At 50.1% G+C, this 120411-nt stretch overlaps 2 protein-coding genes across 2 annotated transcripts in view; one reads left to right on the forward strand and one right to left on the reverse strand.

Annotated features, from left to right (window-relative positions):
* The first annotated feature begins 42935 nt into the window (after positions 1 to 42935).
* LOC118018157 (hexokinase-1) lies at positions 42936 to 107096 on the forward strand. Its single transcript, XM_035016616.1, has 18 exons — positions 42936 to 43110; positions 62192 to 62354; positions 73446 to 73594; positions 78213 to 78332; positions 81651 to 81746; positions 82347 to 82446; positions 82562 to 82745; positions 88556 to 88711; positions 91095 to 91328; positions 93443 to 93747; positions 95055 to 95203; positions 95508 to 95627; positions 96983 to 97078; positions 98413 to 98512; positions 101290 to 101473; positions 103266 to 103421; positions 104450 to 104683; positions 106201 to 107096. Exons 1-18 carry the CDS (start codon positions 43048 to 43050, stop codon positions 106343 to 106345), a joined length of 2754 nt encoding a protein of 917 aa, XP_034872507.1. The 5' UTR covers positions 42936 to 43047; the 3' UTR covers positions 106346 to 107096.
* A 1356-nt stretch (positions 107097 to 108452) lies between these two features.
* The window catches only part of LOC118018168 (substance-K receptor), a 14561-nt gene continuing 2602 nt past the window's right edge, over positions 108453 to 120411 (reverse strand). Inside the window, exons 2-5 of the mRNA XM_035016622.1 lie at positions 117777 to 117971; positions 113791 to 113944; positions 112308 to 112504; positions 108453 to 109450 (exon numbers count right to left, since the gene is read on the reverse strand). Of these exons, the coding sequence (XP_034872513.1) occupies positions 109234 to 109450; positions 112308 to 112504; positions 113791 to 113944; positions 117777 to 117971 (763 nt within the window). The 3' untranslated portion in view covers positions 108453 to 109233. The remainder of the gene's footprint in view (positions 109451 to 112307; positions 112505 to 113790; positions 113945 to 117776; positions 117972 to 120411) is intronic.

A 120411-nucleotide genomic window follows, 5' to 3' on the forward strand; every position in this document is an offset into this window, starting at 1 on the left:
CAGATTCTTTTCTTCCAATATTTTAAGGATGTTATTTCATATTTTTTTGGCTTCCATAGATTTTTTTGTGTGTGTGAAAACACACACACACGCGCACACACACGAGGGGGGAGGGGCAGAGGGAGAGGGAGAGAGAGAGAATCTTAAGCAGACTCCCCACTCAGTGCAGAGCCCTACATGGGGTTCCACCCAATGACCCTGAGATCATGACCTGAGCTGAAATCAAGAGTTGGACGCTTAACCGACTGAGCCACCCAGGTGCCTCTGGTTTCCATAGTTTTTGTTGAGAAGTCAATCATCATTCTTAGTGTTGTTCTCTTGCAAGTAATGTGTCTTTTTATTGTGGCTGTTTTTAAGGGTTTCCTTTTAACCTTAGTTTTTAGCAGTTTAACTATAATGTGTGTGGGTGTGGCTTTCTTTTTATTTGTTCTGCTTGAGATTCGCTGAGAGCTTCTTTAATCTGCAGGTTGCTGTCTTTGTTGGATTTTGAAAATTCTTGGCTTGTGACCCAGTATTTCTCCTCTCTCCTCCCAGGACTCTAATATACCTATGTTAGATTATTTTATCATGTCTCACACATCTTTCATGTTCTGTTTTGTTTTTATTAATTTTTTTTCCCTCTGTGCTTCAGTTTGCATAATTTCCACTAACCAATCTTTTAAGTTCACTGATTCTTTTTTCTGTTGTATGCAATTTGCCATTAAGCCTAGCCAATGAATTCTCTCTCTCTTTTAACAAAAATACTGCATGAGAAATACTTAGCAGAGGACATGACTAGGGAGTGCACACAATAAATGATTATCAACAGCATTGGATTAATAAAAAAATGTTTTTTGCTGTATTTTATATTGATATCCAGTTTTATTGGGTAATGATAAGAAAATGTCTTATAGAGTAGGACAAAATAAAACAAAGTAGTATTTAAATTTTTTATTGAGATATAATTGACATATAAAATTATATTAGTTTTAGGTATAAAATACAATGATCTGATTGGGGCCCCTGGGTGGCTCAATTGGTTAAGCATCTGACTCTTGATTTCAGCTCAGGTCATGATCTCAGGGTTGTGAGATCAAGCCCCACATCAGGCTCCACGCTCAGCAGGGAGTCTGCTTGAGATTGTCTCCCTCCTTCTCCCTCTGCCCTTCCTCACCCCACACTCTCTCTCCTTTTCTCTCTCTCTAAAAATAAATAAATAAATCTTTAAAAAGTATATAATGATCTGATATATGTATATATTACAAACTGATTGGCACTATAAGTTTAGTTAAAAATCCATCACCACACATAGTTAACAATTTTTTTCTTATGATGAAAACTTTTAAAGTGTACTCTCTTTAGCACCTTTCAAATATACAATATAGTAATTGTTAACTATAGTCACCATGTTGTACATTACAGCCCCAGCACTTATTTATCTTATGACTGGAAGTTTGTACCTTTTGATCGCCTTCACCCATTTTGCCCACCCTCCTTCACCCTCTACCTTTAGTAACACTTATCTGTTCTCTGTATCTATGAGTTCAGGGTTTTTTTTTAGATTCCGCATATAATTGAGATCATATAGCATTTGTCTTTCTCTGTCTGATTTACTTAGCTTAACATAATACCTTCACTCTCCATCCATGTTGTTGCAAATGGCAGGATTTCCTTTTTTATGGCTGAATAATATTCCATTGTATATAGAAACCAAATTTACTTTATCCACTCATTCACTGATAGTCACAGGTTGTTTTTATATCTTGGCTATTATAAATAATGCTGCAATGGACATGGAGGTACAGAAATCTCTTTGAGATAGTAATTCCATTTCCTTTGGACTAATACCCAGAAGTAGAATTGCTGGGTCATATGGTAGTTTTAGTTTTAGTTTTTTGTGGAAACTCCATATTTATTCCACAGTAGCTAAACCAATTTATAGTCCCACCAACAGTGTACAAGTTTCCCTTTTCTCCATATCCTCTCCAACACTTGTTATTTCTTGTCTTTTTGATAACAACAGTCTAACAGGTATGACATGATATCTCACTGTGGTTTTGATTTGCATTTCCCTGATGATTAGTGATGTTGAGCACCTTTTCATGTACCTGTTGACCATTTGTATGTCTTCGCTGGAAAAATGTCTATTCAAATACTCGCCCATTTTTTAATTAGATTCTTTTTTTCTGTTGAGTTATATGTGTTTTTATTTATTTATTTATTTATTTTTAAAGATTTTATTTATTTATTTGACAGAGAGAGACACAGCAAGAGAGGGAACACAAGCAGGGGGAGTGGGAGAGGGAGAAGCAGGCTTCCGGTGGAGCAGGGACCTGATGCGGGGCTTGATCCCAGGACCCTGGGATCATGACCTGAGCTGAAGGCAGCTGCTTAATGACTGAGCCACCCAGGTGCCCCGAGTAACATGTGTTTTTAAAATATTTGGATGTTAAGGGGGTTCAGTTGGTTGGGCATCCGACTCTTGGTTTCAGCTCAGGTCATGATCTCAGGGTCATGGGATTGAGCCCCACAATGAGCCCTGCGTCAGGCTCCACACTCAGTGGTCTGCTTCTCTCCCTCTCCCTCTGCTCCTCCCCCCAGTCATGTGTACTCTCCTTCTCTCTCTCTTTAAAAAAATATTTTGGATGTTAAGCCCCTATCAGATATATGATTTAAAAATATATTCTTTCATTCTTTACGTTGCCTTTTCATTTTGTTGATGGTTCCCTTCACTCTACAGAAGCATTTTAGTTTGATATAGTCACACTTGTTTATTTTTGCTTTTGTTGCCTTTGCTTTTAGTCTAAAAAAAAATAATTGCCAAGACTGATAATGTAAAAGAGCTTACCCTTTGTTTTCTTCTAAGACTTTTATGGTTTCAGGCCTTATATTCAAGTCTTTAATCCATTTGGGTTCATTTCTGTGTATGGTCTAAGATAGTGGTCCAGTTTCATTTTTTTGCACATGGCTGTCCAGTTTTCCCAACACCATTTATTAAAGATAACTATCCTTTTTCCATTGTATAGTGTTGGTTTCTTTGTTGAAAATTAATTGACCATAAATATGTTCCACTGCCCTGTCTTTCAGTTTGCTGATCCTTGACTCTCTAAGTTGGTTTCTATGCACACATAAAACTTATTAGTGTGTTCAGATTTTGTAGTTTTTCATGGTTTAGTCTTAATAGTTTTATTTTCTAGGAATTTATGTCTTCTAAGTTTTCCAATTTGTTGGCATATAATTGTTCATAGCAGAATCTTATCAACTTTTGTATTTCTGTAGTATCAGTTGTAACATCTCCTCTTTCATTTATGATTTTATTTGAGTCCTCTACTTTTTTCTTGGGAGAATCTAGCTGAAGGTTTGTTTAGTTTATCTTTTAAGCCATTACCATGCTGTCTTGGTGATCACTGCTTTGTAATATAGCTTGAAATTGGGCAACGTGATGCCCCCAGTTTTGTTTTTCTTTTTCAACATTTCCTTGGCGATTTGGGGTCTTTTCTGATTTCATACAAATTTTAGGATTGTTTGTTCCAACACTTTGAAAAATGTCATTGGAATTTTGATTGGGATGGCATTGAAGGTATAGATCGCTCTGGGTAGCATAGACATTTTAACAATGTTTATTCTTCAATCCATGAGCATGGAATGTTTTTCCATCTTTTTGTGTCTTCTTCAATTTCCTTCATGAGTGTTCTGTAGTTCCTAGAGTATAGATCCTTTACCTCTTTGGTTAGGTTTATTCTGAGGTATCTTAGGTTTTTGGTGCTATTGTAAATGGAATCGTTTCTCTAATTTCTCTTTCTACAGTTGCATTGTTAGTGTATAAGAAAGCAACTGATTTCAAGACACAGATGTAGTGAAAAGAAGGGCCATATGCACCCCAATGTTCATAGCAGCAATGTCTGCAATAGCCAAACTGTGGAAAGAGCCGAGATGCCCTTCAACAGATGAATGGATAAAGAAGATGTGGTCCATATATACAATGGAATATTACTCAGCCGTCAGAAAGGATGAATACCCAACTTTTACATCAACATGGATGGGACTGGAGGAGATTATGCTAAGTGAAATAAGCAGAGAAAGTCAATTATCATATGATTTCACTTATTTGTGGAACATAAGAAATAGCATGGAGGACATTAGGAGAAGGAAGGGAAAAATGAAGGGGAGGGGGAAACGGAGGGAAAGATGAACCATGAGAGACTATGGACTCTGAGAAACAATCTGAGGGTTTTAGAGGGGAGGGGGGTGGGAGGATGGGTTAGCCCGGTGATGGGTATTTGTATGGGAGGGCACATACTTCATGGAGCACTGGGTGTTATATGAAAACAATGAATCATGGATCATTACATCAAAAACTAATGAGGTATTGTATAGTGACTAACATAACATAATAAAATTAAAAAAAAAAGAAAAATAAAAAACCCCCAGCTTTTAGTTTCATTGATCTTTTCTATTGTCTTTTAAAGTCTTTATTTCATTTATCTCCACTCTGATCTTTGTTATTTCCTTCTTTCTATTAACTTTGGGCCCTTTTTCTACTTCCTTTAGGTGTAAAGTTAGGTTGTTTATGTGAGATCTTTCTTGTTTCTTAATGTAGGTGTTTATCACTATAAACTTTCCTCTTAGAACTGCTTTTGCTGCATCCCATTAGTTTTGATATATTGTATTTCCATTTTATTTTGTCTCAAGATATTTTTTTGACTTCTCTTTTGGTTTCTTCTTTGACATATCATTCAGTAGCATGTTGTTTATTCTCCATGTATTTGTGAATTTTCTAGTTTTCTTCTTGTAATTGATTTCTAGTTTTATACTATTGTGGTCAGAAAAGATGCTTGATATGATTTCGGGTCTTCTATATTTATTAAGACTTGTTTTGTGGCCTAACATATGATCTATCCGGGAAGATGTTCCATGTGCACTAGAAAAGAATATGTATTCTGTTGCTTTTGGATGGAGTGTTCTCTATATGACTGTTATGTCATTCTTTTTCATTCTTTTTTCTTTTTTGCTCCTCTGATTGGATGCATTCCACTGCCCTGTCTTTCAGTTTATTGATCCTTTCTTCTCTTTCATCTAGTCTGATGTTGAGCCCTTTTATTGAATTTTTCAGTTTAGTTGTATTCTTCAGCTGTATGATTTCTGTTTGGTATTTTCTTATATTTTAAATCTCCTAGTTGAAATTCTCATTTTGGGGCGCCTGGGTGGCTCAGTTGGTTAAGCGACTGCCTTCGGCTCAGGTCATGATCCTGGAGTCCCTGGATCGAGTCCCGCATCGGGCTCCCTGCTTGGCAGGGAGCCTGCTTCTGCCTCTGACCCTCCCCCCTCTCATGTGCTCTCTCTCTCTCATTCTCTCTGTCTCAAATAAATAAATAAAAATCTTAAAAAAAAAAAAAAAGAAATTCTCATTTTGTTTCTGCATTGTTCTCCTGACCTTGGTGAGCATCTTTTTGACCATTATTTTGAACTCTTTATCCGGTAAATCCCTTATCTCTGTTTCATTAAGGTCTTTTTCTGGGGTTTTATCTTGTTATTTCATTTGGAATATATTCTTCTGTTTCTTCATTTTTCTTGACTCTCTAAGTTGGTTTCTATGCATTAGATAATACAGCCACCTCTCCCAGTCTTGAAAGAGTGGCCTCATGTAGGAGATGAAATTTATCATTCAATCCTACCCTAGCTTTTGGTTTTGTTGTCTCTCAAGTCTTTGTAATTGTTCAAGCAGGCTTCTTTGTTCTTAGTGGCTCCCAGTAGTTGAGGGTGTGCTAAGGTGTGTCAGTGTCCCAGGAGAAAGAATCTCATTCAGCACCTAGATGTAGGCTGATTGGAAGCTCTAGTCTCAGGCAGCAGCTTTTAAGGTTTGCAACTACACCTCGTTCAGGGGAATTCTGGGAGATGGGCATTTCTTTTTGTTTCCTCTGCACTGATCCTTGGAAAGATAGCCAGTTCTTAACTAGACTTGCTAGAGTCCTTTTGAGCCCATGAACACAAGCCATACTGGCCACCAGAGCCAGGCTATCAAGAGTTGTATCTTCTGGGCCACAGCTACAAAAGCCAGGGTGCCAGACTCACTCACAAGCTCCTTTTATGGAGACACAAGAAACCTGGGGCAGGGTAAAGGGAGAGTGTTAATATGGCACCTGCCAGCCTCTCTTTCTCTGAAGGGGATTGCAGTTGGTCCCTAGATATGTGTTAAATTAGTGACCCTCAGGCTGCAGTTTTAAGATCTTTAAATAGGCCTTATGTGGAAAAACTGGATATTTCAGTCTACTGCCTCTGTGCTGTGCCCTGAGGGGATAGGCAGTTAAAAACTGTTGTTGTTGTTTGTTTGTTACAGTTCTGTGAGACTCTGGAATGTAAGGCCCACTGACCACCAGAGCCACATAATCAAGGGGTATCCTCTGGGTGGCAGTTGCAAAACCTGGGGCACAAGATATGTGCACAAGCTTCTTTCTGGGAGACACTGGCAAGCTGGAGTGAGGCATAGGGAAAGTGTAAAGATGGATTAATTAATTCTTTTTTTTTTTTTAAGATTTATTTATTTGACAGAAAGAGACACAGCGAGAGAGGGAACACAAGCAGGGGGAGTGGGAGAGGGAGAAGCAGGCTTCCCATGGAGCAGGGAGCCCGATGCGGGGCTCGATCCCAGGACCCTGGGATCATGACCTGAGCCGAAGGCAGACGCGTAACAACTGAGCCACCCAGGCGCCCCGGATTAATTAATTCTTAATTTAAAATATTGTGTTTTATAAATTATAGAATATCCATGAGGTTTTTTTTTAAGCAATTCAATTCCTTTGTTGGCATTCTTTATCTCTTCATCCATTTTGCCCATCTTCTCTTTTATTTTCTTTAACATATTTATAATAGTTATTTTAAAGTCCTTGTTTGCTAATTCTAACTCTAATTCCAATTCTGGGTGACCTGTAAGACTGTTTTTATTGTCTATTTTTTCTCTTGCTTATAGGTCACATTTTCCTACTTTGCATTATTTCTCTCTCAATCTCTGTCTTGTATAATAATAGCCATAGAATCTGAAGTAGATGTTACTTTTTTCCCAGAGAGAGAACAGCCCTTTCTTCTCTGAGACAGCTGAAATGATGGACTCATTACTTCAATCCAGTTTGATATCCAGTTGGATCAGTCTACTTTATCTTCTAATATCTTAAGATTGATGCTTAACTTGTGTTTATTGCAGGCCTGCTTTTCAAGCAGACTTCTCTTTCTCAAACATAATATTTCAGGAAATCTTTCCCTGAATTTCCATTCTAACCCCTAGACTCCTCTATTGCCCTGAACATGTAAAAATCCTGTGGGGGAGCACTGGTAGGTGGGGAAACCATCTGTGCACTTGAGGCTTCTTGAGATTCTACTTTGTCAAGCCAACCTACATGGCCATTAAAAGCTGGCTTTTTCTCTCATTCTCTCTCAGCAGGTTTGCCTTTGCTCTGACAAGTCCAGTTTCTGTCAGTTCATGTCCAGACTCAGCAAATGCCCTCAGAGAGGAAAGCAGTAGCTAATCTCCATTCACCTTAGAAGAGTTCTTTCTGCCTTGGAATTTAGTTCCATTAGACTTCTTTGTATCTATAGCTTTCCAGTGTCTCTAAAAATAAATATGATTTTTTTCAGCTGCCCATTTTTTCCCAGTTGTTAAGTGAATACAGTGATCTGCTGCTACCTTCTCTGTCCTAACCACCGGTTTCAAATATTTTGAATTCTCATTCTGATTTCTTATTTTACTCATTGTTTAAAAGAGCTTCTAAGTTTTTACTTTCGTAATTTCCAAAAAAATGAAGTTTTAAAATTTATCATTTTGTTGTTAACTTTGACTTAATTTTGTGTTGATCATAGAATATGGGGTTGGCAAACTTATTCTGTAAAAGGCCAGATAATAAATATTTTAGGATTTGTGAACCATATGGTCTGTACCATTTTGGCACAAAAGTCACTATAGACACTATATAAATGAATGGGTATGGCTGTATTCAAATAAAACTTTACTTATAAAACCAAGTGGCAGACTGGATTTGGCCTGCAGGCCATAGTTTGCTAACCCCTGCTCTATATTATATTTATTATTTAGAAATCTATTGAGGCTTGCTTTGCAAATATTTTATGTGTGCTTGAAAACAATATATATTCTCTGTTAAATAAAGAATTCTATATATGTCTATTAGATTAAACTTGTAATTTTGTTGTTCAGCTCTTCTATGTCTTTGTTGACTTGGCTTGTTTGCTTGACCTAAAAACAGAGAGAAATATATTTAAGTCTCTCTCTTTTTTTTTTAAAGATTTTATTTATTTATTTGTCAGAGAGAGAGAATGCACAAGCAGGGGAAGTGGCAGGCAGAGGGAGAAGCAGACTCCCCACTGACCTGGGAGCCCGGCAACGTGGGGTTCCATCCCAGGACCCTGGGATCATGAACTGCACCGAAGGCGGACGCTTAACCCACTGAGCCACCCAGATGCCCCTAGAGGCCAATTTATTAAAATTTTAGTATCTTCTTCATAAGTTAAAAATTTAACATTCTTGTAGTGACCTTCTTTGTCTAATGATGCCTTTCATTTTATAGTCTATATTGTCTGATATTAACTCACCAGCTTTCTTTTGGTAAGTAAGTCACCTCATATATCTTTTTTCATTCTTTTGCCATCAATTCTTCTGTCACACTTCAGACATACTTCTTCAAAATAGCATTTGGCAGTATTTTTGTAGTTTAGTACATTAACATTTCTATAATTATTAATATATTTGAATTTTTTTCTACTATCTTTGTTTTTATGTCGATTTTAATCTATTTTTATCTATGTTTCCTTTTACATATATTTCATTTTTCTCTTTTTGTCTCTTTTTTGTGGATGTAGAATTGAGAGATTGATAGATAAATCTTTTTCCAAAGAAGACAGGTATTTTAGCATGCTTTCATGTGGTTTGGTCTCCCCTACTCCTGTAGAAAAGAGTCTAGAATCTTAGTTCTGTGTTGTTATTGATAAACTTCCACTTATTTGACTACTTTCTTCAAAAGTATTTTCAAGGAGAGACTTTATGTGGCAAGTAGAAGATTTATATACCTAAAAATATTTTTATATTTTTATTATGCCCTCATATTTAAGTGATAATTTGGATGTAAAATTCTAGATTCAAGAATCCTTTCCTTAAATTCATGAAATTCGTTTTTTTCTTATTTCATTGTTGCTGTTGAGAAGCCTAATGTCAATCTAGTTTTTGTTCCCTTTTGGGTGTTTTGGTGTCTCTCTAGAAGCTTTTAGAATTTGCTCTTTGGTTTGTCTATGATATTCTGTAATATGGGGTGGATTTTCCCTTCTATCTTTTGTTTAGCACTCTATGGCCTTTTCTTTTTTCTTTTTTCTTTTTTTTTAAGATTTATTTATTATTTATTTGAGAGAGAGAGAGAGAACAAGCGAGAGGGGCAGAGGGAGAGGAAAAGAGAATCTCAAGCAGACTCCAAGCTGAGCATGGAGCCTGAGGCAGGGCTTGATCTCACGTCCCTGAGATCATAACCTGAGCTGAAACCAAGAGTCAGATGCTTAACCGACTGCACCGCCCAGGCACCACTTTATGGCCTTTTCATTCTGAGGTCCTTCATTTTTTTTCCTTAATTGTAGGAAATGTATCTGTTTTTTCTTCAAATATTTCTATTTTTATTTTTCTCTTTTTCTGGAACTCTTATTATCCAAATGTTGACACTTCTACTTCTATCCTTCATATTGTTTAACTTTTCTATTTCTTTTTCTTTCCCTATTACTTACTAGGAGAGTTCCTCAATCTAATCTTCCAACTCAGCAATTCATTCTTCATCTGTATCCATTCTAATAGATGTATCCATTTATTATGTTTTGCCTTTTCTTTTCTTTTTTTTTGCATTTTTTATTTTATTATGTTATGTTAATCACCATACATTACATCATTAGTTTTTGATGTAGTTTCATGATTCATTGTTTGCGTATAGCACCCAGTGCTCCATTCAATACGTGCCCTCTTTAATACCCATCACCAGGCTAACCCATCCCCCACCCTCCTCCCCTCTAGAACCCTCAGTTTGTTTCTCAGAGTCCATAGTCTCTCATGGTTCGAGCCAAGATGTCCATTGACAGATGAATGGATAAAGAAGATGTGGTATATATATATACAATGGAATATTATGTAGCCATCAAAAGGAATGAAATCTTGCCATTGCCTTTTATTTTCTTAACAGGGTCTCCCAAAGAGCAAAAGTTTCTACTTTTAATGAAGTTTAGTTAATTCATGGCTTATGCTTTTGGTGCCACACACACACACACATAGACACACATGCACACGTATGTATGTATATATGCCTAATTTTCTATTATGTTGTTTTTCAACTCTATGTTTTTCATGTCTTATTTCATGCTCTTCTTCTTTATCTCATTAAGTATATCTATTCTTTAAAAGATTTTTTATTTAAATAATTCAGTATATCTATCATCTTTATTTTACATTCTTGGTCTGCCTATTCTAATATTCTGCTTCAAATGGTTTATATTGCCTGGTTTGTTGATGCTCTTCTCAGGTAGTTTTGTTCCTCAGATATCTCATTAGTTGCCTGGTGAGCTTCTTCACTAAGGGTTATCCACTATTCTGTCTTGGAATATGTACTGGGTTAGAGCCTAAGGCTAGAGTCTAGTCTGAGTCAGTCCCAGTGAATTCATGGAGATGGGAGAGGCAGAGCTCTAGGATGTAGATTCCTGGGCCCCCAAACCCCATTAAACATTCCTGTTAGCCCCAAGTATTTCCCTTGGTCAGGGCTTTAGGGATTGACCTTTATTTTCAAAAATTTTTTATAAAGATTTTATTTATTTTTTTGACACGGAGAGAGAGAGAGAGAGAGAGAGAGAGCACAAGCAGGAAGAATGGCAGGCAGAGGGAGAGGGAGAAGAAGGCTCCCTGCTGAGCAAGGAGCCCGATGCTGGGTTGGATCCCAAGACCCTGGGATCATGACCTGAGCCAAAGGCCAAGCTCAACTGACTGAGCCACCCACGTGCCCTGGGATTAACCTTTAGTCTCTTAGGGAGAAGCATTACTGGGAGGGCGTATCTCACTGGATTATTATCTCCCAGCCCTTGGAGATAGGTGAGTAATACCTGAGGCTATTCAAGCCTCACATGCCTTTCTGGCTCTGCTCAAGCAAGCTTTCTGCCCTGACCTTACTCCATGGGCCCCCGTCCTGGGGTCTGAGATATTCCTGCCCCTCTTGAAGGAGCAGGAAGGGACTATCTCAGTTTATATGCAGGGAGAGGCAGGAGCAGATTTTACATCACTTTTCTCTAACCTTCACCATCTTTCATCTACACAATCAGACATTTCCTATGGTGCAGTTGATATATACGTGGATATGATTGGTTTTGTTTGTGGCAGTGGTAATAAAAATGGGATTTTACTCTACACATTACTCTGTATCTAACTTTTTTGGCTTAACAATATATCATGGATAACCATTATGATTTATGTCATCTTTTTCCTTTTTTTTTTTTTTAAGATTTTATTTATTTATTAGAGAGAGAGACAGAGAGAGCACAAGCAGGGGAGAGGGAGAAGCAGACTCCCTGCCGAGCAGAGAGATTGATGTGGGACCCAGGGCAAAGGCAGATGACCAACCGACTGAGCCACCCAGGTGTCCCATCTTTTTCCTTTTTTAATAACTTCTTATAGGCCTAAATGAAATACTATTTACCAGGCACCCTGGTGCTGATAAAAACACTGTATGTTTTGAGGCTCCTGGGTGGCTCAGTCAGTTGAGCATCAGCCTTCGGCTCAGGTCCTGATCCTGGGGTCCTGGAATCAAGCCCTGCACTGAGCTCCCTGCTCATCAGGGAGCCTGCTTCTCCCTCTGCCTGCCGCTCCCCCTGCTTGTGCTCTCTCTCTCTCTTGCTCTCTCTGTCAAATAAATAAAATCTTTAAACAAATGAACAAAAAACAGTATGTTTTGCAGTCAACTGTGGAGGGACAGGGGGAGGGCTGGGTGCAAAAGTAAATCTGATGGTGGGACTAGGCCTGAGGGGCCAGAGGAAAGGAGACTGTCATTTCCTAGGGGAATGGACAGGTTAGCCAATGTCCCAGGTCAAATCCATCTTCTTGGAACCACCTGGCGTTTCCTCTGATAAGTAAAGCACTTACTATAAAGGACTTACTGCTGACATGATGGCTGCCTGGCTCATTTTTCTTGGGTGTATGTGGGCTGCATCTGTGTTTTGTCTATTAGCTATTTGAGGACTTCATAGTTCGATCCTGCTCCTAGGCCCTACCACTCACCGATATCCTTTTCCTCCTGTGCCTGGTACACAGAAGGCAGTACATACTGGGTCAAACTGGGAATTCATCCCTCCCCTGAGAGAGTTAGAGCTGTGTATGTGGCCAGTTCCTGGGCCCAAGTTCCTAGTCTGTCTAGATTTCTGAGTCTGCTTGTGAGGTCAAGAGATGCTTCTGGCAGGGAGGACAGGGTGGACTGTGCTGGGTTTGAAGCTTGGGATCTGCACTGTGGGACAGTGTCTGGAGTTTTATACAACAGAGAATTGAATTGTAGATCAGCTGGGAGGTTATTGTGATAGCCCCGGGGCCCTGTGCCTCCCGGGCTCTGGAACCCTGTGGGAGCACATAGCTGGCATTTTTTGCTCAAGATAGGAAGTCTTTGGCTTCCTCTGCGAAGAGGCTTGAATGCAAAGGACTGTTGTGGTAGGATGGAGTCGTTTTTGTGGTAAAAATGAAACAGAGATTTGGCTCCGGTTGTTTCGACGTGGTGGGCAAATGAGCTCTCCCTCCAGCATTTGGTGGAAAGCCAGTTTAAGAGCTTGTGGTCACATTGTTGTCCGACATCTAGACAGCATAGAGAAGCTGTGATTCCAGCCCCAGAGGAGTCAGCTTTTATCTCGAGGTGACTCTCCAAAGACCATCTTTATGCACAAGAAGTGTCAGAGACCCATTTCATAGTAAGTTTCTTTCAAGGTTTTGTTTTGGTGGATGGTAAGTTCCCTATCATCACTCAAGGGCTGATGTGATCTCCAGATAGTGGTGTCCCTGAGAGCCTTCCCAGGCCTGGGAGGTACTGACTGGTGGTGGGATGACCAGGCTGAGAGGCAGGGCCCTGTGATGTAGTTCTTCCTGGGCCTCAGTCTGGCTCTCTCTGAAATGTGCTAATCATATCCCTGCCCTCTTCCCAGGCTGTGGGGAGAGAAGTTTGAAAGAGAATTTAAGTTGCTTTTTTATACTCTGCCAAATTTTGTTTTCTTGAAGTTGAGTCTTTTGTTAGCATATTCTTTAGAGCAGAACTTGTCTAAGCTTGGATTTCTCAATTTGGAGAAGAAATTGGGTAGTGCCCACCCCCAGGGGGACTGGGACTGGATGTGCAGAATGGTTAAATGAATGTGTGAATGACCATGCAATTGGTTGGCTGAGATGAGGGACCTCAGAGTGACAGAAGAAACATGTTCTGGGGACTGTTTACTCCAGAAACTATAAGTAGATCCTGGCTGTGAAGTAGTTAATACACATAAGCATTGGCGGTTTAAATATAAAGTCCAAGTCATGAATGCAGGACTTAAAAGAAAGCAAATGGGAGGGGCTCAGTGAGTTGGGGAGCGTCCAAGGCTCGGGCCAGAGTTAGGAATCAGCTCCTTGTGACCTTTATTTAACATTCTTCAGAATGTGGGCCAGTCTGCACAGCCACCCTTGAGTCGGCCTGCCCAGCTGAAGGGCACGTGTACTTGAAGTTGCTATCATGTTCACTCTTGCTTTAATAAAAGCATTTGTAAGTCCGGGGTCTTCGTTCATATTTGGTTGGTCAGTGATTGTGTCTTTGCTAAGAATCACAGATAAGCATGATTGTCATCCTTGGGAGGTTGTGGGGAAGGGGGAAAGGGTTTTCTGCAAGAGTCCAGAGAACTAAGGCCAATGGAAGGAAGTCAGAGGGAGGCATGTTTCATCTCAGACACAACTGGCCAACAGTAGAAAAAGCTGCTTTTAAGGGTGAGATACTGCCTACGGGGTCTTGTCTTGGATCGGGGTGGGAGTGGCACATGATGTGCTAGGTTCTTTCCAGCTCTCAAAGAATACGTTTTCACCTCCCGGAGTCTCATCTCCTGGGAAATTAACCTCTGAATTGCTAAAATCCTTGTATTTTATCCCCACGTCCAATCCCATCAAACAACTGGTCCCATTTCTCTCTATGGCTACGATTCCTTATTGGGTATTCTCTCAAAATATCATCTGTGAATTCATCTTTCATGTGGAGAACATGAGAGAGGGGGAGAGGACCAGATCTATTATACTTTTGATGAGTAATGCATTTGACTGTAGACATAGAGAACGTGGCTCTGAACTTAAGCCGGTGGCAGAATGGCCAAGAGGGCTTCTTAAACACAGATTGTTGGGGCGCCTGGGTGGCTCAGTTGGTTAAGCAACTGCCTTCGGCTCAGGTCATGATCCCGGAGTCCTGGGATCGAGTCCCACATCGGGCTCCCGGCTCAGCGGGGGGCCTGCTTCTCCCTCTGACCCTCTCCCCTCTCATGCTGTTTCTCTGTCTCTCTCTCTTTCTCTCAAATAAATAAATAAATAAATAAAATCTTAAAAAAAAAACCCCCACAGATCGTTGGCTTCTTCCCCAAAGTTTTCAATTGGATAGGTGTGTGGCAGGGCCTGAGAATGTGAATTTTTAACAAGTTCCCAGGTAATGTTGCTGCCCCTGGTCCAGGGACCACACTTGAAGAACCACTGCCTAGAGGGCAGGGACCCAGGCCAGACTACTCTCAGCAAGCCCCAAACGTGCAGGGGGTGAATTAATAAATTTTAGGGCACATTGTCCTCCTCTACCACTTTCTCCTCCTCTTTTATTTTTTAAAAAGATTTTATTTATTTATTTGACAGAGAGAGGCACAGCGAGAGAGGGAACACAAGCAGGGGGAGTGAGAGAGGGAGAAGCAGGCTTTCCGCCGAGCAGGGAGCCCGATGTGGGGCTCGATCCCAGGACCCCGGGATCATGACCTGAGCAGAAGGCAGACGCTTAAAGACTGAGCCACCCAGGCGCCCCTCTCTCCTCCTCTTTTATTAAGGCTCACTTGTCCCTGCCTCAGGGGCTTCAAAGAAAACTCTGACCCAGACCAATGTGTCCCAGATCCAAAGTCACTTCCTCTGGGAAGCCTCCCATGAATCCCCAGGATTCGATGCTGTGGCTTCCTATACTTCCTCATGACAGTTACCAGACACAAGTCACAATTTGTAATGGTAATTCATGTGATTTCTTAATTAACATCTCTCTCCCCAAGACACTATGAGGAAAGCTCTCTGAAGGTAGGAAAACACAGTAGGAAAAAGGGAAGGTGGCGGGGTGGGGGAACAGTGGTGGGTCATGCCCAGGCTTATGGAAGAGAGTGGAAGAAGAGGGGCTTTTGTCCCCCAAAGAAGTGCCTCATGACGGGAAGAGGAAGGAAGGAGGTGGCATTCTCTAGGATTTTTGGCTGAGGTCCACCCCAGCTCTGGCTGGCACCAATCAGACATTTGTCTTCTCTACTTTTCCCATTGGCCAGAGTATTTCCTCTCTCTCCTGATTGTAAAACCTCAGTTGGTTTTGCTTGCTCTAAGCCTCAGCTACTGCACCTATAAAATAAAGAGTTAAGCCCCAGGGTGGGAGAGGTCTAAGTCCAAACCCTGGTCCGGCTACATTTCATGTACATTACTGCTGCATTTCCATGAGTACCTGACTTCCTTTCTGTAAGCTTCGGCTTCCCTGGGCACGAGGAAGTGGTTTCTGCTTCCTGGCATTTGGGGGGAGCTTCCAGAGTCAATGCACAGTGTCTGGTATCACAAGGGCTCAGTGCACGTGGGCCACCGTTCATCATCGTCCCCACTGTCCTCTTCACCATCGCCATGATTCCTGCCCCTCACCCAAGGTTTTCATGAGGTTTCTATGAGTAGGATAAAGAACTTCATAACCATAAAGCACCTTCTGAATGTCTAGGACACCCAGTGCCCCAGCCCCTGCCCACGAGGCCGCCGTACCATTCTCTTCACTGGAAACAGGGCCTGTGCTCTTCTTTCCACAGGACACTGGTGCGTGCTCTCCCCCTGCCAGTCCTTTGGTGACTCTTGATATTATGACAAATGCATCTTTTGTCTCTTTCTGTTCTCAGGACTCTCAACTAACCAACTAAAGAACTGTTACCCAGAGCATTGTTCCCGAGGAAGAAAAGAGCTAAACACCCACCCACAACCGCTTTGTGCCAAGAATCTACAGTTGGGTTGCAAGGCGGCGTATGTTGTCCTTTTGGAAAAATGAGAGTGAGACCAAGTGAAGAGGCAGCAGAGGTGTCTCAAGCCATCCCAAGGCAAGTGGCCAAACCGTGAGGGTCTCCCTCCTCCTTGGGCTAGACCCCGCCCTGGCCTTTTGCAGTTCGTAGCTTCCTGTCCTCTGTAAATAAATGCTCAAGTCTCAGGATCTCAAAGGCTAGCTGCTGGGGTTTAAACCCACTTATGTTACTGATGAGGCCTGGAGAGGGACAAACACTTTCCCAAGGTTACACAGTGATTTGTAACTGGACCAGAACTTACTATAGCTAGGTCTTTTTGTTTGAAGTACTGGGGCTAATGCCATCTAGAGTGTGATTTTTTTTTAAAGGCAAAAGCTGTGTTCATCATAGCTTGATAAACGGTAAAGGGCCTCTCTCTCCTGAGTACTCACTTGCTCTTCTCTACTAACCTCTGTGTCTGAACTGATGCTATAGGCATAGTGGAGGGAGGGTGTAGCAGAATGACAGAGTGCCCAGGACCTGGGGCCAGCCTGACTTCAAAGCTTGGCTCTGTTCCTCACCCGCTGTCCGAGGTCGGGAAGTTCCTTCATCTTGTTGAGCCTCAGTTTCTTCGTCTATAAAATAGGATAATGTCACTTATGAGGGCTTCTTGCGATTTAATGCCCGAGTCATTTGTAGCAGCGCCTGACGGATAATGAACACTCAAAAGTGCTAGTTATGATTACCTCCAAGTGAGCTGCTTAAGGGAAAGATGGGAAGTCAATTGATGAGCGGGTTCGTGGTGTCTGAAAACAAAGCTCAAAGGATAAAAAGAAAGTATAGCTGGAAACGAGCAAGGAATCCAGCCTTTAGGAGACACAAATGAGTTATGTAAATGATTTTTCTGTTATTAAAATGCTGGGATATCCAGATCCCTAAATTCAGGTAAATGATTCAAGAAATGAAGCATCTACTTTGAAAGTATGTTATGATGGTGCCTGTGCTGGCTGTTTTGGGGAAGGCAACACTTGGTTTATACAGATGCTTTAGAATCTGAGGAGGGAGTTCTAGAGAGATCTGTGCAAGTCCCAGGGAGAAGAGTGATGGGCTCCAGGGGGAATGGAGTGATAGGGGAATGCCAACTCCCAGCCGGGAGTAGGCTGCGTATGCAGAGTGGAACCATGGTGGGCCCGTGGAAATGCCATGAATTTCTATGTGAACTCTAGACCAAGCAGTCTCTTGACAAAAAGCGATGCTGCTTTGGATGACCTTCAAACCGAGTGCCCTGGGCCAGTCACCAGGGCTCCTTTTTCTCCTTCCACTCCCGTCTCCTGGGTAACAGCAGATAGGAAGCCATGGAAGAAGGGGATGGTAGCATAATCTCCTCTGTCTTTCGACAGACCCATGGGAACTTAAGATATTAATGCCGATAGGGAAGATGTAACGTTTATTCTTGGTAAGGTTGCTTTGGTGATCCAGAGCAATGTGTGAACTAGATTTGGGAAGTTACCCGGGTATCAGAGTGAAAGGCAAGAGTGCATGTGGAATCTGTTGACGAACTGCTTTGAATGCTGGTGGGCAGCTCGGCTCCTGCAGGCTCTCCTTACAGAGGGCCTGGGGCTGGGAAGCGTACAATTCCCCCCACCCCAGCATTCAGGAAGCTGAGGTGTGAGCAGGGGCGGATGACGTGACACAGACTCTGGAGGAGAGGCAGTGTATGGGGTGGGAAGAAAGAGGGCTCTGGAGTCTGTAAGATCTGCACCCTGCTCGTCTCCCCAGGTCCTGCTGTGTGATTTTGAGAAATTACGGCACCCCTCTAAATGTCAGCATCCTCATCCCTAATTTAGGATCTTATTATCCCCTTGTAATGGTGTGACAGGATCACATGAGAAGATGTGTAAGAAGTGTGATGCAGTTAGTGCTCTGTGAATGCAACTCTTTCTTCTTGTGGCATTATTAACGGTTATTGGGCAACAAGGTTTCTTCCAGCTTCCATTCAGGCCATACTAATGGCTCCCTTGGGAGATCCAGGTAGCTGTATGTGATCCTCACCACAACCCAGTGAGGTAGACAGGAGAGCGTCTGTAATCAGGTGACACACTGAGGCTTGGAAAGGTTAATCACCTTCCCGGAGACCATTTGGGGAGCAGGTCATGGACCGCAGACCAGAGATGGTTCCCTGTCTCCTGGTTCAGGGCTCCTCCACTAGAGCCTGCTCCTGAAGGGCAGGGACCAGCTTCTTGGGGCTCAGTTATCTGCTACTACATAAAAAACCACCCCCAAACTTAGTGACTTCAAAGAATAAGCCCATGGTTCTATGTGTCAGCAATTTGGGTTGAGCTCAGCTGGGTGGTTGTAAAGGAAGAAACACTCCACTTGTGTGTCTCCTTCTCACTCCCCACACTGAACCATTCTGGTTACCAACATGTGGGGTTTCTTCCCACACCAAACAATCTGTATCACCGGAATTACAGAATGTCTTAGATTTAACTCAATTCGACTTGGAGATGAAAGAGGACTCCAGCGATCTCCATTTTGACCTCAGTCTGTACTTGCTAATTGATTAAGTTCTTCCTAGCTTATCTCTTAACTCATACAAAAGACTCAGTGGGCAAAGCATCCCGTGATGGGAACCAACACTATCCCTTCAAGCAGTAGGGACTGCCCTGAGCCAGCAAGACCCCATGGGATTGACCCCAAGACGATGATTGACCTGACCTTCACTGCCCACCTGCATGTACCCACCAACTTTTGTCCCACGTTTTCTTTATATAAACCTACAAGTATTCAGCCTTTGGGACATTAGTCCGTTGTCTTCTGGGTGATGGCCTCGCTGAAATAAATTCCTTTCTTGTTTCACCACCACCCGGTCTCTGCCTTTGGATTTTGTCAGTGGCGAGTGGCCAAACCTGATCTATTTGGGACCCTGGAGCGGGTCCTCTTACACCCCTGCACCTGGTTACAGAGATGGTGTCAGACCCCACAGGTTAAGGGCTCAGTCCCACAGGCCTTCCCCCTACCCCAATGCCAATCACAAGGCCAGGTTGTCACCTGGGCTTCTGACCAATCAATCGGCTGTAGAGTCTCAGTGCCCCCTCCTCAGGTTCGCTTAATTTGCTAGAGCAGCTCAGAGTTCAGGGGAGCAGTTTAGTGGCTAGATTACTCGTTTATCATAAAAGGATGTAACTCAAGAACAGCCAGATGGAAAAGATGCATACCGCAAGGTATATGGGAAAGGGTGTATAGCTGCCATGCCCTCACTGGGGGGTCGCCCTTCCCCACCTCCACGTGTTCCCCAACCTGGAAGCTCTCTGAACTTTGTTCTTTTACGTTTTTATGGAGGGAGGCTCCAATACATAGGCACAAGTGATTGAATCACTGCCCATTGGTGACTGATGTCTCCTCCAGCCCCTACCCCTACCTTGGAGGGGGGCAGGCTGAAAGTTCCCACCTTTAAATTACGAGGTTGGTTCCCCAGGCAACCAGCCCCATCCTCCTTAACATAAACTCAGGGTCATTGAAAGGGGCTTGTTATGAGTAACAAGACATGCCTACCACCTTTATCACCAGAGCTATTTCAGGAACTGGAGCTACTTGAAGACAAAAGACCAACTATTGTAATACAAGATTGTCCCATTGCTCTTAAAACTTAGGAAATTACAAGGATTTTAGGAGCTATGTGCCAGGAATGGGGACAAAGACCAAAAAATATTTCTTACAATAAATCACAATATCACAGTGGTTCTGCAGAGCTGAGCCAGGCGTGGCTGGTTTGGGTTGGGCTTGCTCCTGCATCTTAGTCCCCTGGTTGGCTGGGGGCTGGCTGGCCTAAGACACTCAGCTGGGACGGCTGTTTCTCCCTCATGTGGCCACTCGTCATCCAGTAGGCTGGCTGGGGCTTATTCCCACGGCAGCAGTGGCAGTGTTCCCAAGAGCAACAAGAGAGAGTAAGCCCCTCATGTATAAGCATTTTTCAGATCTTTTCTTGTGACGCATTGTCCAGTGGCCAAAGCAAGTCATGGCCAAGGTCAGGCTTTGTGGATGAGAACTACCCAGGGGCACGGATGGAGAGAGGCGTTCCCATGGTTGCAACAAGCTACCTCATGTACAGTGGGCAGGGGAAGAAGGTGAGCGTCAGGACTCCAGTCTTCATCCAGCCTAGGATTCTGTGCCATGGCCAAAGGCTGGCGCTCTGAAATGCCTTCTTGGATTCCCAAATCTATGTAATTCCAAATAAACTACCCCACTCTCCCTCCCCCCATCACATGCACTGTAATTGCTCTTTGTTACAAGCTCTGCCAAGCCAGGACCGTGTCCATCTCTTCCATCTTCTCATCTAGCACTGAGACTGGCTTGCAGTTGGTGCTCAATAAATACTTGTGTGGAAGGGACATTTGTATATTTCCTCCTTTCGGAATTACAGAATGGTGTTTTCTCCTGTTTCATAATGGGGCTCTATCTGGCAGTCTGATACCCCACCTGCGCTTCTCAGGGTTAGAATAATCTCTTGCCCACTATGAGTTGGTGAATGTAGATAAAACAAAATACCAAAAACAATAATAATAGCCATTTATTTAGTACTCACAGTTACCGATTAAGTACTTACTGTATGCCAGGCTCTCTGCACAACTCAATCCGTAACCCCCATCAGGAGGGTTCTAGACTCTACTAAACCTTCAGATTCAAAGACTGCTGCCAGCCACACTTGGCCCCATTCTGCCTGCAGGGCTATAAGACAGCGACCACAGCTTGCTGGCAGGACAAGGCCAACTGTTTCTTTTCTGAGCAAATCTGTGTAGCAGTCCACAGGGGGAGAAGCTCTCGCTGGGTGGGTGCAGGATTCCTCCCGGCTTGAAAAGCCTCCTGCACAGCAGGAGCCAAATTCTCCTGTAACAACTCCATAGGGACATTTCCCAGGGTCTCTGTAGGGGACAAAACAAGACTCATCTCAGTTAAGGAAACCTAGAGCTATGGTATCCTACCTAGTATTTATAATGTTTCCAACCCAGGAGCAATCTACCAACAAGGGGTCAGCTTTATCATAAGAAATGTTACTCAGTAACAGGGGCGCCTGGGTGGCTCAGTCGGTTGAGCGTCTGACTCTTGATTTCAACTCAGGTCATGATCTCAGGGTCATGGGATTGAGCCCCGCATCCGGCTCCAGGCTCGGTGCAGTCTGCCTGAGGATTCTCTCTTCCTCTCCTTCTGCCACCAGCCCCCCTCAACTAAATAAATAAATCATAAAAAAAAAAAAAAGGAAATGTTACTCCTAACATAGTTGATATTCCACCCTTACTGGAAGGGAGCTAAATGAGTTCCCTCCTTGGTGAGTCAGACAGGAGCTACACCAGATGTTGTCACACAAAAGAAACTTTATTTGTGGCAAAGAAGGAAACCACAGGGAACAACGTCCAAAGCTGTGACCCTCTGAGCAAGGATGAATGGGTTTGTTTTTTTTTTTTTTTAATTTACTGTTGGGATAAATATTTAGAAAGGGAGCCTTGTCATCTATGTAGGGGCAGGCATAAGGCCACACATGTGCCTTAAGGAAACATGCCTATACATACATGATAAGTTATGTAAATAAGGCTTGTGCCCCTCTATGGGCAGGGATTTTAGCATTTCAATGAGGTAGAGTTGACTGTTGGTCACCATATGCGTTGCCCCATGGCCCACCTGTGTAGGCATGAGTCCACACTGGCTGAGTTCTCTGTCAGGGTGTTCACTATTGTTTGAAGGGTAGTTTCAGTTTCCAGTGGGGATGCTATGCCTGGGGGGGTCTTTTGTCTGAGTTAAAAGATAAGCTGGAAAGAAGAGCTTTAAGGAAAAATGTGGGACAAGTTTGGTGAGTACAAGCAGGTGAGCAGTAAAGGTCAGACCTTGGGGTCTAGCTGGTGACATTACCAAGTAACGGGGGGAATGGAACCAGAGCGTTAACCTAAGGCCCAGTTCTAATGCAAAAGGCAAAAAGGTTATTAATTCTCACCTCTTACCTCCCTCATTTTGCAACAAGGAAACTTAGGCTCAGAGAAGTTCAGTAAGTGGCAGAACAGGATTAGAACCCTGGTCCCAGGCTCCACTGCTGTTTTACTTTTTATTTATTTTTAAAGATTTTATTTATTTATTTGTCAGAGAGAGAGAGCACAAGCAGGGAGAGAGGCAGAGGGAGAAGGAGAAGCAGGCTCCCCACTGAACAAGGAGCCCGACGCGGGGCTCAATCCTAGGACCCTGGGATCATGACCTGAGCCGAAGGCAGACGCTTAACCGACTGAGCCACCCAGGCACCCTGCATTGCTGTTTTAACTGTTAGCCTATCATAAGCATAATTAGGGGAACATCTTTTTATAAAAACAAAGTTAAATCATAAATTGCAAAGCAAAATGCATATTATCTTTAGATCACATTCTGCTTTGGCCTGTGTTAGCTATTGGGTTTTAATTAGCACAGATCAATGGAGCCTGTGACCTCCTGTCACTATCTGTATGGGAAACTCAGAGGAGCTGGGGACAAAACCCAGAAGGTTCCACACTCTCAGCCAGGGCTCTCCAAACCTTTTTGGTCATGTACTCTATCAGTAAAATATTTCTGCAGACACATTCCCCAATACATGTATCTTAATTTTTTTTGGATTTATACATTTATGATCTCACATAGTGAAATGTCCAGAATAGGCAAATCCATAGAGAAAGAAAGTAGATTAGCTATTCCTGGGGGGAGGAGAGAGTGGGAAGTGACTGCTGATGGGGACAGGGTTTCTTTTTGGGGTGATGGAAATATTCTGGAATTAGATAGTGGTGATGATTGCACAACCTTATGAATATACTAAAAACCATTGAAATATATATATATGTGTATATATGCACATATATAGATGTATATATATATATACATATACATATATATATCCTAAAAGGTGACTATTTTGGTATACGAATTATATCTCAATTTTTAAAAAATTGTATACATTTAATAATGTACTAAAATAATGTGTATGTTATAAAGAATAGCCTAAAAAAGTTACAGGGTGAAATTTAAGAAGTCATAAATAAAAGTTCTGATACCATCTTCTGTCACTCCAACAAATTGTCTTTTGCTCTCCCTATGGACTCACTGCTTTAAACTAACCCCCTGAATAGTCTATGTCTAAATTATAAGCCATTTATGGCCCCTTTTTGCTTTCACAACTGTTGTGAATTTCAGTAACATTGTTAATCATTCAGCAACAATAATAGTTAATACATATACATCGAGTATTTGCTAGAGGCAAAGCAGGATTCTAAGTGCTCTATTTACATACACAGACCTGATGTTCCCATGTGGCTCTATTACTACTGTTAATGTCCCCATTTCACAGTTGAGCAAACTGAGGTTCAGGTAGATTAAGTAACTTTTCCAGAGTCAAAGCTATTACATGGCTGTGTAGGGCTCTAAACCAAGCAGCCTGACCTCAACACTGTGTTCCACACTTACTATGTGTCAAGCACTGGGGGATGCAAAAAATCCCTGCACCCTGGGAGTTTATCCTTTAATGGGAGAGGGGGCAAATATCAAGTAAATATAAGACAAGTACTGATATTTCCAAGTTCTCTGAAGAACATACCACAGCCAAGTTGTGTGTGTCTTCTCTCTCGGAAATGCTCAGGATGAAGGAATGCAGTATGAGCTTTAAATCAAATTGTGTTTATGTAAATAAATAACAAAGAAACCCCACAAATTTTGTTCATGCCTCTGAACTGGGCCAGGGAGGGTTTGGGATGTCAGGGGTACCGGGTATCCTAGCAAGACCAGCTCTGGCAGAATTCACCAACCCTGAGCCATTGGGGTTTGATGGCCGGAGGCCCGGTGTTACATCACTAGTTAGAAGCCTGGACTCTTGGCTTACTCTCTTCGAACTGAAAAGGCCTTAAATAGTAGGAAGTTTTTGGATTTGCTGCTTCACACTAATTAGCAGGCAAATCACATAATATTTCTAAGCTGCTCAGGATATGGTCGAGACTTAATAAAATTGCTATGAATTTTGACTTAGGATATCTGACACTTATTGAATTATTATTATGTCCTTCTTGAGTCAGCCTTTCTGAATATGAACTATAAGATCTCTACCCAGTGTAACCAATAAAAAAAATGATGAGATCTTTATTAATTGACATGAAAAGATTTTCATAATTTATTATTCCATGGAAAAAAATAGATTTAAAAAGAGTATAAGAGCATGGTTCCATTTTTGTGTTGTTACTGGTGTGTAGTGATCTGGAGAAAAATATGAGGGAGGATATAGACCAAAATGTTAAAAGAACTTATTTCTATAAGGAGTAAAGGTGATGTTAATTTTTAAACTACTTGCCTGTGTGTTCTGACTTTTTTGTGTGTGTGTGATGATTGTGCATTGCTTTTATGATTAGAGAAGTGATTTTTACCCCAAGTTACACCCTGTCCTGTTTAAATTAGGGGAAAAGAATGACAGTGTGGTGAAGATCACACTGCTGAAATTGGGGCTTTTTGAAGTCGCCTTGGCTAATTTCCACTGGATTTCTTCCCTAAAGCAAGACCCTCTTTTCGGACCTTTTTGTAAGCAGAGGAGGCTGTAGTTGGTGATGAGGCACCACTTGAGGACCAGCTGCCAGGGAATTTCTTCTAGAATAATAACCTGCTAGAAACCTTATGACATTTTACTTGGGATTATGGATCCTTCTGGACACAGGGGCCAGCTCTCTGCCCCTGGTCCTCAGTATTGGGGTGTTTAGCTTCCCAACTGGTGAGGAGAGGAATGAAGTTGATGAGCCCCTCACTCTTCCTCCTTTGGGCTTTGCTTTTCTCCAGGCCTCCCAACCCTGACTGCTGAGAGCAGAAGAGAAGAGAGAACCAGAAGAGGAGAAAGAAGCCGGGCACAGCAGTTGTCCTCCCCACCATGGGGCAGACCTGCCAGCGAGGATGGGTGAGTTCTCCCCTTGCTTTCCTCTAACTTCATGGGGTCACATACACCACTGCCTGCCCAGCGCACTCTCCCACGGGGTGTTACGTGCAGTCCATTTTCTAGGAGGTAAACCCAGACTTGGCAGAGAAGTGTTACGGGGTGAGGCAGGAGGCCTTCACATCCGGCCTCTAGCTCTCTCTGTGCAGTTTAATTTTTACCGGGTCAGATAGGTCCTGAGCAGGGGGTGCCCAGGGGGTCATTCACGTCACCCCTTGGTTAATCACTTCTTAGGCCATTATACTGCAAAGTCAGGAATGGGTGTTGAAAACAGGAGTGTGGCCTTTTCTAAGAGAAGCCTTCCTTGGCCAGACTGTATATGGCCGTGTAAGAGCAGAAACCCATTCTTGCCTCCTGCAGAGAGCTTTACTTCTCCCCTGGTTGTGGATATAACCCTGGGAAAGTGTTTATGGGACAAATGATGTTCTTCTGAGTAGCTGGTTCATTTTCAGTCAGCCTATGCTGCAGATGGTCCCACTGGGGCAAGGACTACGGAGGCCCCCTTTTACAGTTTGGGAAATGGAGGCACAATGGGGGTGTCAGCCCAGTAACACACATGGGGCTGGGACTTCAGTAGTGCCCTGGGGACAGGATTCTCTCAGAGCAAGCCTGTCGTCGGTCCCTGCTCTGGCCTAGCCTGCCTGCTTTGTGAAGACTTCCCTGGTCATCTGTGGGTGAAAAATAGTTCCCAATCGCATGTGCGAGAGGGGAGGAGAGAACGCAAGCTTCAGGAGCTGCTTTGGCCTCCATGTGAGGGGGGCGGGCAACTTTCCCCAGTCCTGTTACAGGCCTGGCTTGAAAATACCCCCTTCATCATCTCTGAGGAGATGTATTGTCCAGCCCACATATGTCCTTTGAGAGATCTGAATTCGACCCCGCTTCTGACACCCACGTGGAGGCTCAGGCTCTCTGTCTCAGTCTCATCTCTGCACCCCGAGGCACCTGTCTGGGTTACAGTGAGCAGGAGGCCACTGAACACATAAACCTGCAAACTCCTTGGGACCCGCAACGCCTCTTCCTTCTCCTTTACGCCACGCTCGGGGTGAAAAAAGTTTTGCCTGCTCTGGAAAAGGAGGAGCACCTCCAAACCAGGAGGTCTGTTTGGAATGTCTTTGCCACCTCTCACGGTCCCCACCGTACCCTTCCGTGCCCCTACCCAGCCTTGCAAGCCTCAGGCAGAATGCTGAGAGCTTCCAGCGGGCCAGGCCAGCTTTGGAGAGGTGACACAAAGCGGCCCGTGTCCCAGGCGCCACGTGGCCATCAGCAGGCTCGGGCGCTGGTACTGGGAGTTCAGCGTCAGCCTGTGCATCTCGGGCTGGTCCTCTGTGGTCCTGGGGGCTCCGGAGAGAGGAAGCCAGGCTCCGGGATCTCAGACGCAAGCAGGAAACCCAGGAGTTGGAAATGAGTTTCATTCTCTCACGGGGCCCCGGGTGGGTTCTGATTATTGCCCTGGGTCTCCACGAGCCTGTGATCTTTACTGTATCTGCTGTCGTTCAACCAGCAACTACTCTGTGCCTGCCACTTCACACGGTCTCCTTACATTTTCACAAAGTCCCAACAACGTAGGTATCGTTCTCATCTTACAGATGGGAAAACTGAGGCGTAGGGAAGTTAAGGTACTTGCCTAATTTTACATAGTTCATCAGTGACAAATCTAGGACATAAACTCAGGTCCCTGTGACTCCGAGCCTTCGTGCTCTTTCCACCTCCAGGACAAACTCAGGGCTGGGGGTGAGGCATGGGACTCCACCCGTAACTGCCTAGGGACATTCATATTTTGAGTTGTTCCAAGCTTAGAAATGTTGTGCTCTGGATATTGAATTCCCGCTGTTAATCTAAGGAATGGCCCTAAATTATATGGTCTGTTCCATTTCTTTCTCCTTGGCTCCTTGGCAGTTCCAAGGCCCAGATAGTATTTTTCATTGTTTCCTTACTCTTAATTCTCCTGAAGGCTGATAAGCATCTGTAAGGCTTCATGAGAGTGACTTCCAGTAGCAAGTTTGCTCTCATGGGGTATCGGCGTAAAGCCTAGACTGTTTGGTTTTTGGCCATGTGAAAAACTTGCCGAGATGGCCCTGGTCACTTGGGTTGTCTATGGAAAATGCCTTTTCTTGCTTCCGTAGGACCATGATTTTCTGTAGAGCTTCTTTGAATAGCAGCCTATGCAGAAGAGGGTGTGGTTTCTCTGTTCACGAACAGCAAACATTTACTGAGCACCTACCCTATGTGAGGCAGGGCAAGAAGGACTGAAAAGATGGTCTCTGCCCTTCAGGGAGGATGCATGGGTTACCCCTGATTCTTATATGGACTGGCTACACGTCTGTGGGCTGCTATGCAGCCCTTCTAGGAAGTGGGATTGCTTCTGGTGCTCTCTCACTCTGGGCTTCCTCCCTCCTCACCCGCCAAGAGTGGTGGTTGTAAGCGTCCCAAGAGCAGCAAGAGAGGGCGGGCCCCAGCACAGGAGTTTTTGAAGGGGTTACTGTCCTACTGGCTAAAGCCCAGTCACACAGCCAAACCCAGAGTCACTGTGGGAGGAGACAACAGAGAGTATGGGTACAAGGAGGAGAACCATTATGGCTGTTTTCCGCAAACAATGTACTACATCCTCCTTATCCCTTCAGCTGCCATCATGGAGAGGTCTCCATGGGCCCCTCTCTTGACTGGCAGCATCTTCCAAAATCTGTGAGGCATGGCAAGTCCTAAGAGGGTTACGGAAGGACAGGATGCTAATTCGTCAAGGATACTAACTCATCCAGCAGGTTGCTGCTTGATGGCTGTGTTCCGTCCATGTTCCTCTGGGGAGTATTGCATCCTGCAATCTTGGGGACACACTGTGGCCAGTGGCTCAGCTGGGACAGACCCCTGTGTTCCCCTAGTCCCCCTGCACGCCTCTCCAGCGGCTCAGCCAGCGCCATGCTTTCATTATCGGTGGGCACATCTGTCTGCTCTAGTGGATTATGGGCTCCCTGCAGGCAGAGCCACTGTTGTCTGTCATCTTTGAACCCCCACTTCCCAGCACAGTCCCTGTAGGTTTGGAAGCACCTAATCAATGTTGATGGGAGTACATTCACGAACGGGACATTTCTGAGCTCTGCTGTACTTCATCCAGAGAATTGTTCATCATGTCAGTATGTCATCAGTGATTTCGGGGTTACGGTTGCTTTCTGAACGTGATTGATTAGTTATGAGCATCAATATGTTGTGAATACCAGTTGCTAAGATGCCTTTGTCACACCTTATTTTGTCCTGTCTTTCTTTAAGAGTGAAGCATCTGAAAAACCCATCAAGCCCCCGCTTACTGAAGCTAAGGTAAGAACCCTAAATACTCTCTCTTTCCGTATCCTTCTGTAACATTTTCTATACAGGAGTGATAGTGTGTGGCAATTCCCTTTGGGAATTCTGATTCTGGTTTCAGTAAGCCATGCAGCCCTACTGTGGATTCCCAGGGGAGGAAGAACATTTACTTCTAACCTGTTCCTACCTGGGCCCAGCCCACCCCACAGGGCAGGAGCTTTATGAGGGGGCCTTTGTACTAGGGTCCTCTCTTAGCCCTTTCTTGGGAGCAAAATGCTAAGTGTCTGAGCTAAACACAGGACCTTCCTACCTTGGAGCTGTATGGCTTCCTGACTGGGAGAGGCTCTGGGAGAGGGAATGGAAGGGTCTCTCCCCTCTTGTCTTTTCCACTGTGCGGAATCCGGCATGCCAGGAACTTGGTACCCATCCCCTCTGCACTGGAACATGGGCCAAAAAAAGTTTTAGATCTTTCCTATTGACATATCCCATATGGTTCCAAATCAGAGAATTTTCTGTGCTGCCTGTGATGGCCCCTCACCTTCCCTCTCATTTCCCAAGCGGGCACTTTACTGTGCCTATCAAATTGCAGTAGAGTGAATCTGAGGTGGATTGCTTCATGGGAAGGTGGTGAGGTGGAGGCTTTGGAGGGCCAGCTTGCTGGGAGAAAAGTACAGCAACTCGTGATTTCTCCCATATCTGGCTCCCTTATCTAGTCCCAGGTGAGGTCCAAGGCTGGGTCCAGATTCATAGCCACCTCTGCCCTGCTGCTTATTCTACTGATGGAACAGCCGTATTCTTGTTCTTTCAAAAATGAATCAGAGACTCCAGCATTTGAGGATTTATGGCTGAGAAGTGAAACTCAACATGCAAAAAAGGAAAAAGTTACAACAGAGGGTGACATGTACCTTAAGAGCCAGACGAGGGAGGGATCCACCCTGTCTTGGGGAGAGAAGGAAGATTGGACAGTGGACGTGAGATTAGCAGAAGGTCTTGAAGCAGAAGAAGGAATCTGCCGGCCAGGAAGGACATTCCAGGCAGAGCCAGCAGCTAGGGCAAACACGGAGCCTGTGAAGGGCGGAAAGAGCCTGGGAGGCTGTCTGGTGTGGTGCTGGTGGGGAAGGCGGGAAGGGAGGCTGATGAAGTTGGATTGGGCTGGCCCTGGATGTCCAGTTAAGGAACTCCATGGAGGGGGCCCAAAAGAGCTTTAGGCCGAAGAGTCATGTGATTAAATTGTGTTCTGTCTGACAGCAGCAAGGAGCATGAGCCTTGAGCCTCCAGGGAACCAGCCAGGAGGTAGTGGGGATGAGTGGAGAGAGCTCTCCAGAGGCAGCATGTGTGCAAGATGATCCACCTTGGAATGGGAAGAAAGTTTTACAAGTTCCATTGCTAACAATTTTTTAAAGCTCAATTGGCACTGGTAGCCTTGCTTGGTGAGCCTTCCAGATGGCTACTTGTATAATTTTGTACTCAGGGTCTCTCTCAATAAGAAGGGACAGATCGTGGTCCCTTCCTTCGTTTCCAGGGCCATTTTTAGCATGTTATGAGGCATTACCGTCTTCTGACTGCCTGGTTGAAGTAGTTTTATACATCATATTATCTGGCTTTAACTAGGCTGACCCTCACAAAATAAGCAAGTGGCTTAGAAAGATGTCTGCAGGGGTGCCTGGGTGGCTCAGTCGTTAAGCATCTGCCTTCGGCTCAGGTCATGATCCCAGGGTCCTGGGATCGAGCCCTGCATTGGGCTCCCTGCTCTGCAGGAAGCCTGCTTCTCCCTCTCCCACTCTCCCTGCTTGTGTTCCCTCTCTGGCTGTGTCTCTCTCTGTCAAATACATAAATAAAATCTTAAAAAAAATAAAAAAGAAAGATTTCTTCATAGAAACTATGGATTACAGCTAATGAATAATGGGGCACCTGGTCGGTTGAGTCGGAAGAGAGAGTGAGTCTTGATCTCGGGGTCTTGGGTTTGAGTCCTATGTTGGGTGTAGAGATTACTAAAAAAAATAAACTTAAAAAAACCTAATGAACACTGAGAAAATAAGAGCAACTGACTTGTTTCTTATCCCTGGTACCAGCTACTCATTAGCCACATCTTGGGGTTAAAAGAAATAAAAGATCTGATCAGATATAATAAGTAATCAGAGAAAAAAAACAGACAAGGCTCTTTGAATTCTGGCTTTATGCTGTACATCACTAATGATAAGCTAATCCTTATGTTTACAGAGGGCCTTGAGATAATTAGCTAATGATACTGTTAGGCCACCACATTTAAAATTAGTTTATCTCATTTTTATGCCTTTTTTTATTGAAGTATAATTTATTAGCTGTCAAACGCATACATTCTAAGTGTCAGGTCAAGAAATTTGAACACATGTCTATACCTATGGAACCCCGTTCAAGATATAGAATATTTCCATCACCTCCCAAAATCTCATGTCCCTATCCAGTCAATACTTCCCCATCCCCTGTCCTGAGGGTATCATTGTTCTGACTTCTATCACCATAGGTTAGTTTTCCTGTTCTTGAACCTCGTGTAAATGGAATCATACATGTGTACTCTTTTGTACCTGGCTTTAATATTTTCATATTGCTGCATGTACTGAGTTCATTCCTATGTGATCTTTTACATAGACAATCCTAAAATACACACACACACACACACACACACGCCCACACACTGTTAGAATAAACACATTCAGCAAGGTTGCAGGATATAAAAGTGATATGTGAAAATCAATTGTACTTCTGTACATTTGCAATGAACAATCCAATAAGAAATTAAGAAAACAGTTTCATTTATAATAGCACCAGAAAGAACAAAACACTTAGGAATAAACTTAAAAGAAGTCCAAGTCCAAGCCTTATACTCTGAAAAGTATAAAACATTGTTGAAAGAAATTGGAGAAGATCTAAAAAAAAATGGAAAGACATTCCATGTTCATGGATTGGAAAACTTAATATTAAGATGGCAATACTCCCCAAATTGACCTACAGATTCAACACAATCTCTATCAAAATTCCAGCTGGCTTCTTGGCAGAAATGGACAAGTTAATTCTAAAATTCATTTGGAGATGGAAGGTACTCAGATTAGCCAAAACATCTTGAATAATAAGAAGAAAGTCAAGGAACTTGCATTTCCTGTTTTTACAACTTATAAAGCTACAGTAATCAAGACAGCATGGTACTGGCGTAAGGATAGACCTATAGATCAATGGAATAGAATTGAGAGGTAAATGTAAACTCTTACATTTACAGTTATTTGGTTTTCACAGGGATATGAAAACAATTCAGTGGGATAAGAATAATCTCTTCAACAAACGATGCTTGTGACAATTGGATATCCACATGCAAAAGAATGAAACTGAATCCCTGCCTCATACCATATACAAAAATTAATTCAAAATATGCAGTAGCTGGGCGCCTGGGTGGCTCAGATGGTTAAGCGTCTGCCTTCGGCTCAGGTCAGGATCCCAGGGTCCTGGGATCGAGTCCCGCATCGGGCTCTCTGCTCCTTGGGAGCCTGCTTCTCCCTCTGCCTCTCTCTCTCTCTCTGTCTCTCATGAATAAATAAATAAAATCTTTAAAAAAAAATATGCAGTAGCTAAAATTGTAAAACTCTTAGAAGAAAACACAGATATGAATCTTTGTGACCTTGGATTTGGCAGTGGTTTCTTACTGTGATACCTGTTACGGGCTGAATTGTGTCCCTCTACTACCAAATTCATATGTTGAAGTTTTAACCCCCAACACCTCAGAATATAATCACATTTGGAGATGGGGGTCTTTAAAGAGTTAATTAATTTAAAATGAGGTCTTTAGAGTGCACCCTATTCCAATCTGACTGACGTCTTTTCAAGAAGAGGAACTTTGGACTCACAAAAAGACATCAGGGATGTGTGCACACAGGGAGAAGACCATGTGAGGAAGGCGGCTATCTGCGAGCTAAGGAGAGTCCTTAGAAGAAGCTCAACCTGCCAACACCTTGATCTTGGACTTCTAGTCTCCAGAATTGTGAGAAAATACATTTCTGTTTTTTAAGGCACGTAGTCTGTAATATTTTATCTATCAACTGATGAATGGATAAAGTGTGGTATATCCACACAATGGGATCTTATTCAGAAATAAAAAAGGACTGCCGTTCAGATATGTACTACAACGTGAATGAACATAAATGAAGTACATTTACATGCTTAATGAAAGAAGTCATTCACCAAAGATCACATATTGTATGATTCCATTTACATGGAATGTCCAGAACAGGCCCATCTGTAGAGACAGAAAGTAGATTAGTGGTTGCCTATAGCCATAGGGGAGCATGGGAGTTTGGGAGGTGACAGCTAATGGGTGTGATGTTTCTTTTTGGGATAATGAAAATGCTCTGAAAATGATTGTGGTGATGATGTCACAACTCTGCAATTTATTAAAAATCATGAAACTGTACACTTTAAATAGGTGAATTATATGGTATGTGGATTATATCTCAGTAAAATTGTTACCAAAGGGGAAAAAAAGAATTCCATTTTTATAGCTGAGAAGTATGAAGTATGTATAGATATAGTACAATTTTTTAATCCGCTTGTCTGCTCATGGATATTTGGGTTGTTTCTAGTTTTGGCTATTACTAATAAAGGGCTGTCTGCATTTGTGTACAAATCCTTGTATGAACATGTGCTTTAATTTCTCTTGGGTAAATACCCAGGAATGGAATCGCTGGGTCATGGGGTAGGTATATATTAATTTTTTTTTAAAGATTTTATTTATTTATTTGAGAGAGAGAGAATGAGAGAGAGCGAGCACATGAGAGGGGGGAGGGTCAGAGGGAGAAGCAGACTCCCCGCTGAGCAGGGAGCCTGATGCGGGACTCCATCCAGGGACTCCAGGATCATGACCTGAGCCGAAGGCAGTCGCTTAACCAACTGAGCCACCCAGGTGCCCTATATTAATTTTTTTAAAGATGTATTTATTTATTTTAGAGAGAGAGAGAGAGAAAGAGAGAGAGGGAGGGAGCGTGCGAGAAGGGGGAGGGGCAGAGGGAGAGGGAGAGAGAGAATCCCAAGCAGACTCCATGCTGAGTGTGGAGCCCTAAGTGGGGCTCATGACTTGAGTCGAAACCAAGAGTTGGATGCCCAAACCACTGAGCCACCCAGGCACCCCTATATTAAACTTTATTAGGAATAGTCAAAAACAGTTCCAAAGTAATGTTATTTTATACTCCCATCTGTCTCATCTGTTTTCATGTCTATGTTTTAGGTAGTGCAGTAGTATGCATTTATAGTTATAAGTAAATATATAGATTGTTGAGATACATGGTCAGAACATTTTTGCTACAGGGGATTCTGAACAGATCAGTTCCGTAGCCTGGGACTAGGAGAGAGTTGATATTGTTAAGGGCTTTGTATCAGTTTCGTAGGACTGCAAGAGCAAATTGGCACAAAATTGGTGGTTTAAAATAACAGAAATTTTTTATCTCACAGTTATGTAGGCCAGAAGTCCGAAATCAAGGTGTCAGCAGGGCGGGGCTCCCTCCTCAGGCTCTAGGGGAGGATCCTTCCTGGCCTCTTTCACTTTCAGTGGCTCCAGGCACTGCCTGGTTTGTGGCTGCAGAACCCCCTCTCATCTCTGCCTCCACCTTCATGGGCCGTTCTTCTTTTTCGCCTACTGTCTTCTCTTCTGCCTCCTATCAGGAAGGTCACTGGATTTAGGGCCCACCAGGGAGAGCCCATCTCGGAAGATCTTATCTCGGAAGATCTTATCTCGAGATCCCTAACTTAGTTACATACACAAAGACCCTTTTTCCCCCAATAAGGTCACAGCACAGGTTGTGGGGATTAAGGCATATCTTTTAGGGGGCACCACGCAACCCACTACAGCCTGTTCTAGCAGAAGGAATGGGGAGGAGAGGATGGAGTCAAGAGAGTTCTAGGTGGGATGTGTTTTGTTTTGTTCTTGAGGTACATATATAGGTTGACTCCATAGGGTCTGGTGACAGATTAGATGCAGGACATTTGGGAGGAGAAAATCTCAAGGATAATGCTCAGGTTTCCAGCTTGCCTGATGGGAAGATGGTTCTACCTGGGACACTTTTCCCCAAGGGGCAGAGGAAGCACAGGTGTGGTGTACTCCATTTTATGCTGGTTTCTGCTCAAATGTCATATCCTCAGAGAGGCCTCCCCTATTCATGCTATCTGAAATGATACTCTTATTCTCTATTATTTATTTATTTATTTATTTATTTATTTTTTAAAAGATTTTTATTTATTTATTTGACAGAGAGATAGCAAGAACAGGAACACAAGCAACAGGAGTGGGAGAGGGAGAGCAGGCTTCCCGCCGAGCAGGGAGCCTGATGTGGGACTTGATCCCAGGACCCTGGGATCATGACCTGAGCCGAAGGCAGACGCTTAACGGCTGAGCCACCCAGGCACCCTTATTTATTTATTTTTTTAAAGATTTTATGTATTTGACAGAGAGAGCGCGAGAGAGGAAACACAATCAGGGGGAGTGGGAGAGGGAGAAGCAGGCCTCCCGCTGAGCAGAGAGCCCAATGTGGGGCTCGATCCCAGGACCCTGGGATCATGACCTGAGCTGAAGGCAGACGCTTAACGACTGAGCCACCCAGGCGCCCTGATACTCTTATTCTCTGCTGTTCAACCTAGGTATCAGTTAGGATTAGATTTGTCTGATAGTAACAGAAAATTCCAAAATAGCAGTTGGATTAACACATTGAAAATTTATTTTCCTCTGAAGTTCTAGAAACCTAGAGGCAGTGGGGGGCTGATATGGGACACCTTGGTGACGGGGACACAAGCTCCTTCTATATTATTTTGTTGCTTTGTTTTGTGTGGCTGCCATTCCCAAGTTTATCTCAATATCCAAGACATTCCTAGTTCTCTAGCCAGTCTGTATTTCAGCCAGCAGGAAGGAAGAATGGCAAAGAAGAAGAGCTGCATAATCGCAGTGTCTTTTTTTTTAAGATTTTATTTATTTGACAGAGCACAAGCAGGGGAGAGAGAGGGAGAAGCAGGCTTCCCGCGGAGCAGGGACCCCGATGCGGGGCTCGATCCCAGGACCCTGGGATCATGACCTGAGCCGAAGGCAGACACCTAACAACTGAGCCACCCAAGCGTCTTAAGGAAGGCTTCTGGAAACTAGTATGAGATGCTCTCACTTTAATCTCGTTGGCCAGAGCTTGCTCCCATGGCCACATCTAGCTGCAGGGAAGGCTAGAAATATAGTCTTTAATGGGGGGGGGGGGTTTGGATTCAGTTAAAAATTGGAGCCATAGAACAAAGAACAAAATTGTAGCATGTAGCTGTGTTGCCTATATTTTGCTTCATTTTTCCTCCTAGCACCTAACCTGATGAGTATTTAATTTTTGACTTGTTTACTGCCTGTGTCTCCCCACCAGAATGTGGGCAGGGACTCCGTCCTGTTCACCAGCCCATTTCTAGTGACCAGGAAGTAGAAGCAGACCAGGTGCTTCACAAATATCTGTTGAGTGAATAAATGACAAGGTGGGGAATCGAGAAGAGAGAGTGAGTTTAAGAAGAAGAAATGACTGTGATGGGAGACCTACCGAGTTTCAGGTGCCTCTGGGGTCTAGGAGTTGATGTTCACAGGCAGTTGGAATATGGGTCTAGAGCTCAGGAGAGAAGGGTGGCTGGAGCTCTTGACAAGAGTGATTCTTTGGGTAGGGCACATTGGGATGGACCTCCAGAAGACAGCCAGAGAGGAGGGCACACTCAGCCAGCTCAGCTGAATCTACCAAGCCCGATGTCCCCCACCCCCACCCCACTGGGAGGGACAACTGCTTCCATATCTCCCTTATAAACCCCCTGTGGGTCATGCAAATCTGCCTCACCATGTGGTTTGAGAATGCCCTTTATAACAGGATCCATGTGCCACGCTTTACAAATCTAACCAAGCGTGACTCGGTACCCTAGGGAAGAAGCTCCCCAACATGGGTTTTTGAACCCATCTGCGACTGAGGCGTTGCTGGGCCTGCATAGAATAAGAGAAATAAGGACAGTATGGTAAAATGAATATTTCACCTTGTTAGAACAGCAGGGTGGTCTTGAACCAGACTCTCGGGGCTCATATTCCAGCTCTTTGCAGTAGCTGTATGACCTTGGAGAAGTCACCTAACCTCCCTGTGACTCAATATTCTCATCTATAAAATGAGGCTATGACTAGTATTGACCTCGTTAGGTTGTTCTGAGGGTCAAGCAAGTTAATATAAGAATTTAGACTGATACCCGGTCCACAGCGAGTTCTACCTGAGAACGAGCTATTATAAAGCCAGAGGTAGTTAGTTTAAAAAGCAGCCCTTGTTTTTCTTTGGCTTAAGACATCTTTTTTCTTTAGAAAATAATGGTGATAGGAGATGGAAATTGTGACTAAAAATTACTTTTTCTTAGCAAAATGAAAAGTCAGTATCTAGTTTTTATGTGTATGCATGTTTAACTTGCTGGCCTATGAGACTCCACAGCCTAGGAACCCTGCCTGGGTGTTGACATGGACTCTCCTGCATGAACATTTCCTTCTATATTTTGGAGCTAATTCTAAAGGGACAGGATTGAAGAGCTTCCATTGGCCCCGGGGAGGTGGTTGTATGTGGGCGTTGGAGAGAACTATCCCAGGAAACTCAGAGGAATCAGCAGGGTGATTTTTTAGATTGCTCTGTTCCAACAAGATAGGGGCTTCCTTTGGGAAAGGAGCAGGCTTGAGATAAGGAGCAGGGCTGAAGCCAGGCAGGCCTCAGCCATCTGGTTAACCCTGCCTCCAGGCCATCATTCTTTATGCATAGGAGGCTTATCAGGTTCAGAGGCAATGGAATAGAGGATGGGATGTCCAAGAAGCCACAGGGCCAGACAGGGCTTTCTGCACTCCTGTGATGGACAATCATCCCCAGAGGGAAGTGGAAACCTTGGGACAGAAGCTGAGAGAGGTGTCTCTGGGCATCAGGGTTTTTCTGAGCCGGGGAAACAGGTCAGGGTTGAGCAAGGGGCAGCCTGGCAGAGAGCTTTAGGATACCTAAAAGGTGTGGGACTTGAGTGAAGCAAGAGAGGTGCCTACAGTGCAAGATTTGAATGTTAAGATTTAAATCTTGCACACCTAGGCACCTCTCTTGCCTCATCCTAATCCCGGCCCTAACACCTGAGGCCTTCTGCCCGTAAATTCCAACTATTGGGAGCTTTAAGGCCTACAGGGGTCAGACAGGCGTGTGCATCAGTGCGGGCGGCGCTTGGGGGGGGGGCCTGGGGCAAGCTGCAGCACCCCTGCACTGTCTGGAGGGGGCAGTGGCTACTCAGTTCTAGCTGAGCATTGCCCCGGGATAACAGGGGCCCAGCGTGGCTAGACCTGAGATGCTGGGAACCTGGATTTTCAAGTGAAATCTCCTAATTTTTCAGTGTTTTCATCATACTTGTAACATGTTAGGTGGGCTAAATAAGATATGTGCTAGGCCGTGTGGTAGCCTGTTGCCAATTTGTAACCTCTGTGATGATGTTGTCAGTGGGTAGAACTTTGGGCAAATAAAAGAGGAAGGGAGACAGGCCGAGAATGTGATTTTTTAAAAATTTAAATTCAATTAATTGACATATAGTGTATTATTGGTTTCAGAGGTACAGGTCAGTGAGTCATCAGTCTTATGTAATACCCAGTGCTCATGACATCACAGACCCTCCTTAATGTCCATCCCCCAGTTCCCCATCCCCCTACCCCCTCCCCAAGAATGTGATTTTACAGCCCCAGCCCCTCCAGGGAGCAAAACCAGCTGCCTTCAGTGTTGTCCAAGAGGGGCCGCAGAAAACAGCGCTGGTGGATTCATTTCAGAAATTTCCTCCACCCGTTCCCGTGGAGAGTTAGCATCTAAATCAGCGATTCATGATCCTAGCAGCACCTGAGATGGACCTGGGGAACCTTTGTAAAGTGCTGTTTGGCCTGCGCTCCAGGTCAGTTCCGCCGCCCTCTGGGGCCGAGGCCCGGGCATCAGCATTTGTAAAAGCAGCCAGGTTGAAATCCACAGATCTAATAGAAATGTGGGTTTCAGGACCCCTTCCAGGTGCTTCCTCTCAGACCATGCTTTGCCTGCCAGCAACCCCATCTGCTCAGGATTCCAACACATGGCAGTGGCTCGCACGCTAGCCTTCCTTTTTCTTTCTTCCCTGCCTCTGCCTCGGAGACCTTAAACACGCTCTCATTGACTGATTAAGTGGGGATAATGATATTTGCCCTGGTAACCTCACCAGCCTGTTATCAGGAGAAATGAGGCATTATTCGAGAAAATAAATGCTCTGTAAACTGTCCGTATGATGCAAACATTGCCGGTAGAAGTGTGCGCCCAGGTGCTGGGGTACAGTTCTGATCCGCTGGAGAGAATTTCTGGAGTGCCATTTCCAGCGCCCGGGGTCAGATGGGAGTTGTCACATTCTGACATGGCCGTGGCCTGCCTTCTCTTACTGGCAGCTGTGTTTTGTGGGTGGCAGCCTGGCATGGCCTGACCTCCCCCCCCAGCCCCCATCCCAACTCTGGTACAAGAGGGAGCACAATGAACAGGGAAATCCAGGGGATTTTGGTGAGAGGGGAGGGCCATCTGGAGGGTGAGGGGAGACCTCTGGAACTAGATTTCCAATGGTCAAGGTCTTTGCTGTTCTTCCTTGGGGTCCAGAGAATAATCAGCAAGGGGCTTGATGTAGTTTTGGAACGTTGGTGAGGTCCGGAGCCGATGGCCAAGAAAGAATTCTTGAGATGTCTTTGGTGCAAAAAGGTGATTTTATTAAAGCACGGGGACAGGACCAGTGGGTAGAAAGAGCTGCTGCCCTGGGGTTGTGAGGAATGGCTGATTATACACTATGGAGTTAGGGGAGGTAAGGAAAAAGGGAGGTGTCCAAAAGGGCTCTCATATGCTAAAGAGGACTCTCAGGATACCGGAGGCCTGGCTATTATCAAGTGAAGGTTGTTTTTCCCTGTTAGCAAAGCATCAATGTTAAGACAGTTGGAAGTTTCCTAAAGGAATGTCACATATATCCCACTCCGGAGTGTGTGTGGAGGGGAGGTTGCGGTGCGTCAGCTTGTGCTTTGTCCTCAGCTAGCCTCCTGCTCCCTCATCAGGCTCAGCTGGGGTCTAAGAGCTATCTGACAGCAAAAAGAGGTGGGATAATAAAGAAGTGCTTGAGGTGATCACTGGCATGATAAGGCGGGGGACAGAGGCCCAGCTCTGAGCCCAGGAGCGGATGCAGCAGTGCAGCCTGGGCTCTGGTCTCAGGAAGCTGTGTGACTGGGGCAGAGAAGGCCAGCCCCCCAGAAGACAGTCACCAATATCAGGCAGACTGTTAGGACTCAGCCTCACTTATCTGAGGCCCAGGCTGCAGTGTGGTGGGGGTTGGGGAGAATGGGCAGAGCACTGGCTGGGCATCAGAACTGGGTTTGAGTCCCAGCTCCAACCTCCACCACAGCCTGACACTGGACAAAGATGGCCCACTTGCTGCATCACAGGTTCCTCGTCTGTAAAGAAGAGTCTTGGTCTAGATCTAGATGGACTGTGAGCACAGTCCGAGTTGGCCTTGTGGAAGTGCTAAGGTCTGGGAGACTGGGGTGAGTAGCATGCTCAGGAAAGGCTTTCTGTGGAGGGTGGGAGAGCTGGGCCTCAGTGAGAGGGTGACCGGGACACTTGGTCAGGGGGTGGTGAGTGGAGAAGATGGGGCAAGCAGGGATATACGAGCAGGAGCTCAAAGGGACCTGGCGGGCCGGGGACAGCGGGAAGTGGCCTTACTGTGGCTCCGGGGGGAGGAAGAGATAAGTGGGGAAGAGTTGAGTCAGATCACAGAAGGCCTCAGACATCAGGCAGAAGTGTTTCAATTGGCTCCGCCAGGAAGGAGGAGGTCATCAAGGGATTTGGGGCAGAGCTATGATGGGATTAGGCTGCTTTTTTAGCAGGAATAATGTGGCCTGGACTTCAGAATGACTTGGATGGTAGAAAGCCAGGAAACAGGGAGGGCAGCTAGAAGACTTTTGTAATATTTCTGGCATGGGACAATGAGGCCTAGGGGTTGAAGGAAGCAGTGGCGCAGGCCTAGAGGTATTTCTCAGGAAATACTGATGGACCTTGGGGCCCGCGTGCATTCAAGGGGTGGAGAGGAAGGAGTCATCTTGAGAAGCAGTTTTCTCTCTCAACTGCCAGGGAACAGAAAGCATTGGCAGCTGCCCTGCTTGCAAACATAGTATCTCGGGGTAGCCTGGAAAACTGGGAAAGCTGCTCCCTGGCTCCAGCTCATGATGATCCCAGAGAACATGGATGTAATGGGGGCACAGTGATGGCGGCGGGGGGGGGGTGCGGGTTGAGGGTTATGTATACTCTGAATGCTTCTGATCACTGCACTGGGCTCATGCCACCTTGGAGGGTTAGGTGTGGAAGCCAGAGCAATTTGCTAAACACAGTTCTTGATCCTCAAGGAACTTCCAGCCTCACAATTGCAGGCCTCAGATGGCAGTGGAGAACAACCAAATCGTTCTCTTTCTCCCAGTTTTGCTTTATGGCCATGTAGACAGTGTAAGCGTTGGATGGATGCCAGAGAACTTCTGTTCCTAGTTTATAACGGTACTATCCTGAGGGCAGACCCAGGCTTTGTGGGGTTTGAAGCTTAAATAACTTTAGGGAGCCTCTTTAGAAAATAATCCAAATTACAAATATAAAATTACTACGCCCTCTCAGGGCCTAGAACGGGGAAGAATGCAAGTGAGAAGCCCTCATCAGCTTCCCAATCTTATAATCCCACCATTTATGGTGTCTAATAAGCAGGTGTTTTAATGTAGTGGGTGGGTGGGCTTTAGGATCTCCATGTTATGGACGAGGAAGCAAGCTCAGGAAGGTGACTCAGAATGTCACAGCCAGAAAGCCAGCCATGAGTGCTGAGCTCCTGACTGAAGGCTCTGGCCTCAAGGGCCACATCTGAGGTCCTCTTCAGTTGGTGACTGCAGCGGTCAGACCCCTGATGTTCCTGAGGAGGAATGTCCTGGACCTAAGCCCTCTCCCCCGAGACCACTGTACCTTTATGTAGGCTGGTCAGGGCTCCCCCGGATCCAGGTCTGGGGTAGAGGTTGGGGGGTTGGACTGTGGCCATCTCTCAGGGCACCACGTGGTGCAGCCTTGGTCCCAAGAGCACGGCCCATTTCCGCAGAGAGGAAGGACCGCAAACTGCAAGGGTGAGCATTGACTTTGAAAACACACAGACCGAATCCTGGGATCTACAACTTCCTGGTTGTATAAAGTTCGGCAAGAAACGCCGCCTCCGTGAGCCTCAACTTGATTACCTGTTGAATCAGGATAGTAACCACTTCATCGTATTTTGAGCTCATTACATGTCTCCTCGTGAGGCAGTAAAACTCCCGCACCCAGACGCGACGGATCTAAGAACACCCCGATAGCGATCGGTCCAAGCCGCAGCCTAACCGCCTGATTCCGCACCTCCCCTCCCCCTCGTTAAGGCTGAACGTGTTTCTCAGGATTCCTCCCAGTCCGGCTCACTTCCGTTGAGGAAGCGAAAAAGGTGGCACCTCGGAGGGGCGCCTGAAGGATCCCCCGGACGCCCGCGGGCCTGGGTGCCAGAGAGGAAGAGGAAGCCCGGGGTGGGGGGTGAGGGGCGCGGACAGGCCGGGGCGTGAGCCCTCGGAAGAGCGGCAGGAACCAGTGACTCCGGGGCCTGCGCTGTGGGGCGTCGCTCTCGATTTAGCAACACAAATCCGCCTGCCGGAGATTAGGCCGGGCGAGCCGGGTTAGGGGTGATGCACTGCCCGGAGGACGCAGCCGGGGCTCGGCGCTCTGCCCGGCGGACCCGCAGCAGCCGGCCGGAGCGACGATCGGGTGCGAGGACCGCGCAGCCTGCCGGCTCTCGCCTCCTCCGGCCCAGGCCCAGCTCGCTCTGCACGCCCACTTCTGCACCCGCCTCCGGCGTCTCCCCTTCCGCGGAACTCCCGGGGGCGAGCTTCATTTTCCCGCGAAGGGGGCCGCCCCCGCACAGGCCGCTCCGGCCGGCAGCCGGCCCTCCTCGGGGGCTGCTCGTCCCGCCCGAGCCGGGCGGCACCTCCTCCCGCGCTCCGCGCGCGTCCGCCCGGCCGGGCGCCGCCACGCGCGACCCTGCGCGCCCGAGCGAGCCTCCCGCCCTCGCGCCGGCTCCCTACGTGGGGGACGTGCCGGGAGATGCCGGCCCGTGGGGGATTTCGCAGCGCCGCCGCCCCCTTTCCGGCGCGGGAGGGAGCGGCCGCCGCGCCCCCCCGCCCGGGCCCGGACGCCGCCGCCTGGCGCTGCAGAGGCGGGCGGCAGCCAATGGGCGCCGAGGAGGTGGGCCGGCTGGCGGCTGTCACCCTGCCGGGGACGGGAGCGCGGAGCCGGGGAGCGCGCGAGCCACCGCCTCCCGGGCCTTGGGGGTGGAGCCGCGGCTGGAGGAGGAGGAGGAGCCGCCGAGCAGCCGCCCGAGGACCACTGCTCGCCCGGGCTGCGGAGCACCGACGCCGGCCCCACGCCCGCCGCCCCGCGTCCGCCGCCGTCAGCATGATCGCCGCGCAGCTCCTGGCCTATTACTTCACCGAGCTGAAGGATGACCAAGTCAAAAAGGTGAGCCCCCGCGCGCGCCGCCGCCCGGCGCTCTGCCCGCAGCGTCGCATTCCGGCATCCGCTCGCCGCCGCCGCCTCCATCCTCCCGCGCCCAGCCTTCCCCAGGCCGGCACTGCTTGGACTGCAGGGCGGGAGAAGCCTTCGCCCTGCGATTCTGCCCGGGATTGTGTGTGTGGTGGGGGGAAGACCCCCGAGACCGGGCTGCGTGCTACAGTGTCCTTGAGCCGGGCTGTGGATGTCAGACGGGCCCCCGGGCCACGCGGGGTGGCGCCTGAGCCCGGGGACCGGTGGGTCGGTCCGCAGGGCCTGTTCCGAAGGTTCTGAGCGCCGTGGGCGGAGGAGTGATTACAGAGATGTTGGGGAGCTGAGTGCGCAGCAGGCGGGGGTGCCGGCTGGAGGCCGGGCATCCCATATTTGGGGTTCCCCGCGGAGGGCGCCGGGTGTCCCGGAGAAGCTCTCACCCCGGCTCTACCCGCTGTTGCGGCTGCCCCCTTAATCTGGGGACAGGGTGACCCGCCCGGCTTCCCGGAACGGGGAGGGGTGCGGAGGCCACCGGAAACTTTGCTCATAGGCCTCAGGTCTGGAGCGGCATGTCTGAATGGAATTTTTTATTCCTCTACGTGACTGCTCTCTTAAACTGTAATTTCCAGCCAGCGCAGGGAGCTTAAATAAGAGACTGGTCTTTTGAGTCGGATGGAGGCCTTCACATGTATGCCTGTGACATGTGTGTACTCGCACAGGGATGCATCTCCCTACCCTAAGGGGTTGCTGCCTTGGACATCTGTCTAGCAGAAAATACTGTCCACTGGCAGGTCTTAAAGGTGTATCTCTCCCTTATGCCAGCCCTGCCACCATGTTTTTAAGGAACAGCCTAGGTGGTGAGGAAGAGCGCCCATTTTACCAGTCCGAGGCCTGGCACGGGCCCCTGACCCACCCACACCCACCATGGGTGACGGGAGGACTGCTGGAGTAAGCTGGGATGGACAGTGAACCTGACTGTGGAGTTCAGACGAGGGAAGTACCCACAGGTGAGAGGCGGGAGCGTAAAGCCACAGGATGTTCACTCAGTTCTCTTCCTACCTACCTAGGACAACCCCCTCTGGCACACTAGGAAGTAGGCCTGCTGCGGGCAGTGACCTCATCAAGGTCACCCCGTGAGTTAGAGGCAGAGCTAGGGCGGGTCTCTCCCTCCCTCCCCTGGGAACCCGGGCTCCTACTGGAAGTCAGCTGAGGGGGAGGTGCTGAGACAAAGGCCCTGGGGATGCTGCTTGGATCCTGGGTCCTGTGCTGAGTGGGGACCTGAGTAGGGCAATTAGGAGACAGGCCTGGAAATCTGCCACCGCCCCTCATAGCTAGGAGCAACAGTGACTTTAGAGTTGTCCCACTGTGGGACTCCTGCTCATTGCCAGCAGCACGTGGAGCTTCCTTTGGCCACTGAGCTCAGGAGCTGTGCCTGCCTGCAGGTACATTTCACGTTCTCCTCAGTGGTTGGGTGTGCCGTTGATGTTCTTCCCGTTTCCAGTGGGGAATTTAAGCTACAGATGAGTTCACTGTCCTTCCCCTGCATGTGGCACACACTGTAGCTCAAGACAGCAGATCCCTGAGATGGGGGACCCAGATGACCCTTCTAAGCTTCCACCGGCCATACCCGCCATCACCTGTGTGGTCTCCAGGGCCTATGTTGGGTTGAGGTTTGGACTGTACTCAGTAAGAATTGTTTTATCAGGCACTCAGTGTTGACTGTGGCCTCCCTCGAATTCTATCCACCAGGCTCCCTGAGGCATCTGGGTGTGTGACTTCTGATTCACTTGGTGGTCGTCCTCAAATCCCTTCTGCTCTGAGATTGGGATCCTGGCATTCCCTCCCCACCCTCTGCTGGCCTCAGAACATTGCTGGAGGAGGGTCTTGAGGCCAAAACTTCCACCACATATTATTATTGGCCACGGAGAGTTTTAAGAACGAGATGGCTTTCTTGCACACCACTGGGGACCATCTTAAACTGCTTTCTGTGGGGGGGGATGTGTGTGTGTATTCCCGCCAGAGGATCACCTTGGTCTGCATTATGGGCTACGTGGCATTGCTATCCATGGGTGTGGTCACCAGGAAGCTTCCTGGGCCTCCTGAGAGCCTAGTGGACACGCGTTCCAGTGGCCTAGTCAGCTTTCCCCACCCCCACCTTGCAGAAGCTGGGGGACTGCATCTTCTCTCTTGGAACTCAAGACTTGGTAGAGAGCGGCCCTTTCTACCCACTGCTTGCTGTGAAAAGCCTGGGTGGGGCTGCAGGGCTGCAAGGCCTGTTCTTCTTGCCGAAATTGGGCCCTCCCTGCGACCCAGTGGGGACCCAGTGAGGCTAGCCCCCCGCCTGCCTACCCAGCCAGCGTGGGTAGCCATGATGAGTCAGCCCTTCAGCCCTAGGCAGGCTCTGGGGCTCTGGAGACAGCCCTGGCACCCCCCACTAACCTTCATTCATTTTCTTGCCTTCTGGCCTGGGGATAGGAGGAAGGAAGATGGGATGGTGCCAGGGAAGGTTTCTTCGGGATTGCTCAGGATACAGAAGCGATCATGAAACGGGTTATCATTTCTCTCTCCATTGCCTATAAGACATGTCACTAATTCAATTTCATAAAGATATCCGGGGTTGAAACAGGCCAAGTGCCTGGCTACCTGGTGTGGAGCCCCATTTACCAGACTGTCCCTTCATGATATTGGTTAATGGGGTGCTGGGAAAAGCGTGTCCTGGCATTAGACTGAAATAAGTACAAGACATATTTTCCTTTTACTCTCCTAGTGCTTTCAGCAGGAAAGGGAAGGCATGTGTGTGTTTGTGAAAGATCCCATTCATCAGAATCCCAGACATCTACTAGTTCTGCAGCTAGAGACTGGGTCCTTTGACCTCCAAGTAACTTTTAACAGGCCTGTCACCTTGCCTGCTTCTTCCGCTTGGCTTCGCTGTTAGGAGCCTGGAGGAGGGTGACTGTGTGCATAGTGCTTTGTTTGGGAGAGAAAGAGGAGTCCAGCAAGGTGAGAACTTGGCCTCTTAAGGACTAGCTTCCCGGGGTGCCTGGCTGGCTTAGTCGGTAGAGCATGCGACTCTCCATCTCAGGGTTGTGAGTTTGAGACCCACATTGTGTTTGGAGATTACTTAAAAATAAAATCTTAAAAAAAAAAAAAAAAAAAAAGAACTAGCTTCCTTTCCTCTAAGTTTGTCAGAATGGTGACGAGTGGGTTATCTCTGAGTGGGATCCCCGTGACTCTAAGTAATCCCCATTAGCAGGTGAACAAACAGGTGCGATTTGTCCGACAGCTGAACTCAGGAGTACTGGGCCCAGAAAGGTGGGGGAGAGTATGCTTAGCAGTTAAAGGGCTATCCACGGTTTATTTTCTCAGAGCTCATGTGTCCCAGCTGCAAAAGCAAGCATAAAAAATTGCCCTTGCCTTATTGATCAGGGGTGAGGGAGAGGAAGGTTAGAAAATTATGAAAAATACCTCAGATACCTTTAGATCTGGTGTTACACAAATGTCCAGGAAGAGCCTCACTTCTTGGTGAATCTTCATCTCATAATCCTTGTCCCTGCTACTTCAGATGTCTTCGGAGTTCTCCCCCCCCAAGAGAAGCCCCAGCGCTTCATTTGGTTTGATAATTTGGGACCTTCGTGAGGGAATAAACTGGGAAACCGGGTGGGTATGAGGGACTTTCACATCTGGCCATGCTCTGCCATCCTCCCACGCTCCTGCTGTTTTCTGGAGATGGCATGGGCAGCCTTCTCCAAAAGAGACTGATTTGGTACTGTCTCCGCATGTGTCTGCAGTCAGGGATTCCTGCTGGGTAGAATTAGCCCCTGGAGTCCGCTGTGAGCATGCCTGGGGACGCCCCTGCAGACAGCGGGGCAGCCATACCCCTCCGAGGCTGGAAGCGGTCATGGCCAGACTGCTGGCACCTGCTTATTGCTTTGAGGACCTTTAGAATCCAGTCCGGTCATGGGAACTCAGTAGTGTCTTTGGAAGACGTTTGAGTCCTTTATCATGTGCACAGGGCTGTGCGAGGCTGGGGTGACGACTACAGACTTGGTAGACATGATCCCTGTTCCCCTGGAGCATAAGTTATGATTTGCTGTCTTACGATAAGTGCAAAGCACAGAATGCTCTCGCAGTTGGGGGCCAGGGGTCAGGTCATGGGTGGGAAATCACTCGCTCAGGAGTGGCTTAAAGCCGGGCTCTAGGTGGACAAATGGGAATATTATACTTAGAAACTTTGTGAGGGAGAGTCAGATGGATAGTTCTCAAAATGTAGTTTGCTCTCTCTTTAATGGCTTGTTATCTCTGAGCATCCCAGTACCGATTCTGGCTGTCTTATCAGATATCAAGTGTGTGTGTGTGCGCGTGCGCATGTGCCTGTCTAACAGTACGCACAAATGTACAACATGCTTGTGTGTGTGTATGCTTTCAAAAACCTCCTGAGACGTTGTGAGGACAGGAAGTAGTGTTATTCGCGAGTGTCCCAGAGCAGCGCCTCCCCTGGGCATCCCGCCGCCTGCCCTTTGTGCGGCAGACCCAAGGCACGGATTTTATTCCTCATTTAGAAACAGGGACTGGAGGTCCCATGGAGAGAGACATGGTTTTCTCAAGGTCTTAAGATAATCTGGAATGGGGTCCAATGGGCTCTTCTTACTCCTTCTGCTTCTTTCCTCTAGAAGAAAAATCCATCTTTGTTGATTTTAATGATTTAACTTGGAATCTATATTTTAATTCTCTCCCCCGCAAGTCAATATGTAGGAGTCAAATTTTATTTATTTATTTATTTATTTATTTATTTATTTATTTATTTATTTATTTTAAACACTTTTTTTTTAAAGATTTTATTTATTTATTCACGAGAGACAGAGAGAGAGAGAGAGAGAGAGAGAAGCAGAGGGAGAAACAGGCTCCCAAGGAGCAGGGAGCCCGATGCGGGACTCGATCCCAGGACCCTGGGATCATGACCTGAGCCGAAGGCAGACGCTTATTAACATCTGAGCCACCCAGGCGCCCTGTAGGAGTCAAATTTTATTACGAAATATCTGAGATGCATAAAAATGAGATTTGAGATTAACATTAACAAACACCTGTGTACCCACCACTCAGCCTGAGAAGTTACAGACAGTTACAATTACAATAGAGAAGACTGGAAGCCCTGCATTCCCATCTTCTGTCCCATTCTGTTTCTCCTTCCAGAGAGCGCCTCTGTCTTGTTTTAGATGTTTCTTATTTCCATGCATGTTTTTATGCCTTTATTACATAGCATGTATCTATAAACAGTGTATAGTGTTACTTTATGTGGTTGTAAGCTTTTGTAAATGATGCTATACTCTATGTATCCTTCTGCAATTCGCCTTTTCCACCTCAGCGATCTATCTACCTTCGGGGTTTTTCCATGTTGATCCATACACCTGTGTTTCATCAATTTAAACTGCTGCATGCTCTTACATTGTGTGAATATACCACAATGTATAATTTATCTATTGTTTTGATGGGGATTTGGGTTTCTGATGTTTCACATTACAAACAGTGCCACTGTGATTCTTCTCATGCACGGCTCCAGTAGGCATGCGCGTGGCTCTGGGCTCTGGGCTGTCCATCTGGGATGGAACTGCTGGGCGGAGGAGTATGTGCATCTTCCCATTTTCCAGATTTTGTCAAATTGCCATCCCCCCGGGGGTCCTGCCACTTCATACTTCCATCAGAAGTTTGTACAGGTTCCTCTTGTCCCACACTAACCCTCGGGACGGTCAAACCTGTAACATGTTTTAGTAGATAATTTTTATATGAAGATTTTATTTATTTATTTGTCAGGGAGAGAGATTGAGAGAGCGAGCGCACGCACACAAGCAGGGGCAGCAGGCAGAGGGAGAGGGAGAAGCAGGCTTCCCGCTGAGCAAGGAGCCCGATGCGGGACTCGATCCCAGGACCCTGGGATCATGACCTGAGCCAAAGGCAGACGCTTCACCGAATGAGCCACCCAGGCATCCCAAGTAGATAATTTTTTAAAGAGTCTCTTTCTTCCCAGTCATTTCCATTCACATTACAGCACTCAGCTTAGTTTAAAATTAGCCATTTCCTCATTTACCATATCAAGCAGAGCCCTTGTGAGGTTGACAGCTCTCGTTGAGAGCCGTGCCAGCCCCATTGACTGCTGCTGGGACGCGAGCACGCTCCCGAGGAGGGGGAGTAGGCGCAGGGAAAGGCGGGGAGGGCTCTCTGTGGCCCCCCGTGCTCCAGTGTGGGAATCCGTTGCACTTTTCCGGGAATTAAAACATGCACGTGGGCTTCTGCCCGCACAGCCTTTCCCTTCCTGGGTGGAGCCAGGCGCGGCTGGCTTATCAGTCCCCTAAATGTGCCCGCCTCTGTTAGAGGACGCTCAGGCCCGCGGCCTCCCTGACTATCTTCCGTAAAAGGAGAGGGTGACCGTGCCCCACTGCAGGACAACTGAAATGCGAAGTGTGCAGCCCAGCCGTTTGCAAACCGAGGTCCCTGCTCCGGGGCGGAAAATGTCGGATCTTGTGTTCATCTGATTCCAGGCTTGGTTACAGGCCACAGGCGCTGACACCTGAAGGGGACCTCGGAGGGACATTGAATGCCGACTAGGGGCCTTTCTTTCCTAACACAGGTCTTATTTCATCATCAGTATTTCTTCATGGAATGCCTGTCACGATTCACCGCTGGGTACTGTGCTGAAGGCGATACATCCCCACAACGCCCCTGTGCGGGGGGTACTGTTATGATCTCCACTTTTGGAGAAAGACCCCGAGGCTCAGATAGGAAACGGAAGAGCCCCGTTATTTTTTTAGTGGAGGTATAATACTCACAGTGTAAAACTCACCATTTTAAAGTGTACAGAATGGCTTCAAGTACATTCACAAGGTTGTGCAACCATTACCACCATCTAATTCCAGAACATTTTCATCAGCCCCAAAAGAAACCCCGTACCCATTAAGCAGATAGTCCCCAGCCCCTGGCATCTACTCATCTACTTTCTTTTTTAAAAATGGATTTACCTCTGGGGCGCCTGGGTGGCTCAGTTGTTAAGCGTCTGCCTTCAGCTCAGGTCATGATCCCAGGGTCCTGGGATCGAGCCCCGCATTGGGCTCCCTGCTTGGCGGGCAGCCTGCTTCTCTCTCTCCCTCTGCCTGTCTCTCTGCCTACTTGCTCTCTCTCTCTCTCTCTCTGTCAGATAAATAAAATCTTTAAAAAAAAAAAAACACATAAAAATGGATTTACCTCTTCTGGACATTTCATATAATTGGAATCATGCAGTATGTGTCCTTTGTGTCTGGTCTTTCACTGAGCACCATGTTTTCAAGGTTCGTCCATGCTGTAGCATGGATCAGTCTGTCGTTGCTGAATAATATTTAGTTGTATCTGGATACCGTGGTATGTTTATGCATATGTCAGTTGATGGACATGGGGTTATTTCCACTTTGGAATAATGTTGCTGAGAACATTTGTGTGCATGTTTTTCCTGTGTGGACATATGCTTTCATTCCTCTTGGGCATATGCATAGGAGTGGCATTGCTGGGGGAGCCCCTGTCTTTATCCACCTGGAGAAAGGCACCGTCTCCATTTAGAAGCGAGGAAACAGAGACCCCCCCTCCCCCCCAGCAAGGGGTGAAGTGACTTGTTGAAGACCACACAGTTCATTAGTAATAGGGACAACACTACCTGGTCCGCTGACTCAGAAACCCACGTTCTGGGCGCCTGGGTGGCTCAGTCGTTAAGCGTCTGCCTTCGGCTCAGGTCATGATCCCAGGGTCCTGGGATCGAGTCCCACATCAGGCTCCCTGCTCGGCAGGAAGCCTGCTTCTCCCTCTCCCACTCCCCCTGCTTGTGTTCCTGCTCTCACTCTCTGTCTCTCTGTCAAATAAATAAATAAATAAATCTATAAAAAAAAAAAAAGAAACCCACGTTCTTCCCACCATACCACACCCAACCCCTCCCATTTTGTTGTTTAGGGAAACAGAGCCAAGGAGGTTGAGAGATGAGGCAGAGAGATGAGGACCTCCCCCCGCCCCCAGGTTCCCCAGACCTCTTTCTCTCCTTCCCCTTCCTCCCCATCCTCCCCATCCTCCCCAACACCAGCGCTTTGCTTGCCCCCCTCCCCCCATGTCCCTCCACCTTTGCTCAGTGTTGATGAACTCCCTCCACTTGGGAAGGAAATTGGCCCAATAAAGTCATTTACAGTGAAATGTTAGGGATTTCCCATTTTTCAAATTTCTCCCTGTACTCTTTCTATTTGTCTTCCCCCCCAACCTTGTTTGCATTTAAAAGAGGACCCCCACCGAGGGCAATGCCTAACCTGCAAGAAGAACCCCTAATGCTCTTGTAATGCCTAGTCCTGAAGATTATTCTCTCCCGCAGCCTCTGCCTGGCTGCACTTGTAAGCGGCTAGTTTCCTTGATTGGGGTTTGCCTTCAGCCCTGTTACTCGATCTGCCCTCATTTCTCTGGTGTCTCCTGGTGCCTTCTCTGATGTCTCTCTGGGTGGCTGGGATGAGTGGAATAGGAGACCCAGGCCATTGCTGTCAAGGCACCACGTCACCTTTGCAAAGTTCTGTTCTATTTACAACGTACTCTCACGTGCTCGATTTAGTTGAGTCCTTCCAGCCAACTTGGACGTAAGTATTTCTTCCTGCATCTTACATATGGGGCAGCTGAACCTCAGGAAATGAAATTGACATGATCTTGGTGGCCAGAAAGCGGTAGGACCAGGAGAGGAATTGCAGGTCTGTCTGACACCGGTGGGCAGATCTTGCCGCCCCTGCAGAACCCGGACCGTGGTCCAGGGCTGCACGCTTCCAAAACAGTACAGGGCAGCAGCCTGCAGTAGAAACCATCACCCAAGGCTCCCAGACTGGGGATGCTAGAGCTATGCTGTCCAGAACAGTAGCCGCTAGCCGCACATGGCTACTGGGCACTTGAAATATGGTGAGTCTGATTTGAGATGTGCTCTTAAGTGTCAAGTATGCACAGGATTTCAAAGACGTTGTATAGCAAAAAGATACATAAACTATCATTAATCATTTTAAAAGCATTGTTTGCCTGTGGGAATAATATTTTGGATATATTGGGTTAAGTACAATGTTATTGAAATTAATTTCACCTGTTTTTCTTTTCTTTATTTATTTTTTATTTTTATTTTTTAAAGATTTTATTTATTTACTTGACAGAGAGAGAGAGAGCGAGAGCAGGAACACAAGCAGGGGGAGTGGGAGAGGGAGAAGCAGGCTTCCTGCCGAGCAGGGAGCCCGATGTGGGACTTGATCCCAGGACCCTGGGATCATGACCTGAGCCGAAGGCAGACGCTTAACGACTGAGCCACCCAGGTGCCCTTATTTATTTTTTAAAAAGATTTTTATTTATTTGAGAGAGAGAGAGAGCATGAGGGGGGGAGGGTCAGAGGGAGAAGCAGACTCCCCGCTGAGCAGGGAGCTCGATGTGGGGCTTGATCCCAGGACCCTGGGACCATGACCTGAGCCGAAGGCAGACGCTTAACCGACTGAGCCACCCAAGTGCCCCACACCTGTTTTTCTTTTTAAAAAACATGTGGCTGCTAGAAAGTTTAAAATTACACATGTGGCTTGCATTATGTTTCTGTTGGACAGAGCTCTGCTAGACAGTGAATTTTATGGCTAAAGTTTGGGCAGAGGCACTCTGCATTGAAAGCGGTGGGTTCTTCTGGGTCCTTGGGCTTCAGTGTCCTCATCCGTAAGACTAGGAGGCTGGGATCCATTATCTCTAACAGATTCTTCTAGCTTGAGCAGTGTGGTGGTGGCCAGCGAGCTGTCTGGGCCTCAGTTTCCTTATTTGTCAGATGGGGTGGATGATTCCTGCCTTGCCGTCTGCTCATTTATCCAGTTAGCGAAGGGATGTGGAAACACTCGGAGAGCATAGGGAACTGTATGAATGCCGGGACACACCTTTAGGCACCGCGAGAGGCTCAGCGAGGCAGAGTAATCCAGAGAGGGAGGAAGGAGAGTAATCCACGGTGTCTGGAGCTCCTGTGCCCTGTATGAGGGCCAGAGGGCAGTTTTCTTTGTTGCTGTTTTGCTCATGGAAGTGACTCGCCCAAGGTGATGGGGGCAGGGTCAGTGTAGCTGGAGGAGGCCTGAGGGCTTTGGGTTTCTCGCTAGGTCTACTCGCACCCCTGCACTGTTTGCACCCCAGGGCGTTCGGGTCTGATTGTCTCATAGTGAAAGCCAAACTGCACTTTGGAGACTCTCTTCTCTCTTGGCTGGAGGTACCTGGGACACTGGGAACTGTGAGGCTGGAGGCTGGCCCCAGCGCAGGAGGCTGAGAATTAAGCTTGTTGTTCTTGCCCTGCCACATTCCAGGGCGGTTCTGTTCCCCTTGAGGCCACTGGGTACCTCCTTTATTTTTAGCTAGTTCAGTGTAACAGCTTTGTTCTCGTCCTGGGCGGCAGCTTGGTCTCTCTCATCAGCCGGGAAGCGCCTGTTATGGGGTATTAGTGCATACCAAGGTCGCCAGGAGGACCTTGGGCATGACCTCAAGGCCTTACACGGTTCTCCTAGCAAGAGGATTCTGGGGAACTAGGGGAGGAGTGTCGAGTTTGGAGTCTTGAGCGGGAGCCACACCGGTTGCTGGGTGCTTGGGGTCCCTCACTTGATTTCATGGCCCCAGCTTCCTCCTGTGTAAGATGCAGTCTCTGCGCCCCACCGCAAGTCAGGGCAGGTGGATGCGCCCAGCATGGGCCCTGTCCCTGCTTAACATCTCCCTTCCCCAGACCTCAGTTTCTCATCAAGAGCGGGGATCCCATTTTCCTCCTGATTTGTTGTGAGTACATAGAAGTGTCAAATGGATAATCTGTGGTGCCCAGCCCATGCTTGTTGAAAGGGAGCTCGGAGCTCGCAGTTAGAAGCATAAATAATGGGGGCGCCTGGGTGGCTCAGTTGGTTAAGTGACTGCCTTCGGCTCAGGTCATGATCCTGGAGTCCCTGGATCGAGTCCCGCATCGGGCTCCCTGCTCGGCGGGGAGTCTGCTTCTCCCTCTGACCCTCCTCCCTCTCATTCTCTCTGTCTCAAATAAATAAATAAAATCTTTAAAAAAAAAAAAAAAGAAGCATAAATAATGGTAGATAAGGGTGAAGAACCCTTTCCGGTCCCTGGGCTGCCTGAGGGGACGGACCTCCGTAAAGAGCCTGGGGAAAAGGAACCTCCCCTTACAATATTTTAACTTGCGGAAGGGGTCCTGTTTGCTCTGGTGATATTGGTGCACCCATCTTTCACTTGGGAGCCTCTAGAGTAGAATTCATCTTCCCAAACACATTTCCTCTGGAGGCTGTTAGGTATTTAGCAGTCTCTGGGAGGCCTGAAGAGTGGAGTGAGAATCACAGTTATCTGTAGGGCTCTGTGTCCTGATGGGCCTCAGCCTTGAGATGCAGATGTTGTGTGTGTGTGGGGGGGGGGGCGGTTAGAGGACCAGAGAACGCCTGGAACACTCTGTCCCTCAGGGAGAAGCTGTTGGCCCCACGCAGGTCCCCAGGAGGCTGAAGTGAGGGGCTGGGCCATTCAGGGAAGAGGAGCGTCCTTATCTGAGCCTGCAAACCCTTCTGAGACCTCCCTGCCTAGGCGGCATCAGAGGCCTTCCCGCCCAGAAGCGCAGGCACTCAGCCCAGGGGAAAAGACACCCGGAGGGCTTTGCAGAGGACGCAAAAGGCCTGGAAGGCATGTCCCCTGTCCCCTGGGTGCTCCCAGACTAGCTGGGGGCACAGATCATGTGTGTGTTGCTGCCGCTGCTGGGAGAGGCTCTCCCGCTGCCATGTGTCCACCGGGGCAAATTAATACCTACATAGTGACCACTGATGGCGGAGGGGATGTCGAGGAGAGGAGCAGCTGCTGTTGGGCGGGGCGGATCATGGCATGCCCCTCGGAGGAGGTGAGTCTGGAGGTGGACTTTGGGAGAAAGGAGGAGTGAGGCATGGAGAGGCCCTTTACAGGCTGAGCAAGCAGAGGGGTTGGTGGATCCATGAGGAAAGGCCTTTGGGGGTGAAGAACCATTGTTAGGGCCCCAGGCTGCCCGAGGGAAGGCAGGCTGGTGCTGGGACGGTGGCTCCCGTGGGGAACTCTGCAGGGTAAGGATGTCTCTTCTTGTGGCCACGAGGAGCTGAGCAGGAGCTGCTCCCCAGTTGCCAAGAACAGGACAGAAACACAGGTTCCTTGGGCCGCCGCGCATAGCAGTGAGGTGGGGCTGGGCACTGAGGAGCCTGGGCAGGCGGGAGGAGGGGCAGGAGGGGGGTTAGGCCAGCGCACAGCACAGCAGGGCAGAGCCTTTGGGCTCAGTATGGTTTTGAGCTTCCTTCCTGGGATTTTGTGAAGGGGGACGAGAACAGGTCAGACAGCTTGTGGCTGGTGGAGAGTGAAGAGGAGTAGCATGCTTTCTGCAAGGCGAGGGAGCCGTGCTGCCTGTAGAGTGGTGGGAGCTGTGGTCTTAATGCCACCCACATGCCCACATCTCCCGGGCCTAGGAGGAACCTGGCCTGGGTTCTCCCCGGCTGAGTGGGAAAGCTTGCAGAGAAAGAAGCACAGGACCAGGACCCAGGGAACTTGGTGTCTACCCCAGTTTTCTTGCTGACCAGTGGTCACCTTGGCCGTTTGAAGAACCTCTTTGGCCTCTGATTTTTCCTTAGGGCATTGGAAGTGATGGCACCATCACCATGTCCCTGGACAGGATAGTTTGAGGACCACTGTGAAAGTGCTGTGCATAGTAGAGAGAGGCCTTTGTAGTTCAAGGTCATGTGAACACACCCCACGTTACAGATGGGAAAACCCAGGTGCCTACGGGATATAAAAGCCAGAGGCGGACGCGGATGTCCGCGTTACCCTGTCCGTGCCTCATCATTGAACCAGGCAGGGTCCTGAGGAAATCTAAGGATGGTTCTTAGTGTGAGTCTTAAAGGCAGGTCCTGGAGGAAATAGGAAGGTGGGGTTAAGATTTCAAAGGAGAAAGTGTTTATGATTCCATTTTTCCCCTTCTCCCACCCCCAGGTACGATTCCATTTTTGTAAAACAAACAAACAAACAAAAAAAGGCGAGCTCTGTATGTATGAGTGTTTAGGTAGAAAAACCATCCTAATCCATAAAGCTCTTAGCAGGGATTTCTCTGGAAAGACTGGGGGGGAGAAATTACACTTTTTACTTTTATGCATTTTTGTGTTGTATGAACTTTTTAATAATAAGTGTATATTGCTTATTGTGACTATAACTTACTGTTAGTTAAAAAAAAAAGAACAACCTAATAAAACAGAACAATGTTTCAGAGGAATTTCGCCAGAGTCTTTAATTTGCCGTGGTTTCGGGCATATGGCTGCGCTGCCTTTAGTGGTCTCTTCTACAGAATGGGTCAGTAATGTTTGGTAATCAGTGCATTTCTCCTAGCTAAGTAAGTCAAGGACACGTGATTACCAGTTAGGGCACAGAGGGAGATGGCCTCCCTTTTGGTCATTTCGATGGGGGGGTTGGGAAATGTTATTTGATGTTTACCTTGTTCTTGGCACATTCTTAAAATTTTCCCGGTAGCTGTCTGAGGTGAAAGCATTATTATCGCCTTTAACAGTGAGGAAGGCAAGACTCAGCCAGGTTAAGTAACTTGTCCAAAGCCACACAGCTACTAAATGGCAGATCCGAGGTTCAAACCCCGTTCTCTTCATCCACAGTCCCGTGTTCTTTCCAAGGCGTAAGGAGAAGCCCAGAATGAGGGCTTAGAAGACCTGGGATCTAGACCCGGCTGCCACTTCCAAACCATGAGACCTGGTGTGAGTCACGGGTCCCCGTGTCCTCGACTCTAAAACGGGGATAAGGCTGTCCTTCCTGCCTCCCTCCCCGGGTCGTGGTGGCGGAAGCTAACGTTCTTCGTGCCTGCCTCATGCCCGGCCGTGGCGTCCATGAGCTCATTTCATCTCTTTCTGTGACATCCAGACGGGACGACGTGTGTGACAGTCCTGAGTATAAACGGCAGAGCCCTCGGCAATGGCGAACTATTATCCAAGTGACACTCATCGGCCCGGTTCTCTCCTGAGTCAGCCTCCCTAAGAGAAGTGAATCCGATGTTGAAATCTCTGCCCTGTCCTGAAGCAAGAGTTTTCTTAACCCTCCACTGCCTGCCCCTCAGTTGTCTTTGCGAGTAGAGCGTCTCCCGGGGGAAGTTCACTTGGAAGGCGGGCGCGGGGCACCTGCAGTCACCCCTGTGCCCTGCCTTGTTCTGGGGCCTCGTGGCGGAGCCGAGGAGAGAAGGAGTGAAAAATTTCCATGGCCATGTCCCCGTCCACCGGGGGGGGAGGGGTGTGTGTGTGTCAAAATGCCCAGGTCACCAGGGGTGACCGTGCCTCCTGCCACAAGGGCGTGTTCCCTCGGGCATGTCCGGTCTTGAGTTGGTGTTTTGTGCGTGTTCTGTTGGGAGCAGGAGCCGGGGCTGAGGTCGGGCCCAGCGGTGTTCGCGTGCAGCCCAGTGCGGGCCCCTGGCCTCTCTCGCTAGCCTGACAGCTCTGAGCCAGAGGAGCTGGGGGGGGGGGGGGGGGGGGGGCCCCCGGGGGGGGGCCCCCCCCCCCCCCGGGGGGGGCGCCGCGCGGGGGGGGGGGGGGGGGGGGGGGGGGGGGGCGTGCTCTCTCTGCTGGGGTCTCCTCCGGCCTCTGCCGTGGTCCAGCTTCGGGCGTGGCCGAGAGCTTCCAGGCCTTCCTGGTCCGCAGGAAGGCCAATCCAGGACAAGGGTTTGCACAGTATTAGGGCACCTTCCCTTCAGGGGCTGGGGAGAGGTGCCCGGAGCGAGAGGAGCCGGGGCGGGGGTCCTTCTCAGTCTTGGCCTAGGGTCTGCGGGACCCAGCCCGCGGGGCGGTGTCTGGGAGCCTGGCACCTCCCCGTTTCCTTCCCAGTCGGCCCGGAGGCCTGCGTGCGTGTGTCAGACGCCACGTGCGAGAGGGAGCGGCGGCGGGGGGGTGAGGGCGGGCTGAGGGTTCCTGTCACGGATTTCTGGGAGCTTCTGGCCTGTGACAGACCATCCGAAGGCCGAAGCTTGCGGCTTGCAGCCTCCGGGGGTGCTGTGCTGTGGCCTCTGGTCACCAAACTGCAGAGGAGGGGTTGGAGGCACAGGAGGGATCCTTGGGCACCGCGTGCGGCCGAGCAGCAGCCCCTGTTTGCGCATGTGTCAGGGGAGGGCGGGGCGCAGGGAGGAGGGGCGCGATCTGAGACGCTGAGGAGAGGGGATAGAAATGGACAAGTTGAGAAGACCGCAGACGTCGGCCAAACCCCCGGAGAGCAGAAGTTGTCCTTCCTCAGGGCTGCCTCCCTCTGCCGGCCTCGGCTCCTGGGCCTCTGGCCCCACCGAAGGGATAGCAGCTCTCCTGCTGGGTTTCTTGCAGGGCGCAGCCGCCCCGAGATGCGCAGCACGCGGGCAGGGGGTTGGCCTGACACCCTCCCTCCCTCCCGCCAGCCACGACCCAGTCGCCTTTCCCAGGTGGACAGGGGCAGTGCGGCCAGCTGCCAGGCAGGGCTGGCCTGAACGAGGGGAGCGAGGCCCCTGGCTCGGTGAGGCGCTGGGCACTCTGGGCCCTTGGGAGTGTTCCACAAGTGTCCCCCACGTGGGCTTTGCACCTGTGTTTCCTGCGCCGCTCGAAGGGCCCCAGTCCGTGTGCCGGGGACCCGCTGAGCCCTGCACCGGGCGCTGCCTGGCTGGCCAGCCCACCCCCGGCCCAGCATCTACGCTGGTTCAGAGGCCCCTCCTGAGCTCCCGAAGACCGGTAGAAAGGGCTCCCCGTGGCGTACTCTCTCATTCACATAAGATCCAGGAGGCCTCAGGCTCAGTTCCAGCTCGGCCCCAACTTTTACCTTCTTTTTGGACCCCGTTTCCACATATCCTCTGAGAGGGGTTGTCCCACATAATGATTCATGAACTTGAACCAGGGGAGGAAAGCCTCCCCTCCAAAGATGCTTGGGGGCTGGCTTGTGTTCTATGTCCCCAACCTGCTTCCTCCTTTGAGCTTCTAGGCTCTTTTAGGTTTTTTTCTCGGATCAGTGTCCCTGTGCTAACCTGCACCTTGAGTCAAGGGGCAGGATGGCTGTGGAGCTGCAGAGAGCCTTGGCTTTTCTAGAAGCTTCTTCCTGTCCAGCTGGAAAACCTCAGCTGCTTTACTTGGGCTTGCCTTCCACAGAATAGGGGAACTGGTCTTCCCTGAGGGATGGGAACAATTGTAGGGAACAGCGTTAGACTTGCAGGTATGAGACCTGACTCTCTTGGCTGTGTCTTTGAACTAATCACTTTGCTTTGTGGAGCCTCAGTTTCTGCATCTGTAAAATGGGGATCAAGAGTGTGTCCCTGATAGGGTTGTTTTGAAGGTTAAATGACCTACTGGATATGAAAACGCTCGATATACTGTGAGTCATAAGATAAATATAGAGTAGTATTCTAGCATTTAGTATGAATGAAATTCCTCTTTTGTACAAGGCAACCGGGTGAGTTCCTTTCCCTAGGGAACTCACATGTTTTATCAGAAGAGATAGACCTGTCAATAAACACCTCATGATGGAGGGTGGGGAACATGATAGCAGAAGCATGTCCCAAATGCTAGAGTAGCAATGTGACGTTTATTGATTTAGTGCATGGTCTTGCCCCTGCTCACCCATTCTGTCCCCAGCAGACAGCTCAATCTCACTGAAACACGAATCTCATTGTTGAATACTCGTCAAAGTCATCCCAAGGCTCGCTGTGCTTTGGGATCAAGTCTAAACTTGTTAACGTGTGTTACTAGATCCTGCACAATTTAGCACCTCACAGTCTTTCTAGTTGCCTCACTTTTTACACTGTGCTTGATCCATATTGAATTTCTTTCTGTTCCTTGCACCCCCCCCCCGCCCCCGCCTTTGGCCTTCACACATGCTCTTGACTGTGCCTGGATGCACACCCTGACATCACGCCTCCGGGAAGACTTCTCAGTAGACTTCTGCTCCTGGGGCTGCTCACACACCCTTGTATCGTGACTGCCTCTCCCCCGCCAGACTGTGGGCACCACGACAGCAAGTTTTGCTGATCTGGTGCCAGCCTTGGGGGTAGGACAGAGCGTGTCTTTTCCTGAGGCCGTGATTCTGGCAATTTCTACTTAAGCTCTTGGTAGTTTCTGATTGCTCTTCTCTGCAAGGCTTTATCACAAGGGGGAAGGGAAAAGGTGGCTATGGTAGGAGAGCTTGGGTTTGGGGGCAGGGTTGTCTCTGGCCGCTGAGGACACTGGGGGACTCCTGCCAATGTGCTGATGGTTCGTGAGGTAGGGGACAGGCAGGGCCTGGGGGAGCACAAGGCATGGAGACCAGAGTGAGCAGAAGGCTGCCCCGGCTCAAATATGCAGAAATGACCTAGGGCTGGGGACTCTGTGTCCTTGAGTCAGGACGTTTCCAGCCACCCTGCAAAGTGAGCATGAGATGCCATTCTCAGAAGCAAATAAGCATCAAGGTCTTTTCAGCCTCATTGGGTCATAAATCTCTCTCTCCATCCCCCGGGAGCCTTCCGTGTGCAAGGCTGCGTGCAAGGCACTGGGGGGTCAAGGTGAATGGAGCAGGCCCTGTAAAGGTGACAGGTGCAGAAAGCTGTGATCCAGGCTCTACCGTGCAGAGAGAGCAGTGCTGAGGGAGGGGTCATCTCCAGCCTGAGGAACTCCGACATCTGCAGGAGGAGGTGAGATTTGATCTGAACCTGGAAGGGTAGGGGAGATTTGGATAGCTGGGAAGAGAAGGAAGGGCTTTTTGGTGGGAAAGCCCAGGGATCCCCCCAGGAATGGTCGAGGTGTTTAGGCCGGAGTTCCGAGAGCACGAAGCCACACCTGCAGAGTGTTGGCACCTCGGACATGGAAGACACTGCGAGGCTTTGAGCACGGAAAAGAATTGACCAGGGTTGCACTTTAAGAAGGTGACTGTGGCAGTGTTGTACAGGATGGGTTGGAAGGGAGAGAGATTGAAGATGGAAAACCATTACAGTGAATGACTGAGGAGGAGTCAGGAATGAGGAAGGAGAAATCCAGGCACATGGCTGTCAGGGCTTCCTAAGCCAAAGGGAAGCAAAAAGAATGAATGGTGAGACAAGGTGACTTAGAGCTGGGTACACAGTAGGTGCCCAATAAATACTTTCTGAGAGAATAAATGGGAAGATACTATGAAGGAAGAATAGCCAGCGACAGTCCAAGGGGTCTGTGGTTAGGAGCCTTGGAACCCCAAGGAGAATGGGGAGCCCAGGAAGAGCAGTAGATTGGGGCAGTACTAGGAATGACTTGGAAGTATGGGCATGTCGGCCCTGGCCCATGGGTGTGGGAGCCTGGGGGCTGTCTCCGTACCTTCTGGGAACGGTGGAGTTAAGGTCTCTCTGCTCTGGGCCTGCCGCCCCTTGTCCTGAATGATTCCAGCCCTTTGGCCACTGTTTCCACCCACCTAGAAATCGTGCCCGAGGAAACCCACCAGCACCACTGTGTCACGTTAACACTAATGTTTATTGAGCACTTTCTGTGTTCTAAGTGCTTCTCCGTCTCATCTGATCTTAAAACTCCCATCTGTGAGATTTACCATGTCAGTTTCTCAGTTGAGGAAACTGAAAATCACACAGCTGTTAAGTGATGGTGCTGGGATTTGAACCCCACGTGGCTGGCTCTGGCACCCTCGTTCTTAACCTCTGTGACACTGCCATCCACTTGAGGATGAGCCAGCTACTTCTCACAGAGGAAAGGAGTCATGTGTAGGCTTAGGGCGCCTCCGGCATGTGCTTGGGGATCGAAGGGCAACTTCCGTGTAACATTCGAGGATTGGAAGGGACTTGGAGCTACCTGGTTCATTTTACAGGAAGAACTGGGGCTCGGAGCATTTGCAAGACTGCTCTGAGGGCCGTGGCTGATGGCATTTGCATGACTGCCTATCTCATCATGTGGTGTGTCAGAGTCTGTGGGAGCTGGTTTGTCCTAGACAGGCGGGCACCTCACCCTGTCCTGTCCTGCCCCAGCCAGACTCAAGCTGAACTGACCTTCTTCAGGCTTTGCCTCACTTTCCTTCCTTCTTATCCTTCCCCCAGATTGACAAGTATCTCTATGCCATGCGGCTCTCCGATGAAACTCTAATAGATATCATGACTCGTTTCAAGAAGGAGATGAAGAATGGCCTCTCCCGGGATTTTAATCCAACAGCCACAGTCAAGATGTTGCCAACGTTTGTAAGGTCCATCCCTGATGGTTCAGGTGAGTCTCTCACCCAGAGATTGGGCTCTGAGAGCTGAATTCTCTGTGAAAACATCTTTCCTACTTTCTTTTCATTTGTTCATTTAGTCCCTCCTTCATTCCTTCATTCATTCATCTATCTGTTCTGCCATCCATCCTCCATCCATCCATCCTCTGTCCATCCACCCTCCCTCCATCCATCCATCCGTCATATGCCTACTGAACATCTACCGTGTGCCAGGCACTGGAGATGCCATGGTTGGACAAGGCTAATCTGCCCTCATTGGACTGACTGTCTAGTGGCTAATGATAAGGAAGGGTCGTGTGTGTGTGTGTGTGTGTGTGTGCGTTGCTCTAGAACATGAGCGTCTCCAGAACAAATGAAGAGTTCATTTTAGGAAAATGTCTTCCTCAGGGCACCAAGACCTCCCTTCAGATAAGTAGCAACCTAGTGGCCAGCTGGGTATTGGACTCAGAGGGGAGATTCACGTTCCCATCTAAAAGAGTTTTATAGATGTTAAATGAAGGTAGCCCCTCAAGCAGATAAACGGCAAGGGGAGGTAGAATTAGAGAAAAAAATTCTCCTGTCCGTGTGCAGCTGTGTAGCTCATGGCCCACAAAGGGGAGTTGGGAGCTCCCCGTGGATCGTCAGTACCCCTTCCCCAGAGGAGGGGGCTTAGCTCCTGCACCCGGCAGAGTGGAGGCTGAGAGGGCACAGCTCGGCTCGCTCGGAGGAGGCCGTTCTGTCCGGCTGACCCGCAGCTAGTTGTTTGCAGGGGCAGGTGCTTTGCCGGCCCCGGCTTGGCACCCTCCCAGGAATCCTGCTCCGAAGGGTGCTCTGTGCTCCGGCCTGGGGTTCACCTGCTGCACGAGAGGGAGGGGGAGAGATTATGGGGAGGTCCGGTTTCTCTAGGTTTCTCCAGGGGTTGTGAGTCTACGCCCTGAGAGCCTAGCCCTCACACCTGCCTGTTGTTTCTTCCCTGCTCTGGAGGCTTCGCTTCAGGCCTCGGTTTGGAGCATCTGGTACGCAGCCTGCAAGATGGGTGTCAGGAAAGCAGCCATTCCAGTTGATGTTCACAAAGGATGGGCAAGCGCACAGCTTGTTGGAGCGGACCGGCTGCGGTGGGACAGTCGTGCCGTGTCTGCGGTGCTCTTTAGAAGTCCTGGATGAGATCTGGATGCTGATGGAGGGCATGTGCTCTGTTGGCTCTGTGGTCACGTACGCATCGGCGTTTATATCTCTCATGGTTCTCGACTGTCGGAAATCTATTCCACGTCCCTCCTTTTGTTTTCCTTGAGGTCCTGGTTACCAGCAGTTTTAACTTTTTAATAACAAGCAAAGAAACTCTGGTCACTGGAGTGGTGGGGCTGTGGTGTGCCTGGGGTTTTGTCCGGATGTCTCTGGCTTTGTGGTTCACTCCTGCTTTTTCCCCAGCTCCAGATGGCACCCACATCTAGGAGCATTGAGCCTTTCCAGGATTAGCAGAGTTCTGTCGGAGAGGCACGGCTGTGCCTGCTTCCAGCTAAGAGAAGGGGAAGGGGGAGGTAACGTGCGTGTGGGCAGCCCCCGGAGGGCCCCTACTCTGGCTCGGCTTGGGAGAGTGCAGAGGGATACCTGATGCGCGCAGGGCCCCTGATCCTGTGTGACTGGCGCAGGGCTAACAGTCCGAGGACCATATGTCATGCTGGGACCGTATGTCAGCCAGGGCTGTTCTTTACTCTTTTAGAAACATTTGCAGAGTTGAGGGTCTCTAAGTGTGATCCAGCTACATGAGTGATCTAGCCATTTACCCCTATCAGCTGGGGAAAAACACTCTGCAGCCCCTCTCAGACATTCATAACAGATGCCCAGACACTGTAGGCCCTGAGCTGCAGAAATCTGTTGAACCTGGCTTACCTGCCTTTTCCCCTAACCTTTGATCTTTTCTTACACGTTTCATCTACTTTGAGACACTTTTTCGTTTGAATGTCTCTGAAATCAGCAGTGCATTATCTATCACTGCATCTTAAGATTATAATGGGTGGTGTTCGTTCGTTCTTCGTGTTATGTAAAATAACGACGCGTCTGACACTCAGCCCTGTTTTAAGTGTGATGACGTGTGGTAATGCCTGTGCTGGGCGTCCTGGCGTTTCTGGAATGGGAGCCAGCTGCCTGGGCCCCACGCCTCCTTTTGAGCCTCTCTTCTCCAGTGTGGACGGGGCCAAATATTTAGGGCCTCTGAGGAGCACAGAATGGTGTTGACCGAAGGAGGATGAGGGGTGAAACCAAAGCCCTGCAGTATGAAGACCCCCTTCCTGTGCAGCCTGGGTCTGCCTGTTGGCTCTCAGCGCCCTCCCCTGCCTCACCCGCCTAGCCCTGCCCCTGCCTCCATGCGCCTTCTGGCTTCTGGTGGTGGCGGGCAATCCTTGGTGCTGCTTGGCCTGCCAGTTGCATGTCCCCAGTCTCTGCCTATGTCATTACAGGGCATTTCCCTCTTATGGGGATCCTAATCAGATTAGGCCCCACACTCAGGGCTCATCTTAACCTGATTACATCTGCAAAGACCTTGTTTCCAAATAAGGTCTTGTTTCCGGGTCCCAAGGGTTAGGACTTCAGTGTATCTTTTTGGGGAGCACCGTGCAACCTGAACACACCCTTATAGCCTTGCTCCCCGTAACTGTTCCTAATATTCATGTTTGGGCTCAGTTCACATGCCTTGGGGCCCACACTCCATTTGGAACGGACCCTACGGCCCCACACAGGCTGATGCCAAGGCCTCGCATACCTGCCCCCAGTCCACTCCCGGCCCCTTTGTGACTGGGGTGCCTCCACCCTCACCTCCCTTGCACCCCTTTATCAACCAAGAACCAGGAGGGCCCCTGGAGTAGTCTGAATGCAGGCCTTCTTGATAGTAAACCGTGCAGTTCCCTTTTTAAATGTTAATCACTGCTTTAACTGTATAATTAGTCAGCGACAGAATTAGTGGTAATCCCAAACCACTGAGGGATAAATTGGACTCAGCTCGGTGGAGAGATGCCCCCACCTGTTAAGGGTGGTGTGACTTCCAAGTCAAAGGGAGAAACAAACCTTTCTTTTCCTGCTGACCTTGACCGGGGTGGGGGGACTGGACTCAGAGTTTTGAAACTCTATTGATTTTTTGGAAATGTATCAGCACATTTTTATTATTATTATTCCCCCCTTTGGACATTTTTTATGGGCAGTGGTTTTTCTTTTAATCACTTTTCAGTAACCTATACGTTAATTTTTTTTTTTTAAACCCTAAAGTGGCTTTTAGCTGCTGCATATCCTTTTTGGAGTAGGAAAGGTATGAATAATAAATAAAAGAAGGAAAATATTGAAGCCTTTTTACTTTGGTGACTTGGCTAAACAGAAAGTCCCTTTTCAGAGCTGCAAAGCTCTGGGGATGTCTGGCTTCCCTTAGAACGGCTCGCTGTGTGTCTCATTCACAAAACCTCCCCTTTTTTCTCTTCCTCTCGTTTCTCAGTAAGGTTATTGGAAATGCCAATTAGGTGGCAAGGTTTTTGAGGGTAAATTGAGTTGAATATTTTGCTGTTTCTGCCTCGTGGTTCTGAGCATGCGCTTTCCCCAAAGGATAAGTTGGAAAATATTTGATTTGCGGTGTGTTCAGTTAATTTTGGGGGCCCCAAATATACATAGCATTTCTTTAGGTCAAAGGAAAGAAAATACTGTCTTTTCCCATGGCATTTGGGTTGGTCACTTCCCTTTCTCTGTCTTTGTTTCCTTATCTGGGAAGATGGTTGGATTGTCTCAAAAATTCTCTCCGCCTGTGAAATTTGTGTTCTCGGGTTCTGGTTAGGTTTTTGATGAAGGTGTAGAACTGTCGTCAAGTAGCTGGGTTGCAGACCCGGAGGGAGAGCCTTTGTATCTCACGTACGGAATCAACTCGTTGAGCAGGGCAAAAGTCGGCATTTCCTGAAGGCGGGGTTTCTGTTTGCTCTGTATTTCATCCAGTACAGACCAGGACTCGAGAGAGACATCTGTCCCTGTGTTTGTTTTCCATTATTTGCTGCGAATAATGGTGGTCATCATCAAGTGGAGAGCTGCCAGGGGCCCTTCAGATGCTTTGTGTAATGAGCCTTCTCTGGAAGAACGGTTCTCCTGGCATCGGTGGAAATGGGAAATGTGGGAAGAAGGTACAAGTAGGAGGCAGCAGGGGCAGGAAGGAAGGTTGAGGCCGAAGATTTGACAAGGTAGTTGGAGGGAAGCCCAGTTCTATAAAAAGAGGCTGAACTTGAAATTAAAGGGGAGGGAAAAACAAACCCAGAACACTGGATTAATCTCTGGCTCTGCTGCTTATTATCGGTCCGATCTTGGAGGCGTCATTTAACTTCCCTGTGCCTCCATTTCCTCATCTGTAAAATGGGTTATCAAACCCGGCTTTCCCCGGCTCAGAGGGCTGCAAGAAGATCAAATGTGCTTTGGAAACCACAAACCACCGTGAGAGTTCCAGTGGGCCCCTGTCCTCCTTAACACTAGTGTCACCTAATTAATTATTTAAGAATTCTTTGGGAGGACCCTTCCCAGTGGATGCAGCCAGTCAGAGGATCCCCACCCTCAGGCCTAACCATGTAGGTCTAGCCCTGGGAAACAAAGATTCAGAATTTTTCAGAAATCACTGGCATCTCTGTGATGCTATAGGGGGAGGAGGCCGAAGAAAGGGGAAAGCAAAGGCAGGCTGTCTCACTCCCACCCTGGTATCCCACAGAATGTGGAGGAGCCCCCAGATGGCAGCAGTGTGGTGACGGGGCACCGTGACTCTAATCGGGGAACCAACCTGAGATGAAATAGATGCCCATTGTTATGGAGGGCAAGTAGGTATTTGGGGGATTCATTCCCTGATAAAGAATATCGGACTCAGGAGCCTTCTGGTTGTAGCTGAAAAAAATCGAACTCAAATGTGTATAAGCAAAAAGAGCAAAATTTTAGGTTCATAGAACTGGGAAATCTAGTTGTAAGTTGGTTTCTGTATCCTGGGACTCACCTGTCCCTTATTCTTTCAGTCTGTGTGTTGGCTGCATTCAAAGCCTGCCTCTTCCTTCGGTGGCAGCCAAAGCTGACAGCCGCCTCAGAACCGATGATCCCAGCGGTGGTCTTGGAGAGGGCGATGATTGGCTGACTTGGGTCATGTGCCCATCCTGAGCCAATCATGATGGCCAGGGTGGGAGACTCTGGATGCTCCTGGATCATGCACCTGGATCACACATTGGTCCCCCTAGAGATGGAGCAGGGGTTCAGCCTAGCCCCAACCTCAGATGAAGAATGGGGAGGATAGTTATCTAAAGAGATGCTAGACAGCCCCCAAAGTTTACTGGAAATCTTGCTGCCCTTACCAGAAGTCATTCCTGGGTATCGTTTGCCTTGGCAGAGAATAGGACCGGACACACATGCATTTGACCCAGCCAGTTCTTTTGAACTAGCAGCAAACACTGATTCCCTGCTGTGTACAAGACTTAGCACGGGGGAAGGAAGGAAGCATGTTACATTGCCCTCGCCTTCAAGTCGCTTATCATCCAACTGAGGAAGATAGGACACATAACGTAAAAGATCATGAGCATCACAATATTTGCAAGTATGTGAGCGACTAAGAAGAGGGAGGCGTTCTGGCAGTGCAAAGGCATGCCCACGAGCAAGTCATTCAGCTGGATTGGTTGAGCTTTGTCCCACGTCTCCCGAGCTGCAAATGTGATTTACAGAAGGAGGTGCCACCTGCCATTTCTTTGAGCAATTACACACGCACCCTGGAACCAGGGTAACTGCTCAGGGAAGGATCAGGAACTGCACTGGGCTTGACAATGACCCCTTGTAAACTGCCCTCTGGGAAAGGCCCTCCTCAAATCGGTCAACTCCCACCTGCAGCTGTGGGGGGTGTCCAGTGTTTAGTGTTGTCTTGACATCTCAAGGTCACCTTTTCTGGTTGCCGTCTCTGACTCAAACTTCTTCTTGGGACCCTGTTGACCCGTACTTGTTGAACAAAGGAGCAGGGGAGAGCTGGAGTGGGTGGACCACAGCAGGCGACTGGGATGGAGCAGGGGGCTTTGCGGAGTTGCAGAAGTGGGGCCCAGCCCCGTGTACCCTAAGGCCAGATTCTTCCGGTTATCGGCAGCTGAGATCATTTTCACTTATCCTGCTTGAAAAACTTCAGGCCTGGGTCCTGCCGAGGTGCTGCCTGAAACCTGACTCCGTCCTGCAGCAGGGGCTGAAAGCTCTCACCTGATCTGTGTCGGCACCGCTAACCGGCAGCTCCCGCGCAGACACCTGGAACCTGAGCACAAGAAACTGCTTTCACTTAAGACCTTTGATTCAACTGAAAAGGAGACTTTTGACCACGCTAGCAACCGAAGAACGGGTCATGCTATTTTTTTTTTAAGTTATGATGTAAAGTCGGTGTAAAACAGGAAAGAAATAAATACATGTTTATTCAAACATTAAAGCAGTAAAAAATTAAGTTAAAACGTTGAAACAAAGCAAAAAGCACCCATAATTTCATACTAGCACGGTGTTCGCCTTTGAGCCCGTTCATCTGCACAAGTGGCTTATAGAATTGTTTACCGTACTGAGTGTGCATCGTCTTCATTGGAGAACAGGGAGGAACAAAACCAAAAGTCGTGGATGTTGAGGAACCCCAGAAAGAAAGGCGGCCATTCTGGTGGTGCTAAAGTCTCACTCCACTGCCGCCTTGGGGATCTGTGTCCACGAGGTCTGTCCGGCAGGCAGATGGAGCCAGTGGTGGTGACTTTGAGCTTTGGATTCACGTTCTGGCTCTGCCACGTAGCTTGTGTGCCAGGGCTAGTCACCTAACCCCTCCCGGCCTTTACTTGCTCACCTGCAAAATGGAGATCACAGTAGTACCTACTGCACAGGGTTGAGGGAGTTAAAAATAAAATGATGCGTATGAAGGACATAGCAACTGGAGTGCACAGAGGCTTAGTGAATGTCAGTTGATGGTAAAATAAAGTGCTTTTGATATTCTAGTAATTCGTCCTCCTGAGAGGAGCCACCTTATACCGAATTCAGTTATTTAACTAGGTAAGCACCATGGGGATTAAGGTTCTGATGGGAACCCCTAAGAAAACTCTAAACTGGGCGCCTGGCTGGCTCAGGCAGTAGAGCACGTGACTGTTGATCTCAGGGTTGTGAGTTCGAGCCCCACGCTGGGTGTAGAGATTACTTAAAAATAAAATCTTAAAAAAAAAAAAAACTCAAACCAAAAAACCTTCTAAACGGATTTGAACAACCCACAAAGTCTGGGTCAGAATTTCCTACCAATCTGTGACATCTGCTTATAGAAGCAATTTAAAACCAGTGGCATCATGTGGTATATTCATACAATGGAATATAATTCAGTCATAGAAATGGACTAGGTACTGATACATGCCACAACATAGACGAACCTTGAAAACATCAGAAACATCAGCTATAGTGGGTGAAAGAAGCCATCCACAATAGACCACCTCTTGTATGAATCCATTGGTATGAAATGTACAGAGTAGGAACATCTAGAGAGACAGACAGTAGATTTGTGGTCATTGGTGCATAAGAGGGGTTGCCAGGAAGTAGGGAGTGATGACAGCTTGTGGGTACGGAGTTTCTTTCTGGGATGCTGAAAATGTTCTAAAAGTAGGTAGTGGTGATGGTTGTGCAACTCTGTAAATAAACTGAAGAACCACTGACTTCTACACTTTAAAATGAATGAATTGTAACAAACTGGAATTAAAATAAGAACCTTAAAAAAATAAAATGGATGAGTTGTATGATACAGGGATAATTTCTCAATAAATTTCTCAACCGACCAGCACTATGACTGTTTTGTGCTTAATGACCAATAAGCAGGGCTACTTTGAGTGAGTGAGTGATTGGGTCACCAGCCCCCGTGATCAAGCAGCCATAGAGCATTTGTTGAGCTCTCCGGGATGCCATGGGTAAGATGCACACAAGCCCAGGGTGTGGTTTTTTCCCTTAAGGAACTTGAGAGAGAGGTTAAGAATGGGGAAAATTCACTCTGAGAATTCTTTGGTTTGTTCATTGATTCCTTTACCACCTCATGAGTTCAAGTATTTGTTGAGCTCTTACTGTATATTAAACACCATTCTAAGTTCCAGAAATAGAACAGTGTGTCAGAGCTGACCAGTCAGTGGAATCAAATACAAAGATGTGTTTGCTTTATAAAAGAGAAGCTTTTTTTTTCTTCCTAACCATTACCTTAAAAAATAATAAGCAGAAAGCTCAAGAGACCCAAAATAGCCAAAGCAATCTTGAAAAAGAAGAACAAAGTTGGAGGACTTTCACTTCCTTGTTTCAAATTTTTTTAAATTAATTAATTAATTAATTCATGAAAGTCAGAGAGAGAGAGAGAGAGAGGCAGAGGCAGAGGGAGAGAAGCAGGCTCCCCGCCTAGCAGGGAGCCCGATGCGGGACTCGATCGCAGGACCCTGGGATCATGACCTGAGCCGAAGGCAGACGCTTAACCGTCTGAGCCACCCAGGCGCACCCCTTGTTTCACATTTTACTACAAAGCGACAATCAAGATGCTGTGGTACTGGCATAAGGATGATAGATCAGTGGATCAGAATTGAGAGTTCAGGATATCAATTATATATCAAAATTGGGGTGGGGGAAGAATTGAGAGTTCAGAAACCCATACATGTATGGTTGCTTGAGTTTTGACAAAGGTGCCAAGACTGTTCAGTGAAGGAAAGAACAGTCTTTTCGCAAATGTTGCTGGGATAAGTGGATATCCACATGTAAAAGAACTAGGTTGGACCCCTGCCTCACACCATAAAGAAAAATCAACTCAGAATGGATCAAATTCTGACATGTAAGAGCTAAAAGTATAAAACTCTTGGCAAGAAACATAGGTGTGAATCTCTGTGACCCTGGTTTTGGCAATGGCTTCTAAGATATGACCCCAAAGGCACAAACAACAAAGGAAAACAAGAGATACAGTGTACTTCGTCAAAATGGAAAACTCGTATGCTTCAGAAGTCACCATCAAGAAAGTGAAAAGACAGTCCACAGAATAAGAGACCATATTTACGAGTCATATATCTGATAGGGACTTAGGTCTAGAATGTGAAAGAACTCTTACAACTCAACACTCCAACGACAACCCCATTTTTAAAACAAGCCAGGGAATCTGAATAGACGTTTCTCCAAAGAAGGCAAAAAATGGCCAAGAAGCTCGTGAAGAGGTGCTCATTGTCATTAGCCAGAGAAATGCAAACCAAAATAAAATAAGAGGATGATAAGAATTGAGGATGTGGAGAAGTTGGAACCTTTATGATTCACAGGTGGGATGGACAATGAGGCAACTCCTCCAGACACCAGTGGCAGTTCCTCAGAAAGTTCAACGTGAGTTACCACTCGACAGCCGTTCTACTTCTAGGTCTATACCCAAGGGAAATAAAGACAGGGCCGCACAAGAAGTTGTGCGGAAGTATCCATAGCAGTGTTACTCATGACCGCCAGAGGTAGAAACGACCCAGATACTCCGTCCACAGACAAACGGGTCAATGAAATGAGGTACCGCCATACCATGGCCTGTTACTTGGCCATACGGAAATGAAGTGCCCGCCCCTGCTACACCAAGATGCTGGCCACAGGCAGCCACGTGCTGTGTGATGGCCTTCCTACGAACTGTCCAGAATGCACACAGCTGTGGGGACAGAGAGTAGGTTAATGGTTGCTTAGGGCAGTGGGGGAAGAGGGTGCTTGCCTGCTTGAGAGGGAGATAGTTAAAGAGTACAGGATTTCTTTTTTGAGGTGATGAAAGCGCTCTCAAACTGGTTCGTGGCAATGGTGGCGTCACTGAATTTATGAAAAGCCGTGGAATTGCCCACTTTAAATGGGTGACGTGTGGTGATTTATATCTCAGTGGTGCCATTGCTGAAAAATAGAGTATTAAAGATGCTTCCGTATGGAAAATGAGATCCCAGACAGACTGGTGTTTATGCTGCTGTGGTACTGATGACTTTGGGGACTCCCGGGGCTCAGGGTGGCAGTGGTGGCTGTCACCCCGGCCTGATTGATACCCGTTGGGGCAGTTGGGGATGTCACAGCAGTAGTAAAATTCACAGATTTTCACTGCATTTTTGGAAGCATGTGTGAGAATTACTAATGAGAAAGAGGGTAAAGAAGGTTAGGTGGTGGCTTGATGGTTTGGGACCCTTCCCATGGCCTCCTCCCCTGCTGCTGTCTGGTGGCCCCGGGCCTACGGTGCCATCACGTGTCCCACTGAGCCCCACCTCAGTCCGTGCACACGCTGGGCCTGAGGATGCCACCGTATCAAGCCAGGTCCCGCTACGTGACCAAGTGGGACTCCTGCTAAAAGCCTTCCCTGGGTAGAAACAACACAGGTACCCGCCGGCAGGTGGGTGGATGGATGGGTGGTAACTGCATGCAGTGGGTTGTAGCAGGCAGCCGCAGAAGGCGGTGAAACTCCGACACATGCAAAACATGACCTTTGAGACATTATGCAGAGTGAAAGAAGCCAGACACAAAAGGCCAAGTATTGTGTGATTCCACTTCTGTCAACTGTCCAGACGAGGCGACTCTGTGGTGACGGCAAGGCGAGACGCGGTGACCCAGGGACTAGGGGAAGAAGAGTGGGGAATGTTTCTAGAGTTTCATCACCCTGTCAGGGCTGAGGGAGAGTCTTGCTGGTGGTGATGCTTGCACAACATTGTACTTAACAGTTTTATGTTATGTAGATTTTACCACAATTTAACCCTCCCCCACCCCGGGGAGTAAGTGGAGGTGTGGCAGGAACTCAAGGCATGGGATGGACCTCACATATGGGGTGTTCTCGGAGTTGAAATGCTGTTTGTATTTTATGGATAACAGTGCTGTCTGGGGGAAAGGGTAGGAATTAGAAAAAGCTTGGGGGGGGTCTCTGTATGGCACCCGGGGTCCCCTGCTTGGAGCTGACCAGCCACACGCCGGGCTGGGTTGGGTCCATTTTCCAGACAGGGCAGTGGTTGGGTGAGGTTTGCACGGGAGAGGCAGGCCAGCCGGACGCTGTCAAGAGGCAGGCAAAGCGTGGGTCTTCCCATCACATGTGACCCTGATGTGATACCTGTTGTCTCCCTAAACAGAAAAGGGAGATTTCATTGCCCTGGATCTTGGCGGGTCTTCCTTTCGAATTCTGAGGGTACAAGTGAATCATGAGCAAAACCAGAATGTTCACATGGAGTCCGAGATTTACGACACCCCGGAGAACATCGTGCACGGCAGTGGAAGCCAGGTGGGTCCCCCCGCTCCCTTCTGATCAGCCCCAGCGGGCTCATACCTCTGGGAACCAGCCCCCCAAGCTCTGGTGTCTGAGCCCCTGGAAGGAGTCCCTCATAGGTCACATGGAGAGGGGCTGCTGGGTGGAAGGGTGTGACCATCTAAAGAGAGCCCACCGTCTGGGAAAATTGGTGCATGGGAGGGAGGCCACTGGGACTTGCACAGGCTGGAGGGTGTGAGGAGGGGGCCCGGCAGCTCTGTGGGTAAATGTATTCATTTCCTAAGGATCCTGGGGTTGGCTCCTCAGTGCAGGTTTCGCAGAGCCCTTGGGTGAAAACAGCCCTTCTTCCAAGTCATTGGCCTCCCCCGCAGCTCACCTGGAGCCCAGGCCTCACAGGGTCTGGCGGTCACCTTGTAGGGCATCAGGAATTTGAGCTCATGGCCCAAGCGCTAGTGAAGGGCTCCTGGCTACTGATTTAATAGCCTCCTGAGAGTCCTTGGTACAGAAAGGCACCATCCCCTTCCCTCACATCTGATACCTGAGGCCCATCCCCATGATGGGGCACCCCCCGGAAGGGCTGTCTTCCTTAGCTGGCCAAGGGGCTGTGGGCAGGATCGGAAGGGCCCATTGCCCTTGCCCCGTCCCTCTAGCTGTGGTGCGTGGTGGGGGTCCACGCTCACTGAGGACCCTGTGATCGCGGTTTCCGGTCGTTCGGGGTCCCGTCAGCCTGCAGTGTATGGGAGCTGCTCCTCCCGCTGTCAGAGATGCTCTGGCTCCTGTGGTCTGTAGCTCGCCTCCCGAGTCATGGTTGCTGCCCAGGATTTGTATTCCGAGCTTGCCAAATACTTGCTTTAGGAAGGGTGTGTTCACGTCAAGGTTCATGACTAAGTTCGCCAGAAAACTCATTTGTCCTGACCTGGACTTTGAGATGAGACCCAGGAGCCTTCTCCTCTGGACTCTGCTTTGTTTCTAAATTAATGTGGGTGGGGCCCGGGGCCAGCAGTTAATGTGGGTGGGGCCTGGGGCCAGCGCTCCACTGGTTTTGTTTTGTTTTTTTTTGGTCTGAGAGAAAAGGGCTAATCCCAGCCTTTCATCTGCTCCTGGGGGCTTGGGTTCAGAGCTTTTCCGACTGTGTCACGGGGAGCATTGAAGAAGGCACTGTCTCCAGAACGGATGAGTGTATCACTCATTGGATGGCCCTGCCTGGAGACTCCCCTGCTTTCCCCTCCTGCTGGGCTGCAGAAACCGGCCCATGCTTATGCATGCGGGCTGCTAGCTGCGAGGTCTCCTAATCCTGCCCAGTGGTTGCTGCATTATCCTTCCTGCAAGTAGCCAGCAGCCTCGAGTTGGCGTCCTGCTCTTTCCATCTGGCAGCAAGTGCTGACCCGTCACAGTCTGTTCTCCACGGGCCTTGGGTTGAGCCACCTCTGCTGCCTTCACCATCAGGACTGTCCCCCGTGCTGAGACATTCCTGTGTGCTTTGGCTTGACCTTTTAGGAGCAGGGTTTGTAAATTAAGGGGGTGCCCCCCAACAGGTGCACACTTGGCTATATATTCACTTCCACAGTGACTACTTACTGCGCCCCCGGGACCTCATCTGTCCCAGCCTCTGTCCCCATCTTCTCAGCTCCAGGGTCACTGTTTCCTGCTGTCTGTTTCTGCTCCTTCCCCTTTCAAGCAGTCCGCAAAGAAAAGGCAACAAAGGTGATGACAATGGCGGTAATGATGATGTATTATTATAGCAGTACTTCCACAGTGCTCGCTAGGTACCTGTCACTGACATCAGCACTTTGTATGGATTAACTCATTTCGTCATCATTCCCATTTTACAGATGAGAAAACGGAGGCTCATATGTTAAGCAGCCAGCCTGTTGGGTCACACAGCTCATAAATGATAGAGCTGGGATTTGCACCCACGTAGTCTGTTTCCAGTTGTTACAGTTTCAGCAAGGTGGAACCCTCTGAGCCTGGCTCTTGTCTTTATCGTCTTTAAAATTTTTTGATGGTGAAGAAATGTGAGGGCTGTGGGCAAGGAGGAGAGTCCAGCGGCTGAGGAAGAGGGTTGGCAGTTGAAAATAGGGATGAAACAGGAAGCTGTTCTTCAGAAGTTTGGTTTGAGGTTAGACATAAGTTTCAGGGGACCATTTTTCCGATCAACCTGTAGAATATGGTAGGAGGCCAAGGGCCCCATTGTGCCCGTGAAGCAACTCAGACTCAGTTTGTGAATAGCCCTGAATTCACGGGTTGTGATCTCATCTTCTGTAATATGCAGGAATTTTAAATAGATTTTTAAACCTTTTATTTGGAATAATATTAAACTTACGGAAAAGTTTTAAGATACAAAGAGCTCCCATATATACCCTCATCCAGATTCCCCAACTGTTACCTATTTGCTTTATCTTTTTCGTCTCCCCACCTTACACACACACACACACACACACACACACACACACACACGCTATCCCAAAAAGTTCAGTTCATCTTGGAGGCATAAATGCAGCCTTCTTAAAAGTTATTTATTTAGTTTGGGAAATTTTGAATAATAAATATTTAAATTTTTGTTTTCCTCATTTTTACCCTTTTCAATTGGAGAAACAATCTCTGGGGATTTTTAAAATAATGATCATGTTGTTAGGGAAGAAAAAAATAATGCTTTTTTAGACACAAGAATTTTGAGCCCAGCGAGGCCGGCTAGCTTCCCTCCCTGGTCGGTCACAGACACGGGCTAGCATGGTGGGAGCTTCGGGGTGCTTTGAGCAGGCTGGGAGCTCCTGGGCTGTGGGCATTTCCTTCTTAACAGAGCACTGCAGGTGGCTGTGTTTGGCTTGGATCTGGGAGCTGTTATAGCGCCTCATCCGTGCGCATCCATTTCTGCAGGCTGCCTTCTCCCTGCTACTTCCTGCTGCCTTCCTTCCACCCTGCTTCCGCCCCGCCAGCCATCTCTGCTGAGGGCCACAGGGGGGCCTGGGGCTTGTGACAGCAGATGACGTGGGGCTTGCTGACGGACTTCGTAATGGGTTTATATTACTTAGAAATGTGGGTCACAGGAAGCTTAGCCGGGCTCCTCCAGGGAAGGTGGTCATGTGTCTCTCCAGTCATAGTCACTGGCTGCAGGCACAGTCTGAGTAAGAGTGACTCGGGGACAGAGGCTCCTAAATCAAAATTGGCGGGTTTTCCTTTACCCCGGCAGCAAAGTCAGACCTTAGAGTTGGGTCAGGAACCTCTGGGGAAAGTTGGGGATAGGAGTAATGACTTCTGGCCCCCTCTCGAGGATATCCCTGCAAGGAAAGCTTTCAGGAAGATAGCCTTGTCTGGGAATATGGGCTGGGATTGCTTTCTGTGACCATGTGGTTGGCCCTGCCAGCACTGCCTTCTTCTGGCCTTTTGGAAGCTCCGTAGCTGTGTCAGCCCCATACATAAGGGAGGTCTAGTGTTATGACAGCCATGTGAAAAAGACGGGGTTACCTGGACTGTGGCTTGGTTGCCAAAAGAGCATATATATGCTTTGATTATATTAATAGAGGTATAGAGCTAAGGAAAAGGGAGGTTCTTCAACTAAACCCTTCTGTGTTCAGAACACATATGAAACATTATATTCAATTCTGGATACATTTTAGAGATGAGGGGAGGTATTAGAGAGATCCAAAAAGGTTGCCTTGGAGGTGGTCAGCCTTCCATCATTGAGAGTATTCATGCAGAGACTAGGGAAACCGTGGTCTGTGCTCTTTCTAGTGGCTCCTAAGATGTGTATGTATATCCCAGGCAATGTGTCATGGAGCAGGCGAACTTAAGTTAAAATCCACTAAATGCAACGAGAATGAATAGTCTACTAAGACACATGACAGGTGGGTGATTCTCCCACACATCATGTCGAGGGAAAGAAGGCGGACACCAAAGAGTGCACCCGCCCTGCTTTTCTCTGTAGTAGACAGATGGCAGAGCGGATCCAGAGCGACTGCCAAGCACCCTTGTGGGGTTAGGTGCTGGCAGTGACCGCAAGGGGCGCGAGGGAGGGGTCTGGGTGCTGGCAGAGCTGTGTTCCTTGACATGGGTGCTGGTGACACAGGCGGGTGGGCTGGAGAGAATCCAGTGAACTCTGTGCTTCAGATGTGTGCACTTTTCTGTGCGTGCGTATCCGACTTCAGTAAAATAAAAAAAGGATAGTCTGAAGATTGTGAAATCACGCAAGTGGGCTAGAGGCTCTGGAACTGCACATAGAATTTTTGGAATTTGCACAGACCGAGGTAGATAGAGATAGAGATCCAGATCCAGAGACGGGGCCAGACACCACTCCACCCACTGCCCGGGTATTATGGAGGGGTGAGGGGATTTTCTATTCCTTTAAACTTTCCTGAGCACCCAGTGAGACATATTAGTGACCGCCGATAGGCTAGTTCTGATCGAAGGGTTTGAACTGCTTCCTATGCTGTGCTGCCCTGCAGGGAAGTCTCTTTTTAAGGGACTCTTTCTCTAGCATTCACACCCAGCGTGGCTTTCCCAGCAGGGCTGTGGGGTGGCGCGGGGGTGGTGCGGGGTGCCGTGGGGATGGGCAGCCAGCGTGGCCACTCTCTTTTCCGTGTGTGCAGAGGGCTCCCCTTTCTCCCTCCTGACTGCTCTCTTGTGCTTCCTCCAGCTTTTTGATCACGTGGCTGAGTGCCTGGGAGACTTCATGGAGAAAAGAAAAATCAAGGACAAGAAATTACCTGTGGGATTCACGTTTTCTTTCCCTTGTCGGCAGTCCAAAATAGACGAGGTAAGCACATGCTGGGATTGGCGGGCCCCACAGAGGCCCCAGAGTGGGAAAGACGACGAGCCCTTTTCCTGACTCTTTGTCCCTTTTGCTCACCAGATGGACGGCCTGCATATCTTGTATTTCTCAAGAAACATTTGTAGGAATTAATGTGAGGGCATGTTGTTGTGTTTGTCTTTCAATTACTTAAGTGATTTCCAAATTTCTGGAGATGAGCCATGATGTTTAGGTAGGTGGGGACATTTATGAAACACAAGCAAGTGAAAGCATCGCAAGTGGGTTTGGTGACAGTGGAGAGAGGCGGGCAAGCCTTTTGTCAGGGTTGTGCAATGTGGGGTTTACCTGGAGGCCGTCCTGGGAATGGGGAGTCTGGTCAGGACCCCACTTCTCGGGTGCCCGGGCCACCTCTCCAGAGCTTCTGCCCGCGGGCAGCTCCAGCCCCAGAGAGGCCCTTTTTGACCTTCGGGTGGGTCGTTGTGCCCACGCTGTTGTAGCTCATTGTTCATTCATTCATCTGCTTAGCAGGGAGGGACTCAGACATACCCTGTGGCACCATCGTACCTCAGACTGCAGGGAGACAGAATAAGTAGGTGCAGCTGGTTCCTTTTCTTTTTTTCTTTTTTTTTTTTTTTTAAGATTTTTATTTATTCATCTAACAGATAGAGAGACAGCGAGAGAGGAAACACAAGCAGGAGGAGTGGGAGAGGGAGAAGCAGGCTTCCCGCGGAACAGGGAGCCCGATGTGGGGCTCGATCCCAGGACCCTGGGATCATGACCTGAGCCGAAGGCAGACGCTTAATGACTGAGCCACCCAGGCGCCCCCAGCTGGTTCCTTTTCTACATGAGAGACAGAAAACACACACAGCAAGCAACCTGTGAACAAACTCCTCATAATAGGGACCCTGAGAGTTCACGTTACCGAGGGTCCCTCGGGTGCCAGGCTCTGTCCTAAGGCGCACTCTGCAATGAACACGGTATCTTCCAACACGCCTGTGCATGAAGTGCTTGTGATTCCCAGGTTACAGATGAGGACACTGAGGCTAGCAGGAGTCAGGAACCTGCCCAGGACCACGCAGCCGGGAAGCAGCAGAGCCCAGATGCGCTCTGGGCAGTTTGGCTCCAGAGCCTGTGCTCCTAACCAGTCTGCTTTCCTACAGGATAGTCACGTTGGTGCACATGGCCCCCTCCACGCTTCTGGGCAGCTCCCTTGTACCTCTTTATCGGCAGGGTAAGCGCCCTGTCCCAGGCACTGCTTCATGCCCCTGGAGCCCGTCCATCTGGGTCATTTGTGTAATCACATCATGTTGGAGCAAGAGGGGGCTTGAGAGCTCAGTAGGCCAAGCCCCTCATTCCCCAGATGGAGAACCAGGCCTCCTGAGGTCACAGGGCTCATTAACGGCGGATCTAGGACCAGAATCCCATATGCTCCCATCGCCCTTCCTCCCCCCTCTCCCCCCATTGAAGACCTCTGAGACACTGCGGTCCCCCTGTCCCCATTAGGACTGCCGTGGCCCGTCCAGACTCTCTGGTGTCTGGCATTGCGACACCTCCAAGATGTTCGGATCACTTTGGCCTCCACGGTGTCTTCCCGAACCTTTCTCAAAGCCTGTTCTTGGTACTAAGTTTCCCTTGGCTTCTGAGAGTGGAGACATGACAGTCATGTCCCCCCGGGCAGAGAGGTGGGGGTGGCCTGGGAGTGAAGTGACTGCTTGACCTAGCTCTGTCGTCAGTGACCCCTGCCCGGGTGCTATCCCCTTGCAGCCGGGCTAGACCCTGGGAGAGGACAGGGAGTAGATGGGGCTGCCCCACAGAAGCTGTGATCTTCCAGGGAGGAAGGCATTGCGGAAGGGGGAGAGAATGTCCTCAGAGGCAGGAGAGCCCCCAGGGCAGGGCAGATATGTCTGCTAGAGGGGCTTTGTGGGCAGAGGGGCTAGAGGCACCCCCCCCGCCACAGGCCTTGACCCCCCCTTCCAGGGAGGGCTTCCTGGGGCGGGCCGCACTGCCTGCTGGGAAGCCGGTGGACCATAGACTAATTACCCATCTGGTGGGGGGTTGCCTAGGCCCACTCTTCAAGGCTACCTGGAACCTTCAGGATCGTCCAAGTCTAGATCAGCTGCCTTATTCCACAGACGAGCAAAGTGACCCTCAGAGGAATCTGGGGAGCTGCCCACAAGGAAGTGGGCAGAGGTGTGAGAATGGGACTGGCCTCCTGATTTCCAGCTCCACATTCTTTCCACAGCATACTCTCTGAGGCTTTTGGGGGTTGGGGTAGAGGGGAAGAAAACAGTGTCCAGGGGCTTCTGGAATGCCTGGCTTAGGAACAGGCTGCTGCTGAGCAAAGAACCACAAAGTCTCCCGTGCACTCCTCCTTCTGTGCATCTCACGGGGCTGTGCGGTTCTCACCGTGAGCGGGGGCAGGCTGTGTGCGGGCAAGTGCCCCATCCCTGTGGCACCCCCAGAGGCCCACGGGGCCCGAATGAGAGCTCTGCCCTGTCCTGCCGCATGTGTGGCAACCTTGTCCATTCAGAGAAAAAACAGTCAAGTATAACAATTATTTTTTTTGAGTATCTTTGATTAAAAAAACCCACAAAAGCAATATGTAAAGCTATTTATTTAGATAATATAAAGATGTAAAGCAAAGAGTAAAATTTCTACCCTTCCCGATTCCCAAGTGAGTGACCATTGGCTGTCTAGCCTTTTTGATGTTTCTCCATTAATCCACAAACAGAAACGAGCCCTATTGTATAAATAGTGGAGTTGCTGCTTACAAATGGGAGTTAAAAGTTGGGGAAGAGGCGTAACTCATATTTAGTCAGTATTATCCTTAAATCTCTAGCACCTGGCTTTAGAAGTTCAGCGGCCAAGAATTGCCTTGGCATTTTGTCTCTCTTCCCCATTTGGCTCTGCCTGTCTTCCCTCGGGGTTGTGGGAGCTGGGCTCTGGCTCGCCAGTGGGGAGGGGTGGTCAGGTAATAACGGGATTTCTCCTGTTCTCTTTTTACTTGAAGTCTGGCTGTGCAGTTGACATCCAGGTAGATTTGCACGCTGGGTGACGCCACTGTCCTGGCCAGCCACCGGCTGGATTCTAGTGTGAGCCGCACAGTTTTTTCCATGGCAGCGCCCAGAGAAATCCGTCCTGCAGACGGATAGACAGGAGATGGGACGGAGTCTGGCTCTGAGGTTACCCAGTGTGATCTGGAGGGAGCCGCCTGTCCTCTCTGGGCCTCTGCTTGGTCACTGCCCTTGAGCAGCCTCCCCAGGGACCTGGGGGTTCTGCAGGTCTCCCAGCCCTTGTCCAACCCCCATCTGCTCTCCTTTGCAGGGCATCCTGATCACCTGGACAAAGAAATTTAAAGCGAGTGGAGTGGAGGGAATGGATGTGGTGAAGCTGCTTAACAAAGCCATCAAAAAGCGCGGGGTAACTTTTCTCGGGGCCACCTGTCCCTGCTGCGTGGAGGTGGGGCGGTGTGGGGAGGAGGCTGGGGTCTGAACCAGACTGAGGCCCTTCCTGGGGGCGGTAGTGCATGGCCGGCGGCATCACACGGGGTGTCTTGAAGACCTAGGCCGATGACCGGGGAGGGCCCACAGCCCAGAAGGTCAGGGTGGTTCAAAGCAGGGTTGTTAGAAGCGCTGCCCGGAGGGCCGAGGCCTGGGGCGGGGGCTGCCTCCTTCTGACAGGAGCTCTGGGCTGTGCGGGGGCAGCTGACGCAGGCAGGTGCAGCCTGCGTGGTTGGAACAAGGGCCGTCAGCACAGGGCTGGAGTGCGTGGTTTGCGGAGGGCTGTGGCTCCGGGCGTGAAATCCATTCGGAAAAGAATCCTGAGCCAGATAGTGAAGGTGACCGTGCAGTTTCCATAATGTAATCGCTGCTCTCTAATCCAGCTGATCTGAGGGCCAGCAGTAACGAGAGCAGCACCCCCCACCCCCGGCTCTGAACACGGGGGCTCGCTGGCCATGCCCTCCGTGACCTCTGCTCCCATGTGAGAGTGGGCGGTGACACGCCCATTCTGTGTCCCCAGGACTACGATGCCAACATTGTGGCCGTGGTGAATGACACGGTGGGGACCATGATGACCTGTGGCTATGATGACCAGCAGTGTGAAGTCGGCCTCATCATCGGTAACATTACCCCTTTCCTCATGCCCGCCCTCAGCCAGTGTTTCCAGAAGGCGCAGGCAGCCTCCTCTCAGGGTTTGGTGCGGTTGCAGCTTCTGATCTGGTCTCTCTCTCCAAGGCACTGGCACCAATGCCTGCTACATGGAGGAACTGAGGCACATTGACCTGGTGGAAGGCGATGAGGGGAGGATGTGCATCAACACAGAATGGGGGGCCTTCGGGGACGACGGGTCGCTGGAAGACATCCGCACTGAGTTCGACCGGGAGATAGACCGTGGCTCTCTCAACCCTGGGAAGCAGCTGTGAGTCCCACTTTTCTGACCAGTCGTGTGCATGACTTTGGGGATACTTAGCCAAAGATGTGGGGTTGAGATGAGAGGGGCAGAAAGGGAGGTGATCACAAAGCGAGAAGCCCATCAAATTTGCACGATCCGCCACTCCTTTGGATAGATTCACGGCTGTGGTGTCTGCAGCTTTAAAAGCAGGTTTTAAATGATTTTCTCTTTGTCAAATTATGCTATAATTGTGTCCTGGTAAAAAATATGAAGATGAAGAGTGCAGAAGCATTAGTATAGAGCTAGGGTTTCAAAACCCTCGTGCATTGCATTCAAAACCCACTAGCATTGCCGCTGGGTGCGGAGCGAGGCCACGTAGGAGGCAGGGTGGCTGGCGAGTAGGGAGAGGGAGTGTCCTGAGAGCTCTGTGCCTGGCTCCGAGGATACAGAGGAGCCCCTTCCGGTCTGGCACTTAGAGCTAGCTGGGGAGGAATGTCCCACGTGTGAACATCTGTCATGCAGAGGAGTGGGTGTAAACCTTTCGAGCCCAGAGAATGGAGAAACTTCTCCCATGTTATGTATGGGCAGATGGGTCAGAGTTGATAAAGAGCATCAGACTTATCGGGCAGGTTATTTTTGGCCTGGGCGAGCTCCTGGCTACAGAGGTATGAGTGACATTATTCAGGGCAGTGTGGGCATTTCTTGATTTGAGCTACTTAGTTCCTGAAGCGCATGCTCCTATTTCTCTATGATGCCGGTGGGCTGCTAGCTCTCTCTGATTGCCCTCCCAACAGCTTCATCCTGGGGTTGGATGCTGTCGATGTGCTGAGAGATGTTCATTGACCCTGTTGGCTTAATAGTCCTTATCTTGTGCCAGGGAGACATGGGAGTTCATCTGTCATTTTGAAACCCATCACCCAAAGATCTCCATATCCCGGGCTCGATGATTGGGCTTTCCACCACCCGAGTAAATGGAATCGCATAAATGGCCAGCCTCCCTCCACCGAGAATGGTGGTGGTGAATAAACTGGGTTCCTCAGTAAGAGAATGTCAAGTTCTTAGACTCAGAGTTGAACATCTGCTTTGCATCCTGAGACTGGGGTACCAGCTTGAGATAAAGGAGGCCAATTCCAAAGCTCTGACAGCCAAAGGTTTTTTTTTTCCCCCCAATCCATTCACCTAACTTGCAGTACTAAAACCTGACCCCACCTGACATGAAACTATTTACCGTGCCTAGTCATACGGTTCACTGGAGAGCTACGGATGTGCTTGATTTTACTGCTGTTTCAGGTACCTCTGGGGATATTCTGTAATATGTGCATATGCATCATATTGCATCTCTAAAATCCTCACATTTCCACATTCCCAAGCATATGTGACCGCAGGGGTTTCAGATAAGAGATTAGGTACCTGTCGTGACTGTCAGTCACTTAATGAGAAGGGCAGATAACTGCCTCCTCAGTGGAGCAGGGCCAGTTACCTGTGATGACTGAGCAGATAGGACCCAGGCCCTTGTCTGTATCCTTTGCCCCAGTGTGGGGATCCCCCGTGGCTTGGATGGAAACCTGGATTTCTCTGCCATCCATTTTGAAGTATTTCTGAATTTTCTAAAGGGCTGAACTATATCCCTAGGCTGAACTGTGAACCGGGCTCACAGTTGCCTTGCAACAAACACTTTTGGAGTGGTGGCTGGATGGATGCATGGAGAGAGATGGATGGATGGATAGATAGTGGATAGGGAGGGGGGATGTGATGGAGAGGTGGATGGGTGGATGGGGATGGATAGATGAAGGATGGGGGAGATGGGGAGATGGATGGATGGATGAATGGGGGATGGAGGATGAATGGATGGAGGATGTGGGGTTGGGGGACGGATGGATGGACAGAGGTTGGGGGGATGGAGCATGAATGGATGGGGGCTTGGGGATGGATGGATGGATGGATGGATGGTGGATGGGAGGTGGCTGGATGGCTAGCAGATGGGTGGGTAAATAAATAGGGGAATGCGTGAAAGAGTGAAGGGTGAGGTGAAGTTCGTCTTCTCTAGTATGTTTCCCTGTGAACTGATCACCAGAGGTCAGGTCTTGTTAAGAACAATGCTGAAGGGCGCCTGGGTGGCTCAGTCGTTAAGCGTCTGCCTTCGGCTCAGGTCATGACCCAGGGTCCTGGGATCAAGTCCCACATCGGGCTCCCTGCTCAGCGGGAAGCCTGCTTCTCCCTCTCCCACTCCCCCTGCTTGTGTTCCTGTTCTCGCTGTCTCTCTCTGTCATATAAATAAATAAAATCTTAAAAAAAAAAAAGAACAATGCTGAAAAGGTGACAAATTCTTGAGTTACATCACATATTCCTGGAAATAGGCTATTGGTCAGAGAGTTTTTTTGTCAAAGCAAATTTTTGCTCTTCTCCTAGGCTCCTTGCCTAAGCTTTTGGAGATTCCCTGTGTCGTCTTCTGTGCAATGCTAAGTTCTTCAAAGCCATTTTGTCCCCCTTGTCAGGGAGGGGTGTTAGCTCCATTTGACTGGTGGGGAAATTAAGGCACTGGGATAGGACAAGCTGACCCAAGACTCTTTGTTGAGCTTTGATCTGGTTTAGGTTTAGGGTTTTCTGCCCCACTTGAAAGTTTGAGTTTTTAGAATGAGCTTTTAGAATGTCTAAGAGTCACCTCTTATCATTTATGGACAAATATTTATCAAGAAGGGTCTGGAGGAGTGGCTTTTCATCCCTGATTGCATATCAGAATTGCATAAAGGCCTTTTAAAAACATATTGCTGCCCAGGCACCCCTCGCCCTACCCACCTCCCTCGCAGTTCTGACTCTAAGTGGGCCTGGGCTGGGACCTGTCCTCGGGAGCCTAAGACCTCCCCAGGTGATTACAGTTTGTGGCCAGGGTTGAAAATGTAGGTGTGTGGGATTTGCACAAAGGCCCTTGGTACCCAGATGGGCTACACACCCACTCATTCGTTTTGTCTGGAGTTTGCGTGCGGTCACCCCGGGCCGACTATATCCGGTTGCCAGGAAGGGCATGAGCACGGTAGCTCTGTGGCCCCTGCCTTCACTGGTGACTGCCGCTTTCAGGATAGCAGGGAACAGCTCCCGAGTATTCAGCAACGCCAGCCCAGCCCAGAGTTAGGAGCTCGCTCTCTAAAAGGGATCAGATACTCAGCTTCCTCCCTACTGTCCTTATATTCTAGGCCTTTGAAATTCTGGTCAGATACCCAGATCCTATTCTAGATTTGAGTCCCATCTTCTTTCATTTTTAATTCTCTTTCTCCTCCCCTCTTGTCTCCTTCTGCTTCTTGATCTTCTTTATCTATGTCGTGTCTGGACTTTTGAATCCTATTGCCCTGTGTGATTCCTTATCACATCCTTCAAAATGCAGGGAGACACTTGCCTCACAAAACAGCAGTAGCAGTGACTAGGACAGCAGGATGGTTCAACCTGGAGAGGTCTTCGGCCTGAATGGTGGTGAAGTCCGTCCCCAAACATCTGTTCTTCCCATTGCTCTGCCCACTCTGCAGAACCTCTGCCTACTGCTGATCCCGCTTAGCACGGCCTCAGACCTCTCCCACTTCTCTGTCCCCGGGCTGCCGGTCCGAGCACACCCTGGCTGCCAGGGGCATTCCCGACTGGCATTCAGGTCCTCGCTCCCCTTGTCTGAACATGACCCCCACCCCGCCCCTCCCAGCCTGTCCCCAGGCCCCGTGGGTCTCAGCCCTGTCTGTGCCTGCCGGCGGGCACCACAGTGTCACCTGCACATCCGACTGCTGACGGGCAGGTCACCACTTGCTGGGTTCCCAGGAGCAGAGGGAAGTGTGTTGGTGGAGAAGGAGTGTCCATGAGCCTCCGGCTTGGGCTGAGCGAGGTGCATCAGACATGACTTTTTGTCGTTCTGCTGCTCTAATGGGTTCTAGGAAAAGGGGATGGTGGGATCTATGCATGTAAAAGACGTCGTGTGGAAAAGGGAGATCATTTTGAGTGCCTCCAGAGGGCAAAGTGAGAAGCAGTGGGTAGAAGGTGCCAGGAGGCTGATCTTAGCTCCTGCTAAGGGGAAGAAGCTTTCCTGTTGTCACATCACCCAGTGGGGGCCGGCTGCCTCGGGAGGAAGTGAGCTGATGACGGCAGCCAGAGACAGGGTCGGGGTGGGGCCAGGTGGCTGCTAGCATGACAGTAAGATCTCGCATTTAATGGCGGTGCCCACGCGAGAGGGAGAGTGGCACAGGGCTTGGAGCACGGCCTCTGGGGCTTAATTGGTTCCACATGTGCATTTGCTGCCTATTAGCTCCGTGACCACAGGCAAGTGATATAACCTCTCTGAGCCTCAGTTTCCTCATCTGTGAAATGGGGAGAATGATATTGTCCACCTCATAAGGCTGTAATGAGGATGGAGTAAGTTAGCACGTGAAGTGCTCAGTAAAGCGTGAGATGCAGAGCAAGGCCACATACTCATGACGAGCTGAGATCGTAGCGCGTCACCCCTGTGAACCCATATTCTCCGCACAGTAACCTTATCAGCAGGCCCTGCCGTTCTCCCCATTACCCAGGTGAGGAAACCAGGGAGCAAGGAGCACGGCAAGGGCAGAGCCGGCATGGAGCCCAGACAGGCTGGCTTCTGTACCTGCTGTGAGATTCCGGCTCGGGGCTACACAGAGGCTGTTCCCACAGGTCCTTGGGGTGGTGGCTGAGTGGCTGGGACTCAGAGAGGCACTCTTCTGCCAGGGATCCCCGACACAGTTGTGGCTGGGTCGATTGTGTCTGGTCCTGTCAGGAGCGGGAACAAGGAGAACCGTGTTTTTCTGTGCCCGTGTTGGGGCAAGGGAGGGGCCAGGTGCTCAGGTCCCAGCAGCAGCCTTGGCTCCTGGGCCTGGCTCTGAATGGAACAGGTTGTTCTGCTGTGTCACGGGCAGCTCTGGGGTTCCAGCTGGGCTCCTGGATGAGGGCCTGCTGCTTTGATCTGTCCCCCTCGGGGCTCCCTCCTGGCCCCTGCTCAGCCAGCATGCGGGGCCTGAATCTGGCTCAGAGGGGGCACGGAGCCCTGGTTCGTGGTCGCCTCTCTCCTGCAGCGTTGGCCTCAAACTGGCTGCTGCGGTTCCAGAGCCCACGCCTCCCCGGGAGGCTAGAGAGAGGAGGCGCTCGGGGATTTGGCCTGCGCCTGCACATGAGCTACTCAGAGCCCTCCCCTGGGATTGAGGGTGAAGTCAGTGGGGGAGGAGTGGGCTCCCCAAAGCAAATTCTTGGTCCTTTTGGCCAGAGAAGGAGAACATGGATGCCTGGGAGGTGGCCAGCGACGGGGGTCCCATGGGGAATGGCTGTGTTTCAGCCCCATCATCTACTCCAAGAAGGCATCCCTCCAAGAAGGCATTTACCCTTTGTGAGCTGGGAAATGGAGAGAATACTTCCCAGCCACCTCCTCTCGCAGGACTCGGGGACCTCCCTGCTGAAGGGATGGATAGGAAAGCCTCTTAAAAAAGCATAGTGTAGTGTCTTGTAAGAAAGGATCATATTCTGCATTTCTGTCTGGGGGCCTCCTCGTCATCCCCAGTCTCACCTCCAGGCAGCCTTCCCTGCCTGCCCCTGTGCCCAAGGTGCTTACCTCCTTTGCCCACCCGGCGATGGGTGTGGGGTCTGGAGGAGACGCCCTCTCCCCCATTGCTGTCTCCTCATCATTTAGTGGCACAGGTGTGTGTGGTTTTGCCTGCCGGTGAGACCATGAGCTTGGGAGGACAAGGCGGTGCCTTCTTCTCCCTTCTGCCTGTCTGTCTGTCTTACTCCTCATGAGCCGCCCCAGGGGTACGCACGTAGGAAGGACCTGACAAGTGCCACCCGCTTTTCTCCCGCAGGTTTGAGAAGATGGTCAGTGGCATGTACTTGGGAGAGCTGGTGCGACTGATCCTGGTCAAGATGGCCAAGGAGAGCCTCTTATTTGAAGGGCGGATCACCCCGGAGCTGCTCACCCGGGGGAAGTTCAAGACCAGCGATGTGTCAGCCATTGAGAAGTAGGTGCTGTCCCTCGGGGCTTTCTCTTTTCCTTCACTCCACCCCCCACCCCTGCCTGCCCACGCACACAGGGGAGATTAGAGTCCAGGGAGCCGATGATTCTAGCGGTGAACGAGGAGCTCACTGAGCCTGGGGCCTGGGCTCGGAAGCCCCCTGGGACATATGAGGACCTTTCCCAGACTCTGTTCCAGGGACCCCTGGTGACCTCATGATAATTGGGTGTTCCCTGAAGAAAGGGTTCTGTGGCTAACAGGATTGGGAAATATTGCATATCTATTCTCCATTGAGAGATTTATAGTATTCATTACCATATTAAAGAAAACCCAGTTCACTTTGGTTAGCTTATAATTTCCCAAACTCCTTTTTTTTTTCCCTAGAGAGAGAGAGAGCACGCAAACGAGAGCATGTATGTGAGCAGGGGGTGGCGGGGATGAGGTAGAGAATCCCAAGCAGCCAAGCAGGCTCCATGTCCAGTGTGTAGCCTGACTCGAGGCTCAGTCCCACGACCCTGACATCATGGCCTGAGCAGAAATCAAGAGTTGGACGCTTAACTGACTGAGCCACCCAGATGCTCCAGTTTCCCAAACTTCTTTGGTGCCTGGAATGCCCTCCCCACTGCCTGCCCCCCATTCTCTCACCTGTTAACACCCAGATGTGTTCCTTGGCACAAGTTTGAGAAACGTTGGTTAACAGCTGAGACAGGGCAGATAGACAGGGGAGGACGGTCCAGCCAGCTATCTGACTGCTGCCTTCCGGCCTCACCATGAGAAACCCAGACTTCTCTGGCTCAGCTGTGACTTGCGGGCCTGCACCCTGAGAGGGAAGAGGGTAAACGTGGTCCCAGGGCAGTTTGACATGGTTGGGCGCCTCCGAGTCTGAAGGACTCCCGTCTTGTGGCTGGCCTCCGTGGGCCACCAGGCTCTGTTCCTGGTTCGGAGACATGCAGCCATGCGAGGCCACCTGCCGAAAGATAGGGCTCGCTGGGTGCTAGAGATGTCCTTTCATCTCTGCCCGAAGCTGTCGTTCCCATTGCCCTGCTGTGTGCTGGAGACTCACAACGAGCCGGCGGCTTCCTAGCTTAGGCTCCTGGGAGCAGATGCAGGTCAGCGGGCTGCAGGTGGAGGAGGCGGCTGTGGGAATTGGAAGGGGTTTATGTGGACTCACTCCTCTGTCACATCCCTGGGCATTTACCCTCGGATCACTGTCCTTCAGGAGCTATTGGGGCAGAGCGACTGTCGGCAGGGCGCCATGATACCCAGTTTCCAGCCGTCTCTTTTCTCAAGCCTCCCGGCTCGCTCCTGGGGAGAGAGGGGGCAAGAGCTTCCTGACATGTCTTCACAGTCATTCACAGAGTCAAGAAATGCCTACCTTCCTTTTGGCCTCTTCTGGTTACCAAGAAGCAGAAGGTTGGCCTCTTCTGGTTGGCTCTTTGGTTACCAAGAAGCAAAAGCCCACTTGAACTAGCTCAAGAAAACATATATATTGTCTTAAGGGCTGTCTCAGCGAAACCTGAGCATCCTACCAAGGCAGACGTTCAAAGTGTTCTCTTTAAAATCAGCAGAAAAAAAAAAAAGAGGAAGTAAAATTATCATTATTTGCAGATGTTAATTGTCTGTGTGAGACACCAGAAATATCTAGAGAAGTGAATAGAATAACGAGAGGTTAGGGAGTTGCCTGGAGATAAGATACAAAAGTCAACTGTATTTCTGTATATTGGCAATAATTAAAATATGTATGCTTTTAAATAAGCCTTTTATTTTAGAATATTTTTAGACTTACAGAAAAATTGCAAAGATGGTACAGAGTGTTCCCTGTGTATCGCTGACTCCATTTTCCCCATTGTTAGTTAACATCTTATGTTACTATGGTACATGAAGGTGAAAAAAAAGGAATATATGTATATATATATATATATATGAATACACGCCATGTATACTGTACCATCTGTAATAGTAACAAAATCCTGAAGTACTTCGGGATGAATCTAACAAAAGATACACAAAACAGGTATGCAGAAAATTGAAATTTTCCTGGAAAACCTCGAGGAAAGGTGTGTAAGCATCCCAGGAATGCTCACAGACCTCAAGAGCAGGAGATACGTCTGCGTCTCCGGAGCACGAAGCTCTGGGGTGGAGGCAGCGACGTCTCACCTCCCTTCTCTCCATGTCCCTGGCGTGTCATAACCCAGCCCGGTACAGTTTTTTCTCTTATTCCCTGGTATTTCTTACGGAGGAGACTCCTTCGTGTGTTCTTCTCAGGCACTTGACTGTCTTCATCCCCTGTCATTCACCCGTGGTGAGTGGGTGTGGACTCTGGACCCTCAGTGCTTTGCCCCGCCCAGTGTGGTCCTCAACTCACAGTTACTGGCCTCTAACCTCACAGGAATAAGGAAGGCCTCCACAATGCCAAAGAAATCCTGACCCGCCTGGGAGTGGAGCCATCCGACGACGACTGTATTTCAGTCCAGCACGTGTGTACCATCGTCTCATTTCGCTCTGCCAACCTGGTGGCTGCAACGCTGGGCGCCATCTTGAACCGCCTCCGCGATAACAAGGGCACACCCAGGCTGCGGACCACGGTTGGTGTCGACGGGTCTCTTTACAAGACGCACCCACAGTGAGTCTGCCCTTTGCTGTCGTTGGCACTCAGTGCCCGTCTAGGCTAAGGACTTCCCCCAAAGGTCAGACTGTTGCACCCAGTGGAGGTTTCTGGCGTACGAGACACTACGTGGCTCTGGGCAGAAAGGTCAGAAGTGCCCACTTGAGAAGTACCCGACCCTCAGCCAGTTCTCCTGGTGTTGCTTCTGTACTCATTTCCCCCTCATTTCCTAGCTCTTGTTAGAGATTTCTGTGGCTGCCAGGAACACTGGGTGGAATACGTCTGTTTCTTAAATTCTCTTGCTTATTCATATTTCATCAGAGACCTTCATCCTAACTATAGTTTGGGTCCTAGGTGCGACGCCCACATTCTTGTTTTAGAAGCTCCTGTGAAGAGCCCCCCAACCCTCAGACGTGCCTTTTTTTTAAAACAAGGCAGCTTGTTGATGCTTTGCATCTGAGAGCGGGAGGGACATACGAGTTGTCAGTGGTCCCCGTCGGTGATGAGGGGCTCCTTACCATGCTGCCTTCTTGTGTGTCGAACTCCCTAGCTGCAAAAGCCTTTTGTGGTACCGAGAACATGGCTTGTGCAGTTTTAAAGATGAAATTCTGAGTCTTTATATACTATTAACAATAGCTGCCTGTGGTGTGACTTTTTGCACAAGACCTCAGATACTTTGCCGCTCTGTGTACAAAGTGCATGTGAAATGGTCCTGTGGTACCTTCACAGCCAGTTCCAGAGACAGTTAAGTGAATGTTGACTTAAGTGGAAACCGTTCTGTTACTGAGCGGGTAGGGTTTGAGCTCATTACATGTCCTTATCTGTTAGGTTCATAGTTTTCTCTCTTTGTATTTTTAAAGTATTTGTAATTTTTTTTTAAGATTTTATTTATTTATTTGAGAGAGAGAGAGTGAGCACAAGTAGGGGGCAGAGGCGGAGGGAGAAGGAGAAGCAGGCTTCCCGCTGAGCAAGGAGCCCGACATGGGGCTCAATCCCAGGACCCCTGGGATCATGACCTGAGCCGAAGGCAGACGCTTAACCGACTGAGCCACCCAGGTGCCCCAGTATTTGTAAAATTTTTGATAATGAAACTGGCTATCTTTTTGAGGGATAGCTGGTTTCTTGGCAAATGTTTAGACAAGAAAGGGATTTGCAACATCACATTAAAAATTTTGTTAATTGTGGTAAAATACACGCTATAGAATTTCCTATTCTAACCATTTTTGAGTATACAGTTCAGTGGTGGTAAGCATATTCACGCCGTTGTGCGACCAGTCACCACCAGCCACCCCCTGAACTCTACAAGATCTACAAGATCACATGTCAAACAGATAACTTTGATTAAATGTGTTCTAGTTCAGAAGTCACATGTATTTGGTGTAGGAACTTTAGATAGTTCAAAAAATTACAAAGAGAACAGAAGTGATTTTTCATCCTACCCCCTGGTATTGGTCACTGTTGATATTTTGGGGTTCTGGTTTCCCTGTTTCCTTTGGCAGGCAGCCTTCCATACTGACGACAGACCATAAACTTTGAGGAGGTTCTGTGTCTCACTGAGTCCTAAAGTCCTCTTCTAGCCAATAAAGAATGTCCCGACTCTTGGGGGCGGAAGGAATGGGCAAGTGAAAATAAAAAACAAGAGTGATTATTTATGGAGCTAGTAACCAATCAAAGCAATTGACGGACTTGTTTAGTTCTCACCGCCCCACTCTCTGCCAGGTACTGTCAATCCTCGTGGACTCCAAGGTTAAGTCACAGGCCCAAGGTCACCTGATGGGGGTGGCAGAGCTCGTCCCTGTCTCCTGATCTGTCTCACTTCCAAACGCTGGGCTCCGGACATCACTGTGCTGTTAGCTCTGTGTCATGGTGGAGGACAGAACCCTTTTTGGACCCTGAATTTTCTGTATTTGATACTCACGTCATAATGTGTGTGACTGTGGGCTACTTGCATTTTTCCTTTTTACTTGTCTGCATCTGCCAGCTTTTCTCCAGCGCTCGTGTATGACCTGGGTGACGAGAAAATCAGGTCTAGAACATGGAATTCAGGTGTGGGAAAAGAAAGGGGAATCAGAGCTCCCTGACAGAGGGCTCTAGTCTAACTCTTGTGGCCTGCGCCCCGCCCCCCACCCCAGGTTTTCCCGGCGTTTCCACAAGACCCTGAGGCGCTTGGTGCCCGACTCCGATGTGCGTTTCCTCCTCTCGGAGAGCGGCAGCGGCAAGGGGGCTGCCATGGTCACCGCGGTGGCCTACCGCCTGGCCGAGCAGCACCGACAGATCGAGGAGACCCTGGCCCACTTCCGCCTCACCAAGGACATGCTGCTGGAGGTGAAGAAGAGAATGCGGGCTGAGATGGATATGGGCCTGAGGAAGCAGACGCACGAGAAGGCCGTGGTCAAGATGCTGCCCTCCTTTGTCCGGAGCACTCCAGATGGGACCGGTGAGGGCCTCTGCTGGGGGCTGACACACCCCTCCTGCTTCTCCCACCAGGGACCAAGTGGGGCTGCAGGGAAGTCGCATCTCCCGTGCATGCGTTTATTTTAGCAAGCATTCAAAACCCTCTGCTTTCTGTTTTTACCACTGACTTGCCCCATGTGTGACTCAGGGCCCTTGACTTGCCCTGGATCTGGCCTCCCAGGCAAGCAGCATCTCTAAAACCACAGTCCTGCTCTGAATAGAAAGTGTGCTTGAAACAGTGAAAGTGGGCCGGTCCCACAACACTGGGATTGCGGCAGGTTCTCTCACAGATTCACCAGCAGAAGGATAGTTACCCAGTGCGCCCTTCCTAAGTCCTGACATGGTGTGTAGCAAGCGGACAGGGGCCTGGGGCTCCAGGCAGATTGGAGAACAGAATCCAACCCTTAATGCTGACCTTGCTGAGCGCTCTGGAGACGCCGAGGGGCTTCTCTGCTGGGCCCTTAAAATCAGATTTGTGATATGAATTAGGTCCCATGTGTCAGTTACTTATGATTGTTTTATATCCTTGTATTCAAAACCACCCTCAAGCCTAGTGGCTTAAAACAGCAGCCGCCTCTTAATGCTCCTCTGGGCCCGGCTCAGCTGGTCTCTGCTGGACGCATTCACGAGTCTGCAGTCGCTGGTGGGTCAGCTCGGAGGCCCCGCTCACACGTCCAGCAGTCGGCACTCAGCAAGGGTGCAAGGGTGCCTGGCCGTGCGTCTCATCCTCCAGCAGGCCGCCGGGCTCGCCCACTGGTAGCGCCAGGGTCCATGAAAGAGAGGAAGGACTTCAAAGCCTCTTGGAGGCCTAGGCTGGGACAGGCTCAGCTCTGCTTCTGCCACACTCTGTCGGCCAAAGCGAGTCATAAGGCTGGGCTGGAGCCAAGGGGAGGAGAAATAGACTCCATCTTTTGATGGGAAGAACTGCAGAGTCACTTTGCAGAGGAAAAGTACAGGGAAGAGAATGACTGTGCACATTTTTACACACACTCTACACATTGACATAAATGACTAATTTTTGTGAGGGCTTCCCCTAAAATCGGGTCACTGTTGCCACGCTTTTTATAACCCTGGAGAATTTTGTTTGTTTATTGTGACAGGTGGTTCATCCATGGGTCTTTTGTCCTTCTAGTTTGTGCCCACTCTCCCCGAGCCTGAGCAGTGTGCTGGAGGCAGCAGAAGCTGGAGCTTCTCCCCTGTATTTAATATGGGGGCTCGAGGCTTGGGGTTACCGGCTGCCAAGAGGCACTTAGCTGTTTTTGATATTCTTTATGTTCTTGACTCTAATAGAGCATGGTGACTTCTTGGCGCTTGATCTTGGAGGAACAAATTTCCGTGTCCTGCTGGTGAAAATCCGCAGTGGGAAAAAGAGAACGGTGGAAATGCACAACAAGATCTATGCCATTCCCATTGAAATCATGCAGGGCACCGGGGAAGAGGTGAGACAGTTTGGCTTTTCTACCATGATGGCACATGTGTGTCACATGTCCAGTGCCATCGATGGTCCCCCCAAACCTGCCACGGGGTGCACGCAGCTCTGCCATCGTGTCCTTGTGGCCTGAAAGCATCAGGCACCTTAAGCAATGCTGGGCTTCCGATGCTCGGGGGGCTGCAGAGTTCCCGGGGTGGGTACTTGCCTGGCGCGCGCGCGCGTGTGTGTGTATGCGTGGAATCGTGCACTTGTACGCGTGTACTGAAGCAGGAAGCCAGAGAGCACGGGTAATCCCTTCTTTTCTCCTACAGCTATTTGACCACATCGTCTCCTGCATCTCTGACTTCCTGGACTACATGGGGATCAAAGGCCCCAAAATGCCTCTGGGCTTCACGTTCTCATTCCCCTGCAAGCAGACAAGCCTGGATGCGGTAAGTCTCTTTCTTCTAGGCATGGGGCAGGGCTGGCCTTGGGGCTTCCTCCGGCCTCACTTGGCCCCTCGATGTAGGAAACGGCTCACATGTCACAGTGGGTTGACCCAGGCTTTATGTCATGCCCTCCAGTTCGTCTTAAGACGCTTCTCCATTCGTTTTTTATCGCTTCACACACCCACCTCTTCCTGGAAGCCTCCTCATTCCCTGGGCAAAAGTATCTCACCCTCCTCAGTGTTCCCTCTTCTTTTAAATGTTACAGCACTTTTTTCGTAATTATTCGTGATTGTGTCTTCTCTGCTATGTCAGGTGCTCCTTGAGCAAGGGCCTGTGTTCCCCCACCCCCCCCACCATGCCCTAGCACAGAGTTTTATCAGAGGAGATACTTAATAAATGTTCAATAAGTGGAATGAAACAGGGTCCAGGGTCAGGGCTCAAGCACCTGCCAAGTACTAAGTGCAGGGTACAGAGCGGAAGGTGACAGTTCCTGTCCTTAGGAGGCCGACAGTCTAATGGAGGATCCCAGCCTCACACCCGCAGCTCAGCACTGGGCGGAGGGCTATTGGTGGCAGGTGGGGTAGGGGGTACCCCGGCAGAGGGAGCTGATTGTGCAGAGTCATAGAGGCGAGATGGAGCCTGTCATGCTGGAGGAGTCACGAGTGCCTCCTTGTGTCACAGGTGGGGATGTGGCCAGGGAGGGGCCCCGGAGTAGCATCAGATCACACGGAACCTTGGGATTTAAGGCAAATGATGGGCAGCACTAGGGAGGCTAGGTCGGGCCACCTGCTTCTGGAAGCCAGTTAATCAACTCACTGGGCTGACTTGGGGCTTTTTCCTCTTAAGCCCTTTTATATCTCAGCAGTTAGAGCCATATAAACTTGCGTTTTGCAGTTTTTAAAGGTCTGCATTGTTTAAGGAGTTCACTTACACCGTCATCTGTATTCATCGTAGTTGAGTACACACCCAGCAAATGCTCAACTTCATTCAAACCAAAAGTTCACTTTAGGCAGTAACAGTGTTACTAAAAATTTGCATTTCTCCATTTATGTTGTTGGCAGACTGTTCTTTAGGGGAACTAGTTGGTTATACCAGGGGCCCCACCATTATCCTCCTATGCCTCAGTTTCTCCATCTGTGAAATGGGCATTATGGACCAGACTGCCGTGGGGAATGGTTAGGAGGGGGCGGGCCCGTGGAGGGCTCCTTCTCTGTTACTGCTTTGAGCCTCAGACGCTCTAACCTAGTCTCCCTGTAAATTCTCAGCAGATATTTACTCAGGAAGGAGAGAGTGAAATGTTATATTCTCACCAGAAGGGTTGATTACACAGGACTCTCCTGGTGCCTTTGCTCTTTCAGGGAATCTTGATCACCTGGACAAAGGGTTTTAAGGCAACCGACTGCGTGGGGCACGATGTAGCCACATTACTAAGGGAAGCAATAAAAAGGAGAGAGGTAACTATTAAAAGGATGTTTTTAAAAATCTTCACTGTTTGGGAGGTTATAAAAATTGTCCTTGCTGGGTCGTAAAGAATTCAAACAATACAGAAGCGTGCATGACCTGGGTAAGAGGGTTCCCTACACCGTCAGCAGTAAAATGGAGGTGAACAGTTTTGTGTTGTTAAAGGATGGTTTAAGAAAGGTAAAATCAAGACTCCCTGACAGCTTGAAAAAGAGAAAAGCAGCCCCCGGCAGCCAGGCATGGCCTGGCGCTGTCGGCCTTGGTGGCCCCCTCTTGAACATGCAGTGTCACTCTGCAACTGGTGGAATTAGACAAGAAGGAGCCAAGTCTGTACTCCCGTCAGCACTCAGCACACACTCAGGATTGCCCTGCTTCCGGACAGCCTCCAGGCCAGAGCAAGCCCCACTCTGAGCGCCCCCGAAACCCCCAACCCAGGCTCAAATCCTGGAGTGGGTGCTTTCTAACCCGTTCCGAGATGCCCCACAAGATATGTCGCCCATGTGGCACCCAGTCCCTGTTACCAGCTCTGTTTGACTACAGGTGTGTTTCTGGTGGTCTTTGGCTGGAGGACATTGGCAAAATATAAAATGGAAAATTCGAAAGATTTTACTTGACTTATCAATGAGGGAATTAGTTAAAAAAAAAAAAAAGTTCAAATGCCTCTAGTTCAGAAGAGCAGCCAAATACACAGGCAGTGGGGAAGGCTGACGTGAATGGGTTTTTGAAAGAGGGATTGGTTGCACTCGGCAGAGTATGCGAGGCAACTTACATCCCGTTGGAAAGAAACCCGCTGACCTACTTTTGCCCATGTCCCCACTCTTCGTGTTAGCATTCTTCCAACCTACGTTCTGTGCAGAGACCAAACACACGTACGAACCCGTGTCTTACTTACATCGCCGCTTTTGATCTATATTTGGGTTGTTTCTGGTCCCTGCAAACCATGCATGCAGTAGGTATCTTTGTGTACCTGCATGGCTATTTCAGAAGGACAGATTCTGAGGAGTGGGTTTGGTAGTTCCGTTTTGCCTTCTGGAAGACTGTAACACTCTGAGCTCCTCAGAGAGAGCTATTTGGCCACAGTCCCTCGTCTTTTCTCCATTCAACAGTTCCCTCCAGGCTGCCTCTCTGGTACTCGGCATCATCTGTGAAATGGGTAGAATGCTTCCTTTCTTTAGATCTCCAGTGTCAGATACATCATTAATAGTAGGTGGTTAGTCAGTGAAGGAATATTTTACTACCTTTTTAATGGCTGGTAAGGAAACTATTTCAGATGAGGCATCAGGCAGCGCTGTCCCTCCCCTAAAGCTGTGTCCCTTTCTTCCCCAAGGAATTTGACCTGGACGTGGTGGCTGTGGTCAATGACACGGTGGGCACCATGATGACCTGTGCTTACGAGGAGCCTACCTGCGAGGTTGGACTCATCGTAGGTGGGTATCCTGGAACGTCTGCCTCTTTGGCGTTTTCCTGTTCTGTGGGGCCATGAGCTGGCAGCTCAGTCCTCTGTGAGGGACACTGTATCTGTCCCTATTGTCCCCTTACTGCCTCCAGAGTTTGGACCGAGGTTGCAGAGCTGTCAGGGGACTTTCTGCTCCCCAACACTCACCCCAAGGCTCGTGACCAGCTTGTCAAAACGGAGCTGTCCTGGATGAGGCCCCAGATGGCTCACATGGCTTGGGTGGACAGGGTGGGAGTACCTGGGGCCGGCTTGGCCATCAGGGCAACTACTGGGCTTATAGGGAGGGCCACCAGGCAGGTGTTGAGGGGTGGGAGCCTGCGATTGGGAAGGCAACAGAGCTCTCCTTCTCCCCTGACTGTGGGCAAGGGCCAGAGACTAGTCTTGGGCACCATTTTGCCTCTGGCAGCCACCGTCTCTGAGCAATCCCAGCCACTTCAGTGGGTCGCAGAGAGGTTGGCTCTGCGGGTTCCCTTATGGTCCAGACACATGAGGGATCTGGACTTGAGAGCCCGTCATTCCTGAAGCACATCAATCCGGGCTGTGAGAAGACCATTTGTCCCATTGAGCCTGCTCCTGGTGTCAGGATGCTGGGAGAAGGCCCTGTTTCGTGGCCAACCTCTGCAGGCCCTACCTGGATGAGGAGGGCTGGTAGCCCTGCTGGGCAGACCCTTTGCTAAGTGTCTGGGAGATGGGGATAAGGCCCCTGAAGGCGGCCTTCCTGGTGCTCGGGAGACCTTTTCATTTGTGAAGCCACTTTTGGCTCCTGAGGAAATTCTGAAAACTGGGGAGCAGCTGCAAGTGTAAGGTTTTTGGGGCTTGACTCAGGGGCTGTTTTGTTTCTTCCTTTCTTTTGCAAAGCTTTCTGTCCCCACCCAGCCCCTGCACCTCTGCTTATGAATGGGCTTAGGTGTGACATGCAAATCTAGAGTGACAAAGCACATTCCCCACTGGGGCGCTGGGTCTGGCCTTCCTGCCCAGTTCAGGGCCGCCTGATTGAGCCGTTCCTGGCACCTGGCACCAGGTGAAGAGTGAGCGAGTGGGGCGGACATTGTCCCAGCCCCGGCTGCACTCACACCCACTTTCTCCTTCTTCCATCCATCCATCTCTTTGGTCCCAGCGCTCATTGGCAAAAAGTATGATTTCTATGTTTTGGCTTTCTGTGCACCCCTGGCCGTTTCTGGGGCTCCTCTTCTCTCAGTTTCACACTTTGGGGTGAAAGGGAGCTGAGAAAACAAAAACCCCAAACAATCCAGTGACACAGGGAGAAGTGTCTGTGAATTCTATGGAAGTTTCTTTAAAGGGAACGAAAACAAGCCCTTTTGGTCAGGCCAGTGGGGATTGCCTTGTGTCCCCCAAGGGGGCTGAAAGTCCGCCTACATCCCACCGAGGCTGGGCTGGTGGTGCTCTGGGGCCTGGTTACGCGGAGTGTAACCAGCGTGTTAGAAATGTGGAGTCTCAGGCCCCACCCCCGATCTTCCAAATCAGAATCTGCATCTTTTTTTTTTTTTTAAAGATTTTATTTATTTATTTGAGAGAGAGAATGAGATAGAGAGAGCATGAGAGGGGGGAGGGTCAGAGGGAGAAGCAGACTCCCCACTGAGCAGGGAGCCCGATGCGGGACTGGAGCCCGATGCGGGACTCAATCCCGGGTCTCCAGGATCATGACCTGAGCTGAAGGCAGTCGCTTAACCAACTGAGCCACCCAGGCGCCCCAGAATCTGCATCTTAATAAGCTCCCCAGGTGACTGGGGTGCAGATTAAAATATCTGGGCGAAGTATTCCTTGGTTGGTTAGTTGGTTGGTTTTACATTTTCTAGTCCACTCACTGAGACAAGGCCGACGACCATGGGCTTGGATGTCATGGCGACAGAAACTGCTGTGAATGTTTTATACACTTCCTCTCAGTTTCTGTACTCAGCTCCTCAGGGACGAGAACAGCAAACCGTTGGTGGTTCCACCCCAGTCCCTGCGGGGCCACAGCCTGGGCAGTTCAGGGATGGAGAGCCCAGGCTCCTGAGCCTCTGGGAACTGTATGTCAGACTGTGCGTGTGCAGTGTGTGCATCCAAGGAGAATCATCAGGTTTTCAAAGAGGGCTGTGACATCAAAATGATGAGGCACCATCACCTTTGGAAAGGCGCCACTGACATGCTGGGGACACGGGCCTTCCCTGAACTAGCTGTGGGCTTCATTCTGAAACACATGGGAGAGTGGACTGGGCCGGCATAGTCCATGACCATGTTTGATCCGTAAAGATAAGTGGACATCCATGGTGTGATGGTAGACGACCCCCCAGTGTAGTATTTTATAGATACGCACGTGTGTGTACAGTTGTGTATATACGTGTGTGTGTGTGTGTGTGTGTGTGTGTGTGTGTAGAGAGAGAGAGAGAGAGAAATATCCCTCCAATCTGAATATTGCCTAAACTTTTGCCATTGAAGACATACCTCTTTGTTGTCAGACCGTCTTCTATAAAAATAAACAGAGCCCTGCCTGGGCAGGTACACACTCGAGGCTCTCGATATTGACATCCTGGTATAAAGTAAGTGAATCAGGTGCTCTCTGGGTAGTTTAACTCTGACTCTCCTTTTCTGTTTCGAGGTTTTCCTGGGAAACAGTAGGAAAGCAAAGCTGTTGCTTTATTCATCTCAGAAATGTACCCCCTCTCTGTGGAGTCCCCGGCCCCAGGCCCTCCCCGCAACCCCAGGCCCCATGGCTCGGCCGTTCATTGCCCTCCTCGTGTGTTGCAGGGACCGGCAGCAATGCCTGCTACATGGAAGAAATGAAGAACGTCGAGATGCTGGAGGGGAATGACGGGCGCATGTGCATCAACATGGAGTGGGGTGCCTTTGGGGACAACGGGTGTCTAGATGATATCAGAACAATCTATGACAGACTGGTGGATGAATATTCTCTAAACGCTGGGAAGCAAAGGTAACCGCTTGGTGGAGGAGGACACATGCGGGAGCCAGGACGGTGAGGGTGGAAGGCTGTGTTCTGCCTGTTAAAGCAGAAGAAGTTTCTAGTAGGAGTGGAGTCTGGACAGAGGCTTAGAGACTAGCCCCTCAGATTCCCTCCTGACCTTTGCTTTTGGTTCAAGGAGAGCAGAGAGCCAGGAGGATGGTACGCGTGGGCCAGGTTGATGTCCTGGCCAGGTGCTCCTCTGCCGGGAGTCTGCCCAGAGGACAGGGTGGCAGCGGCCACACCACTTCCCGCAGTGACCGTGTTCATTCTGGAACATTCTGGTCTCCAGTGCTCTGTACTTCTTCCCCGTCAGACTAATAGAAGCCTTTGGTCAGCAGGTTTTTGTTTTGTTTGGTGGAAGTAAAGTGCACTTGACCTGCAGCTGTCAAAGGGCACGGTGAATTAGGATGTGGCCAGTGGGGGCTTCTCTTCGTCGTTCCCCAGCCTCCTGCACCGCCTCATGGCTGGTGGGAGCCTGGGTCCCAGACATCCTGCCTGAGATGGCAGTGTCTGTCCTCCCTGCAGACAGACCGAGGACTCCTTGTCTCGGGCTCCCAGGACGCAGGTCATCCTCTGCCATTGCCGGGATGGGTTTGTCCGAGCCATGTCCCCAGGAGCAGGAAGAAGCAGTGGGGGGGATGGCACCTCCCAAATAAGACTTGTTTCCCAGCCGCCCTCAAGATTTTTGCCTTTTCTAGAGACACCTGCGCTGTTATTTACTTAATGGTTTTCTTTAAGTCAGCTTCTATTTTTCACTTAAATTTAACAAGGGAGAAAAAAGGGGACACCAGTATTATCGTAAATAGATGATAATCATAAAATGACATAGCGAAGATCAGTGTCACTCAATTCTAGCTCCTATTGCCTACCATAGACCCCCTTGGTTGGCAGGGAGGTAGCAGGTGGTGGAGGGGGTTAGAGCCCCTTCAGCACCGCACTCAGCTGGTGTCCTTCACGGTGTGAGAGGGACTGGATGAGGACTGATAATAATAGTGCAGTCTCATGGGTTTTTTCTGTGGCACGCCTGACATCCTCTGGAGTGTCCAGTGGACTCTTCCCAGCCTGGGGACACTGGGACTTGAGCATGGCGAGGGCAGGAGTCAGAAGGCCCAGAACAGGTTGCCCTCCAGAGCACGGCAGCCGCCCGAACCCTCCAGCCTGGGTGGCTTCCTCCCTGTGCTGGGGGCTTGACCAGCACTCTGGGCTTTTTCAAAACCTTCCAGAAATCTAGTGGGAATTTTGCCCTCCTTGTCTTCTTGTCCCTTTAAGACTCAGACCGGTTGTTTGCTTATTATGCAGATATTTATTGAGCATTTGACTGAGAGCCTAGCGCTGGGCTGTGCAGACCCTGGGCCTCAAAGCTGAGCAGGACACTGGTTCCAGTCTCTCCAGGCTTCTGCTGGAGAGGCAGCATGCCTGTGGGCCTTGTGACGGGGAAGGGAGGGTGTATGGGAGCCTGAGACAGGCAGATAGAACTCGGTCGCGGGGAGAAGGACAGGCCTCTTGGAGGAGAGTTTTGAGCTGAGAGCCGAGTGGGGTTCTGCCGGGCAGTGGCAGGAGGGAGATGGTCCAGCAGTTAGATGTGAGTGCTGGTGATTTCGGTTCTGATCCTGGGGAGGGTTGAGGATCTCTTAGCCCTTCCTGGCCTCCCTCTGCCTCTGCTGAGGGGCACAGGGCTGGGTGTGCAGGCTGGTGATGCCTCCGCGGGGCTACTGGGAGACCAAAGGCTTCACATAGACACCAGCCCCTGCTCTTGGTTCAGGTTTGAGAAGATGATTAGCGGTATGTACCTGGGTGAGATCGTCCGCAACATCTTGATCGACTTCACCAAGAAGGGGTTCCTCTTCCGAGGGCAGATCTCTGAGACACTGAAAACCCGGGGCATCTTTCAGACAAAATATCTTTCCCAGATTGAGAGGTGAGTGATGAGGGGCGTCCCTGCAGGTCTGTTAGAGGTCTGTGTGGCCAGGGGAGGTCGTGATGGGTGGGGAGGCACCTCACGGGACGTTGTCATTTGTGAGGGTGTTTCTTTTTTTTTTTTTAAAGATTTTATTTATTTATTTGACAGAGAGAGACACAGCGAGAGAGGGAACACAAGCAGGGGGAGTAGGAGAGGGAGAAGCAGGCTTCCTGCCGGGTAGGGAGCCTGACGCGGGGCTCAATCCCAGGACCCTGGGATCGTGACCTGAGCCGAAGGCAGATGCTTAATGACTGAGCCACCCAGGCACCCCTGTGAGGGTGTTTCTAACCCTCTGGAGTAGTAGGCCCTGAGCAGCTACATACGGAAATCATATAATTTTATTATAAAAGATTTTCCTTTTCTTCATGCTTTATGTTGGAGCATTATGTATATTTGGAAGTCAGGTGTATGGACTCCATTTCAGGATAAAGGTGCATCACGGATACCTGTGTTGAAGGGCGCTGAGTCCACTAGAGCCAAGAGCCACAGGTCTGGTCCCACCTGCACTCATCTGAAAGGCAGCCTGGGATCGGGCTGTTTGGTCACCCAGGAAGTGTGCCCCACGGCAAGTGGCTTTGCCTTCCTCCCGTTTTCTTGTGTGCGGTGATTGCTTCCTCCCTGGACAAAGGCCTTTGCCCTCTTCCTTGGTGAGCTGTGAGAGGAGGTGCAGCGTGCTCTGCCAAAGCAAAAGCCACCTTGTTTTTAGAATGGTCGTAAAAGCTGGGGCGCCTGGCTGGCTCAGCACGCAGCTCCTGATCTCAGGGTTGTGGGTTCGAGCCCCAGGCTGGGTGTAGAGGTTACTTGAAGAAAAATAATGTCTTTAAAAGGAAATAAATTAATACAAATAAATGTTGATTTGGAGGAAGGAAGCCCCCACAACCCCACTCGTGGTAAGTACGGTGGTTTGGGCCGGTCCCCCGGCGTCGGCTCCCAGGCTGCTCTGCAGGGCCCCGCTTCATCAGCCTTCTGGCTTTTGTCCACCGCAGTGACCGGTTAGCGCTGCTCCAGGTGCGGGCCATCCTGCAGCAGCTGGGCCTGAACAGCACCTGTGACGATAGCATCCTGGTCAAGACCGTGTGCGGGGTGGTGTCCAAGAGGGCTGCGCAGCTGTGCGGTGCGGGCATGGCCGCCGTGGTGGACAAGATCCGCGAGAACAGAGGGCTGGACCGCCTCAACGTGACTGTGGGCGTGGATGGAACACTCTACAAGCTCCATCCGCAGTGAGTGGGGCTTCTGCTTGCGTGGGCAGGGCGTCCTGGGCTGCCGAGGCCCCTTGATGGGTTATGGGACAGCAGGAAGTGAGTCGCACCAGGAGAATTCCTCACCGGGACCCAGCTGACCCAAAGGCTGTGCGTTTGGGGCCTGGGCCTTCTCTGGGACCAGGTGATGAGCTGCTTCGAAGTTCAGCTGAGATCCTTGGAGAGGAGTGGCTTCACTTGGTTCAGCTCACACCAGTGGCGTAGATGTCCCTCTCCCCATTCCTCCTGGGGCCCCCTTAGGTCAGGCAGAGTCTGAGGGAAGGGCGACTGTGGCCTTACTCATCCGCCTGGGTAGCTGCAGCCCGGCCAGGAGGCTGTGTCTGGTAAGTGGGGAGAGGGAGTGAAGGACGGAGGGAGGAGGACACCTTGTCTTGTTCACCTGCTCAGTTTCTCAAGAGGCTTGCAAGGTAGGAAGAGGGATGGGGAGTGGGCTCCTTATGGTCAAGGGTCTGACACTCGGTGCTGAAGGAGGATATTCGGCCCCACCTGCCCTTTGATCGGCCACATATCCCAAAGCTTAGCCCTTATGAATAGAGTGACCCTATTACTTATTGTCTAAACTGGGATGGTTTTGCCAGTGAAGAGACTGCACTAATAATTACACTGGGACCATCCCTGGTAAACTGGGCCATAATGTCACTCTCCTTAAAAGCAGCCTCACCCACATCAGCGTAGGCATTCGCTGCTTACCTCACGGCCGTGGCTGCAGAGGAGCCAAGTGCCCTGCTCCATCTGCACCTGTCCCCCACCTCCGTAGCTGTCCCCTTCGTCACCAGGGGCAGCACACTGCCGTGGCTCAGAGCTAGGTCTTGGAGGCATACACACTTACCTAATCCCCGCACCGTCATTTGGAAGCTATGCTCAAGTGCTCAGCTGCCAAGTGTCCTCGTCCTCAGGGGCTGATGGCCACGGGCAGGACTGGAAGGTAGCATAGAAGGTGTGGGGCAGGCCCTGGCAGGGGTGCCACAGCGGGCGGGTGGTGTCACCTCCATTGCCCTGAGCTGCGTCAGCCTGGCCCTGTGTCCCCGTCAGCACATGGTGTGGGAACCTAGAGTCACCTGTCACTGAGAGATTCTCTCTCACCGGGGGCCTGCCGCTCTTGGCCTCGGAGGCCAGGTGTTGGGCCGTGGCTGGTGATGGGCTGGGGATCTCAGGGGGCCAGGCCCTGGTCCCCTAATCGGTATCTGGTCCCCCAGACGCCTCGGGCTTGGGGGATGAGTGTGTCTGTGCGTTATTCCTGCCCTCGTCCCGATAAGCCGTCCAGTCACATCTGTTTGGATTCTCGGCTGTTTCTCCATGCTGAAAACTGGGGTCGTAGAATCGGCGGCAGATCCGGTGTCCCCGCAACCCTTCCCAAGAAGCCCCTCCCGTCTTGCTTATCCTCTGTCGTTAGGGTCCTGCGGCGTCCTCGCGCGGGCCCAGCATCTCTTCTCATCTTCTCCACTGACCCTCCTCCTCCGTGTGTTGTTCTTTCTCAGCTTCTCCGGAATCATGTACCAAACCGTGAAGGAACTGTCCCCAAAATGTAACGTGTCCTTCCTCCTGTCCGAAGACGGGAGCGGCAAGGGCGCTGCCCTCATCACGGCAGTGGGCGTCCGGCTCCGGGAAGAGGCGAGCAGCTAGGGGTACTGGCCCCCCGGCCCGCTGCCCCCCAGCACGCGTCTCTGCGGGCGGCCACCCCCGTCCCTCCCAGCGAGCTGGGCCGGGAGCCGCCCGCGCCAGAGCCCGCCTCCGCCGCAGCGGGAGGGGCCGCGAGCCAACTCCCGGCGCATAACGTAGGGTACAAAATAGAGCGTGTGCTGTTGATAATCTCTCCCCACTCCGGCCCCTCCTCGCCTGCCCTGCCACTCTGCATGATCCGATTTCAACCTGGTCGTCCGCTCCCCACGTGTGAAGTGTAGTGGCGCCCATTTCCAGTTTCTGCATTCGTCCGACAGAGTTATTTATTGGCCCGAGATGAAAAGTCACGCCATCTGACAGGCCTTAGGGCCCTCCGCAGCCCGTCCTTGGGGACCCATACCCCGTGTGAAATGTATTATCACCAGCAGACACTGCCGGGACTCCTCCTCCCAGGGGCATCTTAGCGGCTTCCTCCCGTCCCAGCCCCCACTGCTGTCTGGCGTCCCGAGGTTCCCATCGAGACGTGTCCGTGCCACTGAATCGTGTGTCCGTGGAACTGGTCAGAGCCACGTTGTGACAGTCTTGCCTTCTGTCTGTCTTGGGGGTGGGGGGAGGTGGGCAGTTCTGTGGGAAAATGTCTTGTCTCCATTTGGGTAAAAGGAACGAAACCAACAAACAGTGCCCTCGTTGGAATTCCCCATTGCTTTTGTGAGCCACGTTGTATGACCTAGTAAACTTTGTACCAATTCAAAGACCCCGAGTTGATGCTTGTTGGCCGGAGAAGGTGGGAGGCCATACCCTGGGGATCCTGGGGGGTGGGGGGAGAGTGCTTCAGCCCCCAGCCTTCGTTTAGTAGCGTCACTTCTCTGTTCTCTGCAGTGTCACCGAGCTAGCCTCTGTCCTTGTTTTCCAGCACCGGCCTGGCCAGCTCCCTGCCACAGCCCCAGGGTCTCAACCCCGCACCGTTAGGAAGGCAAAGCGGTGGAAGGCCTCTGGGCTCCCACGGACTGTTTGGGTTTAATGAGAGGACAGTGCACATTGGCTTTCCCCACCGCCGTCCCCAGGTAGACCCCGCCCTTCATCACTGTCTGCCAACTCCAAGGGAACAGAGGGTGTAGACCCTGCTCTAACACGGATGACGTCTTGCTGCAGCCCCGGGAGCAGGTTGCCTGCACGGTCCTCCTCTCCCCTTTGAAAAGAATCCCTTCTGTAGGAAACCGCTCCTCACCTGACCCTTTCATCCCTGCCCCACCTCAACCCTGAGGCTGCTGATTCACCCCATGGCCCGCCAGTGGGTACCACATCAGCCCGCCTCTCGTGCCCTGGGCGGGTTAAGGCCGGAGCCCCTTTGTCGGGCACCATGATCTCTGGGGGGATCACACCTAGCATTAAACTCTCTTGCTGTGCTTTTTTTTTTTTTAATTTTTATAAGATTTTATTTATTTATTTGACAGAGAGAGACACAGCGAGAGAGGGAACACAAGCAGGGGAGTGGGAGAGGGAGAAGCAGGCTTCCAGCCGAGCAGGGAGCCCGATGCGGGGCTCGATCCCAGGACCCTGGGATCATGACCTGAGCCGAAGGCAGACGCTTAACGACTGAGCCACCCAGGCGCCCTGAAAATATGAATTCTTTTTTTTTTTTTAATTTTTTTTTTTTTTAAGATTTTATTTATTTATTTGACAGACACAGCTAGAGAGGGAACACAAGCAGGGTGAGGGGCAGAGGGAGAAGCAGGCTTCCCGCCGAGCAGGGAGCCCGATGCGGGGCTCGATCCCAGGACCCTGGGATCATAACCCGAGCCGAAGGCAGACGCCCCTCTTGCCGTACATTTATAGTGTCACGTGGTTCTTCTGGAGGGGCAAATGGGGCGCACGGTGAGGTGGCGGTGAGGGTGAGGCGGCGGTCAGGGAGAAGGGTGTCCTTGCGGTGCACCGGGCCAGGCCCAGAGCTCTCCGGGAGTCGAGATGCTTGGCGTTCCCTGCCCGCCCCCTGCCCACTGCCAGAGTGAGCGTGACCCCCGCTGCTCGTGTCCTGGAGGCGTCCGCATAACACGGCTGGCTTGGCGGGGATAAGAATCATGCCTGCTGGTTATTCAGCACTTGACGCTAGTTTAGAGGCCTCACTTCAGTCTTCCTCCCAGCATCCCTGTGAGGCAGTTTTGTCACTGGGAGAAGAAGAGGCGGAGGGTAAGAGGGACTTGTCCGAGGCAACGCAGCCGCGGCTCCTTTTGACTCTTACCCACGGTGGGCACTGAGCTGGGTCTGAGTTAGATGCCGAAGCACAGAAGCCCGGGGTCGACTCACAGGTGATGGGCTTTGCAAAATAAGAAGCTCCCTCCCTGTGTCTTTAGCCTGATAATAAATCAGTACCATGGTTGGGTGCTGTCCCCAGGTGTGTTCTGTTTGGTCTAACCAATATTTATAAAAATGTGAGCCAAATGGAACAAGTCTGGAAGTCTCACAAATTTGGATTTCTGGCGTGTCTTGAAAGATCCATAAGATCTGACAATGGTGGGCACCCATTAACTCATGACATTTGTCCAGAGCTGGTCAGCTGCTGTCCCCTTTGCATGCGTACGCCCTCCTCTTCCCCCCGTTGCCTGTTACCCCAACGCTGGAAGGCACTCATCAGGTTGTATGCCCCAGGAAGCCATCCCTGTTTGTGACTCCTGGATGAGATAAGTGTTAGCTCACACTCTCTTCTTGGACTCTTGTTGCTGTGAAGCCCTGTCAGAGGGGCGGCTGGGCCCTCTTAGAGTTAGCATCCACTTGCAGAGCTCCTGGCCCCATCTTGTTTTTCCATTGATGTACTGAAGCCTGGGGCATGGGTCAAACTTCTAGATCTGGACCTCTCAACTGGCTACTCCTCCAAGGGTGCCAGGCACAAGGCTTCAGGGTTCAGTAGGTACCCCATCTTGGGGACCCCTGGCCTGCCCATTGGTAGCCTGAGAGGGGGCAGTATCCCCAGCCATGAAAGAAGTCTCTTTAGTGTGACACCTGTTGACCCTCCTAGAAAGGGATGGAGTGTGAGTCAGCCCAATCTTATCTTCCTCAGTCGGTGTGACCCACGGGCAGCAAGGGAAAGCAAGCCGGAATCCAGAGCGAAACCTAGGAGACGGAGGGTCACCTTGAGCAGAGGGGTGAGGGGAACAGTCCGGGAACTGCCCCCACCTCCAGGAGCTGATCTCCCCTCCAAAGGAAAGTCGTCCTCTTACCCCTGTCACTGTTCACTGTTCCTGAGTGGATTTGAGTTTTGGAAACGCCCAGAAGGAATCTGGAGCTAAATCTAGTGATTGAAGTGGGTGATTAAGCCTAATTAGACCATTTGTTATTACAGACAGAAAGAAACCAAATACAACTAAAGAAATAACAGATTTTCTTGTTTGGCTTGTTAACTGGCTTCTAAAGGAATATTCTAGAGGAGTCTTAAGAAGTTTGGGCTTTGGCAGTATTGGGCAGAGTAAGGATGCTCTCCCAAGGGGGAGCTGCTCTGAAAGAAGTCATGCACAGAGAACTACTACATTTTGGTATATTTGCTTAAAAAGTAGCTCTCCCCATGGCCGGACTAAAGGTAAATTAGAAGGGGAAGCAGACGGCAGTGGAGGAAATGGGCCGTGAGAAAGAGAACACTGGCCTGTCCGAGAGGAGCAGAGATCAAGGGGACCCTGGGTGACAGCCGCTTGTCTGTTCCCAGGAGACGCAGGGTGCCATGTTACAGAAGAGCAGGCCTGACTTCGGTTCCTCACCTTGCAGCTCTACAATATTCGATGGTGTGGCCCAACAAACGCCTCTCCTGTGGGAGCTTCATGGCCTCTGCCCCTCCTGCTCACACTCAGCATGTCCCCCCCCCCCCCCACTCGCCAGCGTCCCCATCTCAGTTCCTGACAACTGGCAAGTCTGTCCTTCCAGCTGCTCAGGCCTGGAACCTTTGAGTCAGCCTTGACTTCTCACACATGTCACCTCCTCTCCGTCAGGTTCTGTTGGCTCTACCTTAGTAATAGTCCGACTCTGACCACATCTCTCCCCCGTCTGAACCCCCTCCCCACCTCTCACCGTCATCTCTGCAACAGCCTCCCCACCCCCTGCCTCTCTGCTTGCCCCGCCGCTGTGGTCCAGTGCCAACACACGGCCAGATGGATTCTTTTAAAAGGGAAGTCAGCGTAGGTGTCTCCCAACTCAGAGCTCCACTGGACTCCTCGTGGCAGAGTCCTGGCCCAAGGCCTTATCATGACCGCAGGACCCTTGCCTTGGCTGTTCCCTCTGCTTGGAGCCTTTCCCCACACAGCTGCAGGGCCCATTCAATCATCTTTGCTCAAAAGAATCCTCAATAAGGCCAAACCTGGCCATGCTATAGAATTGCTACCCCTGTGCCCACTCCTCCCCCTGGCATTTCTGGTCCTCCCGTCCCCAGCTCTGGTTTTCCTTGTTTCCGTAGAACTTACCACCTAATACACTATGTGATTCATCCACTCCTTACACTTGCTTATTGTCTGTCTCCCCACTAGAATGTCAGCTCCCCAAGGAAAGAAACCATTGCTTTTGTTCACTGGGGTACCCCAGGGGCTTGGAACAGGCCGGGTACACGGAGTCACTTGTGAACAGGTTCTGAATGAATGAAGCCTCCTGCCAGGAGCATCAGTCCTGCTTTAGAGCTAAAGGCACCAACTACTGAAGATTCTGAAGTTATTTCAGAAATGAGTAGAGCCTCGGGACTTGCTCAGACCCTCAGGGACTGTGTCACTGGGTAATGGGAGAGTGACCATTGCACACACATGGAGTGCTGGGGGCCCCTCCCTGATTATGACAGTTCCTGAGTCCAAGTTCTCCTAGAAGCTGCACCAAGAGAAAGGTGTGATGTGGGCCAAGGTTACAGGCCTTGGAGATCTATGGTATTCTGGCTCCACTGCTTGCTGTATGAGTTTAGGAGTCTTCCTTTCTGGGGCTCAGTTTCCTCATCTGTAAAATGGGGATGACACCTCCCTTCCTCCTATCATCTACTTCTTACCTCTCAGGAGACAATGGAGGGTTCTGGCACCCATTAAACACTCAAAAAAAAAAAAAAATCACAGTTCTCTCACTTCCTCCTGGCCTGCCCCAGGTGGCTGGGATATCTGGGCAACAAGGACCCTAATGGCATCATGAGTGGCCTGGACACGTGGGCAGGCAGGTGATAAAAGGCATGAACACGGAGGCCCACGGCCAACCTTACCCACATGGCTGTCTTGTAGAGATCAGGACTCAGTGTTCACCTCTCATCTCCTCTTACCTGACCCCCCTTTCAGGGTTTTCTGAGGCCTTCCACCTCTCCAGGTGCCCCAGAGCAAACGCCAGCTCCTCTGGGGGACTCTGATTCACCAGAAGTATGGGGTGGGGCAACCAGGTGTGTCTGAGGGAGGAGTGAGAACTTGGTTCCTTCCTGGCTGTCTCTGCCAAGGTCACTCCTCAGCAGCCCCAGAAATCCCCCCTGGCGGCAGGAAATGCCCTCTGATCTCCCCAGGGAGCAGTCTTGGCCCTGGGCCCCCCCAGCTGAGTGCTTCATACTGCTGGGGTTGGAGTGGTCACCTGGCTCAAGGAAACGTCTCATTACGGGAAGCTCTTAAAAGTGTCACGACAGAGGAAGTCCCACCCTCCTTTACTGGCTCCTTCCTTTCTCCCTCTCTGTCCGCCCTGCGGCCTCTCTCTGACTCTCCTCCTCCCTCCACCTCTCTGTCCCTCCCTTCTCTCTTCTCTTGGTCCCAGATGTAGCCCCTGAAGAGAGAGCAGGAGCAGATGGACGGGGAGAACTGTGGCCTGGGCAACAGGACAAGGGTTTGGGGAGGAGAGGCCTGGCTTGAGGACTGTGCTGTGGGCTCAGTGTGAGGACAGCAATCCCGTGCGGGGGTGGGAGGCACAGGCTCACACTGTGCAGGGGCCAAGCCAAGGGTTCCTGAGGGCTGAGGAGAGGGCGGCTGGGATGAGGACTCACCTGTGGTTGAGGCAGCAGTAGATGATGGGATTGTACATGGTGGAGCTCATGGCCAGCCAGAAGAGCGCCAGGTACACCTGCTGGATGAACTTGTGGTAGTAGATGTCCTCCTGGAAGCTGCCCAGGATGAAGTAGAAGTGGTAGGGCAGCCAGCAGATGGCAAACGTCACCACCACCAGCACCATGGTCTTCACGAACTGGGCCGGGAGAGGCTCAGGTCACACCTCAGCCTGGAAGCACCACACCCCAATCCTCCAAGGGTGGTGGCAGGGCACCCCTCATGGAAGCCCTCAGCCCCTTGGAGCATAAGCAGCCTTGACTGCTGGGCCTTGCACCTCTGCCCACACTGCTGTTCTTTCTGTCGAGTCCTCACTCCTTGAAGCCCAGCTCGGAGGCCACCTCATCTAGCAGGTGTCCCAGACCCCTTCGTTCAGAGCAGCTCCCCTCCCTGGAGAGCGGGTGAGCTCCTAACCCCATCCTTGGGGGATCCCCTATGCTAACTATGGGTTCTCAGGTGCCCCTCTCCCTGGGATCTGTGTCTGCCATAGCCCTTCTATAACCACAGGTAGTGAGACTCTAGTCGGGCATCCCAGCCTCTGCCCAGGAGCCAGCTCCCTGATCTTCCCCCCTCAAGCCTGGTCTCTGCAGGCCCTCCTAAACTGGCCCAGTACCCCACGAGGAATGGAGGGCAAGCCAGCGATGGCAAGTGGAGACCAGCTCTTCACGAGGAGGGACACTCAGACAGTGTCCCATATCTGACTACCTCCCTGAATTGTCCTATGAAAAATGCCCAATAGTAGACCTGAAGCCAAGACAGTGACCTGATACATGATGGGATTAACCATTACCTTCCCTGGACGCCTAACAGGAAGGGCCACGGCAAAGATAAGCTTTGACTAGGAGACAGTGGAGGAGGTCTGAATCATAGAATGCTGTATCAGGACCTTGGGGGGCCCTGAATGGCGGGGAGGAGGGGTGGACACTGGCACTTGGGTTGGAAATTGAAGGCAGACTGGGTGCTGCTGGACTCCAATCCAGTCTCCCTGATCTCGGATTGGAGGTCTGCAGTTCCAGCATTTGAGAATTCTCTTGTGATTCTAAATAGGAGCCTCTCGTAGTAGTTCTGTGGGGCTTCTTAAATTCAACACTCCGATTATTCAGAAAGTCTAAGATTTTGAGAGTCAATCATTCTAAGATTCTTGGGGGTATCTGAAATTCTTTGGGGCTTTAGGATTCTCTGATTCTCAAAACATTTTGGGGGAGTTCCTTTAACTTCGCATTTGGCCAAGGGCCAAAGGCAACTCTGTCGTCTTAGGAAGAATGAACTCGGACTCTTGTCTGGGACTTGGGACAAGTGCAAGTTAGGGTGGATCCGGTCCTCAACGGCGCCGCCGTAGGGGCGGGCTTCGAGCCCGGAAGGGCGGGGCCCGGGGCGGGGCCCGAGCCGACCCCGCCCCCGCCGAGCCCCGTCCCCGGCGCCCACCTTCCTCTTGGCCCGCAGGTGGCGCAGGCTGGCGCAGTGCACCTGGTGCCTGGGAACCTCGCGTCTCCAGAGCGTGAGGCCGATGACACTGTAGGCGAGGAGCATCACCACGAGAGGCAGCACGTAGATGAGGGCGATCACCACGAGGTGGTACCTGGAGGGAAAGCCAAGGGCCTGGGCACGGGACGGCCGGGAGCGACTTCGGCATCCGCCAGCCCTCAGTCCCCCTGGCCCGCGTGCGCTCCTGAGCCAGCTCCGGCCGGCCACCCCGGGCCACCTCCCAAGGCCTTGATTTAACTTAAAGAAAAAAAAAAGGACAACATTGGCTAGCATATATGCCCAAAGAGGGCTTTCCCTGCTGCAAAAGGGATACCCGCTTTGTCTCTGCGATCCTCCAGGTGATAGACAAACGCTACCAAAAAAGGAAATAAATAGGAAGGAAAAAGTTAACCAAATAATACATTTGTTTAACATTTAAAATGCCATTAAACACAAAGGAGGAAGTAAAATTACTAATTCCATTCTCACCAATATTCACAATTGGGATATTTTCTTCCTGAGTCATATGGGTGTATATATCTATGTACATATGCATTAGACAGATTACATGTATATATAGTCTGTAGCTGCGTCTGTCTGTCTGGAGAGGTAGATTTTCAGGAGCTGATACGGTTCCGTCCTGCCCCGACATCCCTAGCAGGGAACAGGCCAGTAGTAACAGTACCACACTGTACAAGATACTGATCATCTCTTCCTGCCCATCAGCGCTTGGTTGGGAACGCGGCTCACGTCAGCAGGCTTTCTCTCACCCCACCTTTGAGCAAGCGGCCCAGAACACACTGATGCTCACTCATCTAATCCCCGTGGAGGGCACCCTGGGCTGTGTGGAGCAGTTTCTTTTCCTTCTGGAAAGATGATGTAAAGGAGATGTTCGTTCTCCTGAGTGACACTGCAGCTCTTCTCCGACAGGGCCCAGGTGGGGGCACCTCGGGAATGGGCCCGAGACCCGGGGCCCTGGCACATGACCTTTTTCTAGGAGGGGTGAAGTGTTCCCAAGGCCCCCACTCTCATGACCTGTGGGCCAGCCTTGCTGGGCTCCTTTTCGAGAGGTGCTGCCACCCAGAGAGGGGGAGCAGGTGGCTCCAGCAAATGTCTTCCCTAAAGCCTGTGTTTAGAATTCTGCTTGCTCGCTCTTTGAGCAAATAGGCTAATTACAAAAGGTTTGGGGGGATGGGTGCTCCTAGACCCCGGGATCCTCATCCTAGACCCCTGTGTGGTGCAGGTAAGGGCAGGGGGGAACAGCGAATGCCAGGCCCCTCTCACTTTACCTTCACTGTAAGGTCACACACAGAGTGTCTGAGCTCGATAGACCTTGAGGGTCAGCAGGGCTACCTGCCTCAGTGTCTGGAGGGGGAAACTGAGGTTCAGAGAGGTGCAGAAATTCTGTGACATATGAAATAGCTCTAGAGATTTAATCAACACTCAGACGATTTCCCTACCACTGAAGGCCAGCTCTGTGAAGTCAGAACTGAGTTTTTGTTCAGACTCTCCCTTCAGAATGTGACCTCGGGCAAGTGTGACCTCTCCCCCGGTCTCAGTTTCCCCTTTTGTAAAACGAGGAGGTAATCCCTAAGATCCTTCCCAAGTATGAGTGACGTCTCGATTTTGCCTCATTCTTTCCTTGGGACACGGTTCAGGATAGGAGTTCACTCTGGGCTAGGTTCCTACGCTGAAGGGAGCTCCAAGGAGCCCTGGGGATCATCTGGGGTCCACCAAAAATCAGGACTGCCTCCTCCCAGAGTCTGGGCTTTTTAAATGTATTTTGATTTTGGAGGGTCTATGTGCATTTTCCTGGATGCGGCGTCTGTAATCTCATCGGATGCCTACACACCCAGGATGGGAGCCTGTGAGGATGCAGCCCCCAATTTAAATCTCAGTTCCTCTACCAAGAGCAAATAACACATTTGCACACATAAACCAGGCTTTCCCCAAATCCTCGTAGAATTCTAGGTCACACCAAAGCATCGCCTTCCTAGCTCACGTCTGCGCTCCTGTTTTCCCTTGGTGCCTGAATCAGGGTTGGAACTCACCATCCCCACAGAGCCGGTGCGGGGTCCCCAGAGTTATTACCGGTCCCCCTCTCAAGGAGAAAGGCCTGTGGTAAGGTGGAGAAACACTGCCCCCCAGTGGTCAGTCCACAAAATAGTCTGCTCTCCACGCCTCCCCGAGCCTTCCCTCCACGGACACTGGCCTTGGAGTCGCGAGACCTTCGGAGCAGGGTGGGGTGCAGAGGGAGGGCAGAGACCGTAGGCAGGGCCCGCCCTCAAAACGCATCCGTCTCCGGGACCGGGCTTCTCAGGCTTCTTCCGTAGCACTGAAGGCCACGGCGAGGCCCCCTTCTGGCCGGTGCTCGGGGCAGATGGAGCCGGTGTGGCGGTGGACGTTGGGGGGAGGGGTGTTTAAGGGGGCGGGGCCGGGGGCGGGGGCTGTGTTGCCAAGGTGACCTGGCAGCCCTGCGCGCAAAGCAGGCACCTCCTCCCGCCTCGGGCCGCTGGGCGTCTGCGGGACGAGATCGGCCCCCTCCAGGTTTGCTCTCCTTTGTCCGCGGCTTAAACTACCGCATATGGGTGCCCGTTCTGGGCCAGGCGCGGCGCTAATGGCTCACAGACGGGTCTCACGCGGGCTCACAGCCCCCCCCCCCGCCCCCCGGCAAGTGCTCTAACTAATCCCCACCCGGGAGAGGAGCCAAAGGGTCTAGGAAGGGTCCTCCAGGCTGCAGGAGACAGATTTTGAGAGTCAATCATTCCAAGATTCTTGGGGGTATCTGAAATTCTTTGGGGCTTTAGGATTCTCTGATTCTCAAAACATTTTGGGGGAGTTCCTTCAACTTCGCATTTATTTCCAAAAAAGGAAATAAATAGGAAGGAAAAAGTTAACCACATAATACATTTGTTTAACATTTAAAATGCCATTAAACACAAAGGAGGAAGTAAAATTACTAAGTCCATTCTCACCAATATTCACAATTGGGATATTTTCTTCCTGAGTCATATGTGTGTATATGATATATCTATGTACATATGCATTAGACAGATTACATATATATATAGTCTGTAGCTGCGTCTGTCTGTCTGGAGACGGGAAGGTAAGGGCAAGCCTCCCAAGCCTCAACCAATTCTTTACCCTCTGCTAAACGACCAAGCCGCGCATGGGCATCCGGAAGCCAGCACGTAGCAAACCGAGGCCCGGAAAGGAAAAGGACTTACCCAGGGTCGCACAGTGGCTGGCCCATGTCTGAGTTCTTCTGCCTGGTCCCCCGGCCCACAGCGCCCACTCAGCTTGAGGCAGGCAAAACATCCTAGGCTCTGTCACCTGCCCTTTCCACCTCAATACCCTGACCCTCTGTGGCAGGAGCATGTACAGTGCCCTCCCCCCAACCTCCCCCCGCCCCCCACATTTCCACACACCTGTGTGCACACACTTCCATGAACATGGCCCCGGACTCACACACACACACACGCACACAGACATAAATGGGGGCAGCCTGGCCGCACGGTAGCGCCCTATGCATATCCTCATCTAAGGACATACCCGTCCTGATCTGAGTGCCCGGGTGGCGCGGAAGTGGGGCGCTCTGAAGCGGCGCTGCCCAGATTTAAGCCCTGGCGTTACCGTAACCTACCAGCCGTGGGACCTTGGGCGTATTACTTCGTTTCTAGTCTCTGGTTTCCTCATCTGAGAATGGGAATACTCAGACATGCACGCCCCACGGCGTTAGGAGAATCGAATGGCTTCACGTGTGTAAAGCCTCTTGGGAAGTGCTAAGTGTCCCTTGGTATATGCACGGACTCACGTCATCCCAAACGCCCTCGCGGATGCACGTGCACACCCGTGTGCATACGCACAAGCACGGACATTCTCAGGTGTGTGCACGTGCACACACATGTGTGCGCACACACTCATGCCCCGCACCCCGCGGGCCTTACAGAAGGAGCATCTTGCTGCCGTTGTCTTCGGGCCAGACCACCGCACACTTGGTGGCGCCCTGGTCCGTGGTGACGGTGGAGTAGAAGCACTGGGGGAAGGCGAGGGCCAGGGCCAGCAGCCAGATGCCCACAATCACCGCTCTGGTGTGGGGGGCCGAGAGCCGCGGCCGGAAGGGGTGGACGATGGCCACGTACCTGTGAGCAGAGGGCTGTGTGAGCGGGGGGCACCCTCCCATCACAGCAACCCCATCCCCTTCTCCCCCACCCTGTCGCCCCATCCGCCCCACACCCCTCCACCGCTGCTGGGGACCCGCAGAGAGCCACCTGGGCTGGTGACCCTCCCACGGCCGCACAGCACTTTAGCGCCCGAGACCCCAGCGTAGGCCCCCCCTCACCGCCTCCGTCTGACACGAGAGAGTGGCGTGGCCACACTGGAAGTCCACTCAGGACATCTGCCTGAAGCTCAGCCCAGCCGAGCCCCTGGGCCTCTGCCGGCCCCTCTTCTGCTCAGAGACCTTAGCAGAACCTGACAGTCTCCCGGACGGAGGCCAAACCAGCACTGCCCCCCGGCTTTCTGCAGTGGTGGAAACGCTTTCCATATGCCCTGTCCTGTCCAGGAGCCACCAACCACACAGGGCTGTGAACACTGGAAGCATGGCTAATACGACTGGGGAACTGGATTTTCGATTTTAATTAATTTAAATGTAAATAGGCCCATACGGCTCTAGTTACATTGTCAGACAGAGCAGGTCTAAACCTTTAAACGCAGCATTCAAGGCTCTCTGCACATGGCCAACGCACTTTCCAGCCCCCTGTGTCGCTGCTTCCCGCACCTTCCCTGGCTCTCTCTGGTCAAGGAACAGCCCTGCCTGTGGGACCGACCCTCTGTGGGGGCATTTCTTTCCCCTCAGCCTGGAATTTCTCCCGCCATTCTGGATTCGTTAAAGTCCAAGTGAAAGGCCACCTCTTCCAAGAAGTTGGCCAGAAGCAGCTTGTCTCCTCAGCTCCCGCCTCTCTCTGGGAACCTGCGGGGATTTGGGCTGCTGTTTGGCAGCCCTGGTGCCTGGTGGCCGAGTATCCCAGGCAAGGGTTGGTCTCTCCATTTCCTGCACCAGCAGACTGAGGCTTGGGAGAGACAGCGCGAGCTCTGAACAACACTGTGTAGCTCCCTCTGCCCCCAGGACGCCCGAAGACACTGTGGGAGTGTCCTGCAGCCTGGTGGGGCTGAGGCCTCATGGGTCAGGGCCCCAACCAAGCGGCGGCGACGGAGAGCTGGGGGTAGCTGCCTCCTTCCAAAGTCAAAGGATCCAAAGAGCTCCATCCACCAACGAAACAGGCCCCCTCCTCGGCCTCCATACAGCGTCTACTGTGCTGTACCACCCGGGGCTTTGGTTGCCGCCTCGGAAGAGGAGGGTCTGGGACTAGATTGGGGGCTCTCTTCGGGTCATGGACCTGTTGCTGGCCATCTGGCGGAGCCCCTGGGCCCTCCTCAGAATATGGTTTTTACAGGAATAAATTACACAAGCTTAGAAAGACAACCAGTTATGCTGAAATACAGTTACCAAAATATGAAATAAGGGCGCCTGGGTGGCTCAGGAGGTTAAGCGTCTGACTCTTGGTTTCGGCTCAGGTCATGATCTCAGGGTCATGAGATCGAGCCTCATGTGGGGGCTCTGTGCTCAGGGCGGAGTCAGCTTCAGATTCTCTCTCCCTCTCCCTCCCACTCACTCTCTTTCAAATAATTAAAATCTTTATATATATATATATATATTTGGGGCATAGCAATACACACACTTATTTATCAACCCGCTAATAAGATCTAGCAGCAGGTCTGGAACCCACGGTAATTTTTAAGTAGTGATGGCTGTCGGCGATACTTGGAGATTTCTGCACAGCAGAGGTACCTGTGATTTCTGTCTGTGACGTTGTCCTGGGCACTGCTGGAGTCCCAGCAAAATGTGGTGTGCTGTCTCCATTTGTAATTGTGATTTTTCACCCTCACAGAAGCTCATGACCCCTGGGATTTCTGTGCACAGTTTGTGGTCACAGGTAACGTGCGTCTGGGCTAGATGATTGTTGACCCCCTCCCTCATCTCCCCGAGACACTGACCTTCTCCCATTACTGTGGCTGGGCCCTGGGCCAGCTCCACCCCTCAGCAGCCTGGACCCCGGCTGAGGGTCTCAGTGGGACAAGAGGAGAGGCCACTTTTTTCAGTGGCCCCGTCCCCACAGATGAGGCAGGTGACTAGCGGGTCAACTTGGGGGCTTGGACTCCCTTCCTATTCTAGGAGGTGGGGTGGGAAAGAGGAGAGCTTTTCTTCTTACCCCATTAGCGGAGGGGCAGGTCTGGGACTTTGGATTCATACTGATCTGAATTTGAATCCTGGGGCGCCTGGGTGGCTCGGTCGTTAAGCGTCTGCCTTCAGCTCAGGTCATGATCCCAGGGTCCTGGGATCGAGCCCCGCATCGGGTTCCCTGCTCGGCGGGAAGCCTGCTTCTCCCTCTCCCACTCCCCCTGCTTGTGTTCCCTCTCTCACTGTGTCTCTCTCTGTCAAATAAATAAAATCTTTAAAAATAATAATAATAGGGGTGCCTGGGTGGCTCAGTCGTTAAGCGTCTGCCTTCGGCTCAGGTC

Source organism: Mirounga leonina, unplaced genomic scaffold, assembly GCF_011800145.1.
Source record: "Mirounga leonina isolate KUSES-001 unplaced genomic scaffold, KU_Mleo_1.0 Mir_106, whole genome shotgun sequence".
NCBI lineage: Eukaryota > Metazoa > Chordata > Mammalia > Carnivora > Phocidae > Mirounga > Mirounga leonina.

Bases quoted from the DNA above. Each gene is read 5' to 3' on its own strand.
- LOC118018157 (XM_035016616.1), top strand. From the start codon at position 43,048: ATGATCGCCGCGCAGCTCCTGGCCTATTACTTCACCGAGCTGAAGGAT. The intron at 82,746-88,555 runs GTGAGTCCCACT...TTTCTCCCGCAG, and splicing joins CTCAACCCTGGGAAGCAGCT to GTTTGAGAAGATGGTCAGTG. The intron at 91,329-93,442 runs GTGAGTCTGCCC...CCCCCACCCCAG, and splicing joins CTTTACAAGACGCACCCACA to GTTTTCCCGGCGTTTCCACA.